At 38.5% G+C, this 119,131-nt stretch overlaps 2 protein-coding genes across 8 annotated transcripts; both read left to right on the forward strand.

The window, feature by feature from the left end:
• The first annotated feature begins 1,713 nt into the window (after window positions 1-1,713).
• Window positions 1,714-34,470, forward strand: SLC35G2 (solute carrier family 35 member G2). Of its 3 annotated transcripts, none has more exons than XM_046680311.1 (2): window positions 1,714-1,845; window positions 33,059-34,470. In XM_046680311.1, the coding sequence occupies exon 2, from the start codon at window positions 33,077-33,079 to the stop codon at window positions 34,313-34,315; it is 1,239 nt and encodes a 412-aa protein (XP_046536267.1). In that variant the 5' UTR covers window positions 1,714-1,845; window positions 33,059-33,076; the 3' UTR covers window positions 34,316-34,470. The 3 variants fall into 3 exon arrangements, with proteins under 3 accessions (XP_046536267.1, XP_046536273.1, XP_046536263.1); XM_046680317.1 differs by lacking the exon at window positions 1,714-1,845 and adding an exon at window positions 1,865-1,927; XM_046680307.1 differs by lacking the exon at window positions 1,714-1,845 and adding an exon at window positions 2,119-2,248.
• Window positions 34,471-39,493: 5,023 nt separating this feature from the next.
• NCK1 (NCK adaptor protein 1) lies at window positions 39,494-112,496 on the forward strand. 5 transcript variants are annotated; one of them, XM_046674440.1, is made up of 6 exons: window positions 39,504-39,630; window positions 46,739-46,883; window positions 50,879-50,940; window positions 86,068-86,311; window positions 109,032-109,744; window positions 111,814-112,496. In XM_046674440.1, the coding sequence occupies exons 4-6, from the start codon at window positions 86,086-86,088 to the stop codon at window positions 112,006-112,008; spliced, it is 1,134 nt and encodes a 377-aa protein (XP_046530396.1). In that variant the 5' UTR covers window positions 39,504-39,630; window positions 46,739-46,883; window positions 50,879-50,940; window positions 86,068-86,085; the 3' UTR covers window positions 112,009-112,496. The 5 variants fall into 5 exon arrangements, with proteins under 5 accessions (XP_046530412.1, XP_046530396.1, XP_046530404.1 ...); XM_046674448.1 differs by lacking the exon at window positions 50,879-50,940; XM_046674471.1 differs by lacking the exon at window positions 46,739-46,883 and having other exon boundaries at window positions 39,525-39,630.
• The last annotated feature ends 6,635 nt before the right edge of the window (window positions 112,497-119,131 follow it).

Consider the following 119,131-nt stretch of genomic DNA (forward strand, 5'->3'; position numbering starts at 1 on the left):
ACTAGTTAAACCAGTTTCATTGTTTTTACAAGCCAGAGAAATGTTCGGGTCCTGGATTCAGCCCAAACTGATATGGAGTGCTTGGGGCCATTTAATGGCCTTTACTCACTCTATTGCCTTTTATTTCCCCTCTTTTTGGGAAGGTTCTTTGCGTTTTCTACGGAACGGATTCTAACTGACAATTGCCTCACTCAGCAGCTCCTTTTTAAAGACATTTTCCAGACACTGTGCCCAGGACTCTTTCAAGTGACCTAAGAATACAGGCTCATTCAACAGCAGCCCAGCTGTGGTTGGCAGAGCACCAGCACCTGCTCCATAAAGATTTAGATTGTCTCTTTGTATCAAGAGGCATCCAAAAGTTCTATTATGCTGCACACTCAGATGATCCCTAGCTCCTTTGTGAACACACTGGTCAAGAGTGGTCTGAATCTCATTCTTGGGTCTACTCAAACTATCTTTGGCGCACTCAGGCTGGGGGATCCAGTGGGGACCCACATAGCATGATGGCTCCCTGGAGCCCAGAGAACTGTCAATATGACTCTGGGAGACATCTCACCTTTTAAAAGCCCCCTCTATCTATTACACATTTTTTTTTCTTTCCTCATGAATCCTCCCCAGTACAATCTAGTGTAGTGTCCTGGAATGGTAGGAAAATGATGGTACAGCACACCCAGGGGATAGTAGAGGAGAATTTAAGGAATGGACTGTTTAAAAAGATGTGGGCAGGGTTAAAGGAAACCCCTAGGAGCCATCACCAGCCCTAGTCCTGAAGGGGCAAAGGCAGCTGGTGGTAACCAGAATCAAGAGAGAACTGTAGGAGAGGGCCACGGGATTGGAGGAATCGCCTTCAGACAAAGAATATAGCCACGGCTAACAAAGTGGTCCTCTAGGAAGGTAGAGGGAGGTCCTGAAGAATATCCTGTCCTGTGATCTCCTGCAGGTGACATCCATTAGCCAAAACCAAGTAAAAGCCAGGGGACAGTCGATGTAGTCCATAAGGGTCAGTCCTGAGTCACAGAGCAGGGTGGAGAGTGGATCTGGAGGGACAGAGGAAAAGCAGCGTCACGTCCTCTCTTTCCCCACAGCTAGGGCCTTGCTCAGGTCTCACCCTTTCTTGCCTGGCCTAGGTAATGGCCTCTGTCCTCTTGACCCAACTAGTCCATTGCTTTGATGACCAGGTCTGTTTCCAAGAGACTACATTTATTCAGCGTGGGATTGGGGCACACTATAGACCTGAGTCCGGGAACCAGCTCTGCAGTGTCAAGACCCTTCTCTCGGAGACCTCATCGGTAAAATGCCAGGTGGCCTCCGGGAAGCCTGAAGACCTTTCCGGACCACGATTCACCGATGCTAGACATATCTTTAAATATCAGGGAATCGACTTGCGACTTTTAAACGCAAGCAGACGGGTGGGAATGGACTGAGGCTGCCTCGCTGCCCCCTTCTAGAAGACCACGTCACCCCGGCTCACAGGCGAGCTTCCAACCGGCTCTCTCTAAGGGCGCAGGCTACAGGCGCCCGGAGCGGGCGGGTTCCCGGCGCCTTAGACCCTCCCACCGCGCGGGGAGGAGAAGCGCCTCAATCCCGCCGCCAACCCTGGGCGCCCTCCGTGGTCTCCCGGGCGGGCCCCGGCCGGCGGGGGGAGGGGCAGCGGAGGGCGCAGGCGCAGTGTCCGTGCCCGCGGCGCCCCTCTCGCGCCCGGCCTGGCGGCCCCCGCTGCCGGCGCCGCGGTTTTCCAGGCGGAACGCGCGGCGGGCTCAGCGGGCTCGGAGGTTCGGCCGGGCTCGTGGCAGCGGGCAGCCCCGGCCCGAGCACCGGGCGCGCCTTCCTCGCCGCGACTCGCAGGTAACCGGGCCCCGGGAGCGGTCGGCAGCAGCGGACTCGAGCCTTGACCCTGCCTGCCGGGCCGCCCCTCCCGGAGGAGCGGGTGCGTACCCCGACCGCATACCCTCGCGTTCAGCGAGGCATCGAAGGGGCAGAGCCCCTCTTTCGGGGCTGCGCCGGTCCCAGGGCGGAGCGCCCCGCCCCCTTCTCAGACCTTCGCGGGCAACTCCGTTCGACGCCCGAAAGGCCGCGGGGCCTCCACTTCCCTGCACTGCTCTCCTGGAGGACCCGGACACCGGGTCGGTAGGGTCAGCATCTACGCCCCCATTTCCTGCCACTGTCGTACCTCGGGGCTCTTCCCCAGCCCCCATGATAAAGGCCAGGCTATTGCTTTCCTCTAGCCCACGAGCCCACCCAAACAAGGGTGAGTCCCTGTGGCGTCATGGGATCAATTTCAAATGCAAACTTTAAAAAATGCTGGATGGTTTTAGAAATATGGCCCAAAATTAGTATTTTCCTTTAATCTCTTGTCTCATGTCTATGCCTCTTGAACGCCAGTCTGTATGGGTTGAGATTTTCATGCAGAATAAATGGTTTGTAGAAATCTTTCCCCATTGAAAGGCGAAGGCAAGGAGTAGTGGAGGGAGGGCCAGGCTACGGCCGAGTGTGGCGGCTGGAGGCACAGGGCAAGTCCCCCAGCCTCCCCAGCCCCGGGCAGGAAAACACGAACTCTCCCAGACCGTCTCTGGGCGCTGTAGGATTACTGCGCCATGTGCGCTCGCTTGGCCTCTTTTGAGATGAGGAGAGGATGGAAGGGTCGCGCGGGCCATCAGGAAGGAGACGCGTACTGGGGCGAGTGTGGGCGCTGCGCGGACCTGCATCTCTGTCTAGGCTTTTCGGGGCTTGGCGAGGAGCAGGACGAAAGCCTGCGTCCGAGAGGCGATTAAGGGCCCCGAATGAGTGACACGCGGGGCGGAGAGGCCTGGGGGCGGCTGGGGAGGGGCAGTCTCCGCAGGCAGATCCGCCCGAAAGGACTTTGATTGGGGTTGCCCGTGTCCTTGGTGCTGAAGTGCCGCAAGCGCCTTGGTCGGCTTTCTTCCCGGGCCGCGGCCCGCCTTGCCCTTCTACTCTGCACATTTGCCAGAAATAGCCCATCTCCAAGGCAGGTGGCCAGAGTGGAGCCAGCCCGACACTGAAACCCTTTGCAGATGGGTTGATGCCAGTTTCTTGACGATATGAGGGCAATTGTGGCCCGCCGTGGGGTTGCAGATAAAGCATGTGCATAACAGGTTTGATTACCTATGCAAGCACACACGATGAGCACAATAAACAGGGACTCTCACACAGACATATGTAGGATACATGTATGTGTATATGCACACAAACGTAACGCACATGTAACTACACTCACCATTTCAACGCCATCAAACGCTACAAGTGACAGTTTTCTAGAGCTTATTTGTAATCCATCTTTATTTTTTGACACGTAGTGTTTCTGAATTCTGCGGAACCATTAATTTTCATAATCATCTGTTCCGAAATCACAGAGCCTGTGGATTAAAGTGTTTGGTATTTTGCTGAGCAATTAGCTATTTATACATATTTTAATTCCAGAAGAAAGGTAGTCTATAAAGATGTAAGATTGATATTGATACAAAAAATATGTTCCTAAAGGAAGTTTAAAGAAAAAGAATTGATGAAAAATTTAATACAGAACAATATCTGGATAATAGTCCCATGGAAAGTTATAATTTGAAGAAAATATGACTAAGATGCATCATAATGCTGAAATCATAATTTCAAATATACTGGTGGTATGTTTGAATCTCCTTAAAGATTACGTATGTGTTTTTTCAAAATGTTGGTATTTATGGTTTATCTCTCATAAAATGTATGTTCATTGTTAGAAATTTAGGTGATAGAGAAATGCATAAAACCAGAGAAAATCATTGTAAACAGATTTTCTTTTAGATGAACACACATGCATTTTAAATGGACCAAGCTTCTGTTGGTTGCATTTTCACTATATAATTTATCTTTAATGTCTTTCAAACCAATACATATAAAACTAAGTGATCATTATTAAGGGTTGCATAATATTGCACTTTGTAGGTAGAACATAATTTATTTAAACAATCTCATAATCATGAACATTTGTGTATTTCCAATTTTTTGCTGTCATAGACAATTCTGCAACTATCATCTTTGACGAAACTTTTGTGCACTTGTTTGATTATATTCTTAGAACAAATTCCTAGAAGTGAAATTGATGGTCCAATGGGTAGCTACATTTTATTTTTTGGTACATTGACTTGTTCCTTTATTTGTTGAATTATTTCCTATCTCCTCTCTTGTCTTGTTTTATTCTTTACTGTGTTCTCAACATCTGTAACAGTGCGATATATGGGTACTCAAGAATTATTTTTTGGAAGAACACTATTTCCAGATTGTGCTACAGAAAATGTGTACCAATGTATACCACTATAAACAGTGACTTCGAATGTCAGTATCCCAACACTATTACCAAAATTAGGTTTTTAGGTTTTCTCAGTCTTTTAAAAGTATTTTCCAATTGGATAGGCAAAAAAGAACATCTTTTCATATATTTACTGGTCAAATTTATTTCTTGTTTTGTGTGTTTCTCTCCTTATTTTTCTATTGGTATGCTTATAGTTTTTCTTATTTATAAGAGTTCTTTGCATAGAACTAAGGACTTTGTTAAATATGTTGCAATTTTTTCTTGATTTTTTTAATTTTTAAACTTTATGATCTTTTATGCTTTATAGAAAGTTTCAATTTTTATGTAGTCAAATATATCTTTTTTTCCTTTATAATTTCTGGCATTTGCATCAGTCTTTCCTTCCTCTATAATAAAAGATAATCTACCGTATTTATGGTTTTGTAAAAGAGATTACATTTTAAACTCTAGATTTATGCCCCCACTTTCCTTTTTAGTAAATTCATTTCATTGCCAGATGTGAAATTCTACTGAAGATTGATGTGTAAGAAGTAGTTATTTATTTTCAATCCGCATATCCATGGGCTTGTCCTTTATGAAGGGTAACATTTTACTGAGTTTGAACCTTTTAATGTGATGTATTTAATTTCTAAATACTTAATGAAAGTGTTTTCGCTTAAAATGCTATTTAGTCTGTGAAATTTTTTACCTGATAGTATGCAGTCTTTTTTAAAAGAAGCTATTCTTTAGTGTGTTTTTTTGTAGATGAAAGAAAATTTGACAAAGTCCACTTTTTAGCCAAATTAGGAATTCATGTCACTGAGGTTCATAAGAATGTACACACTTAAGGTTAGTCACATGCGTTTAAAAAACCCCCAAAACCCAAACACTGTTTTTTGGCATCCATTATGAATCACAATAACTTTTTCCAAATAACAAAAGAATGGTTATTGGGGCACTGATAAGTTTTTCCGTATTATTTTCTTCCTGTGCTAAATGGGAATAGTTTTATTGTGTTTTAGAGAATAAATTTTAAAATATAGCTGATTATAAAAATGGAAACAACACCAGAGTAGAAAATGAAAGCCTCTAGTAAGCCATTCTCCAAAGGTAACTTTGAATATTAGTTTGGAATAAATACTTCCAGATTATTAAATTCATAAATAAACATACATTTCATTGAATGTAAGATATTGTCAATTGTAAGATGATTTTAACTTTAGAAATGTGAAAAGTGAGCATTTTAAATTTCGTGTATCATAAATTGAATAATATTTTATCTATTTTTCTGGGTTTTTTTGCCTAAGATATGGATATCTTCCCATCTGATACATATAAGGATTGAATTAATCAGTATCCCATTTAAGTACATTTAGATTATTTACAACTTTTGGATAATAAAAACAATGCTGTATTGAACATTCTTTTAATATACCTCTGTGTTGTTTCCTTAGAATAAATTCCTAAATGAAATTGATGTGTTAGGGAGAATGCTCTTTGCATTTGGGTGCATATTGTCTGCCCTCCAAAATTCTTGTAGCAATTTGCTCTGCAACCAATAATACATGATGTTCTAGATTCTTCATTCACTTGTGCTAGAGGTAGTCAGCATTTTCCATTTTCCTCACCTATGAGGCAAGACAGATATCTCACTCTACTTTTAATTCTTGTTTCCATGTCTTTTACAGAAATTGTGAATCTCTCCATATGACGATTAGTCATTTGTATTTCTTCTTCTATGATTACCTTTTCATGGCTTTGCCCAATTTTCTTGAGTATTTAAGAGTCCATTTTGGATGAAAGATGTTGACCCTTTGTGGTTGTTTTTAGTTTGTCATGTACAATTTTTTTATAGTTCGTTTTTTTGTACAGATGATTTAAATTTTCCTGGAGTCAAATCTGTCAATCTTTCCTTTTGTGATGTCTGATCTTGGTGTTACACTTAGAACACCACCCCAATCCCCATCCCAAGATTATAAAAATATAATCTCTAAAATTCTAAAGATTCTAAAAATATCTCACTAGAGATATTGAGAGAAAGAGCACAATTAAATTTACTAAGGACTAGAACTTGGATTCATATTATATTTAGATAGTCACCAGTTCTGTTTCTAAACAAGATCTAATCGGCTTTGTCCCTTTGTGTTGGTAGACCTCTCAGGCAGCTCCGGTCGGGGTGGCCAGTTGCAAGCAGAGGGGCCCAAAATGAAGAGGGGAAATTATCACACTGGTTTCATTTAATTAACATGGCTGACACTTCTGTTTTAGCTATTAGAAATGGGGGTTAGTGAATTCAGTCACATTAGAAAATCATATTTGGGGAGATTGGCAGGAAGATTGACAGATTAATTAATTACACTTTAAAAAATACTTTTATATAATTTAGAATCTTTTCAAAGACACAGACTTAATGAGAATATGTATAGATGTAAATAATCCAGTAATCAAATATAAGCTTGATTAGAGCTTATAAAGTTAATTTTCACATTGTTTTAATTCAAATGGATAGTTGAACTCTCCAATACCTTTGAACTTGCATTGCTCTCCACAGTTCACATCTCCCAGCTGGCCTATCTGGCAATCTGATAGTTTATGGTTACCATAATGGGGATTAGACCCTCTCCAATTATTAGGTGCTTGAGGAGTCTTTGCCTCCTAGTGACCTGAGTAGGAATATAATTTTCCGTTGGGGATTGGAATTTGTTGGTAAGGAAAAAAATGATGACATTAATCATATTCTAACCAGGCCCTCTTTTTTTCTGAGCACTTTGAAACATTTCACTGTTGATGAGAATCTTCTTTCATTTGTCTTGCGGAGGCTGCCTTGCACCATGGGTGGCATTATTAAAAACTCTGATGAGTCACAGTTCCAGGATGTTATGGGCCACTGCTGTATCTTCCTTCTTATTTCATGTTTCTCCTACATTATTTTGATTATAAAATCAGGCACAGTACCCTTCTTATCACCACACATATTTTTTCTGCCCTTCTGCCCTTAGCAATAGATTCTCCAGGTGACCAAAGTGTTACGTCAACTGTCACTGTCTGCTGGCCACTGGTTTGGGTGTGGGAAGGAGAACAATAATCGCTCCAGGGCCTCTCCTTTCTCACTTTTCATCCGTCTGCCTGCTCGTCTGGACACAGGAAATACCTTTCTACGTGGTAGGGAAATGTCAGAGATGAGCTGAGATCACAGAGATTTTTTTTCTTCCTGTAGACCAAAATTTTATTTTGCCCTATAAATGTTAATATACATATATAATTAAAAGATTTTGGCTTATATAACATCACACTTAAATAACATTCTACACATTAAATTGTTTATTCACTCTAGTTTCTCTTATAGTCATTGCTGTAGTAGAATTGTATGTGTTCACTGGGCATGTGTAATACTTTCTGTGCACTTAACACTATTTCATAGTTATGATTATATATGAGTTCAGTCCGTATGCCTGTCATCTTTACTGCAGTTCGTTTAATCATTTCCTGACTGTATCAGAATTGCTTGCTTTGTATCCCTTTCCTTTTATTTAAGATCCCAGAGTATCAACAACATTCCTAAACTCTGACTTTAAAAACTTGATGAAGGAAAGTAGAAATATTAGGTGACCTAATTTCCCATCTATTTTGCCTCTGGTCTCTCTAACTTTGGCTGAGCCTCTGTTCTAAATGGGGGTGAGGATCCCAAAAGTGAGTAAGGCTGCTGAGGGTGGTGGTAGCCCAAAGTCAGAGACTCACATTACTTCTTGGATTCTGTTAATTTAGGAGGTAGGTAGGAGGGGGGAAGTAGTTAGGAGGTAGAAGATAGAGTGAGGTTGCAGAACTGTGGCAGCCAAAACTCTGCACTACAGCTGATTAGACCCAGGGTTAGAGATCTCCGGTTCAGAGGACGGCTTTCTCCAAAGCAGGCCGGCCGTGCCAGAGGACTCATGAATTCTCCCAGCGCTTGTTGAGTCTGGCATTTCCTGGGACCTTGGGATACCAAGAAGAAGATAAGGACATAATCTCTGTTCTTGGAGCAGTAACACTTTATCAGGGGCTAGTGTAACATACACAGCTCACAGTGATGCCATCTGTCAAGGACTGTGACAGAGCCCCGTAGAAAGTGTTCTTGAACCCAGAGGAGGAACAGATTGTTCAGTGAGAGGCTTCTCCAAGTAAGTCTCCAGGAAGGTCGTTGGGATGTGGGTGGGAGTTTGCCTGAGATTGCTTTGTTGGGTAGCAAGTAGTTGATGGCCTCAAATTGGGCTGGAAGGTAACAGCCTGGATTTGAACCCTGGCTGCCATAGTAAGCACCTTTGTAAGCTTGGGCAAATCACTGAACCTTGCTGAGCTTCACTTAACTTTTTTTTTGTAAAAAAAGGGACTCATATTAGTTCCTACCTTGTTTCGGTTGTGGGATTAAGTGAAATAATATGTGTAAAGCACTTGGTATAAACCTGGTGCCCAGTAGTCTAATCTATTTTTTCTAGCCTGTCTGTAAAGTTGCATGTAAATCACTCTGGACAAATGATTTTTGATCCTGTTGTCAGAGCTCTCAAGGGCAAGAAGATACAAACCCTTTGTGTCTTCTGATTCCATGTGATAATTCTAATCTGGAAGTTTCTCTTTTAATGTGGCTTGAATCTCAACCTGCTGCATTTTACCAATTTTCACACTATCCCAAAACAAAATAGATCTAGTCTGGAACTGTCATTACTTTTGCTTTGTTCTCTAATACTGTTGTGTTAGAGTAAATACCTATTTAATTGTATAATTTCCTTCCTTTAATGTGCATAGCATGTGTTGTGTGTTTTATGGCACTTGTTACCATATATCTTTTCTCCCAAATGAACATGTAAGTTATTTAAGAGAAAGCTTATGTCTTGGTCTTATCTCTAAATGTGTCTTAGCATAGGGCCTTCCACATCATAGACACTCAGTAAATATTGACTGAATAAAGGAATAAACATGAATGCATGAGGCTGCCAGAATAGCTGGTGCAGTCTCAGGCTGCCCACATAGAAACGGAATCTCCTGAATAGAAGAAGTTATAGAAACTGGTGTATGTTCAGGGGAGAGTGGTTAAGATGGTGAGAAGACTGAAATCCATGATTATACATGGAATAATTGAAGAAAGAGGAGGTTTTCGGAATGGAGAAGAGAAAACTCATGATGGGAGACCTGGGATGGGGGAGTAGAAACAGTACTTCCTGATATTGAAATGCCGTTGTGTGGAAGAGGGAATTATTTAGGGACCCCAGAAGAAATATATAGGAACAGCCTCTGGAAATTATATGGAGAAAGATTTTGACTCAATGTTAAAATGTAATTTTCTAACAATCAAAATGATTTCCAGCTGGCTGCTTTGAGTGAGTTTCCTGTCATCGTAGGTGTTCAAACAGAAACTGGACTGTTTTAGGGGATGGTATAGAAGATACAGTTACTTGCAAAGGAATTGAAGTAGATGACACCCAAAGTCTTTTTCAACGTCATTGTCTTTAATTCTATGTATATTATTATAGTATTGTATATGGGTATCCTATATTAAATATATATGCTAATATATATTGTATATGTATATATATATGTATGTATGATTTATATTTGCTCATTATCACCATTTTGCCTAAATTAATGAAGGGTGAAAATGACTTCAAAAACTTGATCTTGATTATTTAAAAAATATTACTAACACATTTTTTGCTTGAGGACACCAGTTTATAAAATATTATTCTATGTGAACACTATGTGCTTAAACTGCAACAAAGAAATTTAATAGTGTTGTTAGCGTCTCAAATGCAAATAAATATTATTTCAATTTCTAAATTGAATCTAAAAAGAGAAAACAAGTGTCTCAGAGTCACCTTGTCCTGATTGGGATGAGTTGTGGTTTACAGTTCAGGATTTTCATTACCACTACCACTGTCCTGATCACCACCACCATCATTGCTAATATTTATTTAGCATTTACTGTGTACTTTTTGCTCTGTTTTAAGCACCTCACATGTATTAACTCACGTACTTTTTCCAATAACTCTATGAGGTAGATACTGTTATCCCCAGCATATTTTTTTACATTTTATTGGAAATAATTTCAAACTTGCAGGAAAGTTGCACATATAGTCCAATGAACTCCTGGGTGAGGATAATTCCCATATATCCTTTACCCCAAGTTCTCAATTGTAACCATTTTACAGTGTTTGGTTTGTCATTCATTTGTATCCTTTCTGTTTTTTTCTGAACCAATTGAAAGTAAGTTACAGATGTGATGCCTAATTATCCCTAAAGAAAGTATTTTCCTTAAAGACGAGATACTCTCCTCCATAACCAACCACAATATTATCATCAAAATGAGGAACCTAACACATATAATTCTACCATTGAATCCACAGACCTCATTCAAAATTTGCCATTTTTCCCAATAATTTCCTCTTTGGAAAAATATTTTTACTCCTGGTCTAGAATCAAATCCAGGATTATGAATTGCACTTAGTTGTCATGTCTCTTTAATCTTTAATTTGTGATAATTCCTCATTCCTTCCTTGTCTTTAGTAACCTTGACATTTTTGAAAGTTCAGGTTCGTCTGATGTTTCTTCGTGATTAGACGCAAGTTATGAATGTTTAGTAGGAATATGACAGAAGCAAGATTGTGTTCTCAGTGTATCTTATTAAGAGACACAATATTGATTTGTCTTTTTGCTGGTAATGTTAACTTTGATGACTTTGTTAGATGATAACTTCTCCATTGTAAAGTTATTAGTTTTCCCTTTGTAATTAATAAGCATTTTGTGATGAGATGCTTTGAGACTATGTAAACGTCTTGTTCTGCAACAAATTTTCAGTCACTTATTTTATGATGATTCTTACTTGAATAAATTATTACTATGATGATTGCTAAATGGCAGTTTTTCCAGTTTCAACATTTATTTTACATTTACTAGTTGGTATTCTATTGTAAGAAAGAATTTTCTTTCTTTTTATTTATTTGTTTATTTGTTTATTTACATTAGTATGGAATTGTGGATTTCTGTTTTATTCAATGGATTATAACCCATTACTATCATTATTGATTTTGATGATGAAATTGTCACAGATTTGGCTATTGGAATCCTGTTCAAGCTTGTTCTTGTATTCTTTTGACATCTCTATATTATTCTTAAAGTACTTTCTGGTGTAGGATGTTTCAGGCTCATCTTGTACTTTTCCTGCCCCAACCATTTCAGTCATTTCAAAAGATATTTCTCCAAGGAGCCCTGGTTCCTTCTAGTAGAGAATGCAAGATCTGGGTGCTAGATGTGGTAATTGCTACTGGGGTGTTTTTGCTTTTAGGCCATCTTAGCAGACAGGGCCAGGAAATTGACAAACATATATACATATGTCTATATCTATTTCTATATCTATTCATCTATTTATATTAAAATCCATGAGTTAACTCTAATATCAATTCCACTCCAACACCACAGGGTTCATTCTATACTTTACCCTTTTCCTATTTGTAAATTCCTTCTCTGATGATGATAAATCTGACTCCCTTTATCCTCAATACATTTAACTGTTTGCTCATTCTCCTTTTATATAACCAATATCCTGACTTCATGGGCCACCTCCTTGTCCCCATCTCTTCAGATCCAGTCCTGCTGGGCCACTGGTCTCCTCACAGCCTTAAGTTATATAGCCAGAAAGTGGTGGAGCCGGAAAAAAAATGCAAAGCTGCCAATTGCTTGACAGAGAGCCCATACTGGGTCTTCAACCCAAGGGCATCTATTTGTGAAACTGCTCCTGTGAAGATGCTCAAGGAAAAGGGGTGCTTGGGTTAATGACATGAAGATTTAACCAGGCGGACTGGCAAGCCTCAGGGATGTGCCTTCCATGAGAAACTTGGAGAATGAAGGTTGGAAGCAGCCAAATGCTGCCACCTGCCAAGAACCACAGTGAGGGGTTTCTCCAAAACTAGTGCAGTTTGGGGATCAGTCAACCAGCACCTCCAGTGCCACAAATATCCCACTATTTTGTTACTATATCAAGAGCACATTCCATTAAGACAGGAATGTATCACTGTATTTCTAAAGAGGAAAATATTGCTTTTATTAACTTCTTAAATTGAAATTCTAGGAGATGGATGATAGTGTTTGTTGTTTTAGTGCTGACTTCATTTCCTGGTCCAGAAGATCACAAATCTGTTCATGTTTTAGAAAACAACATGAGGTCCATCTGTTCAGGTCAGATTTTTTCACATTAATACAAAGATTTATGGAGTGGTAACTTCTGTGAGAAAAACCAATAGTAATTTTATTCTTTGCTGCCATTTGGAATCCACATTATTTTGTTGTTGTTAGTCATGAAAATATAGTAATACACGCACACACAATGAATTAATTCCTTCAAACACTGTATGTGATAAAGACATCCTCCTTAGTTGATGTAGTATTTCACCTCTGTTTTGGTTTGGGTTCTAGACACCATCCATTCAAATTCTCTCTGTAACATGGTCTGTTTATCCACAGTTTTGCTTCCAACAGAAGGCGCAGAAATACAACAGCTACATTTGGCTTTCTGGATGACTATTCTGGTCTGGTTGAAATATAAAGTGACAATTTTTTTTTCCTCTGATGAAAACAGCTTGATTTCCCCCAACCCGATTTAAAGTAAATACATGCTTATGTAGAAAATTAAACAAAAATGTAAAAAGAAGAAAGTACTGAATAATTGAAATTCCACCATCCATAGTATAGATATAAATTGTTTTATATAAATAGAATCATACTATGAATACCTTTGTATACCTTTTTTTTACTTAGCAATGTGACATGAAGATGTTTTTTTGGTCAATATATACATGTAAATTATCTTTTGGATGACTGCATAATATGCATTGATGTTTTTATTTAAATCTCCCACATTAAAGGACATTAGATTATTTCCAATTTTTCATTGTGTAAAGAAAGCCAGGATGAATATCCTTGCATGCCATCTTTATGTAGTTTACTAGTGATCCCCTTAGAATAATTTCCTGGAAATGGAATTGTGTGGTCAAAGAGTTTACACATTTTAAATTTTGATACATGTTGCTGGTAAAATTAACTCTTAATGAGATGGATTATCCTATGCTTGTCCTTCTTATACAATGTCCCTGCCAATGACTAGACTTTATAAAGTCTCTTTTCAGCTTTACAGTAGCATTATATATATGTGAGCATTATATATATCTATAGCTGTTATACATTATATAACATTATATATATGTTCTCAGACAGACGTTAAAGGAGTAGAGTGATTTTAACAAATCTAGGTATGCCAGTTAACCAACCAGATGTTGTTAAGTTTTATTCAAAATTTGACTTTTGGTTTGGTCTGAAACAAGATGGCATCTGGTCACCGTTTTTTTAATTGCTTTATCTTATTTGAGTTTATTGAAATGTGATATATGGGGAGATGTGACTGAGTTGTAATTTCATTGAGTGATGTCTATAGTGTGAAGAATCACTTATGATGAAATGAAACCAAATTTGTAAAGTTTTGAACTAATTCATTTGGCATTTCCATAATTCTTGGCTCAAGAGGGATTTCAGGCTTGGCTTTCTCATGGATAAACAGTAGCAAGAACAGGGCAAATGTGAGCAGGTGGTATATGTAGTGTTTGAGGGATTTGAGAGAGACCGTTGATTCTGGGCATCCCTTTTTTGTTCAGGGACTGATGCAAGTCCTGGGAGGTTGGCAGGCTTCTTTGAACTCAGCTGGGCTGTTTGATCCTCTCTCATGAGGGTTAGGTAAATGATAAGCAACCAATAAATAAGTACAATTTTAACAAGCATATCAGAACAGCTCTGTAATCTGTTTTACATTTAATTAGCATCTCACCTAGTTGGTGGTTTAACCACTTAGATACATACAAAAAAGATCACGGATATTGAAAAGGATCGTTTTATTCCTGCTCCTCCCCCTTCTAGCGATGACTCCCTGCCACTCTTCACAGATTCACCCAGCACAGCTGAATTTAAAGGTGCTGATTCACTGCAAACTGATGCTGCCTTTTTTTTTTTTTAAGACAGTGGGAATGTAAGTGGTAGATGATAAATATATGTTCATTGAGAATGGCATATTTTATGCAAATTGGTAAATCCACTGCTTCAGACATTAGAAAGACTCTTTCCTGGAAGGGAAGTGTGGATTATAAATGGTGAAAGACTTGCATTCCAGCAAGTTCTTAGCTGCCAGCTGACACATTCATCACAGTGTGCCAGAATGGATTTTAAAACGGTACAACATAAATTGCTCAGCTCCAAATCAGGCATCACCGCCTTCACACAAGCCAAATCAAACTTCTTGTTTGAAAACTGCCACATAAGGCCTTTTTTTCCAAGCTCAGTTAACCTTTTCCTTTCCTGTTATACATGGCTCATTACAGTCTACTAACATTAACCACCATGGAGTATAGAGGAGCCAGGCTTCTCACTGCATTTTGCGTACATAGCAACTAACAATCCCAGTTGCTTCCAAGCTGATGGCAAGAGAGAATGTTAAACTCAGCTCTAACCAGACTGGAAACTCCCATCCCTACCTTCCCTTTTCCAGCCCTTTCCCCTTTCCACCTTCTGCTCTTATTTAGTTCTTTCCTTTTTCTGTCTTTGTCCCTCCCAGAGCCAACTGTTGACTCCTGGCGACTCCTACACAGCTGATAGCCCCTGGCTATCCCTTCCCTAGCTTTCTGCCTTGGAACTGTCAGCTGAATCTCCAGCTCAGACTTGGGCTAGGCTTCCTGTTTGGATCATCTCTCCCACTTGTCTTTCCCACCTCTTCCACCACCCCACACCCACCCTATCAGATTTTTCTTCTTACCTCACCTCATCTCCAAGTCCCTTAGCTATAATTTTCTCCTTTCCTATAACCCAGACTGATACAGCCCAGCAAAATCCCCAGGCCCCTCTCCCATTCTCCTATAGCCCAGCTTAGCCTAGCTCTTCTTAGCCCCCTCAGACCACATTCTACCTTGTTCCTCCCAGCCTGGCCCACTCTGGGATCCAGTATCCACTGCCTTTGCTAGTTCAACTAAGCAGCCTTCATCCCCAACTCAGTCAGCCATACCCCACCTTCAGCTAGGTCAGCCCCATCAAAGCAGCCTTGACCCATACCCTCTTGGGCAGCTTCTGCTTTTCAGCCCTGAATAAGGATTCTTTCTCACCTGAGTATCCTTCTTTTAAACTGATGTTACCTGACATGCCAAGGAGCTAATCATTCAGCCTGGTGTGCCCTGAATCTCTTCTAGCCTAGAATGAGTAAGCTGTCATCTGGTTCTCGTGCTGCAGTGCATCTGTTAGCACTGCAGGGAGTGATCCTTACAGAGGATGTCAGCACTGACCTGTTATCAGCAAGGTCCAGTGATGATGATGGATTTGGACTGATTCATCCACATTCCTACTCTGATCCTTCTAGCAAAAAGATGCATTTGCAAGATGGTTGGCAGGGTCAGGAGATGCAGTCAATGGCTTTGGAAACAAAAGTAGCTATTGCTACAGTAATATAGAACTGAGCCCTATCTAAGGGCTGGACTCTCAGGGTCAGAGCACCAAAACCAGATTCCAGAATGCAACACATTTGCCATCCCTCAGACTCAAATTATTTTTCTCAAGAACAAGAAGCTCTTGAATAGAGTGAAAGATTTAATATCCAACTGATTTTTGAGCCAAATATCAGTTTCTTACTGGTCAATTATGTAGATATAAAGATCAGAATTCATCCCTAACTACCCCCCTTTAAACTGGCTGTACCCTGGAGTTTTTCCCACATGATTTGCAGACATGACTGATGGTGGTAACTGTTAGGTATTTATCCTTATTTCTTCCTGCTAGGCGGTTCAGGATCCGTTTCAAATGACAAGGAGGTATCACCAACAAGGTTCCAAGGCTTTCCTATTTTTAGATGGAAAGTTCTTCAATGATATAGCTCAAATGAAAGTTCTCTCAATCCCAGAACTTTGCAGAGATGCTGACCCCTCTCCCGGGTGAATCCTGGATGGGTTGTTCTGACAATCCTGGTCCAGCCTGGGGCCAGCATAGGGTCCAGGGGCAGTCCAGACCAGGAGAGGGGTTCCTCAGGGATCTGGAACTAGTCTCCCCAGCACAGAGAGTCAGAACTGCTGCCAAGTGTGAGGACAAACTCAAAGGTGAAACCAGGACAGAAATAGGAGAATAAATAGCAGAGCCTGTGATAGCTGATAGCAGGATGAGACAAAGTTCAGAGAGCAGTTGTAGGATGCAGTTCAGGGCTGAGTCTTTATTTTTGTTCAGTCAACATTTATTATGTGCTCTGTGTGCAAGGAACACAAATATGAATGAAAACGCTCTTGCCTTCATGGAACTCACAGGCCACAAAAGAGATTGTGACTTGGCATGCTCCCTTTAGATGGTGCCAGGATCTGTTGAAGGAGTGGACATGGCAGATTAAAGGAGCCACCCTGGGTTGTTCACAACCCAGAAAACTTGAGACGTGCTGACAAGTCCTGCCTAGCATGGATGTGGAAGGAGATGGAGTCGTACTATGATGGCTCCCACTTCTCTGTGGTTGTGAGTCTTCTCAGAAAGAGCACTTTAAAAATCAGAAATCTGAAGGAATTTTAGTACTTGCCCTGTGGCCTGGAATTTGCTCACTGGGCCCAGATGCAGATTTGAGTAGAAGTGGTGGGAGAGTGGACAGAGTGTGCAAGGGAGTTATGAGAAAACAAATTTGCCTTGATAATTGCATTTCCAGAGAACTATCTAAGTAATCATATAAAATTTAAAAGGTTCCTAGTAGAAGATGGCTTGAAGTAATCACTCACATTCTGTCCTAGTTAGCAGTCCTAAATCCGTATTTACTACAACTGACATGCATTTCTTCAGTATGAGCTCAAAGTGCTTCTACTCATCCTTAAGGAATCTTATGTTATTATTACCCCAGACTACCAACCAATCCTGGTTGATTCTTTCAAAAATCTATTATAGCTTTGTTGAAAAATTGTAGGCTATTTTCCCAAAACAGTAACTACATGAGGAACAAAATGTAGGCAAATTGTCTACTATGAATTACTATTATACACCATCCCATCTCATCAAGAAAATTTAGTAGCAATTAAAGGCTATTAGAAGGGATCACCATCATTATCTTCAACCTTTGATTCATTAGACCAGCATTATGTGTGAATGAATACTCTTCCATAAATTTCAAAGTATTAATGCTTTATTGGCATCTGTGTTAAAATAATATTGATAAAAGCAGAGTAGACAGGAGAGGTTCCTTGATGGATGGGCTTTGTTCTTAAATTTTACTTGGTATGCCAGTGTATCTGTGTATCTGACAGGGTTTAATTGCAGATAACAAAAATCACTCTAGCTCTGTCAATCAGAGATATAATACAAGGAATCAGAAGTTTCTAAAATCATTGGAAGAGCTGGAGGAGCAGATTTCAAGCTGGGCCTAAGAATATTTCCTAGAATGCATGGTTTTATCCTTTAGAAAATTCCTAATCTAGCAATTCATAAACTGTATATAGGCCTTCTTGGTATAGAAACAGAGCAGAGAGGGAAAATAAACATTTCTTCTATGCTAATGACAAAATCTCCACAGTTTTTACTAACAGGAAGGAAGCAACCTAGTATTTATTGAATACCTGTTATATGCCTGCTGTTGTTCTAGACACTTTTGATCTATCTTTTCATTAAATCCTTATTAATAACTTTTTAAGTTGGTAATATCAGTCCATCTTACAGAAGAGGAAACTGAGGTTTAGGAAGGTTAAATGATGCATGCACAGGTAGTAAATGATAGAGGCAGAATTCAAATTCAGGTCTGCTGCCTCCAAATTGGTTAGACCTGTTGTCCAGCATTGGTTATTTATCCAAAGTCATATTTGATGGCATCCAACCAAAGTTCTGTTTCAATATTTAATAACTACATCCAGCAGGCCAGTTGAGCCAGCCATTGAGATGTTTTGTAATGCACTTTTTTCTAGATGATCACGAGGGTGTGGTTCTTAAATCAGACCTTTCAAACGGTATCCCAGGAGGCAAGCAAGCCAGCAAGCAGTTTCTATCTCAGGCTAAAATAATCTTGTCTGTGTCACGTGACCCAGAACTTTGCAGTCTTATCAGTACTTTTCTAGATCATAAGAAGATCAGAAATTCTTTACATGCAAGCAGTTCTTTTGTCCCACTTGTACTACGTGTGTGGGTTTTGTGTCTAAGAAAACAAATATGGTCTTTAGGTGTTCATAGGATGATGGTGTATGAGTTTTCTGTTTGCTGTTGTAACAAATTACCACAAACTTGGTGGCTCAAAACAACATAAATTTATTGTCTTGCAGTTCTGTAAGTCAGAGGTCCAGCACAGGTATCACTGGGCTCAAATCAGGGTGTTGGCAGGGGGTAGTCCTTTCTGGAGGCTCTAGGAAGGATCCATTTCCTTGCCTTTTCCAGCATCTAGAGGCTGCCCACATTCCTTGGCTCATGACTCCCTTCTATCTTCAGTGCCAGCAACCGCAGGCTGAGTCCTCACACTGCATCGCTCTGACTTTGCTTCTGTTGTTATATCTCCTCTGACTTTTCTGTCTCTGTCTTCCACTTTTAAGGACCCTTGTAATTATATTGGGTCCAACAACATAATCCAAAATAGTCTCCCTATTTTCAGGTCAGTTGATTAGCTGCCTTAGTTCCATCTGCAACCTTAATTCCCCTTTGTCGTATAAGGTAATGTATTCACAGGTTCTGAGAATTAGGATGTGGACATCGCAGTAGGGTGTGGGGGGCGTTCTTCTGCCTACTATGGGTGGTTACTTTGCAGTGTAGTACAGAAGAAAGGGCTTGGGAAGGCAGACCTGGATCTGAATCTTGTCTCTACCATTAACTAGTTATGTCACCCACTAACTGGCAAGTTACCCAACTTCCCAGAGCCTATTTCCTCACACATAAAATGGAGATTATAATACCTACTTCATAGAGTTGTTTTGAGCCTTACGTGAGAAAATAAAGTTCTTAGTATGTGCCTGGCACAGAGAAGGGGCTAAAAAAACATAGCTGTCGTTATAATTAGAGAATCTAGAGCCGTATTCAGGACCAAACAATCCAAAGGGCACATCCCAGGTGCTTGGAAGCATCTGTGCTTGCTATTTCCTGTGGTTTCATTTTTCCTTTAACTCTAATTGAATGGTTGCCTCAAATCCTTTCAAAGCCAGTGTATTGATCCTAAATAAACACACAAGTGAAGACACACTTTATTTCACTTTTAGTCTCAGCTAGTTTCTCTCCATAGATGACATCTGAATGGAGAACAAGAGGTAAACATGAATACTCTTAATTTATCTCCTTTTTGTTCTTTCACAACCTTCTCCTGGCCATCAAAAACCATTTCTTCATTTACATTCAGTGGGCAAACTTCAAAATTGTCATCTGTTCATTTTCACATATGTGGCTTTTCCTGCGATGGTTATGGATCTATTCCTGCATAAAGGATTGCTGACATTGGTCATCCAATTTGCCTTTCAGCTCTGAGAAAGCTGAAGTTAATGATTGACGTAGTGTGTTCAAAGCTTACTGTTGGAACCATATTAACTAGCCATTAAAAATGATGTTGGAGGATAATTAATGACATGGAAAAATGTTTACAATGTGTTGATAAGTAAAATGGGGAAGTTATAAAATAAGATAGAGTTCTTGATGTCATTTTTGGAAAAAAAAAAAAGTTCACAAATAGAAAAAGGCCTGGAAGGGTCAGTAGTTATCTCTGGGTGGTAGGATTATGAGTGGTTTTTATTTTCTTTGCTTTCTCACATATCTGAATTTTCTATAATAAACATATATTGCTTTTGTAATAGGAATAAACAAAAAGTTGTTTTGTATTTAGAAATCTGATGGTAGTGAGTAGCTCCGGAGTCAGGCGCTTGTCTTGAGCAAGCCTAAGGGAGCGGGTGAGGACCTCCTTGGACTTGGTGGTGGTGGGACTCATTTGACTGGGCCAAACTGTGAGGTGCACGCTGGGAGCAGGGAAATAGCAACTGAAGTTCAGCTGAGTGATGCTGAAAGATGTTTATCTCCAGCACTCTTCCTAATTGACTGAGAATGGTTTAATTAAGAAAAGCAGGGACCGGCTCCTGGCTTAGTGGTTAAGTTTGTGTGCTCTGCTGTGGCGGCCCAGGCTTTTGCCAGTTCGGATCCTGGGCGCAGACATGGCACCGCTCATCAGGCCATGCTGAGGCAGCGTCCCACATAGCACAAGCAGAGGCACTCACAACTAGAATATACAGCTATGTACTGGGGGACTTTGGGGAGAAGAAGAAGGGAAAAAAGAGAAGATTGGCAGCAGATGATAAGCTCAGGTGCCAATCTTTAGAAAAAAAAATAAAGAAAAGCAGATACACATTACTTAAGGAACAGCTCCAGTTACGACTAAGGAATTTAATGTTAGAGGAAACATGGGAGACCTAGCAGCAGAAATGGAGCCACAGGTAGAAAAGCTAAATACACAAATTCTCTTAATAGCCAGACTGCACACCCAAATGTTTTATTATTCTTGAAATATTATTAAAGACTTTAAAGTGTTTTAATGGATAAGGCTCCCTATTTGAGTTATTAGCCATTTAAATCCATTTATTTACATTACCTATATTTTGTTCTTAACAAAATTTGCTTCATTTAAAACAATAGTCCATTTATTCATTCAACAAACACTTATTAAATGCTCATCTCATGCCAAGTACTATGCTAGGTGCTGCAAATATAATAATTAGTAATACCTAATTTTAAAACCTGTGGGGTTAAAACCCTCACAGTTCTAGTGGAGGAGAAAGACAAAAGCACAGTTATAATTCAGTGCAATAAATTCTATGATTGATATTGTGTAATGAAAGCACTGAGTGGGAATCTGAGATTGGAGTGGGAGGTGGCCTGGGAAAGTTTTCCAGAGAAGGTGATATTTAATCTGGATATTTAATTGAAGAATGAGCAGGAATTTACCAGGTGAAAAGGCAGGAAAATACTATTCCATAAAGAAGAAATAGCATATGTAAAAACACAGAGACATGAAAGAGCGTGACATATTTAAAGAACTTCCTGTAGTTTAGAATAGCCAGAACTTTTGTCCATGTGAAGGACAAGCAGAAGATGAGGCTGTGATGGCTAATTTTATGTATCAACTTCGCTGGTCAAAGATTATTCTGGATGTTTCTGTGAGGGTGTTTTTGGATGAGATTTACATTTAAATCAGTGGATTTCAGTAAAGCAAATTGCCCTCCATAATGTGGGTGGGCCTCCTCCAATCAATTGAAGGCCTGAATAGAACAGAACACTGACGTCCCCTGAGCAAGAGGGAATTCTGCCGCAGACGGCCTTTGGACTTGAACTGAAACATTAGCTCTTCTCTGGGTATCCAGCCTACCACCCCGTCTGCAGATTTTGGACTTGCTAGCCTCCATAATCACATGAGCCAATTCCTTAAAATAAATCTCTTTCTATATATGTATATATACATCCTATTGATTCTTCTTCTCTGGATAACCTGGACTAATACAGAGGCTAAAGGCAGAGCATAGGGAGAATTCTTCTGAACATTTTTGTAGTTTGGATTATCAAGGGAAACTACAGGTTTTCAGTTACCTGAGATTACCATTGATTGAGCACTCATGCTAAGAGAGCAGACATGGATATCTGGGCCTCTAAGATCCTATAGAGATGTCAATAGTCTTAACATCATTCCCCATTCTTTTCCATGTCTCCTTCTTCTTGGTTTTCAAATCCATTCCATTCCATCCAACATTTATTGAGCGTCAGTATGTGCCAGGCACTGTGTTAGGGGCTGAAGATATAATGGTGAGAAAGTCTGCTATCGAGAAGTGTACAGTCTGGTGGGAAAGGAAGAATATAAACAAATGAATGCAGGGATGGTGGGGCACAGAGAAGAGGGAGGCCAGGGAAGATTTTGCAGAAGAAGTAACACTTGAGCAAACCACTGATGTGAGCTCAACAGGTAGACAAGGGCAGACAGGGGGAGGACCAGTCATTCCAGGCAGATAGAATATAGTCATGCATTACGTAACAACAGGGATACATTCTGAGAAGTGCATCGCTAGGTGATTTTGTAGTTGTGTGAACATGATAGAGCGTACTGAAAGGGAACAAAATTTGCCACCCCAAAATCTGTCTCTCTAACATGAGGATTATTTTAGGCTGATTATTTTTAAGACTCAGAAAGTTTTTCTTGTTACCTCCCCCTTAACAGCCTAAAAAAATTCAGATTTAAAAACCAGTATCAGGAAGTGAGTTATCACCTTAGCACCACATGAACTAGGTGGTGGACAGAGAGGAATCTAGAAAAGCCTGTTTGTTGGGCTCTGATCTGTGTTCTTCTGTTTCTGTGTGGCCAAACACTTGTTTTCCAAACGTTTGCTCCTTTTCACCTACCTGTGAATTACCTTCCTTCCCATTGGAGTCCCTGACTCTCCCCACCCCCAACATCTTCTTTTGACTTTAGCTGAGGATAGCATTTAAGGTGAAGTTTTCAGTCATTTTGGTTACTCAGTTTTCCTGGGTTTGTCCTATGTATGCATGTTATTAAACTTTTGTTCGTTTTTCTCCTGTTAACTTGTCTCCTGTCAATTTAGTTCTTAGACCAGCCAGAAGAACCTAGAACAGGAGACGATAATTGCTTCCTCGCTTAAGCACTTACACAAACCTAGATGGTCTAGCCTACTACATACCTAGGCTATATGGTACTAATCTTATGGGACCACCGTCATATATGCAGTCCATTGTTGACCAAAACATCATTATGTGGCACATGATTGTAATGTGAAAAAAGAACTAAAATTTATTGAGCACTTGCTAGGTGCCAGATACTAAGTGTTTTGTGTGTATTAACTGATTTAATATTCTTATTCTACCCTATGAGATAATATTATTATTATTGCAATTTTACAGAAGAGGAAATAGGCAAAGAGGTTAAGTAAGTTGCCCAAGGTCACATATTTAATAAGTTCTATAGCTAGGATTCAAATCCAGGGAGTCTGGCTTCAGTATCCACTTTTTTATTTTAAATTTCCAGCCCTGTGCACTCTGTCTTTCTTAGTTAGGTAGCAGCCCATAGATTTATTAAATCTTAAAGCCAGAAAGGCCCTTAGATCTGGTCAAGCGGTTCTCGCACAAGACAATCATACATTAGGATTACTGGGGAGGTTTTAAAAAATACCAATGCCTAGCATTGCTTCCTCCTCTCCCTCAAAACACACTAGAGGAACCACTACTCCTGCCCCCCACCCCCGTTTTCTTTGTATTTTCAAAAATTGTGGTAAAGTATACGTCAAACAAACTTACCATTGTAACCACTTTTTTTTTTTAAAGATTGGCACCTGAGCTAACAACTGTTGCCAATCTTTCTTTCTCTCTCTTTTTTTTTTCTGCTTTATCTCTCCAAACTCCCCCATACATAGTTGTATATCTTAGTTGTGGGTCCTTCTAGTTGTGGTATGTGGGACGCCGCCTCAATGTGACCTGACGAGCAGTGCCATGTCCGCGCCCAGGATCCGAGCCCTGGGCCGCTGCAGCGGAGTGTGCGAACTTAACCACTCGGCCACGGGGCTGGGCTCCCATTGTAACCATTTTTAAGTATACAATTTAATGGCATTAATTACGTTCACAATGTTATGCAACCATCACCACTATTTATTTCCAAAACCTTTTCATTACACAAAACAGAAACTGTGTAATCGTTAAACATAACTACCATTCCCCCTGGTAGAGGCCCTGGTACCCTCTAATCTATTTTCTGTTTTTCTGAATTTGCCTATTCTAAATACCTCAGATAAGTGGAATCATGCAATATTTGTTCTTTTGTAAGAACAAATTTGTAGCTTTGTTATTTCAGTTAGCAGAATATCTTCAAGGTTCGTCCATCTTGCAGTATGTATTGGAACTTTATTTCTTTTTATGACTGAATATTTGATTGCATGGATATACCACATTTTCTTTATCCGTTCATCTGTTTGGGCACTTAGGTTGTCCCCCTCCTCCACAAACACACAGTGGAGGAACCACTACTTTTTAAAACTTAACAGTATCGTATACAAAGAGAATAAAATGACAAAAGGAGGCAGAAGCTAAGTACCAAATGGCACAGGGAAAAGGCCCAGAGAAGTGAAAATGCGTACAGTTGAGTTTGGGTGGCAGGAGGCCAGGTTTTAGGGTGGGATTCTCAGTGGTAGGAATAGTCACACAACTGAGGCTTTTCTCCTACTTTCCACACACATATTTTGTCATCACCACTATTTTCTGTCAAAGAACTTACAATTTCAAGAAAATGAAAATAGTTTCTTCTATTTTGAAAGCAGAATGTGATTCTGACAGTGATAATGCTTCATCGTTTAAGGCAATGAAATTAATATTTTTCCTGAGATGATTTGCATGAGTAAGTGGTAACCACTTCTGGGCTAGAATGTCAGACAGGGCTGTGTCTGTGGGGGACAGGAGTAAAGTGGAGAAGGGAAGGTGGGGAAAGAAGGAGCAGATTGGGAAGAGGAAAGAGTGAGAGAAGAGTAGGGAGGAGAGACTAATTTTGGGTACTGTGTGACAAAGTTCTAGGCAAGACTGGAGTAAATTCTCTTCAACAAAAGAACCTACTGAGCTGCCCCACAGAGAGCGTGCTCTTCACATAGAGTGTGTTCAATAATATCTACTGAATTACTTTCCTAAAGTGAGTACCTTCCTTTACCTCCTTTAAATTCTTTCAGTTCAGAGTGAGGTAGGCCATTAGCTTTCTCCAAATTTTTAGTTTTCCACCCTTCCTCTCTGCTCCCCGACTCCAAAATCTCCTAAGTTTCACTTCCTCTCAAAGCTGAGTTAACCCATGTTTAGTGCTTAGCATATTGTAAAAATGTAAATATCAATACATCTGGCTATTGATGGTATTGTTATTATTGACTTCTTCCATCTTTCCTTCTGTTTTCACTGGATTTTAGAACCATTAATTTTGCCTTTCTTTATTCTACTTGTTTTCTCTTTCTTGCTTTTATCCTAATTCTTATTGTTTCCATTAGAGTGCTAAAAAAATGTTGCCATGACCTCTGGCTTAATCAAGGTCTTTGTCTTTTTAATCTCTTTCTGATAGCCCATTGCAAGGATGCTTTAATCTAAGTGTTACAAAAGGGAAAATGATTATGTGCCTTATTTTTTGTCTTCCTAAGAAAGATGTAGATGGACTGTTGTTTGTCAAGCAATAATCTGCCATATGAGTGATGTTTTTATTGCAAGTTCTGCTATTACGTGTGTATATCTGTCCTATGTAATACAGCTGACTTAGAATGATTCTGTCCAGATTGCTCTGAAATTTTTTATATTTTTATAGAGATAACATTCAGTTGGTTTACCATAGGAGACTAGTAGCCTATGTCTCCTCTTTTATTTTTTTTCTGCTGTTGAATTTGCCAATGGTGGGTTCTTATATAATCTGAGTATTTGACTGAAGTCTTGTACAATTAACTTCTGCAGCCTCTCTTTTACATCTTCATAAAACTCTTCAGTTTCATGATTTGATTATAAACTTGATTCATTTTGATCATTTGGCACTTACAAGCAACATGAATATTATCGCACCTTCTAAGAAGGGCAAACATTTAATCCCTCATGATAAATTCCTTGCTTCCTCAGTGTGCCCAATATAAGAAAGGGTGTGTCCTTTACCTTCTACTCTATTTCTCACTTATTATCATTATTCTTGTCTCTCAAACTCTACTTTATTAGTTTATTTAAGAACTAATTTTCTAGTTCTAGAGGTCGGAGCTTAGAAGCAGGTTCTTTTTCCTCTAAAGTAGTGGACCTTTACACAAAGATACAGACGAAAAATATTAATAAAGTACAAGCAAACTTAAATGCTGCCTCTAGCCCTCCTGATCCTCATGAGTTGCAGTGGGCAAGAGAGTGAAGAATCCCTATTCACACAGGGGTCTTAAGGGTTAGGCCATGGCTCAGCATGAGGATGGGTAGTAGCACTATGCAGACAGCCTTTGAGGCGTCAGAATATGGGCCCCTTTTCATCAGTTTGGAGGGAGGAATGGCTTCCCTCAGCAGGTCTCAGGAGTTATAGTTAACAGCAGAGATCCTATGCATGTCCTGATGTTTCACAATATCCTGGAAAGATGGTTTTTGGGTTCTCCCTTTCAGGTGGCCAGTTAGATATACTCTTTTCATTTTCATTCAGGGACAAGACTATCCAAGCACATTGGGGGTAATAAGGTACCTCAGGCTAGGCTGCTCAGATATAAGCTAGCAACCTATCAGTTCTTTGTAAATACTTATTTAAAAGCCAATCTCATTCACAAGTGTCAGATATCACATCTGTGCCTACATTTAAACCACTACACTAAATCAAGTTGCACTAGCCAGCTTTATATCTAAGACTTTTTACCATTTTAGGGATCAGTTTGGTAACTAAAGAAACTGTTATTACCAAGTGGCATTTCTTAGGTACCTTAAGGGGATTATCCTAAGGATTTCTACCAAGACAGTAGAGATGTCAGTATTAATTTTCTCAACCTTAGCAGAGAAGTGATCTTCGGCCTCGCGTTGTGGGTTGTAGCTTGGGAAACAGTGCCTCTTTTGGACGAAAATATTGGTTTCAGGCTTGCCACACTGAATTGTGCCCATTGTTCAAGCAGATATCAAACTATGCATCCTTTTAACCCATTTGTGTCCAGCATTTCAGGTTGATATACTGGTAGCCGGGCAGGCTGGTCTTCTGTCCTACTGTTTCATATTCCTCTACTCAGCCAAGTTGCTTCACACAGCTGAAATGGACAGGTAAATCCTGTCTGCCTCTGCCTCCATGTAAATCCTGTCAGAGGACCTGGAGCCACGAGATTAGTTCACGCCCCTTGTCTATGTGAGGAAGGAGAAGTCAAGTTCGCACCTTGGTCAGAACATTGAGCAGGTCGTAGAAAGTTGTGATCACTGAACTGCACAGTGATCTTGCATGGGAGAGAAATCAAAATACTAGAAGCATGAAGTCATTAAAGAGACAAACTGATTTTGAAGCAAGTTGAGTCAAAAGACCCCAACAATTATCATCTAAAACTCGTTCTCTTAAAATAGACATAATTATTACTCTAGTTGGTGGCAGAGCCAGAACTCAAAACCAACATTTTTGACTCTTAAATTTCTTATCTCTAGAAAAAAAATATTTTCCCCCTCTCCTCTTTACTTGACTAATTGCTACATATGCCTCAAGTCCCAATTCAGGCATCCTTTCCACCTGGAAACCTGCTAAGATTCCCTATATTTGGGCTAGATGCCTTTTATATGTCTCCAACAGTTCCCCATACTTCATGTGGTTGCCTGCATTATTAACTCAATAAAATATTAAAGTTGAACTCATTTGTTGTCTCTTCCACCTGTCTGTAAGCTCAGTGGTTTCAGGGACCATGCCTGTTTTATTTGTTGTCTTATTTATAGAGCCTAGCATGGTGCTGTGCATATGGTACCTCAATTAATATTTATTGAAATGCTCACATGTTAAAAGACTTCATGTGCAAAAATGTAAGAACTAGTCAGGATTCCAGGTTCCCTTCAAGAACTGCATTCATGAAGCCTGAAATTAAATGAAAACTAGAGAGACTGAGGAAGATTTTTATGTATCCGTTTAGTATAAGCTGGCTTTTGTATCAGCGGGTCATGATATTATATTAATGGTGTTGAGAAATACCTGGAATATATTTGTTATAGACTAAGCCATTGACAGAAATGAATAAAAATTGCGCAGTGCAAATAACACTTTAAAGTATGCCGTTGGACTAAGATTAAATACACTAATGTGTGCCTGACAGGATACTGAATAAAACTTTCCTCTTCCCTCAAAATTAGCATCCAGGATCCCACAGTGGAGGACAAAATATCCTACTTTCAAAGGCAATCAATTAGGGCCAGATATAAGTGGCCTTCTACTTTAACTCTCACCAAAACCATCCTTCTTTTCTACTCCTTAGAATACGAGGGAGGGCAGTGGGTGTTCCAGTTATCTATTGAAGATAAGAAATCACTCCAAACCTTAGTGGCTTAAAACAAAAACAATCATTTTATTATCTGTCCTGGTTTCTGTAGATCAGGAATTTGGAAAGGACTTGTTGGGGCTGACTCAGGGTCTCTTATATACTTGAAGTCGGATGGGTGGCTGGAGTTGGAACAGCAGGGGCTGGAGCAGTTAGGGGCTGCCCGGGTATCTTTCTCTCTTCGTGTAGTCTCAGGGCTCTCCGTTTGGTTTCTCTACCTGGGCTGATTTGAGCTTCCTCACAGCATGGCAGCCTCAGAGCAGTCAAACTGCTTACCTGGTGGCTCAGAGCTCCAAGCACAAGTGTGGCAGCTAGGAAGGCATAGCTGTATCACCTTTTATGACCTAGCATCAGAAGTCACAATATGTCACTTCTGCCATACTCTGTTGGCTGAAACAGCCACAAAAGCCTGCCTACTTTTAATAAGAGGAGAGATTCTATTAAATATTAGAGACCCTAACTCTCTATTTAATAATGTCAAACTCACATTAAAAAAACCAAATATGTAGTATGGGAGATACTAGATTAGTGGCTCTCTTTGGAAAATACAATTTGTCACCAGGTTCATATTATCTGTTATGGACCTTTGGTCTAAGCAGAATGTTGTGCTTTTTCCTAATGGGGGAGGAGAGGAGGAAGTTCTCCTTTAAAGCTGATTGAGGGTGAAGGTTACCAGATCATTAGTTGCAACAGGTGTGCCTTCTCATCCCCTTGTTGGAAATCAGGTTAGATAGTATATTTTAATTTGTCCTTTGCTTGTTTGAGCAAAGAGAAATAAAATTGGAGAGAATAAGGCCACAGTGAGTGGCCTGTACACTTGTTGGAGTGGTAAGGATATGTGAATTTCCTGGGGTGAAGTGAATACTATTGGTGCCTGCCCAAGACAGCTGCCCACCAGGCAAGAGGACCAAGTAGCAAAAATTTGTGAGCATAAACCCTAGGGCAGGAAGCTCTCCCATATCAGAGATTTGTGCCCTGGGGAGGCCCTACAGCATTTACCCAAGATAGCCTGCATTCGGATGCCTGCAGCCTAGACAGTGTCAATGGCCTATCAGAGTTAACAGAGAAACAAAGACAACAATCAAAGAGAGAATTCTAACATGTATTAGAGTCAGGGTTCAGCCTGAGACAAAGAATCAGTAGGATTTATTACAAGGAATTGGCTAATGCAATTATGGGGGCTGGATAAGCAAGTCTGAAGTCTGAAGGGCAGGCAATCAGGAAGAGATCAAGAGCATGCTGGAACCCCACGAGCAGCGGTTGAAGCTTGTTCACAGGCAGTAAGGAAAGGAAGATTAGGATGGAACTCCAAGTGCATGAACTATTTGGAATCTCTGAGCTCAAGGAAAGCCTAAGCCCTTTTTTTTTGAGGAAGATTAGCCCTGAGCTAACTATTGCCAATCCTCCTCTTTTTGCTGAGGAAGACTGGCCCTGAGCTAACATCAATGCCCATTTTCCTTTACTTTATACGTGGGATGCCTACCACAGCATGGCTTTTGCCAAGTGGTGCCATGTCCACACCTGGGATCCAAACCGGCAAACCCTGGGCTGCCAAGAAGCGGAACGTGCAAACTTAACCACTGCGCCACCTGGCCAGCCCCAGTGAGCCCTCTTTTAAAGGGCTCACCTGATTAGGTCAGGCCCATCCCAGATAGTTTTTCTTTTTATTAAAGTCAATTGATTAGGGACTTTGATCACATCTGCAAAGTACCTTCACAGCAGCACCTAAATTAGTGTTTGGTTAGATAACTGGGGAATGTAGTTCAGCCTAGCCAACTTTATACATCAAAAAGCCATCACATTACAGCAGCCAATATATGAAACATGTCCCTTTCCTTTCCCTTCCTCCCTGTGACAATAAGCCAGGGGAGCTAGAAGCTCGAAGAGGAGGATGGAGGAAGCATCCCAGAGGCAGACCATATCGCCCTTCTATGGACTCCAAAGGGAGGGAATGGGAGAAGTAGTAAAATAGCAGACCACATTGTGTCTCTATTCATGCCCCTTGAGCTACAAATATGGCCTGCAGTGGAGGAGGGGAAAGCTTTGAATAGATATGCAACGAAGTTTTAACAGTGAACAGCAAGTGGGAAGTTATGGGATCTAACTGCGATGTCATTAAGATACTTGCTGACTAGCAAGGAAAGGAGATTTAACATAGCAAATTTGGGTACAATGACTGGAGACAAGCTCCACTGAATTGAGACAACTGAATAAAAAAATTGTTGGATTACAAGTATTAGAAGAACTACTGCAGATGTTAAACGAGGAAGAAAAAAATAAGCTGCTAGAGTGGTCAGGGAAGCCTTGTTTCCGAAAGGCAGAATTTGGACTGGACCTTCTTAAAAGATAAGCAGTGTTTAGAAAGTTGGAGCAGAGGGGAAACTAATGAGAATAAAGGCTTAGAGAAGTGATTTGTACATGTGGGGAGTGAGGACAGGGAGGACACTGAACTGATCAGAGCAAAGTATGTGAATTAAGGAGCCAGGTGTTGATAGAGGCTGGACAAAGCAGTCTTGAGAGCCAGGCAGGGGAGTTGAGATTCACTGAGGTAGTCAGTAGGAAATCACTGTAGGTTCTTAAATGGGGAAAGCTTGAGGGAAATTTTTTGTTTTGAATCTTTAAAAGAAGATTAATATGACAGTGGTATAATATAGATGGGTTTTAGTGGAGAAGGACTGGGATTCAAGGGGGCTGGTTAGGATGCTGTTGCAATATTCTAGGTAGGAATTCATGATAACCTGATCCAGAATCACAAAGGTAAAATGGAATTGGAGGAGAAAGGAAAAGACAAAAACAATGAGATTGATGACCAAATGGAAGTGTGACAGCAGAAAGGATAATTCAGAGCATTCCTTGGTTTCTAACTTGGGGAACTGGAAAAATGGTGATATTGCAAACATAAATGAGGAAGTTAGGCAAGAAAAATCTATTTGGGAGACCAAAGTGATTAACTCAGTTTGGAATTATTGAACCTGAAGTCTTGAAGTGGAAATGTCCTGATAAAAATTGGAAAAAAAGAACATCCAACTAGCCTGATAGCAATATACAGGAAGGACTGCAAGTGGGAGGTCCAGGCTAAGAAACTAAAGGGCTTGGAGGCACAGGTGGTGTTTTTTCAAATGACTTCTTCCAACTGAAGGTGGTGTTTAGAAGAGAAAGGAGTAAATAGGAATGGAACAGTTGGCTACCCAGATGGTGTCAAAGAACAAAATAGGATTTGATTTCTGGACCATGGTTTAAGATCCTGGAACTGATGAGTTTTTGGCAAGGAACAGGGCGTATGTCATGAAGACAAAAAAAATCAAAAGGTTTCTTTTTTTTTTCTTAGGAGGAAGAAGAGGAATCATTAGGAAGGAAATAGGAAATTGTTCATTGAAAGAGAGAGAGAAAGAACAAAAGAGAACTGAGTGAATAAATACAGGTCTCAAAGAAAGAGTAACATTGTGGAAGATACTCAGTATTTCAAAAGAGTAAATTGTAGGTGAAAGGAAGCTGAATTTATTAACATTTCGTGAGGGTTTACTATATGCCAGCACTGTGGCAAATTCTTTATATGCATTATCTCATTTAATCCTTACAACAAGCTTAAGTTTTTTCCCACTCAACAATATGTCATGGACATTTTTCCATGTCAATAAAGTTCTGCATTGTTGTTTTTAATGGATGCATAGCATAATATTTCATTGTATGAAGGGTAATTGTAGTAAGCTACCATGAACTCTCCTATTCATACATTTTTTCCACACTTTTTTGTATGCTCTCTTAAATTAACAGATGAACATTTTGTTTTAGTTTATAATTTAATTTTTTGAACAATATCGTGATTCAAAAATAAAAATCTAAATAAGTATACAATAAAAAGGCTTTCTTCGATTCTTGTTCCCTGTCTCACCCCAACAATTATTAGTTTCCTTTGTATTTTTCCATAATTTCTTTATGTTATATAATCAAATATAAATACATATTCTTATTTTTTCCTTTTTTTTTTTTTACACATAAGGTAAAAAGCATCTTGTGATCATCTCTTTAGGGTAAAATCTTAGAAGTAGTATTGGTGAATTAGAGAGTAACTTCAGTTAAAATCTTAATACATATTGCCCAATTGCTCATCAGTAAGGTTGTACACACCAATGCATGAATGTCACTAAATCCATTTTATTTATTTTCTAATTTCAGTGTATCTATATATCTGAAAAACGTATGGGGATCCCAGAATAAATGTTTAAAAAATCACTATAATTTGTAATATAAGGCTAATTCTGGTATTATACAGAAGTGATTATGCAAAAGACTTTGGACTTATGCATTTATAATTTATAGTATAGACAAATGGACACAATGAGAAGGAAAGATTTGGTTTAAGCTGTTATTTATTTTTCTGTGTTTTTTTAATTGCATTGGCAGAGAGACAGGTAGGAATGAAGAGATGGAAAAATATCAGAAGGCTGTGATGTAAAGTTAGGAATTAGAGCTGAGTGAGACAAAGAATAAGTAGAGTGAGGAATAGGAGCAGACTTAAGATGAGAGTGAAAAAAGGGTAGACAATTTCATTGGACCTCATACACCAGATAAGGTGTATTGCCAGATCCTCTCTTCCTATTACTTTTTTTAAAACTTTTTTTTAAACTTTTTTGGTCCAATCTTACTTTATATTATTGAATTGGTGCATATAATAGAAATTAAAATTAAATTTCAACTGAATGAATATGTATGTTTGTCTTTTTTTCCTCTTCTTAAATAGAATTGATTATCTGAAGAAATGGATACTTCTCCCTCCAAAAAATATCCAGTGAAAAAACGGGTGAAAATACATCCCAAAACAGTGATGGTGAAATATACTTCTCATTACCCTCAGCCTGGGGATGATGGATATGAGGAAATCAATGAAGACTATGGAAATTTTATGGAAGAAAATCCAAAGAAAGGCCTGCTGAGTGAAATGAAAAGAAAAGGAAGAACTTTCTTTGGAACCATGGATACCCGACCTCCACCGACAGAAGATCCAATGAGCAGTGAGATTGGGCAATTCCAGAGTTTTGCAGAAAAAAATATTTTTCAATCCAGAAAAATGTGGATAGTGCTGTTTGGGTCTGCTTTGGCTCATGGATGTGTAGCTCTTATCACGAGGCTTGTTTCTGATCGTTCTAAAGTTCCATCTCTAGAACTGATTTTTATCCGCTCTGTCTTGCAGGTCTTATCTGTGTTAGTTGTGTGTTACTACCAGGAGGCCCCTTTTGGACCCAGTGGATACAGATTACGACTCTTCTTTTATGGTGTATGCAATGTCATCTCTATCACCTGTGCTTATACATCATTTTCAATAGTTCCTCCAAGCAATGGGACCACTATGTGGAGAGCCACAACCACAGTCTTTAGTGCCATTTTGGCTTTTTTACTTGTAGATGAGAAAATGGCTTATGTTGACATGGCTACAGTTGTTTGCAGCATCTTAGGTGTTTGTCTTGTCATGATCCCTAACATTGTTGATGAAGACAATTCTTTGTTAAATGCCTGGAAAGAAGCCTTTGGGTACACTATGACCGTGATGGCTGGACTGACCACTGCTCTTTCCATGATAGTATACAGATCCATTAAGGAGAAGATCAGCATGTGGACTGCACTGTTTACCTTTGGTTGGACTGGGACAGTCTGGGGAGTATCTACTATGTTCATTCTTCAGGAACCCATCATCCCATTAGATGGAGAAACCTGGAGTTATCTCATTGCTATATGTGTCTGTTCTACTGCAGCATTCCTAGGAGTTTATTATGCTTTGGACAAATTCCATCCAGCTTTGGTTAGCACAGTACAACATCTGGAGATTGTGGTAGCTATGGTCTTGCAGCTTCTAGTGTTACACATATTTCCTAGTGTCTATGATGTCTTTGGAGGGGTAATCATTATGATTAGTGTTTTTGTCCTTGCTGGCTATAAACTTTACTGGAGGAATTTAAGGAGGCAGGATTATCAGGAAATACTAGACTCTCCCATTAAATGAATACCTGATTATTATCTTGTTAACGTTATTAATAGGTACACTGCCATTTTAATGTTTACCTATAAATGTCTTTTGTGTTGTATAATTGACAGAGTGCTACATAATATATAATTAATATATGCAGATGTAGAAAAATTTATTCTAGTCTAATATATTCAAAGACAAATATTAAATATGTGAAATATTATGAACCTGGTGTCTTTACTGTTATTAACAAAAAGTAATTATGGTAGAAGGAGAATGTTAACTTTCATCACTAAAGAACATAAGACTTGTTCATGACCAATGTTCTACAAATGTTCAACAAAAACCCTTCAATATTAAAAAATCTTCATTTGTGAAAAGTTCACTGTAAGTTTATAGGCTAAATACCAACCCCTGTTTTGTCGTCTACTTGTGTTAGAAAACTAGACATGATTGGGTTGGATAAGGGAGCTTAAGTTGAGGCAAGAAAAAGGGAACAAAGGAACGGAGATGGTTTTTCAGTGACAATGGTGGTGGTTCTACCTTAGAATAGGAAATTGGTCTTCTCCTTTCTATGGCCACGTTAGACAATGCATAGGAATAGGAAAACCGGATTCTTGCCAGCTGTACTTAGTCTATGCCATTTTGTGTCTGACAGTGGGAGACCTAATGTTGGGGCAGGGTCTACTTATCCTCATTGATACAGATCTCTTCCAAACTGCCCTTGTTTATGATTTTGTAGCAAGTACAAATGTGAACTGCAGTAAGGTACTCCCTACCCCTGAAAAAGAGACCAGCAGTAATCATAGTATAGCAGAAAACTGATAACAACTTGGTGTCCTGAGATTCTTTACAAAAGGGCCTAAAAATCTGTAAAAGCATATAAGGTGGCATTCATTTGGGCAATTTTTACTAATTTAGCATAAACAAATGTTGATATGGTATTGGTTATTAAACAATTGTTATTGTTATTGAGCTATCTTAGCTCCAGATTCACCCTTTACTTTCCTCTGTGATGCTATGGCTCAGACCCTGCAAACTACATTTTTCCTATGCCAGCTGGTGTCTCACTAGGTTCCACCAATAAAGGGTGTTAGAGGGAGATGAAGACAGGAGAAGGGGAGAAAGGACGTTCTCCCTTCTGTTTGCTCGCAGTCTCTGTCATTGTTACCCCAACAATACGCAACAGCCCTTTGCTCCAGCAGCAGCAATCAATCTCAGCCTTGAGCTTCTTTTGGCACTCCTCCACCTCCCAAACCAGCCTCATCATATCCCTCCCAGTAGTAGTAGGACCAGTTGGACAGCAGCCTCTTAGGCATCTGAGCTGCAGCTCAGCTGGGTCATTCTGCTGAGCTTCTGAGACCTGATAATCCAGCTTCGATTCTTCTTTTTCACTAGCCCTAGGGGCGGCAGCTGCTCTCTACAGTTATCACCTCTGGGCTACTTCACTGTTCCCTTTTTGCTTTTTTAGTCCATCAATACCCAATACAAAATGCTCCCTGTTGTAATATCTTGTGATTTCTGTTTTCTTGACTATTATGTCTCCAAACCTTCCCCAAAGAAACCCCCAGTCATTAGTAGGGTGTCTGTGCTTTTGTGAAAATATTAACCTTCAGATTTCCCAGGAATTACTAGACACTGGCTCTTGATAGAAATTATCCAGATTGAAGCACAGAAAGAAAAAGGTTTGAAAAAAATGAACACACCATGGAATGACCTGTACTAAGGCCTAAGAAGTGTAGCTGAAGTGTAAGTGTCATTTCAAAAGAAGAGAGAGAGAATGGGGCAGAAAAGAGTATTTGAAGAAATATCTGCTAAAAGTTTTCCAAATTTGATAAGAGGAAACAATAGCAATCCAAAAATCTAGGGAAATAAGTGAACCCAAGCAGGATAAATGCACAGAAAACTACACCTAGAAACAGTGTAACTGCTGATGAAGACAAAGAAACAAAATCTTAAAAGCAGCCAGAGAAAAATATATATGACATACAGGAAAACAGTGATAAGAATTACAGCTGGCTTGTCATCAGAAACAACGGAGGCCAGAAAACAACAGAATGACATTTTAAAGTGCTGCAAGAAAACCCTTTGATGGTTTCTCATTGCCTGTAGGATAAAGTATAAGGTCCTTAACTTCCACAACCCACTATTGCTCACATTTCTAATCATCTGTGCCGGCAATGCTCCACCGTTGCTTAATACCTTTTTTACGCAGGCCTCTCTATGTGGAAAGCCCTTCTCTTCTTTGCCTATTCAATTCTCTGACTAGCCTGACCACACAACTCCCCTCCCACTGTGGCTTAACTTCCCCTGTGTGTATCTATTGCTGTATTTACTACATTAATAATAAGTGTCTGTTTAAATCTCATTCTCTGACACTAGATTGAGCTCCTTTAAGATGGATCTTTAGATCTGTAGTACCTATTGTAGCGCTTATTACAAAGTAGACTCTTAATAAATTTTTGTTGAATTAATTCCCAGAAAAGTATAACAATACTCAATCCAGAAATTAAATTTAGTTACCAGGGTCCACTAATTTCTAGACATCATAGTCAAGCCTGTGATTAGTTACTTCTTGCTGTTTAGTAGGTAGGGCTTTTTATTTGTCCTAAACAGTCCTGTCTGACAGTGATGCTAAACCAGATCATTCTCTCTAATCATTTCTAACTAACATAAGTTTCTAACTAACATAAGTTAGAAATGATACCATAAGCTATCAGTAGTTTCCTGGGAAAGGCCTTTAGACATGGAGGCTCATTTTTCCCTTCCTTGTCTTCCTAAATCTTTTCCTTTGGGATTAATGAAGTGAGCCACCTGCATGTTTTCATCCTAGACAGATTAGCTACCCATATCTGAAGCCCCATTTCCAGTCCATAGGTCATAAGTTTTGACCTAAATTTTGTTGTTGCCTGATTCTGGCTAGTCCCTGGTCCACTCAGCACTAATTAGGAGCGGTGATTCCCGTTTTTGGTTTGGGTTCTGCAAAAAAGAGAGGAAGAAGCAGCCTCGTGGATGTTTGTGTTCGAAAGTTGGGGAGACAGAGCGTATGAAAGGAAGTGTCTGGGAAAACTCCCACCTCATAAGGACATGGTCTCCATTCCTTTTAAGTACACTATACTGCAATTTCATACATGACCTTCTGCCTGTCTATCCTTCCACCCAATGCTTCCTCTTTCATTGCTGTTTCCTTACTTTTCTTCTTCAACTCCTTCTCTTTTTCATATATTGAATTTTTCTTTTTTTAAAGAGTTCCTGCTAAGAATGGGTGATGAGGCAACTTAAAGAAGGAAAACTAAAAGGAAGTTACATGTTTACAGACAACTGAAACCCTTTTATGAAAAAGCTCTCTCCCTTACTTCTATTGCTTAAATAGGTGGTACACAGTAGTCAAAAGATCTGGATTAAAATCTTGTGAAGAGTCTGTTTAGATCATTGACCCATTCAAATACATATTCCCTTGCAAAATAAAATCTAAACTTATGACTTCAGCATATTTTTTTCTGGGTTTATTTTCCCCACTGAAGATGGTGGTATAAGCTACTTGATGGCAAGGACTACTTTACCTGTTGTATTCATATTCAGACCCCCGTCCCTATCACATGTTAAATATGTAACTAGAATTGAGCCAGGTTTTGCTAACAGTTTGCTGTGTGATTTTTGGAGAAATACTTTTAACCTCTGTACAACGGTTTCTCCAGCTTCAAAAATGAATATAATAATATCTCAATCCATAAACTTTATAAGATCTGTCAACAAATAAAACTATTGTATTAGTCAGCTCGGGCTGCCATAACAAAATTCCACCGGCTTAAACAGCAGGAATTTAATTTCTCACAGTTCTGGAGGCTGGAAGTCCCACATCAGGGTGCCAGCACGGTCAGTTTCTGGTGAGAGCTCTCTTCCTAGCTTGCACCTGCTGGCCTGCTCACTGTGTGTCCTCTCATGGGAGACATCTCCAAATACAGTCACACTGGGCTTTAGGGCTTTAACATGAATTTTGGGAGGGGTCACCATTCAGTCCATAGCAACCATGATAAAATATGCAAAGGTATTTAGACCCTTAGAATAAATTCAAAACTCATTATTCACTTTGGATGCTAATGATGGAATGTAGCCATGCTGTGGCTCAGTTTCACGGTCTACCTGCCCCAGCCAGCTTGAGGCCAGAAAGGGGCCAGAGGTGATTTGTGCTTGACCTTATGATCCTGTATGTGGCAAGCAAACCACATAATCTATCAGCCCTCAAATGAATAACTGAAGTTAAATGCAGAAAAGCGTGAACTCCTGGAACTTACAGTCAGGGCCAGGATTAAAGGAGGGAAAGGAAAATGTATGAACGCCTGAGACAATGCTTACTGACCATCTGTCCTGTGCGAGGCACTGGGGAAAGGTCGAATGACATGGCTCCTGACTTAGTGGAGTTCACGGTCCAGGCAGGGATACGGACCAACTATTTCAACAGCCTGGATGGGGAAAATACCTGTGTTCCCTGAGAGGCTCCCTAAGGAGGCCACGCCTCGGCTGAGCCACGGAGGGATGAGGCAGGCGCGGGGCCGCGGCACTGGCGTGGGACCACCGACTTCCGCAGCCCCGCAGGGGGCTGGGGCTGGGCCACCAAGAGCGGCAGACCTGCTGGCACCGACGGTCAGTGTCCTCCTCACAGCAGGACCACCGCAGACCAGACTGGAAACTCCCTACGCAGCAGGCCACTTCGAAGGCTCTCAGGCTGTTTATTTCGGTTTGTGGCTCAAATGAGGCACACGTCTTACATTTTTCTCTCAGGTCCCCATTTCCAGGCCTTTTGCTTTTTCACTCTCTGCCCCTGACAACCTTCATCTGACAAGACCCTCTTCAGGTGCAGAAACCAGGAGGAAGACCCCAGAGCGGCTGGGGCTGAACCAGGGGAGCAGTAATTTGGGCCGCGGAGCCTGTCCCGCGGCGCCCAGCGGGAAGGCCCAAAGCACTCAGCCGGGAGGTAAAACGAAGAGAGTCACTACTGCCGGACGTTCCTCAGCCTCTTACTCGCTCTCCGCCGCGCAGCCTCAGCTCGCTCCAGGCCCAGCCCAGCGCTTGATTGACAAGCCGGCCCGCCCAACCCCGGCGCGACGCAGACAGCTCTCGCGTCAGGGGTAGGCGGGAGGGGGGCGGTAGAGCCTATCAGATTGGGCCAGAAGGGGGTTTCCTGCCCGCGAGGACCCGCCCGCCGCCTGGCGGCCAGTCGGCGCTGCAGCCCCGCCCGCTCGCCGCGGGCACCCCGCCCCTCTCCCGAGAGCTACGCGGCGGCTGAGCGGAGGCCTCGTGCCGTAACGGCCATCGCGGCGACCGCGGCGTCGTCCCGGTGCCCTCCTCAGGTGAGCTGGCGCCGCCCGGGCCCGGCAGCGTGAAGGCAAGCAGGCCCTGCTGGCCGGCAGACGCGCAGACAGCCTCTCCTTCCTCCGTGCGTCCACACAGCTTGTTCGCTTGCTGCGTCGCTTCCTCTTCCCCGGCGAAGTTAGCCCTGGGGGCGCCGTCTGCCGGCCCGGAGCTGAGCCGGAGGGGGCGGGGAGGCCGCTCGGCCGGGCCTGGGCGTTTGTCCCGCGGCTTTGTGGGACCTCCGGCTACTGCCCCGGGCGGCGCGGCCCCGCGGCTTCCCTGGCCGTCCCCGCAGCGCCGGGTCGGGGTGAGCGCCCCGGCGGCCGCCCCTGCGAGGCTGGGAGGTCGAGTGTGCGGCGCGCGCGTTCCCTGTGTCTTTTCCTCCCGAAGAAGTCCTGTTGCCTGTCGTGGCGTAATCCGAGGTGGGGAAGGTAGGGACTTGGGAGAGGAGGAAAGGGGCGCGCTCAGCTCCATCGGGGAGCAGGGGAGGGAGCCGTGCCCGGCGCCGAGGGTGGACAGCCTGGGATGCGCCTCTGCCCCTCCCCCATCCCCACCCCCCTCCCCCTGCCGGTCCCCGGTTCTCGGGAAATCTGGGTTATTTGAATCGTCTGGACTTACTGTAGATTTGTACGCAAGTTGCTTGGGCTGTGAGCTTTTGGCTTGAATTGTTGTATATCCGGGAAAAAAAAATTGTCTCGGTAGGCTGGTTTTGTAACCTTACGTGTTTCCCTAAAAGTTAAATTTGCCGTTAGAAGCTCGGGAAGCTGTTCAGGGCTGAGAACCGTAACATTAAAGGTGCTCAAATCGTGTTGAACTGATGAACTGGTCACCTAAAAATAATTTTATCCGTTAGATTTGATAAGAAACCATTGGAGTTAGGCAAGAAGGACGTTAAGGAAGATTTTCTAACCACTTCTTGGGTGGTGAGCAAAGAAACTCAATATCCGGTCAAAAGGGGTAAGTGTTGCAAGAAGTATTCATTTTTGAAAATCTTTCTTTGGTAGATTTATGAAAAAGCAGCCCTAGAATTTATTAAGCACCTGGAAACCACTGTGCCTCAAGTTTCCGTCTGCAGTGAGGTCACAAAGTAAATGGGAAAAAAGTCCAAGAAGGAGGTTTTGTTTGTTTGGGAATTGTCAATAATGTTCAGTTCTTAAATAGGCATCCCGTTTACAGTTTGATAGTAACTCCAGAAATATTTATTGGTTGATTAATGGTGGTTTCATTCCATCTTGATCACAACCTCTGGGATCTTCTTTGGGAAAATTGTGATCCGTAGGAATTAGCTATAATATTTGTAAACACTACTTGCAGTGTTCAAGACTCCAGCTGTGCTTGTTCACGTATTAAATTTTGAATTGTTTGCTTTATTTTTCTAAGCATTATCTTTTAGTCCAGATTTTACCAGTGCTTTCAGGCCAGTGTAAATAGAACTTGAAGTGTACATAGAATGTTTTGTTAGATATTGAGTGATACTTTATGCTGCTGGATTTATTTTTCTTTTGGACCTTTGAGAACTTTCCTGCCAAAGCTCAAGTTAGATTTGATGTGATTATTGTTATAAAGCACTTGTCAGAAAGACTTGACTTAAATAGAGACGCAGTCTCTTTTTTGGTCATAATTTATTAATAACTTTTACAGTTTGTTCACCTTTATCATATGGCAAAATACCGAATATTCTCTACCTGCACCAGAAGACTAAATGATTATTTGTATAGTTAGTAAGTAAAATTGGAGGAAACTCTCGAAATCACTAAGCAAGTCGGCAAGTTCTTCATAAATACTTTGCTGTTTTCGGAAGACAACTGACAGGGCCAAAAATGACATTTAAAGATTATTTAATTAAGGCAACAATTTTATCTGGATGATCTTTACCTTAAATTACTTCAGAGGTAGAATTTTTAGTCTTCCCTTCAAAAACTGTTGCCATGTGCTGATTTTTAAAATTTAAATTTTTTTTGCTGAGGAAAATTCGCCCTGAACTAACATCTGTGCCAACCTTCCTCTATTTTTATTGTGTGGGCTGGCAGCACAGTATGGCAGCTAACAGAGCGGTGTAGGTCCATGCCTGGGCACTGAACCCAGGCTGCTGAAGCAGACCTCACAGAGCTTAACCACTAGGCCACCAGGGCTGGCCCTCCATATGCTGATTTTGTTTTGGTGATATTATCATGCTTTCAATTACCCAGACACAAACCTTGGTTTTATCTTTTACTTCCTCTAGCCACATAACTTAACATCGGTCAATTTTTGTCAGCCATTTTTTGAAATTTCTTTCGGGTATTTGTTCTTTTCAGTAGCTTTTAGTTGAATTTTCTGCCTGACTTTTCTCCCTGCTCGGTGTGTCCTGCCTTCTGCCTTAATCTTAAAATAATGCTTCGAACATGTCCCTCACTGTTAAACCAAGGACTGCTCCCTGTTGTCTACAGAGTATATAGTTCAGAATTCCTAGCCTTTTGACAATCTGTTGAAAATCTGTTTTTTCTAATGACAGCATTATCTCTCTGTGGGAGCTGTCCACTTTAACCAAACTAGTCTCTTTTAGTTAGATTTTGTATTTTTCTGCCCTCATATCTGTTGAGACTTTGAATGCCTATGCATAGCCTGTCTATTCTTTAAAAGAAATTTTCCCTCCTCAATTATTTACGTGGCAAATGAAGTCAAGTTTTGTTGAAGTTTCATTTTTGGTCCTTCAGTGCAGTCTTCCAGATCTTTCTGTTCCTTGTGCAGTTGCTTTCCTTTGAACCCGTAACCCTATTGTTTTATCATTCCTTGGTTTTTCATCTTATGTGGGCTTGTATCATAATATCATGGAACAATATTGTGAGAACCTCAAAATCAACCTTCTGTTTTATAGATAAGGAAAATGAAATCCATACAGAGTAACTGCACTAAAATTCACATATCTAGTGATACTGACAGACCTAACATTCAGGCCTTGATTTTCTACTTGATTTCCTAACTCAAGTTCTGTGTATTCTTTTAATGTTTCCTGTGTATTCTTTATGAAGCTGTACTACTACTTATCTCTTGTAATGTCCTTTTGAATCGTTTGCTTCACATTACTTTGCATTTTGTATATTTATGCATTCTCATATAGATTCAAAAATTCTGTATGAGGGCAGGGAAACCTTCATGACTTGCATTGTTTAAATCATTGAAACAATGATTTGAAGTCTACCTACAGTTTGTTTGTTTTTTTTTTTGAGGAAGATTAGCCCTGAGCTAACTACTGCCTTTCCTCTTCTTTTTGCTGAGGAAGCTGGGCCCTGAGCTAACATCCATGCCCATCTTCCTCTACTTTATATGTGGGACGCCTACCACAGCATGGCTTTTGCCAAGAGATGCCATGTCCACACCTGGGATCTGAACTGGCGAACCCGGGCCGCCCAAGGGGAACGTGAGAACTTAACCGCTCGCCACCGGGCCGGCCTCTACATACAGTTTTTTTTTATGCTTGTTAGAAGTACTAACGGCATTAACAAAAATAAGACTGTCATCTCTACCGTTGAGTCCTATGACCCATTAAAAAGTGAATGAATCTTTTACAAGTTTTACTGCTGGAGTTCAGTTGTCTGAATCTCTTGATAGACTGAATCTTTGGGGGCCTTGAAAGTAAGTGCAAACAATGTAATGGTTTGGAGGAAACCCCTGAGGGCTTATCACATACTAAATTTAATGACCTAGCTAAATGTTCTCTTTCTCTTTTTGATTGTTAGAACAGTAACAATTTTACATTTTGCTACTTTGTCATCTTGTTCATTTGTCAGGAACCAGATTATTGAGCAATCTACTTATTGAGCAAAACATTCTGAAAATCCTATGTTCCATTTGAGGAGTTAGAGAGCTTTTATATATTTGTTCTTCACATATTTTCCCTCTTAACTATAAAGGTTCTGTTAATAGCAGTGGCATAGGGTTGCCCTGGTACTTTTCTTACATTTGGGTCTCAAGAGTTGACTGGTGTAAGAAAGGTAGCAGGAAACTGTCAGGGGAAGCATCCCTGGAGGGAATGCTTTACTCTTTTGGTCTGAAACAGGTTAGAAGCTCTTTTTCTTTTATTTTTTGTTGTTATGATAGCTTGTTTTTATTTGTTTAAGTTATCTGCTAAGATAACCTGTTGAAACACTGATTCTCTTGTTCTTTATTCCTGAAATTGTACTTAAGTATTGCTGAATTGGACAAAAGTATGGTATGAATAATTTCCACTTTGGTTCAAACAGACCAGTTGAATAAAGCAGTGAGAATATGGCTTGGGGGAAAAAATGGATGCATCTAAAAAGGTTTTTTTTTAAGAATCAGCCTTCCAAAAATTTCAGCACGTACTTCCAAATCACGTGGCATTTAGATCAACTCAAGTAGATATAACAAAGAATTTCATATGTCTTGTACTTTTTAAGTATTCCACCTATGTTACAAAAATGTTTTATTAATTAATCAAGGCATTGGAACATTTTCCTTGGAAATGCTTGATCACTCTAGGTCCGTGTTCTTGAATGATGCCTTTTTTACTTTTGGAAACATTTAGAATACTTCATTTACAACCCCTGCCCCCAGAATTCTCCTGCCCGAGGAAGTCAGTTGCTTCAATTTTTCTGTCCCCCTCGCCAGGTTCCCCCCTTACAGGCCTCCTGTGATTTGGCTTTTGCCTCCTTCTAGCTGTGTCTGTTGCTGTTTTCCCTTTGCCTTAGGCTGCTTCTTGGGCCTTGAATAGCCCAGCTCCTTCTTGCCTTGCAGCCTTTGAACATGCCCTTCCTCTGGGCAGGTGGCTCCTTTAGGTTAGTTAGTATTAAGTTTGGTTGCTAGTAACAGTAAGACACCAAATAATAACTTCTCTCTCACACCAGAGAAATCCCGGGTATATGCATGACACTCATTTATTAAGTGTTATTTCCAGGTTTGTTTTTTTTTTCCTGTTATAAGTAACTCCAAAATAAAGATCCTTATGTATAAGGCCTTAATTTTTTTCCTTTTGATTAATTCCTGTTGTGGGATTCAACTGAAAGTCTCATTAATTTCTTTAAAAACTTTAGAGAAGTATTGTTAAACTTTTTTAAATTGCGAAGTACACAAATTTCAGTGTATAGCTTAATGAATTTTTACATTTGTAGACATCATGTACCCATCACCCAAGATCGAGGTATAGAATATTTCCAGTGCTCCAGAAGGCTCTTTTATGCCTCCTCCCAGTCAGTATCTCTTACCTCCAAAAGTAATCACTATTCTGTCCTTCATACCATAGGCTATTTTTGCCTGTTCTTGAACTTAATATAAATGGAACCAAACAGTATATACCCCTTTGTGGATGGCTACTTTTGCTTAGCATTTTGTTTGTGAGATTCACCCATGATGTTGGGTACAGCAGTAGTTGGTCTTTTTTCACTGATGGTAGTATTCTGTTGGATGGATATACAGTTTTTTAAAAATTCACCATTAATGGATATTTGATTAGTTCCCAGTTTTTTAGCTACTGTGAATACAGCTGCTGTAAACATTTACTTACAAGTCTTTTAGTGGACATACACAGTTATTTCTTTTGGGTACATTATCTGGGAGTAGAATTGCTCTGTCTTTGTCTATCAGTTTTTGATCCTGCTTGAACTAGCTCTCTGGCTGATCCATAGTAGTTTTCTGGGATTTCTCCCTTTACCATAAAACTAGCGACTCCCTTTGTCTTTCTTCTGTGTTAAATCTGTTTTCTGTGTATTATGTGGTTCTTTTTTTGGTTTGACTCTCTCCTTTTGATTCAGTATATCCCACAGTAGATTCTTGTGAACGGTTGAGATCTTGCATTAATGAAAACCTTTTTTTTGTCTTCCCACTTGATTTGGTTGGTAACGAATTCTAGGTTGGAAATAGTTTCCTTCAGAATTCTGAAGGTGTCTCACCATTGTTTTCTAGCTTGTGATTCTTCAAAATTCTGATTCCTGGGGCAGGCCCGGTGGTGCAGTGGTTAACTTCACACGTTCTGCTTTGGTGGCCTGGGGTTGGCCGGTTTGGATCCCGCGTGTGGACCTACGCACCACTTGTCAGGCCATGCTGTGGGAGGTGTTCCACATATAGAGTAGAGGAAGATGGGCACAGATGTTAGCTCAGGGCTGGTCTTCCTCAGCAAAAAAGAGGAGGATTAGCAGCAGATGTTAGCTCAGGGCTGATCTCCTCCCCTCAACCCCCCAAAAAAAGAAAAATTCTGATTCCTGATCCTAATTTTTTACCTTTCTGGGATTTTGTATCTCTTGTATTCCAAAATTTCTTGAGGGTGTGATTTGGCATACATCTATTTTCGTGTGTTTTCTTGGATATTCACTGTGATTGTGTCCTCCAAATCTGCAAAATTATGTTCATCAGTTCTGGGAAATTTTCTTGAATTATTTCATTGATGGTTGTTAGTCTTCTAGGGCTGTCATAACAAAATACCACAGACTGGGTGGTTTAAACAACAGGGATTTATTTTCTCATAGTTCTGGAGGCCAGAAGTTCAAGATTAAGGTGCCCTCAGAGTTGGTTTCTGATGAGATTTCTTCTAGGCTTGTAGACAGCTTCCTTTCACTGTGTCCGTACAAGGCCTTTTTGTGGAAGGAGCCATTATCCTTCTCTCTCCACTGAGAACTGAGGGCACCATTTCTGTTGGATTAGGGCCCAACATTTAGACACTTGTAACTTCATTTAACCTTAATTACCCCCTAAAGGCCTTATTTCCAGATACAGTCACATTGGGGGTTAAGGCTTCCTCATGAATGTTGCGGGGAGTGGGGGATGCAACACAATTCAGTCCGTAACAAAGGTTTCCTCTCCTCCCTTTTGTTTCTCTCTGAAACTTCTGTTATTTGTTTGAATCTCTTAGACTCGTTCTCTAGTAGTATTTTTCCTCCTGTTTTTCATCTCCTGGGCTTTTTGCTCTGTTTTTTATGGGAGGTTTCCTTAACTTTATTTCCTAGCTTTCTGTTAAATTTTTCATTTTTCCTGTCAAGATTTTGATTTCCCAAGATTTCTTCTTTGTTCTCTTAAAAATGGTGTCTTACAGAGAGTGTCCTGTGCTTTCGTGGATGCACTGTCATCTCTGAGGCTATAAATGACTTTTTGTTAAAACCCTTTTTCTTTTTGCAGACTCTTCTAAATTTTTTCCTGGTCCCTAATTTGTATGTTGGAGGCTTACTTCTGGTGTCAGTAATCTTTGGATGTTATCTTGTGATCAAACGCCTGGATTGATGGAGACTTAAAAGCCTTTGAACTTTACTGCGTGGTGGTCCAGGTGAGCGGTTTCTGAGAAAACCCTGACGTCTGGGAGGTGTTTCCTCTTGGGTCACGTTCATGAGGGAAAACTCAATCTGCTTGAGGGCTGAAGGTTTGGCCACCAGTTTTTTTGGCGTCAGGGACTAGCTTTCTCATTCCTCGCCTTTTGGTAGGTACATAGACCTTTTAATTATATCTGGTGACCCCTACTTCAGGGTGGGGTAGCCTACCATCAGGTAGATTTGGGGAGGAAACTTCTAAGGATTTAACTGCCTCTCAGACAGCTTTCACCCAGTCTTCCTTATTTGACTCCCTCTTTTCTCAGTTTAAGCAGTACCAGGTGCTGTCAGTTCCTCCCTCTTTTTGAGGATTCTGAGTATAAATTGGGCTTCTCAACTCCTGGCTTCACCTTTCTGCAGTTCATTTGGGTTAGTTACCAGTTATCCCTCTGTCTGTTTGCTTCTGAAATTTTGTTGCTATTGTTCATGTTTCTGTGTTTTGCACATTATGTTAATTTCTTTTTTAAAAAAACCTTTATGTATTAAATCCACTATTTTAATTGGAACCCCTGAAAAACCCTGTTTGTACTGCCCTCAGCTAAGAATGGTTTTACATTTTTAAAGGATTGTGAAAAAGGAGATGATGATGACTCTGGACAGAGACTATGTGTGGCCTAAAACATTTACTATCTGATTCTTTACAGAAAAAGTTTACCTATCTTGTCCTTCTCATAAAGTTTCTGATTACTTTCTTTTTTTTGAGAAAGATTAGCCCTGAGCTAACTACTGCCAATTCTCCTCTTTTTGCTGAGGAAGACTGGCCCTGAGCTAACATCTATGCCCATCTTCCTCTACTTTCTATGTGGGACGCCTACCACAGCATGGCTTTGGCCAAGAGATGCCATGTCCATACCTGGAATCCAAACCAGCGAACCCTGGGCTGCCGAGAAGTGGAACGTGCGCACTTAACCACTGGGCCGGCCCCTCTGATTACCTTTAATAAAACTGTTTCTAGACTACCGCTTTTCTCCCACTCAAGCTTCAGTTTACAATCTTGGAACTTCCTGAAGTTATTTGTTTCAATTTAGTCTAGTGCATATTATGTAAATTATGACTAAGAATTGGTAGGATATACTCATATAGATATGAGGTATTTTTAATGTAAAATCCCAAAGAGTAGGAAAAGCAAAATGTTGAAGAAATAATCACAGAACACATAGTATGTGTATGTATGCATTGTTCTTTGTCTTGTCATCTAAGTATAGAACATAGACACATAAACTTTGAAGAATGAGGCATGGGGCAGTTGTCATAATGAGAACAGGCCAAGTCATATTTTAAATGAGCCGTTTTCATTGGCCCTCTCTGTACTTGGTAAATTGTAACTGGCAGAATGAATTGGCTCTAGGCAAGAAGCTGTTAAATACATAATATATATATATTTATACATACACTCCAGGCAGTAATATATATACATATGTGTAAGTGTGTGTATATATACATATACATATATATGTAGTTGTATTTTTCCACCTGATACCAGTCAGAAATGAGAGGGAGAATTAATGTGAGCCACATATCAGTGTGGGAGAAACGAGAATTACATTGTTATAGGAAATAAAATAAAATGTCTTTTCCTTTAAGTCCTGGTTGCCAGAGAACTCAGTAATGTTTAGTCTTAATTGTGTGAGCAGTCTCATTACAGGTTTTTTGTATAAATCTTTCTTTCTTCTAAATGGTATCTTGTCTTTAGTATTTGTCACCATTATTATTATTTTTTTTTTTGAGGAAGATTAGTGCTGAGCTAACATCTGCTGCCAGTCCTCCTCTTTTTGTTGAGGAAGACTGGCTCTGAGCTAACATCTGTGCCCATCTTCCTCTACTTTTTATATATGGGACGCATGCCACAGCATGGCTTGCTGAGCTGTGCCATATCCACACCTGAGATCTGAACTGGTGAACCCCTGGGCCGCTGAAACGGAACGTGTGAAGTTAACCACTGTGCCACTGGGCCAGCCCCCATTATTTTTTAATATGTATACTCTAAACTCGTTTCTATGAATATACAAACTTATGCTCACTCTTTTAAAAAAATAGAATCATATATTACATCTTGTTTTCTAACTTGGCTTTTATAAACATCCTTCCATTTCAGTATATATGTATTTAAAGATTCTGAAGTCATACAGCTTAAATCCCAGTATGGTCTTCATCAGTATTTGTTTGGGCTTAGGCCTCTATAAGCCTCATTTTTCTCATCTGTAATATGGGGATGATACTGAATCAAAGGATTATTATAAGGTTTAAATGAGAATTCATAAATCCATTTAATGATAAGCAGTGTTTGGTGCACATTAAGAGCTTTAGAATTGATTTTTAGATGTGAAACGACTGAGTTCTAAGATATAGATGTTTAAAATGTTGCTAACTGTTGCCAAACTGCTATTCAGAAAAAAAATACCAATTTACATCTTTACCAAACAGTGTTCCCTAACTCTGCATTATCATTCTAATTTTGCCAATTTGGTCGGCAAAAAACTGACAAAACTAAAAGAAGAATTAGACAAATTTATAAGCATAATATGGGATGTTTTAGCATACCTCTGAGTAATTATTACAACAATAAGACAAGTCAAAAGAAAAGATTTGAACAATGTAATTAACAATGAGTCTAATTGACATGCACAGAACATTTCACCCAGCACCTGTAGAATACAAATTTTTTTCAAGTGCCTGTGGAAATTTCCCCCAAATTGACATATGCTGGACCATAAAAAATATGGAAATAATCGATTCTAGAGTGTGTGCTCTGACATGTTGGAGTTAAGCCAGGAATCAATTATAAAAAATAACTAGAAAATTGTCAGCTCTATGGAAACTAAACAGTATACGCCTAAGTAACCCAGGGATTAAAGAAGAAATACCATTAAACTATTTTGAACTGAATGATGAAAATAATGACATAACTCAAGCGATACAGGTAAGCCGTGCTTAAATGAAAGTTTATAAACTTAAAATAGATATGTTAGAAAGAATGAAGCCTAAAAATGGTTGAAAGGACTTCCGGGTAAAGATGGGTGAGTGAAGGATGTGTTTACATTTACTTCCCTCCAAAGCCCACCAAGGTGATAGTAAAGGATATTTTTTAAAAGATCTGAACTATGCAGGTAAGGAGAATGAAAGAAGCAATAAAATTGGAAGCTGCAAAGCAAACAGACTGATGGAAACTTCTTAGTAGACTTAAAAATGTTCAGTTCTAAACTGGCAGTAGAAAAAATGGAAGAGTCTTCAGGCTTAGGAATTGGCAGCATCAGGTATTTTTGTCAAAGGGGGGTGAGAGTGGTGCTAAAAGCAGGATTGCTTGAAAGTCTGTTTAAAAAGCAGCTCAATCAATCATAATAGGGAAAAAGTAGAAACAACCCAAATGTTCTTGAGCTGGGTAAATAAAATGCATATCCACACAGTGGAACATTATTTGGCAATAAAAAGTTATGAAGTAATGATACATGTTACAACATGAATAAACCTTGAGAACATGCTAAGTGAAAGAACTAGTCACAAAAGACCACGTGTAATGAATCTGTTTGTATGCTGTGTCCAGAAAATGCAAATCTGTAGACAGTAAATTAATGGTTGCCTAGGGCTGGGAATAGGGGAGATTAGAGGGAAATAACTACTCAAGGGTATGGGATTTCTTTTTGGTGTGATGAAAATGTTCTAAAATTAATTGTGGTAATGGTGCACAACTCCGAATATACTAAAAGCCATTGAATTGTATGCTTTAAGTGGGTCTGTTGTGTAGTATGTGAGTTATATATCTCAGTAAGCTATTACCAAAAAAAAAAAAAAAGCTTCAACCTAGATCGCTTTGTCAATTTGTATAGCTAAGTGACTGCCCTCTTTGGTCGCTAGACATAATTGAAGGCCAGGTGTCCTACAGAAAACACCTAGATTTAAGTGAATGTGCTCAATGTTGGGACCCTTATTGAGGCCTCTTCTCCTGTTTGGCTCCCAGAATTCTGGCAATCAAGTAAGAACTTAGAGGATGCTTCTCTTAACCAGCCCAAGAAGAAAACTGTAAGTTATTCACAATCAGCTTTTAGGGCCCTACTTTTAAATATGAGTGGAAAAGCAAGGATCACCAGGTGCAGGAGGAAAGCTTTTAGTACGAGACCAAAACAAATATAAAAAAAGAATTTGGGACAATTAGAACAAAAAAAGAGCTCTTGAAAATTACAGCATAATAGCAAGAAGAAAACACTCTATCTTCATTAGAAGAATGGAAGTTAAAGTAGAGAAGACCTTTCATAAAGTACAGGGAAAGTTGGAAAATAGATGAAAAAGGATAAAAGCTTTGTTCAGGAGATCACCTTCCAAATAACAGAAGTGCTGTTGAGAGAGAACAGAGAAAAGAGCAGGGAAGAAATATGTATCTGAAATATTCAAGAAAAATCCTCACAGTTGAGGAACGTCAGTTTGTAGATTGAGGCCCTTTGGGTTCTCAGGAAAATGGATGAAAATAGACATATACTTGCAATCAGAGTCTAGTCAGGAAAATGATGACCACACCTCTTATTGTAACAGAATTTAAAGAATTGTTTAGCCAACTGTTATGGGTTGAATTGTGTCCCCTAAAAAGATTTGTTGAAGTCTTACCCCTTGTACCTCATAAGGCAACCTTATTTGGAGAGAGTCTTTACAGAGGTCATCAAGTTAAAGTGAGATCATTAGAGTGTACCCTAATCCAATATGACTGGTATTCTTTAAAGACGGTGGGGATATTCAGACACACATTTGGACACAGCATGCCCAGAGGGAAGATGGCCATCTACAAGCCGAGGAATGCCTGAGGTTACCAGAAACTAGGAGAGAGGCTTGGAATTGGTCTTCCCTGGTGCCTTCAGAGAGAGCATGGCCAATACCTTGATTTCAGACTTCCAGTCTCCAGAGCTGTGAGTTGGATTTCTGTTCTTTGTTGTTACTTTGTTACAGCAGCCCTCAGAAAGTAATACGCTAAATAATTGGAGAATTGAAAAGGCAATAAGAGATTGCTGAGATGTCACAGAGATTGTAACTGTACAAAGTAATTACTAGCCCCTCAGGCTGAGAGAACAAAGAGAAGAGGTTGGGAATTTTAGGCTTACTAGGAGTTTGAAGAGTGGCCCCGAGGTGCTGAAACTCAAACTTCTGAGGAGTTTACTTCCTGCTCAGGAAGTGGAGATATTTTAAGAGACTTGATGAGGCTGGTCTGGGAATGGCAGGAAAGACGCAAAAGCAAAAAATTGCTAACTGGAACCAACTGCTGCTACTGGAACCATTGCTATTGCTAGAGTGAAGGTTGTTGGTTGATGGTTGTTGGTTCATGCTGACTTGAAGTTTTCTCCCTATTCTCTCCTTCAGTCCTCAGTGTCTTTTCTAGTGCCCCTTAATAGGCAGAGTCTATCCAGGAGCCAGCTAGCAAAGGAGAAGTGTGATTTGCAGGGTTCCAGCCCCTCAGCTTTACAAAGCAGAGAAGAAGAGAGTAGGTTTGAAGCCAAGGACAATAACTTAATAACTAGTACTCTGAGACACTGACGTGTGTCATTGTGAAATTGTGGAATACATGGGACAAAAAGATCCTGTAAACTTCCAGAGGGGAGGAAATGGGTCATATTACAGAGGTTCAGCACTCTCAACTGCAACCTCACAAGAAGGAAGGCAGTGAGCAGTGTCCTCAAAATCTGATTGGAAAGTGATTTCCAAGCTAGAACTCTTTACCTCGTCAAATTACTAAGCGTAAGTAGAGTGTAAGACGTTTAAATTATGCAAGGTCTCCAAAAATTTCACTTCCTCACTTCCTTTGTCAGAAAGTTGTGGTGTGATTTGCTCCTCCTACCAAAAGGGAGGAGTACACCTCAGTGAAAGAGGAAGGTGAGAGAGAGAGGAAATGGTAAATCAAATTCTACAGAGACAAAGGGGATCCTGAAGTGATAGTGAGGAGGATCCCCTGATGGGTAACTGATTATCAGATGAAAGAGCAGTAAGCCCAGATTTGGGCAGGTGAGAAGGCGCTGGTAGTTTTATGACAGTGAAATTAATTGAATATCCAATGTCCTATATCTCAGTTTGGGCAGTAGGCAGAGTTTGGAGTTGAATTAGTGATATCTTTTGTTTGCCTGGGTTTTTATATTGGAGTTTCAGAGCTTCATTCTGGAATTATTTCTCTCTTGTACTCTCCCTTAGATGATCTCATTCAATCGTCTGATTTTAAATAGTATTGATATGTGACTGATTCACAAATTTATGTCTCTAGGCAAAACCTCTGCTCTGAGCTCCAGAGTCATATATTATATCCTTTATCTATTGCTGTGTAAAAAACACTCCAAAACTGAGTGGTTTAAAATGATTATCATTTCTTTTTGCTCATGAATCTGCATTTGGGCAGGACTTGGGTGGAGATGGCTTGTCTCTGTTTCATGTGGTATGATCTAGGGTGGCTGGTGGAGGTATTCATTTTTAAGATGGTTTACTCATATTGTTGACAAGTTGGTATTAACAGTTGGCTAGGACCTCTTTGACTGGCTGTGGATTAGGGACCTGTGGATCTCTACATAGGCTGCTTGGGCTTCATCATAGCTCCAAGATCAAGCATCTCTAAGGTGTCTGGCAAAAGCTGAAACACCTTTTATGTCAGCCTTGGAAGTTGCATGGCTTCACTTCTGCATTGTAATAAGTCTACCTGGATTCAAGAGAAGGGACGTTAACTGTCCCCTCCTTAAGAGGTCGGGTCTAAATCACATGTAAGAAAAGCATGTAGGATGGGAGATACTGTTTTCAGCCATCTTTGGGAAATACAGTATGCCACATGTATCAAGCTATTTCCTTGATATTGCCACTTCGATATCTCGTGGATATTTTGAACTTGGGACAATCAAAACAAATTCTTGATTCCTTTACTTTTAAACTGCCCCCCCCATCTGTCCATTCTTCAAGCTTTTCCCATTTCATTTAATGGTGTTACCATCCACCCAGTAGCTAAAAGCCAGAAGTCATACCTGATTCCTTACTTCAGCCCCCAAACACTTCCAATCCATCAGTAAGTCCTGACTCTTCTTCCTCCAAATACATCTTGAATTCTTCTGTTCTCTATCTACATGGTCACCAAACCACTCAAGTCCAGACTACCATCATCTCTTCACTTGGACTCTTGGCCTTTTAACTGGTCTCTTTTTTTGGACTGCTGAATTATAGTTTCTTGTCATTTGTTTTTATTTTATCAACATATAGTTGACACATTATATTTAGTTTCAGGGGTACGACATAATGATTCACTGTTTGTATTAACTGATCTTTTTTGGGGGGGGGGGGTGTTAAATACACATCAAATTTACCGTCCTAACTGCTTTTTTTCTTTTAAAGATTGGCACCTGAGCTAACATCTGTGGCCAATCTTTTTTTCTTTTCTTTTCTTCTTCTTCTCCCCAAAGCCCACCAGTACATAATTGTATATTCTAGTTATAGGTCTTTCTGATTGTGCTATGTGGGACACGGCCTCAGTATGGCCCAATGAGCAGTGCCATGTCCACGCCCAGGATCCTAACCCTGGGTCACTGCAGCGGAGTGCATGTACTTAACCACTCAGCCACAGGGCCGGCCCCCATCCTAACCATTTTTAAGTCTACAGTTCAGTATTGTTAAATATATTCACATTGTTGTGTAACCAGTCTCTGAAATTTTTTCATCTTGCAAAACTGAAACTTTGTACCCATTAAACAAGTCTTCATTTTCCCTGGCAACCACCATTCTTCTTTCTGTTTCTATGAATTTGATTGCTCTAGGTAACTCTTGTAAGTGGAATCATATGGTGTTTGTCTTTTGTGATGCTTTATTTCACTTAGCATAATGTCCTGAGGGTTCGTCTATGTTGTCACGTGTCAGAATTTCCTTTCTTGGGGGGCTGCCCCGTGGCCGAGTGGTTGAGTTTGCACGCTCCTCTTCGGCCGCCTGAGGTTTCGCTGGTTCGGATGCTGAACATGGACATGGCACTGCTCATTGAGCCATGCTGGAGCAGCGTCCCACATAGCACAACCAGAAGGACCTGCAACTAGAACATACAACTGTGTACTGGGGGGCTCTGGGGAGAAGGAGGAGAAAATAAAATTGTCAACATATGTTAGCTCAGGTGCCAATCTTAAAAAAACAGTTTTTTCCTTTCTTTTTAAGGCTGGTAATATTCCATTGAATATATATACTACATTTTGTTTATCCATTCATCTGTTGATGGACACTTGGGTTGCTTCCACTTTTTAACTATTATGAATGATACTGCTATGAACAGGCATGTACAAATATCTGTTCAAGTCTCTGCTTTCAGGAATTGCTGGGTCATATAGTAATTCTCTGTTTAATTTTTTAAGGAACTGCCATATTGTTTTCCATAGTGGCTGTACCATTTTACATTCCCACCAGTAGTGCACAGAGGTTCCAATTTCTCCACATCCTCACCAACTCTTGTTATTTCCTTCCTTCCTTCCTTCCCCCCTCCCTCCCCCTGCCCCTTCCCCTTCCTTCCTCCCCCTACTTCTTAGTGGATATGACATGATATATCTCTGTGGTTTTAATTTGCTTTTTCCTAATGATTAATGATGTTGATCATCCTTTCATATGCTTGTTGTCCATTTGTGTATCTTTGGAGAAAAGTCTAAGTCCTTTGTTTTTTAACTGAGTTTTATTATTGTTGTTGAGTCCTATTGGTCTTTTTATTGCTACTGTTTTCTTTCCTTTTAACTCATTCTTTCTTTTATTTGACCTTAAAAATTTTTTTATTTTATTTTAATTTTCTCTCCCCAAAGCCCCAGTACATAGTTGTATGTCCTAGTTGTAAGTCTAAAAGTTTTTATTATTATTTATTTATTTTTTATTTTATCGAGGGCATATTGGCTTTTAACTGTGTCAGTTTCAGGTGTACATTATTATATTTCAGTTTCCTTTTAACTCATTCTTCACACAGCAGTCAGAGAAATGTTTTTAAGATTTCTGTATTAGTCATGGTATAGTAACAGCTCTAATAAGCAACAAATCTCAGTGGCTTAACACAATGGAGGTTTATATTACTTTCTCACATCACAGTCCAGTGTATATGTGTGATGGAGTAGGAGTGGAGACGTAGGAATGGAGACACCTCTGCTCCATGCAGTCACACAGGGACACATGCTCCTCTGTCTTTTTCAGTCATCACTATCATCAGCATGTAACTTCTGAGGTTGTCTTGAAAAGGGAAGAGAGTATGGAGGAAGATTTTAGGGCCCAGGCTGGAAGTGGCACATATCACTTTCACCCACATTCCATTGGTCAGAACTGAGTCACATGATCACACCTAACTACAGGGGTGGCTGGGAAATGTAGTGTATCAATGTTCTAATGGAGGAGATGACACAGATCTTAATGAGCACTAGTAGTCTCTGTCACAGTGTGTATTGGATTAAAACTCCCCTGCTTACCACTTTCCCCCTTATTGTTCTCAGGCCACATTAGACTAGGTTGTTTGCCATAACATGCCAAGTTTTTTCCCTCCTAGAACATTTGTGTTTTGCAGTTTCCTTTGCTTAGAGCACTCTACTTTAAATATTTACATGACTGCCTCTTTTTCATTTTAAAGTGTCAGCTTAAAATCCATCTCTAAAATCCCTAACTAAAGTAGCCCTCCTATTCTCTGACTTCTGTGATAACACTGTGTTTATATCTGTCACAGCATTTATCACCATCTATAATTATTTTTTTGAAAAATTTTGTTTGCTTTACCTATGTGCTCTGCTAGAAAGAGATGTCTGTCTTTCTCACTGTTATATCTCTGCTTAGCACACACTAGTCATTCAATAAATGTCTTGTTTGAGTGAATGACTATTAAACAGAACAGACTAAAGTGGAGAGACTGGAGTGAGTTATAACCAAGATCTCTTAGGGTAATTTAGATGAATTGCTGAGGGCTTGGGTTTTAGTAATGGCAGTGTCAATTGAAAAGAAAAGAATGAATGAAAGATATTTCAAGGGAGAAACCAACACAAATTGCTGTGTGACTTAACTGGGGAGTCTGGGTGAATGGGATGATAGTGTGTTATAATTAACAGAGATTAGTAAAGAGGATAGAAGAGTTGGCTTTTTGGAGATGATGAGTTGGCATTGGTGCTTGCAGAGTTTGAGCTGATAGCAAGACATTCAAATAGAAATGTTTGGGAATGGTAGCTTGAATTAGAGAACACAATTGGAATTACAGATTTGGGAGTCAACTGGCCAAAGGTGATAAGATGAAGCCATAAAGATGGATGATCTATTGAGAAGAGCAAATGGCTCAAGGGCAGAAAAAAGCAGAGCCAGAAATGGGAACCAGGAGTAAGTGGAGAGAGAGAAGGAGAACCAATTTAATAAAACGTTAAGGAAACCAGCAAAGAGTTTCGGGAAAGAGGGATGGTTAGCTTGGCTGCCTCTAATGTGGCTAGTCTTTGTGATATGCATTTGAAATGTTGCCTTCCATGAAGCCTATAAAATGGTGACAATAATATCTGGTTCATAAGGTTGCTGTGGGGATTATTAACATATTGTATTAAAAACACTTAGTATACTTTCTCTGTCTACTAAGTGTCCAGTAAACATTTCTGAAGTGAAATACAGTGAGACAATACAGTTAGGCATCAAGGAGGCATTAAGTTCAGCATTAAAAAGTTTTTGTAGAGGGAGAAAAGACTTTGGGGCTTGTAGCAACTGTAGGGGAGGAAGACATTTGCTCTGCCTGCTGTGGGTTCTTCTGGTCGGAGAACAAATTAAATTCACATTTAATAATAACAGGATAACAGAATAACAGGAGAAAATTAAACAAAGCTTTATAACATGTATACATGGGAGAGGCTCAGGCAACCTGAGCAACTCGCCAAAATGGCTGAAGTCACCACCTTAAATATCCTCCTCAGCTAAAGACAAAGGAGGATGTTGGTGGTGGGGGAGTCAGTTACAGGAGGTTACAAGACAAGTGTAGTAAACAAGATGCAGATTTAAGTCCTTGCCTTCTGCACTGATAAGAGTTTCTAGAGATAAGGTCATCCCCCCTTCTTCCTGGTACAGAGAGGGAGACACCTTTACAGATGGAGATTTGCCTTACAATGTAAATGTCTCTTAACAAAGGGTAAGTAAATTCTGCTTTTCAGAGTTGCTTTCCCGTCTGCAGTTTTTAAAAGTAACCAGCCCAAAATAATCCTCATGCCGAAGAGACATATCTTAGGGTGGCCAATTCCAGTCCCCCACACAAATTTTCTTTAGAGATAGATTCTAAATGTTAGAGTAAGTTAGAATTATACTAAAAGGCTACATAGAGGTGACATTTATAAATTTATTTTGAAATGTTTTCAGTAGGAATTTTCTGGTGTGAAAGTATACAAAATCATAGCAGTACAATGGCAGTTCATCTGTTTATGCTTCTTAACCACATCCTTTTACTGAATCTTGTTCCGGAAGCATTTATAATGCAGGTGCCCCTTTGAAAGGCGTTGTTCTTTAAAGTAGTTTGGGATTAAATTCTTATTTAACGTCGAAATGAAATGAGAGTAGGTTTAAAATGGAAGCATAATATTATTATGTCAAATTGTGCTAACACCATCTTCTTAGAGCATCTGACTTTTTTTGGTAGTGGAACTTGCTAATGGATAGTATGGAGAGATTCCAGTTCCTTTCTATAGATGCCACAGGATTCTGTTTCCAGATAAAATAAGAGCCATGAACACAAGGGAAAGTAGGAGCTTTCTTGCATTCCTTTTCATTCTCATCTTTTAAAGTTTGTTCATCTTTCTGTTTAGGGGACTTTGGTGGGTTAGCTGGGCACAGTTTGGTATTGTCTCATAGCTTGCATGATCAATCATTTTTTTTCTCTCAACATGTATTAGAATGGAAAAAAGTAAATTATTGATGCCTGTCTTATGTTTAGTAGTAGTATAAGTAATAGTAGTTTGGAATAAAGGATAAGGTAAAAAGGCCAGGTAGGTAAGGAAAGAAGTGTTTAAAAATGGAGGAGGGTAGGAGAAAAAGAAATTGAGAGATAAATAATTGGTGGAAAGAACTATCTAAAGTTTATCTTTCCCTTAGCCTCACATTTCAACTTGCAGTGAATTAGCCGTTGAAAATTGCTTTGCCAGTAGCATATAATTGGTGACTTTTAGGTTATTTGCTATCTGGAAAAAACATAACTTCCTTATAAAATTCAGATAAAACTGTGATTGAATTTATATCTCCATACAATTGGTGTTGGAGTTTTTTAGCATTAGGTAGGAGGATAGGGCAGGGAAGGAAAACTATGTTGCAGGCACTGTACTAAGTGTTTTACATATTACTTTGTTTACTCTTCATGACAACCCTGTAGGTAGGTGTTACCAAAGCGCAGAGAGGTTATCTAGCTAGTGTCACACACATAATAAATGGCAGAGCAAGAATTCAAACTGTGGTGTTTCTATTCTCTTGTAATTACTTTTTATTTATTCCCTTGCTTTGTTTTACAATTCCATTCAGTCACTGAATCTTGTTGGCTTTAAAAGAAAAAGCTTTATTGAGATATAATTCACATACCAAACAATTTACCCATTTAAAGTATGCAGTTCAATGGCTTTTTAGTATTTTCTCAGTGTTTTGCAGTCGTCACCACAATTTAGAACATTTGCAACACCTCAAAAAGAAACCCCACTCCTGTTAGTCGTCACCTTCTGATCTCCCCTACCCCTAGGCAACCATTAGTTTACTTTCTGTCTCTAAAGATTTGCTCATTCTGAGCATTTCATGTAAATGCAGTCATATGTGGTCGTTTGTGACAGACTTTTTTCACTTAGCATAATGTTTTTAAGGTTCGTCTGTATTATAGCATGTATCAGTACTTCATTCTTTTTTATTGCTAAGAAATATTCCATTGTATGGATATACCGCATTTTATCCATTCATCAGTTGATGGACATTTGGATTGTTTCTACTTTTGACTATTATGAATAATACTGCTATGAACATTCATGTACAAATTTCTTTTATTGTGGTAAAATATACGTTACATAAAATTTACCGTTTTAACCGTTTTTAAGTGTATAGTTCTGTGGCTTTAAGTACATTCACATTGTTGTGCAGCCGTCACCACCATCTATTTCCGGAACTTTTTTATCTCTCTCGGCTGAAACTTGGTATTCATTGATCACCGCTGTCCCATTCTCCCATCCCCCCATGCCCCCAGCCCCTGGCCATCACAATTCTACTTTCAGCCTCTACATATTTGACGACTATAGAAACCTTATGTAAGTGGAATCATACAATATTTGTCCTTTTATGATTGACTTATTTCAGTTAGCATAATGTCTTCACAGTTTATCCATGTCGTAACACGTGTCAAAATTTACTTCCTTTTTAAGGCTGATAAGGGTTATGTGGTAACTATGTTTGGCCTTTTGAGGAACTGCCAAACTCTTTTTCCAAGTGACTGTACCATTTTATGTTCCCACAAGCAGTGTATAAGGGTTCCAGCTTCTTCATGGCTTTCCGAATTCAAGCTACATTACCTTCTAACTGGCTTATTTCAGCAGTTTCCTTGGCTGGCCTCCTTGGTGATAATGTCACAACTGTGCCTCTCTGCTGTCCCCTTTCACCAATCCATAATGTTGTTCATTGTGTCATAAAAGTTTAGAACTGAAAGGAGCTGTAGAGAATCAGGAAAGTCACACCATTCTTTTTTTTTTTTTTAGGAAGATTAACCCTGAGCTAGCATCTGCTGCCAATCCTCCTCATTTTGCTGAAGAAGACTGGCCCTGAGCTAACATCTGTGCCCATCTTCCTCTACTTTATATGTGGGATGCCAGTTTGGGTAGGGAAGGCAATCCTGTTTCTGGTATAAGTGTAAATTCTGCTCCCTCCCAGAATGCAAGAATCCCAACCCCATCTTGCCACCTGTTCAGCTCTGGGTCTGATAAGTTGCTATTTGTATTCTGCAGGGATCCTGACTTGCTAGGATTTTGTCTCTTTTAGTAAGAAAGCTTTTTTATTATGATATTTTTCAAAAGTAAATTGATTGGGGCTAGTCCCGTGGCTGAGTGGTTAAGTTTGCGTGCACCGCTGCGGTGGCCCAGGGTTTTGCTGTTTGGATCTTGGGCGCAGACATGGCACTGCTCATCAAGCCATGCTGAGGCGGCATCCCACATGCCACAACTAGAAGGACCCACAACTAAAAATGCACACCTATGTACCAGGGATGCTTTGGGGAGAAAAAGGAAAAATAAAATCTTAAAAAAAAAGTAAGTTGATGATGTTTTTGATAATAGAGGATCTTATGAACAGAAGTTTTAAATTTCAACATAGTCAACTTTGTGATTCCATTTATAAGGAATTCAAGATACGGCACTGTAGTGATAGAAAGCCAGTAGTTGCCAGGGGGGAGAGGATTGACTGTAAGGGGCACAAGGGAACTTTTTGGAGCGATGAAAATGTTTTACATCTAGATTGTGGTGCAGGTTATGCAATTTTATATGTTTGTCAAGACTTGTTAAATTCTACGCTTAAAATCCATGAATTTTATATCTCAACTGATTTTAAAGAGAATTTAATGTATTCATTTGTCAGTCTTTTCCATGTTTATTTATTTTTTCCTTTATTGTTTATGCTTTTTGAGTCTTGAGTTTGAGAAACTCTTCCCTTCTCTGGGATTTTTTTCCCGATTTTTCATTTTATTAATTTCTGCCCTTGATTTCCCTTATTGTCTTGAAATGTACCCAGAATTTGTTTTAATCAGGTAGAATAAGACACATAAAGGAGAAAATGACTGTCGTGAAGGAAGAAGGTTTTACTCACAGTTCCCTAGAAACAGGAGGCACAGCATGCCATGCCATGCAGGGCCACATGGGGAAAGCACCAAGGTTGGTCAGGAGGCAGGAGTAGGGGGAAAGCCTGGGCCAGAGCCTTTATTGTGGTTTCTATGGGAAGGAATGGATGTGGCAGGGTAGGCAAGCTTGAGCAAGTTTAGGATTGGATCGTTTGAATAATTTATAGCTCTGGGTGATAGGGATGGTCTCCAGTTGTGTAGTACCTGGCCCTGGGATGATTTTGGGCAGGGGAATATCTACTTGGTGTGAGAGTTTTTTAAAGGAGATGTTTGGGGTTATGGGCTACGGATTGGTTGGTTGTATATCAAAGATGTGCTCTCAGGCAAGTTGTTGCTATCTCTAGGAATTAGGGAACCCTGGAAGAGACAGTCCTTCCCTGGGTCAGAAGGGCCCTGCCATGTCAGAGCATCATAAAATATAGAAAATAAAAAAATGTGATTAATATGCTCATGCTTTCTTTAGGTTTACTCTGTTGTCTTTTTCTAGTTTCTTGATTGAAAATGTATTAGTTAAGCATATTCAGTCTTACTGTTTTATTACAAATCCATTAAGGCTGTAATTTGAGCTGAGCTCCACATTTTGATAATGTAGTACTTTTATTGTCGCTTAGTTCTTACTTTGAAATTTCTATTGTGATTTTCTTTTTAATTTTTTGTTTAGTAGTCCATTTTTAAGTGTCCAAACATTTAAAGAATATTTTATTGGTGATTTCAACATTATACTGTGGCGAGAGAATGTGATCTTAGATATAAGTTCTTTGAAGTTTTTTTGTTTTCCTTTGTGACTCTTAATACATGATCACTTTTTTGAAAATGTTCCATTTGTACTTGAAAATAATTATATCCTTATTGTTTTGTTTGGTGGAGGGTTCTCTAAATAACTATTAGACTAAACATTAGTTTTGTGGATCAAGTATTATGTATCCTTATGTTTTGACCTCTGATCTGTCAGTTTCTAATATAAGTAAATTAGAACGTCATGCAGTGGTTGAATATTGATTCATTTCTTTCTTGTAATTCTATTACTTTTTGCCTTATTTATTCTTAGTGAGATATAAACAATTAAACAATTGTGTTTTATCACAATTTTTCTTTACTTCTCCTTTTACTGTCTTTTGATGAATTGCTAATTGAATACTGCACACAATTCAGTCTGTAACAGTGGGAATGTAGAATCTTACCTATTGACCTCATTGCCGCAGGTATCGTATCCTTATGTGGCATCAGCCTCAGTTCCCAGATCCTCTCATAAGCTAGGAATGGGTAATACAGTGATAAACAAGAGCAACAACATCCTTGATCAAAGATTTTGTAATTTTATTTCTTCTGGTATATTGTTTCTATCTTAGCAGTGATGGTGTTCCTGAAAATACTTGTAGGTAGAATTGAAAGTTTTTTGCCCTTCAAAAGTACTAAAAAAAAAAATACATGTAATAAAGAAATAGTTGATGGCAAATATTATTTTCAGAAGAAAGCACATATGTTTCTTTATAGTAGCAAAATAGTCTGTTTGCCAAAAGGTACATATATCCTATACAACCTTATGCCTTTGTCACACAAACATTTCTTCACAATATCTACAGGGACCCATATAGTTTTAATAATAATTGGTTGAACCAACAATTTTTTTTTTTTTTGAGCAAGATTAGTCCTAACATCCACTGCCAACCCTCTGGTTTTTGCTAAGGAAGACTGGCCCTGAGCCAACATCTGTGCCCATCTTCCTCTACTTTATATGTGTGATGCCTGCCACAGCATGGCTTGATATGCTGTGCATAGGTCCATGCCTGGGATCTGAACCAGTGAACCCTGGGCCGCAAAAGCAGAGTCTGTGAACTTTGACCACTGTGCCACCGGAGTGGCTCCCAAATATTTTTAAAATTAATTTTTAAAAATATTAGAATGGGTAATACTTGCCTGCTCTAAACACAAATTGATGATAAACTAGAAAGAATTTTAAAAGATAAAGCCTTGCTAAAAAACGAGATAAACTTATCCATAGAAGTAGTGGACTAGAAGTACAGCTTGTAAAATGGGGGTGCCAATATTTGGATATGGGAATAGTCGAGGTAGTCCTGAACTCATGTCCTGTAAGGTCATAGGGGCTGAAAGAGTCGCATGTGATACTGGAGACCAGAGCAGGGACACCATGCAAAACCTGAGACAAGGGTGCGTTGCCCCTCTTGTTAAAGGAGGCAAGCTGCAACTGCTACTTGAGAGTAAGGCTTATATGGTCACATCTAACTCCAAAGGAGGCTGCAAATGTAGTTTATTATTGTGGTTACCTTAATGTGCTGAGCTCAAAATTGGATAGTTCTGTTACTTAGGAAGAAGAGAACAAATAAAGAGGTAGACAACTAATGGTTTCTGCCATATGATGGTATAGAAATTCTAAGAAAGTACAAGAGAATTTCAGATTCAGTGGGATAAGTTTGGTTAGAGAGGGGCAAAAGTTAGGTAGATGCATTGAGAAAGGATTGACAGCTGCTCAGAAATGTCTGGGAAAATGATGCAAAGAAAACAAATGTGAATTAGGTCATAATGGCCTTTCAGGATTTTGCTGAAGGAGGAGAGGCATGCTGTATTGAGGACTGAAGCACCATGCAAAGGGAGCAGGAAGTTATGATGTTGGTTCTGTAAATGTTAACTATCACATGCATAATATTCTGTTGAGGTGCCAAGGATACAAAATGAAATGAGACTTTTTGTCTTTTTCCTCTAAGAACTTGTTGTTTTTAAATAGGGAGACATTATTTAAGCAGCCTATTTCAGTGGCAGGATGCCAAGTGCCTTAATAAAATAGATAGAAGGTGTTGAAAGAGCATAGTGGAGAGGCATCTAATTCAGTCTTATCTGATGAGGTTTCCTAGAGAAATGGACCTTGAATTTAGGTTCCAAAGAAGGAGGAATATAGAGATAAACATCCTTAAAGAATGCCAAATTTAGGGAACCAGAACATAGATCTTTATGTCTGAGGAGAGCTTAGATGGAGAGTACTGAAGTGACTATGTGAAGGAGTTTTTATCCTGAGGGCTAGGGGGAACCACTGTAAGATTTTGAGTAGAGGCGTTTCAAGTTCAAATCACTCTGATTGTATGTGGAGACTCAGTAGTTAAGAATTTAATAGTTAAACAGAAAACATGGTATTATTCAGGAAAGACTTTTTTTTTAAGGAAAAACTCGTAAGACACTTTATTAAAATCTTTTTTTTACTACTGTGGGAAAAGAATAGACCGTGATATTGTTTTCTTTACCTCATCATGTTTCCTTATGCATTATTTACATCAGTTGATTTATTTTAAAAATTATATAATTCATACACTGACCATTGTTTTATTGCTTATGTAAATTTATCTAAACAGGGTTTTGACACTTGAAGCAGATTTAAGTATAAAGGACTAAAGTATCAAAAATGAAACACAAACATTAAACCTGGGAAGTTTAAATGTATGTAACTTTTTCCAATTTGTTTAATTGTGATAAAATACATGTAACATAAAATATACCATCTTAACCTTTTTTGTGTGTGTGAGGAAGATTGGTCCTAAGCTAACATCCCATTGCCAGTGTTCCTTTTTGCTTGAGGAGGATTATCCCTTATCTAACATCTGTGCCAGTCTTCCTCTATTTTATATGTGGGACACCGCCACAGCATAGTTTGATGAACAGTGTGTAGTTCTGCACCCAGGACCCAAACTCGTGAACCCCGGGCTGCTGAAGTGAAGCACGTGAACTTAGCCACTATGCTACCATGCTGGCCCCCCATCTTAACCATTTTAAAATGTACAGTTCAGTGGTATTAAATCCATTCATATTGAGGAGCAACCGTCACTATCATCTATTTCCAGACTCTTTGCATCTTGCAAAACAGAAACTCTATACCCATTAAACAATGACTCCTCATTTCTCCCTCTTCCCAACCTTTGGCAAAACCATTCTACTTTCTGTTTCTATGAATTTGACTACTCTAAGTACTTTATATAAGTGGAATCATAGAGTAACTGTCTTTTTGTGACTAGCTTATTTCACTTAGCATAATGTCCTTGTGGTTCATTCATGTAGCATGGGTCAGAATTTCCTTCATTCTAAAGGCTGAATAATCTGCTATCGTATGTATATACCACAGTTTTTATCCACATTGTTTGTCCCTTCATCCATCAGCGGACACTTTGGTTGCTTCCATGGTTTAGCTATTGTGAATAATGCTGCAATGAACGTGTGTGTACAAATATCTCTTTGCCATCTTGTTTCAATTTTGGGGGGTATATACCCAGAAGTGGAATTGCTGCTTCAAACACAGTAACTCTATTTTTAGTTTTTTTAGGAACTGCCAAACTGTTTTACATTCTTACCAATGGTGCCTAGTCCTTCATATCCTCACCAACGCTCACTATTTTCTGGTCTTTTTGATAGTAGCTATTCTAATGGGTGTGAAGTGATACTTCATTGTGGTTTTGATTTGCATTTCCATAATGGCTAGTGATATTGAGCATGTTTTCATGTGCTTGTTGGCCATTTGTATGTCTTCTTTGGAGAAATGTCTATTTAGGTTCTTTACCCATTTTTTAATCAGGTTGTTTGTTTTTGAGTTTTAGGAATTCTCTATATATTCGGGATGTTAACCATTTATTAGATATGTAATTTACAAATATTTTCCCCTCTTCTGTAGATTGCCTTTTTCTTCTGTTGTTATTGTCTTTTGATATACAAAAGTTTTAGATCTTCATGAAGTCTACTTTGTCTATTTTTTTTTTATCACCTGTGCCTTTGGTGTCATATCCAAGAAATCATTGCCAAATCCAGTGTCATGAAGCCTTTGCCCTATGTTTTCTTCTGAGAATTTAATAGTTTTAGCTGTTACGTTTAGGTTTTTGATCTACTTTGAGTTACTTTTTGTATATGGTGTTAAGTAAGGATTCAACTTCATTCTTTTGCATGTGGGTAGTCAGTTTTCCCAGCGCCATTTGTTGAAAAGGCTGTCCTTTTCCTGTTGCATGGTCTTGGCCCCTTGAAAAAATCATTTTACCATATATGTGAGGGTTTATCCTGGGCTCTCTATTCTGTTCCATTGATCTGTATGTTTGTCTTTATGCCACTACCACACTGTTTTGATTACTGTAGCTTTGTAGTAAGTTTTGAAGTCAGGAAGTGTGAATCCTTCAACTTTGTTCTTCTATTTCAAGATAGTTTTGGCTATTTGGGTCCCTTGATTGATATTCCATATGAATTTTATGATGGGCTTTTCTATTTTTGCAAAAAACATTGTTGAGATTTTGATAGGGATTGCATTGAATCTGTAGATTGCTTTGAGTAATACTGACATCTTAACATCTAAATAATATTGTCTTCTGGTTGATGAGATGACTTTCCATTTACTTGTGTCTTCTTTTTTTAAAAAATTTTTATTAAGACATTTTTTAGAGCAGTTTTAGGTTCACAGCAAGATTGAGTGGAAGGTACAGAGATTTCCCATATACTCCGTACCCCACACACGCATAGCCTCTCCCATTATCAGCATCCCCCACCAGAGTGATACATTTGTTACAATTGATGAACCTACATTGACACATCATAATGCCAAAGACCATAGTTTACATTAGGGGTCACTCTTGGTGTTGTATACTTGGGTCTTTAATTTCTTTCAGCAGTGTTTTGTAGTTTTTATTGTACAAGTCTTTTGCATCCTTGGTTAAGTTATTCTTAAGTATTGTATTCTTTTTGATGCTATTGTAAATGGAATAGTTTTCTTAATATCCTTTTCAGATTGTTCATTGTTAGTGTTAGAAATGCAACTGATTTTTATGTATTGATTTGATATCTTGCTACTTTTGCTGAGTTTATGCCAGCTTAACTTTGATAACAGAAAAACTCTGCTCCTGTATAGCTTCCTTTCCACTGCCTTTCAGTTATTGATGTCACAAAAATACATCTTAAAAGGTGTGTCCAAAAACATAGACTAATAATTGTTTTCTTTAATACATTAATCTCTTAAATTCTGTGGAAAACAAAATGTGGAGTTAGAAACCAAAGTTACAGTAATACTAACTTTTAGACTAATTTTTTTCAGATTGTTTATTAGTCTCTTAAATCATATAGAAAGCAAAAAGTGGAGTTACAAACTGAAGTGTCAATAGTAGTATCTTTTATAATTGCCCATGTGTTTACCTTTATTGAGATCTGCATTTCTTCATACGGTTTTCTAGTATTCTTTTCATTTCAACCTGTAAAGTACTTCTACATTTCTTGTAGGGGAGGACTGGTGGTAATGAACTTCTTCAGCTTTTGTTTATCTGGGAATGTCTTAATTTCTCTCTCACTTTTAGAGGACATTTTTACTGAATGCTGGATTTTAGTTGACAGTTATTTTTTTCGGTATTTTGAATATATCAACCTACCGTCTTCTAACCTCCAAAGTTTCTGATGTGAAATCTGCTGATAATCTTATTGAGGATCCCTTGCATATGATGATTCACTTCTCTTTTGCTGCTTTCAAGATTCTCTCTTTGTCTTTAAATATTTTCATTATCATGTATCTCAGTATGAATCTCTTTGAGTTCATCCTACTTAGAGTTCTTTGACCTTCTTGGATGTTTATATTCATGTCCTTCGTCAAATTTGAGACATTTTCAGCCATTATTTCTTCAAATAATTTCTTTGCCTGTTTAGTCTCCTTCTGGCATTCCCCAAATGCATATGTTGGTTTTTTTGGTGGTGTCCCGTAGGTCCCTTTTTCTCTGTTTACTTTTCCTGTTTTTTTCTTTGTGGCCCTCAGTCTTTATAATTTCAGTTGCCCTATCTTCATGCTCACTAACTTATTCTTCTGCTTGCTCATATCTGCCTTTGAATCCCTGTGGTGAATTTTTCATTTTTGTTACTGTATTTTTCAGCTCCACAGTTTTTTTAGGTTTTATATTTCTATAGGTATCCCCATTTTGTTCAAACATTGTTTTCTTTACTTTTTCCATATCTTTCTTTAATTATTTGAGCATCTTCAAGATGTTTATTTAGTCTTTGTTTAGTGGGTTTGTCCTCTGGTCTTTCTCCAGGATGGTTACTCTTGGTTTATTTTTTTCCTTTGAATTGGCCATACTTTCCTATTTCTTTGTATCCCTTTTAATTTTTGTTGTTGAGTATCGGATGCTTGAATCTAATAATGTGGTAAATCTGAAAATCAGCTTCTCTGTCTTCCTCAGGGTTTGCTGTAGGTGTTTTGTTTTGTTTTGTGCTTTGGTTGTGGGCTGTCTCTGTGCTAAGAATCACCCTGAAGTATAAACTTAAGCTCCTCTCAGGTCCTTTCTGAGCTTGCGCCCTTTCCTGAATATATGTGGTGGCTTTCTAAATTCCCCTGTTCCTGGTTATTTAATGTCTGGCTCCCAAAAAGGGAAAAAGAGAAAAATAAAGGGAGAGAATAAAAAGGCACTAGCCCTTTAGATCCCCTTCAGCGTGAGGGAGAGGGAATTACTCATTGAGGGTGGGGGTGGGGTGCAGCAGTTGGCTGCCTGCCTCTGTGTCAGCACCTCGGTGATCAGAATCAGCAGTCAGCTGTCAGACACAGATCCTTGATATTTGGATGACAGGATCCTTATACCACCTTGGCTCCTGCAGGCTGTTGCTCAAACTAATGCACAGCTCCCTGGCATAGGGCTGAGGGATGGAGGAGGGTAGAATTTTTTTGAACTAAGAGCTAAAATTGACTGAAATTAACCAAAATTTACAGTACAAGCCTTCCACTGGAAGTTTCAAGCCTTGAAATTCTCCAGAGTTCTAAAATAGTTATATCAGACAGATTCTGCTAGTACATTTCTTGTCTAGGTAGAGAGACGGATTCTTGGTGCATCTTACGTAGCCTCCATCTTCCCAGAATCTTTTCTTTTTTCTTTTTAAAGATTGGCACCTGAGCTAACATCTGTTGCTGATCTTTTTTTTCTTCTTCTTCCCAAACCGCCCCCCCCCGCCCCCGGTACATAGCTGTGTATTCTAGTTGTGAATACCTCTGGTTGTGCTATGTGGGATGCCGCCTCAGCATGGCCTGATGAGTGGTGCCATGTCCGTGCTGAGGATCCGAACTGGTGAAACCCTGGGCTGCCGAAGTGGAGCGTGCGAACTTGACCACTTGGCCATGGGGCCGGCTCCCAGAATCTTCTCATAACTTTACAAAAAGAGTTTCATTATAGTTTAGAAGAGTTGTTATCTTTCTCTCCTTGATTTTCAGGAACTACAGAACAATAAGTTCATCATAACTCAAATACCTTTGAGGCCTTTTATTTAGCTTTCAATTCTAGATTGCAAGCACTTAAAGGAGGAACTCTTGTTTCTGATACTTTTTTTTTTCCTCCTAAGAAGAAAACTAAATGCTTCCAACTGGAAGAGGGTGAAGTGGAAAGAGAGAGACCACTTAAGGAGGCGTATGCCTTCATTACTACTAAGGTATTGGTAGTGAGAATGCAGATACATGGATTCATTTGAGTCTGTGAAGGAGGTAAAAAGGAGATGTCTTGAGATGTGGGGGTTGACAGAATAGGGTTCACTAAAGGTAACTGGATTGATGTTGGTATATTTACTGAATTATAGAACACAGAAGCAAAAACTTTGTAGGGAAAGTTAATTAAGTGTGAGATGCCTGTGGAGTAGACAAACACAATAATTTAGAATTTACAAACCATTTTCATACCTAGGATTTTTTTTTTTTTAGAGGAAGATTAACCCTGAGCTAACATCTGCTGCCAATCCTCCTCTTTTTGCTAAAGAAGACTGGCCCTGAGCTAATATCCGTGCCCATCTTCCTCTACTTTCTATGTGGGATGCCTACCACAGCATGGCTTGCCAAGTGGTGCCATGTCTGCACCCGGGATCTGAACTGGCGAACCCCGGGCTGCCGAAGCAGAATGTGTGCACTTAACTGCTGTGCCACCGGCATTTTAAGTAATAGTGTACTGGTTCCCTGTTAACTCCAGTAGGTCCTATGGCATGCATAGGCCAAAAGGATAATGGGAGGCACAATAAACTTTAATAGATCTAGGTGATAAAGTGCTGGAACGGTTTTTGAATAAAAATTACATAAGCACATGGAGGGCATGAGGGGGAATTAGAATTAAGTGCAGCACTGTGAAAAATACTCAAATGTTATGATTAGTTGTGTGTTAAATACGTCTGGGATTCGGGTGACCACAGTTTGGTCTGTGTCAGGAGAATATGTCTGCTAAAAGTGGTGACAGAATCTAAACCTTATTTATACTGTACAGCATGGGGAAATGATAGTTTCACTGTCCCCTGTGCTGTGTGTATTCTTTTGGAAATATGTACAACTCAGAGTGACACTTTTAAGAGAGACAGTGGCTCTGCGGTGCAATGAATAGTGCATTGGACTTCTAAGAGAGACAATAATTAGAGTATGTTAAAGAGTAACGATTGGAATAGTGAGGGGTTAATATGAAAAAATTAGAAAACACAATACAAATCTGTTTTGTTTAGTCCAGAAAATTTAAGGGGAAACTTAGATCATAGTTTTGGTGCTTAAAAGAGACTTTTTGTTATTATCTGATTCAGTTCCCTTATTTTGCAGATAAGAATATGGAGTTTCAGGGAGGCTGATATGACATTCCCTGAGTCATAGCTCATGGCAGACCAGTGTCTAGAACTCAAGTATGTGGTTAGGAAATTGAATGTATCATAAGCATATTTTATTTATAGAAGCAGGGCTGGGACTAGACTAGGATGAGGCAAGCAAGTTGCCTAGGGTACAAAATTGAAGGAGGCACACACTCTCAGGTGCAGACTCTGCACTTCCAAGATCCATATTTATCAAAGTAATATGTAAACGTGGTTTAAAGTGTCATATAGTGCCTTTACTTCAGATTATCCTGTAATCTTGTATTTTTCTCATTATGGGATTCTTACCCATCTTGTTTCATTAGTAAGAGTGTTTAACAATTAAAATTACTTGACAGGATAGTAGGGTTTAAAACACTGAATGGAATAAGATCATCTTATAAATTGCCTTGTCTTTTTGCGTTACTTATAGCATATTGAAGTACTTATTTGGGGATTTTTTTCCCCCTTCATTGTTTACTGAGAGAGCTGTAGCCCAACCAAACTTCCGGAGTTAGTCACTTGGGTATTGTCACTCTGCTGATTTTTATCAGAAACAGGAAATTGTCAAGTTATGTGTTAAACTACAGCAGATTCTAAAATTGCATTTGTATTAACATGAGAGATTTCCCTTTAGAATTTCTTTCTATCACTAACTGGTTCCTTACTTTATCCTCAGAATATGACAATGGCTTGCCCAAAATGGTCATGTTTATCATGACCTATATACATAGCAAACAGTGCCCTTCCTCAAGTTTACGTATCATACACAATGTGGTTGACAAAAGGATTTGATAAACTTAGTGGCATTAATATATAGATACACCTAATGAATTTGTGAAAATAGATTGGGGAAGAACATGTTTTTAGGTGTTTGGCCTGATGTTATTCTATATTTACATTAGCAATTCTCTAAAGGTTTCTTAAGTGGACCTTTTAGGGAATCTTCAAGGCCAAAATGGTTTTCATTCTACTGGGATGTAAATTTCCATTTTCACTCTGGAGCTTCCAGAGGCTGCATGAAATGCAATGATACTTTATAATAAGATGTCAGCATTTGCAAAATATGTAAAACTCAGTGAATTTCTATTGCGTGATGATACACAATCATACGTGAGTGAAAATAGGTCCATTTAAAGTATAAAACCAATGAATGTTTTCTGCTGTCTATTTATTTTAGTTTACATACAGTAAGGTTCACACTTTTTGGAGTGTGAGATTTGGCACAGTTATATAATAACTATTACAATCTAAATACAGAACAGTTGCTTCACCCCCTCTCAAGAAAAAAAGATTCCCTCATGCTTTGTAATCAAACTCTCCCCCTGCCGGTAACTTGTGAAAACCACTGATCTGTTCTCTCTCCCTATAGTTTTGCCTTTTCCAGAATGTCATTTAAAGCCTTTTGAATCTGCTCAGTAGATTTCTGGGTCATATGATAAGTGTATGTTTAACTTTATAAGAAGCTGCCAAACTGTTACCTATAGTGGCTGTAATTTGCATTCCCACAAGCAAAGTATGAGTTGCAGTTGCTCTGCATCTTTGGCACCTGGTACTGTCAGTTTGTGTGTTTCCTTCTTTGTCTCTCTCTCTCTCTCTCTCTCTCTTTTTCTCCCTCCCTGTCTCCTCCTACCCCTTTCTTCTCCATCTTCAATAGCTGTGTAGTGATATTATTTTGAGGTTTTAATTTGCATTTCTGTAATGATTAATGATGTTGAGGATCTTTTCTTGTGTTTATATGCCATCCATATAGCTTCTTTGGTGAAATATCTGTACAAATATTCTGTCCATTTAAAATATTAAATATTTAAATATTAAATGTTAAATATTTAAATATTTTTGTCCCATGACTTTGTTGGGTGCAGCCTGAGATGGCTCTCCCTGGACTGAAATCACATGCCAGTGGCCCCACTGGCTTTGGACTGGAAGTCATCTGGCATTTGAAATCCAGGTGATGTTTTTCTCTTTTGAAACGGAGGAGGCAGCCTTAATGATCTCTGAATTGCCTTTGGGGTCCTTCCTCCCTTGTCTTGAAGAATATGTCAAGTTCACAACTGAATAGTTCTATGGTCCCAACCTGTAAAATCTAAGAAGGCTGACAATCTTCCTTCATTACTTCCTGTCTCCTTCTGCTTAAAACTATTTCCTGCTGGGGTGACTTATTAAGTCTGATGTTCAAAGCCGTACTAATCTGTTTCTCAAAGAGTTCCTTGGCCGTACCCTTAGTTTTCTGTTCTGAACATGCTTTCTCTTTTGCAAAATGTATAGGCTGAGAATTTTCCCAACTTTTAAATTTAAATTAAGTTTCTGCTTCCCTTTTGATTAACAGTTCTATCTTTAAGTTGTTTCTCTTCTTATATTTTACTGTAAGCATTCAAAAACAGCTAAACCACACATTTAATACTTTGCTTAGAAATAGCTTCAGCCAGATATCCAGTTTCATCTTCACAAATTCTACCTTGAACAAAACACTAGGACACGAACACAATTCTGCCAAATTCTTTGCCATTTTATAGCAAGGAAAACCTTTCCTCCAGTTTCCAATAACATGTTCCTCATTTCTGTCTGAGACTTCGTCAGCATGGCTTTTACCATCCGTATTTCAACCAACATTCTGTTCATGACGACTTAGGTATTCTCTATCAAGATTGAAGCTTTCTCTACAGCTCTCCTCTTCTCCTTCTGAGCCCTCAGGAGAAATTGCCCTAAATAGTCCCTTCACGGCAGTGTAGACTTTTTCTAGCATGCACCTCCAGACTTCCAGCCTCTGCTCATTCTCCAGTTCAAAAGCTGCTTCTAAAATTTTTAGGTATTTGTTACAATGTCATCTCTACTTTTTTGTGTGTGTGTGTGAGGAAAATTAACCCTGAGCTAACATCTGCCGCCAGTCCTCCTCTTTTTGCTGAGGAAGACTGGCCCTGAGCTAACATCTGTGCCCATCTTCCTCTACTTTGTATGTGGGATGCCTATCACAGCATGGCTGGCCAAGCAGTGCCATGTCTGCACCTGGGATCCGAACCGGCGAACCCCGGGCCACCGAAGCACAACATGTGCACTTAACTGCTGTGCCCCCAGGCCTGCCCCCAGTCACCCCTAATTCTTGATACCAATTTTCTGTCTTGGTATATGTTTGAGCTGCTATAACAAAATTTCACAGACTGAGTGGCTTATAAATAGCAGGAATTTATTGCTTCCAGTTCTGGAAGCTGGAAGTCTGAGATTAGGGTGCCAGCGTGGTTGGGTGAAGTCCCTCCTCTGTGTTGCAGGCTTCTTGTATCCTCATGTAGTGGAAAGGGCTAGAGAGTTCTGTGGGATCTCTTTTATAAGAGCACTAATCCCATTCATGAGAGCTTCAACCTTATGACCTAATCACCTCCCAAAGGCCATGTACCTCCTAATATTATCACCTTAGCATGATGGGGGGCAGAGAGACAATGACACAAACATTCAGACTATTGCAATAGTATTCTCTTATTATATTTTTAATGTCTTTGGGTCTATCATGATCTCTTCTCTTTCATTTCAGACATTGGTAATTTGTTTTGGTCATTTTTGCTAGAGAACTATAAATTTTCTTGATCTTTTCAAGGAACATCTTTTGGTTTTAATGGTTATTTTCTTATGTTCTATTTCGATCTTACTGATTTCTGGTCTTTTCTTTATTATGGCCTTGTATTGGGTTTAATGCACTCTTTGTCTAGTTTCTTAAGGTGGAAGCTTTCATTATTGATTTGACACCTTTCTTCTTTTCTAACATTTTATTAATAGCATTTTAATGCTACGGATGTCCATCTAAGCACTGCTTTAGTCGCATCCAACAAATTTTTTTGTTGTTGTTTTTTGTTTTTTTTGAGGCAGATTAGCCCTGAGCTAACGTCTGCTGCCAATCCTCCTCTTTTTGCTAAGGAAGACTGGCCCTGAGCTACCATCCATGCCCATCTTCTTCTACTTTCTGTGTGGGACACGTGCCAGAGCATGGCTTGTCAAGCAGTGCCATGTCCACACCCGGGATCTGAACCGGCGAACCCCAGGCCGCTGAAGCGGAAAGTGCACGCTTAACCACTGTACCACCGGGCCAGCCCCCCAACAAATTTTTATTTATTGTGTTTTCATTTTCATTTAGTTCAAAATATTTTCTAATTTCCCTTGAGAAGACTCTTGAACACATGAATTGTTTAGAAGTATGTTGTTTAATTTTCAAATACTTAGAGATTTTCCAGTTGTATTTCTGTTACTGACTTCTAGTTTAATTTCATCATGGGAAGATCAAATCACTGGGGGTCAAAATAGGCAGTTCAGATGCTATAAAGGAAATCCAACACTTGATGTAAGGCAGGAATTGGACACTGGTTGGAAAGACTCCTGGGGGTTCAGGTGTGCCAGGTACAAGGACACAGAGAAAAAAGGACAGGAAGCTAGTTCCTGAAAGCAAAAGTAGGGGCCAAGAGCATCCGAGTGCAGATGTTGTGAGTGTAGTTGGAAACATAGAGCTGAAGCCTTTGTTGGAGAATATAGAATATTGACAGTCTTTACAACCAGACCTCTGGGCTGGATCAAAGTACAGTGGAGTCACTTCATATTTAATTCATGTAGTTTGAACTAGCCTTGGCTAAAGGAGAGCAAGAGAGAAATGGCTGTTAAAATAGTGCAGATGTTTTACCCATCATTCTAATCTGACCATCTGCTCTAGAGTAAGCATGAGATGGGAAGCATTGCTTGTTTTCTCACTTAGCCTCAATTGCTGTCACTCTTGTAATATAAGCATGCCATTTCACTGTGTTTCTTGTGTTTGAAGATACATAGTTTTCCTTACTATCTGGACCCTAAATGCAAGTTAGCTCTTTCATCTGGTACTTAATTGAAGAAATGGTCATCAAAGGAAAGTTAAATTATAAATGTTTTTTGTTTTTATGTTCTAATTGTTTATATTCTAATTGTGATCCTACTATAAAGCAGATTTAGTTTTTACCTGCTTACTTCTCTCATATTTCTTTTTCTCTCATACCTTCCCTGTGTTTCCTCATCCTTACTTTGTATTCTGGATGCCACTTCCTGTAGCTAGCTTTCAGTTGTTTTTCTCTCTTTTTATAGTACATTAAAAAAAAGTTAAGTAATACACACCTATTGTAAAGTATTCACACTACATATATCTATGGAGTAGGGAGTTGAAAGTCTTATCAGTTTTATCACTTACTGAAGCTACCACTGTTTACGGTTTGATGTATATTCTCCCAGAACTTTTTAGTGTGTATACAAATGTATGTAATAGGAACTTTTTCCAAAATAGAATCATAATAAACATATTGTTTTGGGATTTGCATTTTTTCTTAATAATTCTTGGACATTTTACCATGACAATACTCATAATTTAGACACTCTTGGTATACATTTCATTCCTAATTTTTCATAATTATTAGCAGTGCTGTAGGAAACATTTTTATACACATGACTTTGGGTAGTTGCATCATTTTTTCCTGTAGTATGTAGATTGCTTGTTAAAAGAAATGTGCATTTAAAATTTTGACAGTTATTGCCAATTATTCTTCCAAAATTTTATACCCAAAATATACGATAACCAAGTTAAAAAGACAAATGACAAAATGGAAAAATTTGCAATTTATATCAAAGACAAAGGACAAACATTCCTACTGTGTGAAGAGCTTCTAGAAATTGAAAAAGGAAAGCCACACCTTAGGAAAATGGGCAAAAGATACAAACAAGTAGTCCACACAGAAAAACAAATGCAAAAGTCCCTTAAATTTGGGAAAAGGTACTCAATCTCACTGAATAGAGAAATAAAATACAAACTGCTCTGAAATCCATTTCTTATTGAACTGGCAGAAATCCAAAAGATTGACAACATAGTTTATTGGCAAGGCTGTGAGGAAATAATCACTCTCTTATATTGTTGAGAATACAAAAGGATAAAAAGCCTTTAGATAGGAAATTTAGCAGTATCTTCCAAAATTCTCTAAACCTTAAGCTTCAACTCAGCATTCTTACTTCTGTGACTCTAAGCCAAAGGTAGACTAACAGAGAAACAAAGGGACGTATCTCCGAGACTCTTCACTGAAGCTGTGTTTCATAGCAGAAGACTGGAAACAAAGGGATGTATCTCCGAGACTCTTCACTGAAGCTGTTTCATAGCAGAAGACTGGAAACAAAGGGACGTATCTCTGAGACTCTTCACTGAAGCTCTGTTTCATAGCAGAAGACTGGAAACAGTTCGTTGTCCATCAGTAAGAACTCGTCGAGGAAACTGTGATACTTCGATAACGATGAAATCCTGTGCAGTAGTTAGAACTAGCAGTTATATTAGAAAAGAACTCTCAAATACTGCTGTGGAATGATCTTCAGGATATGTTGTTATACTAAAAAAGGAAGGTTCAGACAGTATGCGTAGTGTACCCCCCCCCCGGGTGTGTATATGTGTTTTGTTGTGAGGGGACATGAAAATTAGCCTTTTCAATTTACATATGCCTTATATATTCAAAAAGAAATAAAAAGCTAAACTAAAACAAATAAAAAATGGTTATCCTATGGAGAGGGAGAGAAAAGAGAGAGAAGGTGAATATGGAAGCAGGCATCTTTGAATGTGCCTTGTTTGATAGTTTCACTTTCAGAACTGTCTAAATGTTTCATGTAATTATGAAATAAAATTAAATTTAAAAAGGGAAAAATAGAGTAATCTCCAAAAAATGGAGACAAATGAATTTAGCTGTATAGCTAGTTGCTGTCATAACCACACAGAAGCATATATTCTGCCTTTCTTGTAGGGCTTGTATATTAGGAGAATTAAATACTAGTTAATGAAACAGTGTTCTTCTTTCTAGAACAATCACATTTTCTCCTACGCCTCCACAGTTCTGCTGAAACTTTGATTTTAGCCTTTAAGACGTATTTCACACTTCTTACCTCCAGAACTGTATGATAATAAATGTGTGTTGTTTTAAGTCACTAAGTTTGTGGTAATTTGTTAAAGCAGTATTAGGTACTGATGTCATTTGCTGTACAGAAGTTTAAACTTTTCATTTTATAGTTTCTAACACTGGGATTGTGGTAATAAAAGACTGCCTTGCATCAAGAATAGGAAAATATTGGGCCAGCCCCATGGCTGAGGGTTAAGTTTGAGCACTCCACTTCAGCGGCCCAAGGTTTCACCAGTTTGGATCCCGGGCATGGACCTAGCACCACTCCTCAGGCCGTGCTGAGGCGTGTCCCGCATAGCACAACCAAAAGGACCTACACGTAGAATATACAACTGTTTACTAGGGGGCTTCGGGGAGAAGAAGGGGAAAAAAAAAAGATTGGCAACAGATGTTAGCTCAGGTGCCAATCTTTAAAAAAAAAGAATAGGAAAATATTATTTATATTTTATTTTTTGTTTTGCTTTTTTCTCTTTAGTCTATTTTATTTTAATTAAACTTTTAGTTTTGAGATAATTGTAGATCCACATGCAGTTATAAGAAATCTTACAGCTTACTGAGAGATCCAGTGTGTCTTTTACTTTTTCCCTCAGAGGTAACATCTGGCAAAAGTGTAGTATAACAACCAGGATATTAATGTTGATACAGTTCAGATACAGAGCATTTCCATTACCATAAGAATCCCTCATGTTACCCTTTTATAACCACACCCACTTCCCTCCCACTCTCACCCCCTCTTTAACCCCAGGCAACTATGAATCTGTTTACCACTTCTGTAATTTTATCATTTCAAGAATGTCATATAAATGGAATTATGCCTCTGGGATTGGCTTTTTTTTTTCCACTCTGCGTAATTCCCTGGAGATATATCCAGGTTATTGCATGTATCAATCATTTTTTACCTTTTTATTACTGAATAGGAGTCTATGGTATGGATGTACCAGTTTGTTTAACCATTCGGCTGTTGAAGGACATTGGGTGGTTTACAGTTTTTGACTATTACAAATAAACTTGCTGTAAACATTCATGTAAAATTTCTTGTGTGAACATAAGTCTTCATTTCTCTGGGATAAATGCCCAGGAGTACAACTGCTGGGTTGTATGGGTGTCACATGTTTAGTTTTACGAGAAACTGCTAAACTATTTTCCAGAGTATTTGCGCCATTTTACATTCTTGTCAGCGACGTTGTGAGTGATCCAGTTTCAACATATCCTTATCAGTTTTTGATATTGTTACTGTTTAGCCATTCTGATGGGTGTGTAGTGATATCTCAATGTGGTTTTAATTTGCATTTTCTTAATAGCTACTGATGTTGAACCTCTTTTAATTCGCTTGTTTGCCAACTGTGTGTGTTTTTTTTAGTGAATGTCTCTTCATGTCTTTTACTCGTTTTCTAATTGGTTTTGTTTTTGTACTGTTGAGTTTTTCCTTTTATGGATCTTGGTTTTGGCATCAAGTCTAAGAACTGCCTAGCTCTGCATCCTGAAGATTTTCTCCTATGTATTTTTCTAAAAGTTTCATAATTTTACATTTAAGGTTCTCATCCATTTTGAGTTAGTGTCTGTATAAGGTGTGAGATTAGGTCATTGTGCATTTGCCGATACCATATAATGTTGACTAATGTAGCTGCATAATGTTTTCCCTCACTTTATTCTAACTTTTAAAAATTGTTTTAGCTATTCTGGTTATCTTACCTTTCCATATACATTATGGAATAATGTCTATATATAGACAAAAAAATTTTGCTGGGATTTTGATAGGAATTATGTAAAGCTGATAATCTATTTGGGAAAAATTTATATCTTTACTATTTTGTCTTTGATTCCATAAACACTTTTATTTAGATCTTCTTTGATTTCTTTCATCTGCATTTTGTAATTTTCAACGTATAGTCCTCTTCACATTTGGTTAGATTTACCCCTTTTTTATCCTTTTTTATTTGAGTGATTATAAATGGCATTGTATTTTTAATTTTGGCGTCCATGTGTTCATTGCTAATATGTAAAAATACAGTTGATTTTTGCAGGTTGCTTGTGTCTTGCAGCCTTGCTGAATTCACTTACTAGTACTAGGCGGGTTTTTTTGTAGCTTCGTTGGAATCTTCTATGTAGTCAGTCATGTCATCTGCAAATAAGGAGAGTTTTATTCCTTTCTGATCTATATGCTGTTTATATCTTTCTTTTGCCTTACTGAACTGACTAAAACTTGTAACATTGTGTTGAATAAGAGTGGTGAGAGTGGATATCTTTGCCTTGTCCTTGATCTTGGAATGCATCTGTCTCTTACCGTTAAAATATGATGTTACCTGTAGGTATTTTTTTAGATGTTATTTATCAAGTTGAGAAAGTTCCCCTGTCTATTCCTGTTTTTCTGAGAGAGTTTATCATGGGTGTTGAATTTTGTCAAATGCTTTTTCTGCATCAAGTAATATGTTCATACAATTTTTCTTAGCTTGTTAATGTGGTGGATTATACTGATTAATTTTTGAATATTGAACCAGCTTTGCATCCCTGGGAAAAAACCCCACTTGGTCATGGAGTATTAATTCTTTTTACATATTGCTGAATTCTATTTGCTGATATTTTGTTAAGCATTTTTGCATCTATATTCATGAGGGATATTGGTTAGTAATTTTCTCTTTTTGTACTGTCTTTGTTTAGTTTTGACATCAGGATAATACTAACTTCAAAGATAAATTGGGAAGTATTTCCCCCTCTGCTATTTTCTTGAAGAGATTATGTAGAATTGGTGTTAATTCTTTAAATAATTGGTGGAATTCTTCAGCAAAGCTCTCTGGACCTGGAGATTTCTTTTTTGGGGTGGAGTTTTTAAATTACAAATATAACTTCCTGAATGTTATAGGGCTATTCAAATGATCTATTTCATGTTGAGTGTGTTGTGGTAATTTGTGTTTTTTGAAGAATTGATCTGTTTCCTCCAAGTTGCAGAATTTGTGTGTGTAGAGTTGTTAGTAGCATTCTCTTATTATCCTTTTGATGTCTGCAGGGACTGTAGCATATCTTCTGTTTCATTTTTAATATTGTTTATTTGTGTGTTTTCTCTTTTTTTCTTGCTAGAGGTTTGTCAATTTTATTGATCTGTTCAGAGAACCAGCTGTTTTTTTCATGATTTTTCTCTGTTTTCAGTTTCATTGATTTCTGCTTTTATCTTTATCATTTCTTTCCTTTTGCTGTAGGGTTATGTTGCTTTTTTTCCCCTCTAGGTTCTTGAGTTAGGATCTTAGATTACTGGTTTAAGACTTCTAATTAAATGCCTTTAGTGCTGTAACTCTCTCTCAGTGCTGCTTAGCTGTGTCCCACAAATTTTGATAGGTTATATTTTCATTTTCATTTTGGTGTAATATTTGATTTTCCTTGAGACTTCCTCTTTGACCCATGGATTAGAAGTATGTTCCAAATATTTGGAGATTTTCCTGTTATCTTTCTATTATTGACTTCTAGTTTGATTCTTTTGTATTCAGAGAACGTATTGTATGACTTCAGTTCTTTTAAATTTGTTGAGGTTTGTTTTATGGCCCAGGATATGGTCTATCTTGGTATTTGTTCCATGGACACTTGAACAGCATGTGTATTTTGCTGTTGTTTGAGTGGATTGTTCAGTAAATGTTGGTTAGATCCTCTTGGTTGAATGTGTTGCTGATTTCTTTTATCTCCTTGCTGATTTTCTGTTTGGCTGATGGGTAGAAGTCCCAGATCCTTAATTGGCCCTTACTTATACCACCAGGTAGAGATGTTGAGGTGCCTTATTATAGCCTCTTGAGAGTAGGAAGTATAGCTTTCCTACTTGGTCTTTGCAGGAATGGATGGGGTCATTTTTTTCTGTAGTGTTTGACTGGAGTAGAGTGTTTAGTGTCTAAAAGTTTCCTGTCTTGCTAGGCTGTGCCTTTTTTGATCCATTGTCTGAAGAGCACTGGGTTTTGTTTGTTTTGTTTTGTTTTGTCTGTGCCTATTGGTATGTCTAGGTTGCCGATCTTCAGCTCAAAGTCTAGAATATATCAGACAAAAATAAGACTTCAGGATATGTCAGGCAAAAATAAAACTTAGGGGGTTCACCAGTATGTCATTCCTTGGGTCCCGAGGTCCTAGCTTATTTGCTGCCTTCTCTTTACCTTTCAAAGTTTTCTAATGTTTGTTTTATATATAACGTCCAGGTTTTTAGTAGTACTTACTTGGATGAATAGGGAAAAGTACAACTACTCCCTCTTCCTGGAAGTAAAAGTCCTCTAATTTACTTTTGTATGTAGTGTGAGGTAGGACTGACTATGTTTTTCCCAAATAGACAGCTTTAGGCCTAGTGTCAGTTATTGAATAAGTCATTCTTCTCCAGTGATTTGAAATATCACCCCTGCTATAGATGGAATTCTCATATATTTGCATGTTTATACACACAGAGTAGAAGTTAACTGACTTGTCTGAGTAACTAAATGCCTCCATTTCTGTTATCAAACAGTACAACCTGATGATACCCTTGACATTTGAGTTGAATCTGCTTACCAAGAGTTAGACGTACTGTTTCTTTCAGTTGTGCTTCATACTATAATTTGATATATTATATAAAACAAACAAAAATAGTGCTAAACAAGTTGTTTTGTGAAAACTAAGTTGATTGTTTTGGAAAGACTTATCAAAGGAGGTCACTTTAAAAAATTACTTGCTTTTGAAGTAGGTCTGGGTGAGACCACTGTAAATGTTTGAGGGGGAAGATACACGAAAATCCATTTTTTATTAAGTGCTTTGAATCCATCTACTTTAAAAAGCCAAAACTAGAACTCCCAGCTGGTACATTAGAGAAGAGGTTTCTAAAGCCCCCTGTATGTGGGTGTATCTATTTTTAGACCTCAATCTATATTCTACTAGTCTCTTTCACTCTGCACCAATATCATATTACTTTAAATTGCCTTAATGTTGCATTTTGGTACTGATAGGGTACTTTTGCCTCTACAGTCTTGTGCCACATAATGACGTTTTGGTCAGTGACGGACAGCATCATTCTCCAGCTGGTGACAAGAGGCTGCAGTGGTTCTCTAGGCCTCACATCTGTCCATGACAAAATATAGAGACAGTCTTTTACTGTGTTTCTCAAGAGCCAGTCAGCTTTTCCCTGAAGTTTCTAGCGTAGTTTTCCTTGCATCCTATTGGCCTTTAGTGGGTTGATGTGGACAAACCTAGCAAGGGAGAGGTTGTCATGATTGGCTTAGATAAGTGTTCTCAATCCTAGCTGTACAATAGCTTTTAAAAACACTGATGCCTGCGTGACGCTCGAGACTGATTAGAGTCTCTGAAATAGGGGCCCAAGCTCCTGTATTTTTTTTAAAGTTCCATAGTGATTCTCATATGCATAAAGGCCTTTTTGATTAACCCAAATTCACCTTTGAAGCTAGAGTCAATCTCCCAAGTTGCATGGCTGAAAGAATAGCGAAGTGGTAACTAGAAGGATAATTGGGATCTTATTAGGAACAGAAAATGAATGCTGGGTGTACAACCTACAGTGTCATTATACCAACTCTTATTTTTTCCAAAATATTATTTGCCGGTTTTATATGTTTACTTTTCTAGATAAATTTTAAAATCATTTTGTCAAGTTTCAAGATAGATTTCATTGAGATCTAGGATTAAATTTCATTAAATTTGTAGATTAATTATGGGGAAGTTCCCACAGGGAAGGAATCAGAGTCAGTGCCCAAGTATCCCTGGAAAAATCTCTTTGCTTTCCAGCGTCTCAGAAATCTGTCACTTGTAATCTTTTACATCATGTGCTGTTAATTATTTAGACTTAGTTATAAGTTTTTATTTGGAAATAATTTCAAACAAAGATAAGTTACAAGAATACAAGTTAATTTTCTGGTTTCTCTCTGTTCATTATTGTTTGTTGAATACGACATCATCCTTTTTTTTAGCTTATTAGTTATTTTGCTGCTGTACATACTTGAGTCTATTTCAGAAGAATGTGTGGTAGGTTTTGAGGCCTTGCAGTGCCCCCCAAAAAGTATCTATCTTGTAGCTACAAAAGTGTCTACACTTGATTGCTAGTTGATGTTGAATTCTCTTCCCTGAGAACATTGAAGAACTCCTTCATTGTTGAGAAAAGAGAATGCTATTCATTATCCAAAATCAAAAGCTGAATATATTGGTTTGCTAAGCCTGGGGAAGCTGTTTATGTAAAATAATCTCTCTGAAGAAAGCAGAGAGCTGACCTCAGTTCAGGAATGAGTTAGGTTTGTAATTTTCCTTTCTTTGTTCTGAAAGTTTGTATAAATTGGAATGTTTGTTCCTTTAATTTTAATAGGACTTACCTGTAAAACCATCTGGCCCTGGTGTTTTTGTTATGGGAAGATATCTTAATGACTGATTCGATTTTATTACTTGTGTTATTTTTATTTTTCTAGAAATTTGTACATTTTACTTGTTTTCAGAGTTATTGATAAAATTGTTTATAATATTGCCATGTCTTTTGAATGCTTGCAACATCTAGAATTATTGCTCCCTTTTCATTTTTTTTTTAATATATCCTTTTTTTCCCCTTCTTTTTTTGGTGAGGAAGATTGGCCCTGAGCTAACATCTGTTGCCAATCTTCCTCTTTTTTCTCCTGAAAGCCCCTGTACATAGTTGTATATCCTGGTTGTAGGTCATTCTGGTTCTGCTATGTGTGGTACCACCACAGCATGGCCTGGTGAGCAGTATGTAGGTCCGTGTCCAGGATCTGAGCTGGTGAACCCTGGGCTGCCAGAGCGGAGTGTGTGCATTTAACCTCTTGGCCATGGGGCCAACCGTTCCTTTTCATTTCTGATATTTGGGTGTGCTTTTTCCTTTTTTCATTATCAGTCTTGCCAGAACTGTGTCCATTTTGTTAGTCATAACAGAACTAACTTTTTGTTTTGTTGAGCCTTTATATCTGTTTTCTGTTTCATTAAATTCTACTTTTATTTGTATTGTTTCCTTTTTCTACTTTTCTTATATTCATCTATCTACTTTTCTCATTGCTTAAGACGGATGCTGAGTTCATCAATTTATTGTTAGCTTTTCTTATTTTTCTGAAGAACTATTTACAACTAAGAATCTCCCTCTATATACTCCTTTTACTGCATCCCACAAGGTTGGCTGTATAGTCTTTTTATTATTTTACTTCTGAGTATTTTCAAAATTGTTATGACTTCTTCTTTGTCTCATGAGTTTTTAGAAGTTTCCAAACATGACGTTTTTAAAAAGTTATCTTTTTGTTGTGGTTGTCAGAGAATATGGTTGTAGGATACTAAGTACATGAAAGTTGTTGAGACTTTCTTTATGCTGTAGCATTTGATCAATTTTTGTATATATTCTGTTTGTATTCTTCTGTTTGGAAGTAATATTTGGATATGTTTGTTAGATCAAACTTAATGGTCGTGATGTCAGTTCTTCTCTTACCTTACTAAATTTTTTGTCTCCGTGATTTATTATTGAGATAAATATGTCAAAAATTGTCCTCTGTGACGATGGATTTGTCAGTTTTTCCTTGTGGTTCCATCAGTCCATTTTGGAGCTATGTTAATGGATACATAGAAATTTAGCTGTTATGTATATTAAATAAAATTTTTTATCATTGTATGGCCAACTTTATAACTACTATTGATTTTGCCTTAACGTCCTTTTGTGTGTTATTCATATAATTATACCAGTTTTGTTTTGATTAGAATTTACCTGGTGTATTTTTTTTCATATTTTTACTTTCAACCCTTCAGTGCTCTTAGATTTTTAGGTGTGTCTCTTTTGAAAAGTAGACTACTACTACTTAAACCTTATAAAAAATATTTTCTATGTGGTTACAGTGCTGAAGCTGCTGAAAGATGGCAGAAGAAGTGGTGCTAGTAGCCAAATTCGATTATGTGGCCCAACAAGAACAAGAGCTGAACATTAAGAAGAATGAGAAATTGTGGCTTCTGGATGATTCTAAGTCCTGGTGGCGAGTTCGAAATTCCATGAATAAAATGGGTTTTGTGCCTTCTAACTATGTGGAAAGGAAAAACAGCGCTCGGAAAGCATCTATTGTAAAAAACCTAAAGGATACCTTAGGTAAGTTATTTTTGTATTAACACAACAACAGTGATACTTTTTTTTAAATGGATGTCAGAGCTTGGTTCTTTGTACAGAATTTTGGTGGCAGGCAGCGGAATTGACTAGAAAAGGCCAAGAGTGGAATTTCAGCTAGGCAAGGTAAGTTTGGCTCATAGCAGGTGTTCAAGTTAGGAGACAAGTGAAGGTCAAAAGTGTTAGTGGGCAGTTTCTGTAAATCTACCTGGTGGATCTGGCCAGAGTTCAAGGGTCAAGCTACAGTGGTGCTAACAAGCAGAACTGACCTGATCTTTCAGCAGGGGCTCCGTGAACCACGGGTGCCTGTTGGAGTTTAGGCAAATTCTGCATCTAACTGAGACAGAGATAAATGAGTGAGATGCAGAATTGCCTCCTTGGCGTTAAGACAACGTATTTTGTATGGCACATTGCCGTATTTTAACATCTAATGGCTCATATTTTGAACTTCACTTTTAAAAACAAACCATCATTTTATTCTTACATTTGAAACATGAGTTTTAAATTGTGGATCTTCAAGGTAGATTAGCATCTACAAAGCTGTTCTATTTTGTTTCTCTTTTTTCCCTTTCTTTCTTCTTCTAAACTGTAAAGTTTGTTTGTTTTTACTGGTCCTCTGTTAGGGCCAGAGATAGTAGAATCTGCCTCGGATGGGGCTTGGCTGAGCTGAGAGGAAGGAAGTATGTACAGATGAGGACTGGCCTCTCTTTTTCCCCTTTTAATTAAACTCTCCTTGGCTGACAGGAAGGAATTGGGTGGGACAGAATTTCAATTTTGGCATTCAGGCAAGCGTGCTGTTACTTAATAGTTCTTTTTATATATGTAGAAGAGAAAGTAAGATTTCTCTTTGCACAGGTAGTTTGGGAATAATGTGGCGTGATTGACAAATAATGAAATATTATTGACAAACTGCTTTATATTAGTTTTTGTTTCCTATTCAACATTATTGTTATTCTAGACTGGAATGTTCTTTCAATTATCAGCAATAGAAGACAAATCTTTTATGTTGTTAACCATTTGTAAGACAGCAAAAACTAAAATACAGTACAATTTAAAGTAAGATATAAAATATTGGAATATCAGTTTCTGAGCTAAAAACATTTCCAGTATTCTAAAGGTAATTTAATGAATGGAGTTATTAGTCAGAATTTTCACCATGACATTTAACTGCTGTATCTGAGGTTACCTTTTTATGAAATTTTAAGGTTTTGCAAATAGGATCATTATTATTAGTTTTTAATATTAGTGTTTAAATGGAAGACAAATCAGGATGAGATTTTCCTTGAATAGCTGAAGAGACCAGAGGTAGATCCAGGAATACTTCTGATTTTGTACATACTGGACATTTATTTAAAGCATGTTGATTAGAGGTATTGGGGAAAATTAAGGTAATTTCTCTAAAGAAAGTATGCCTCATAGTGATGAAGGCACAGAAAAGACTAGGGCCACATCTAGAGAGAATTTTTTGTTCTTTTTTAAAAGGATGTTGGTATCCTCAGACTAGAGCAAATGTGACAGTAATTAACAAAAGATAGTGAAAAAAACTATTACAGAGCAAAGAGGAAAAATATCCCAGTTCCAGATATTATTGCATATAAAAAGCCAAAGTTAGATGCAATTATTATTATTTTTTTCGTACTCCTGGAACCCTTCCATACTATTTTCTGATACTATTGAGACAATTTTAGCAAGATTTTGTATCTATTTAAGTCCTAGGATATCTCTGTTAACTTTATTACTATATTACAATTACTGCTACCTGTATTCCAGGGTACTTGGAAACATTCTGTTTTAAGTTAGCCTATATAATGATAGAAATCCAGCTTTTGCGTTAGATAGCCTCCCCTCCTTTCTCAGAATTTCTGAACCCCTTTTTAGTAACTTAAATGTCCCATGTAATTAATTAATCTGTTTTACAGTGATTGTGCTGGTGGAGACATTGTTTGAAAGTTAAGAAAGAAAAGGAGAAAACAAAGGAAAGCATGAAGACATGAATATATTTTCAACAATATTCAGTAGTTGAATATTGTTGGAAATATATATGTACCTTGAAGTTTCTTCCAAAATAGGTCTGAATAATTGGTCACATTTGTAGCCATCGTGATATACTTGTTTTATAGGTTCTTTTATAGTTCAGGGGGAGAAAGTTTTGGAAAGAGAGAGCCCTCAAAAACTTTCTCTTGCCTGGGTGTTGGCCAAGTCACGTGGGCTGAGTGTGGGGAGTTTGTGTGTTGCCGATCAGGCCAGGAGCTCACTGAGAATTGAGCTGTGTTAACAAACTGACAAAGGAGAACACAGGACTTTTATTCAAAGTGGATTGGTTAAACGTCTTTAAAGACTTTTTCAGTACGTTAATCTGTTTGTTAAATCCATAGTTTAGTTTAGTTTTTTAATTAGATTTTTCACTTTTGTGAATTTAAGGGCAAACTGTATGGAGAGAGCCTGGTGGGTTTATATAAGCTGATGCTTTATGTTGTTTATGAAACATAAGCTAAATGATTGGCAGTACATCAAATAATATTAGATTTGACTTGATAAGTAAAATAATTTTAAATTTTTTAGTATAAATGTTTAAATAAATAGGAAAGAGATGTAAATGATTTGAGTTTGGTGCAGTTAGTTCTAATTCAGTAACTTTGAATTTAGCATAGACACTTGAAGTGAATTAAATAAATTGTAAACATATTAAAAATAAGAGGAAAAAAAGGATTAGGTGAGCAAGTTCCTTCAGCCTCAACATTTGAATTAACATTGTTTTAGTACTTTTTACTTAGATTTTAGAGGAACTGTGCAGAAGATAACATTCAATAAAAGCACCAGTAAAGAGTATGTTTTGATTTAATCAGTGTAGGATGGCTAGAAGTTGCTGTTGTGGTAAATGTGAGATTTGATGTTTTGAAATGAGTTCTGAGAGCAGCTGTGTACAAAGAAAGTGATGAAAACATTGAAAGAAAATAGTGAATTCTTGGGATTGTTTTTGAGTTCAGGTCATAAAGTAATACTAATACTAACTTACAAGAGCCTAATTTATGTATCTGGTGATGGCCTTTTTATGATCTTATGATAGTGAACTTGATTTCATTTTTGATATTTGCTTGGTGTTTCTGGAAAAATGAACAGGGGAATTGTTAAAGAAGTCTCTTATGCATAAGGAGTCTAATGGGAAAAAAATGTAATCATGATATTAAGACTCCTTTGTGTCTTTAGTTAACTTTGGTAGCCAAGTGAATCCTTCTGGAAAATATCTCTTTTGTTTACTTTTGGGGGAGTTATTAAATTTTTGGATCTATTTTTTGGGTTAGTTTTCCTTTTAAAAAGCCTGTTAATTTATTTATTCATTTATTTGTTTATCAGCATATTTTTATTGAGAGCCTACTGCAAGCCAGGCAAAAATCATAAAATGAAAAACAAATACTAACTCTCATGGAACTTAGATTCTGGTGGAGAGGTAGATGGTGGTTGTTATTTATTATTAATAACACAGTGGGGCCAGCCCTGTGGCCCAGTGATTAAGTTCCCGTGCTCTGCTTCGGCGGTCCAGGGTTTCGCTGGTTCGGATTCTGGGCAAGGACATGGCACCGGTCATCAGGCCATGTTGAGGTTGGCGACCCACATGCCACAATTAGAAGGACCCACAGCTAAAGTATACAACTATGGGGCCGGCCTGGTGGCGCAGCGGTTAAGTTCACACCTTCCGCTTCTCGATGGCCCGGGGTTTGCCAGTTTGGATCCCAGGTGTGGACATGGCACCGCTTGGCAAAAGCCATGCTGTGGTAGGTGTCTCACACATAAAGTAGAGGAAGATGGGCACAGATGTTAGCTCAGGGCCAGTCTTCCTCAGCAAAAAAGAGGAGGATTGGTAGTAGTTAGCTCAGGGCTAATCTTCCCCCCCCCCAAAAAAAATATATATATACAACTATGTACTGGGGAGATTTGGGGAGAAAAAGCAAAATAATAATAATAGTAATAATACAGTGGATTTCATATCTAAGTTTGGTCAAAAGTGATATTGACCATAAATCAACCAGAAATGATATAAAAAGAATATATTGTATCATTGATACAGTGATTCAATAAATACCATTAATACAATATAAAACTATCATTTTCTCTGTTGAGTCTTAGAAAGTTGATAAGCTTAAATACATTTCTAGACTGAGGGTCAGGATTTGAGATTTGTAACCAAAATATTCCTTTCCTCGCTATCTGCAGCAAGCCAAAATTTATGTTCATTTTGCTTTGTGGCTTGTCAGAGTAGAGACAGTCTATTCACCCATCTGTTCCCTGAATGGACTTAAAAAGTAGAAGCAGCAATATATGTACTCCTTGTGTGGTAGCCGGAATACCCTTGAAAACAAAAAGGGCACAATGTTTTAGATGAAATAGAATCATCAAAAACAATAGTTTATGTTATTTCATGTAGATGAAATAAACAGATAAAAATACAAAAATTTGAATAAAAACCTGTCATGGAAAGACGCCATATATTTGTATTTAGAATTCATTAGTTCTGCTCCCAAATATGCCACTTATTAGCCGTGCAGCCAAGGGTACATAACTAAACTTTCCTGATTTCCCTTTCCTTATTTGCAAAGGAGGGAGTTGGGCAAGACTAGATGATCCTGGAAAGTCCCTTCTAATTCTAATTATAGTCCTGGTAAACAACTGATCAGTCTTACATGTATCATAGGGAATCATGGGAAAATCCATGATGGGGAGAAACTGGTTTTGAAGAAATAGGAACTTAAGAACAGAATTATAGTTCCCTAAAGAATTAGAAGAATCAGCAGTACTTTCTTTGGCCTCATTTTCTTCAATGTTTATTTATCCAGTGTTTTAGATGGAGGGAAAATGACATGCTTAATGTAAAGAAGACCTAATCCTGGAAGAATAACTCGTACATTGAGTTCAGAAATATGTTTGAAAGCTAAAAGCTGAGATAGAAATGAACAAGAGGAATAGGGACAGACGTTAATGTAAAATTCTACATTAAGTCTTTTAAAGAAATTGAAGACTGCTGAGAATCTGGCCTGGCAGCAGTTTACATGAGTAAAAGGCTTAGTAAGAGCTGCTGTGGTAATGTAGGTGATAAAAGAACTCAATACAGTTCATGATGGTGTTGATTCATATCCATGAGGTGCTCAGAGGAAGGGATGCAATAGCTTCCTTATGTGTGAGATGGCCAAGTAAAACATAGTTTGTGCACTTTGGATAGATGTACTTTAACGGTGGTACTGAGAAACTCACATGCTTCCAAATACTAGCATCCAGTAGATGAAGGATGGTTGCATAAGGAATAGATTTGCCTTAGGAGGGGACAGATATCATGTGAAGATAGAATATTCACAGTGCTTAACCAGATGCTAAAAAAACTTTTGAGGAGTTAATACATTGTTTTGCTCAAGAAACAGTGCTGTAGGAAGAGAGAAGACAGTGGATAGGAGTGAGGGGAAGACTGGAAGCTATACAAACACTTTCAGTTTTTTTAAACAAAGCTAACAATAAAAATGACTGCTTCAGAATTGTATACATCCTCAGTGCTCAGAACTTTCCCTCCCAGCCCTGGCCAGGTCCAGCTGTATAATGCTATAATAAAAGTTGAAGTATTTTTGAAAAAGTAAATAGTAGAAGCACTAGGAGGAAGGAAAGTAATAGCTACCGTTGAGCAAGTGCCTGCTCTGTGCTATGCACTGTGCTGAGTGCTATGCATCTAAACTTTTAAAAATTCTTTATAAAAATTTTATGAGGTAGGTACTTATTACACACCACCATTTCACAAACAAACAAACTGGAGTTTAAAGATTAAATAATTCCACCAAGACCACATTAACCAGTAAGTAGCAGGACTAAAATTTAGCCTTGGAGTCTCTTTTGTTAGACTTTTCCTAGTGCACTATGACTAAAGAGTAAGGAAAGAATGAGAGTCAGATACACTATGGATTAGAAAGATTTGATGCAAAAGGGACTAATTGAGATTAGGAGGCTTGTGGTGAACCAACTGTGAAGTTGGGAAGGATTTAGAAAAGATGGTACATTGATCTGAGGGAGCCTGCTTGTTGTGGAATGATGTAATTGTTGCTGTTATACATTCATAATACATAATTGAGAAATTGAGAGATACTAATACTTTACATTTGTATAATTTTGTAAAGTACTTTTGCATGTTCTCTCTCATCGATAACGAGATTGGAAGGACCATTTTTTAGCAATAGAAACAAAGAACAATAAACAAGCCCTACCCAAAGAACTGTAAGCAAGGAAAAAAACAAGCTATTGATTATGCCTGCATTTGTCAGTCATTCACATGAGAAAGAGTAACAGGACACTTAATATGGGCCAGGCACCTGGGAATAGATAGAAAGGTGATTAAAAACATTGTTTCATCTCAAGGAAGCAAATATTGGTTTAGAGAGTGTTGAGTGTTTACAGTAAAAATATTTACAAAGAAAGGTAGTGGCACAAAGGAGGACTATCTCCACTCTGTTTTAGGGAGAGAGAGGGACGTCTTCAGTGAGAAGATAGCTTGACTGAGTCTTGAAGAATGAGGATGGCAAGTGTTTTAGGCAGAAAAACATCATGTGCAATGGCTTAGAGCCTTGAAAGAGCGTGGTTTTTTTGGTAACTGAGAAGTTTCTGTGGCTGTTGTATTAGTTGAACAGGTACGAGGTTGAAGACATGCTCACAAGAGAGGTCATGGAGGGCTTTGTGTTGCATAGAAAACAAACATTCTAAGCTTATGTTCTTTCCCTGAAATATTTGTGGCCTCTAAGGTTAAAATAGGTTGTTTTTGGTGTTTTCCCACTGGGGACTTTAATTGTTGGGTCTGCCCAAAAATTCTTCATTCTTTTTTTGACAATGTGTAATTAGTCTTAGATGTTATCGTTTTCGGAACTTAAATCATTTTGGAACTAGCTTTTGTTTTCAGGTTTAAAACTTTGTATTTGCTTATATCAGTATTCAGTTTTAATCAACTTAAAAAACATTTATTGAGCATCTGCTATGTACACAGTTCTAAATAGTATAGAAAAGCAGAAGATCAGTGAGACCGAATGCTCCTCTCCGGAAGCTTATGCTCTAGTAGATGAGCTTAAAAGACAAACACAGGAAACGCTATCATACAAGCACCTCAGACGTACAAAGTGCTATGGTGCTTAAACAAGGAGAGCTTACATATCATTGGGGGTGAGGGTAGGAAGTGAAGGATGTTGAGAAACACAGACTGGGAAGATGAGTAAAATAATAAAGTTGTTGTTTGAAATGGTGCTTCTTGAATGGGTAGATTTTTGAGAGGCAGAAGTTTTAATAAAGTTTTGGGAAGAAACTAGCAAACAGGGTAAATTAAGTCATGAAGGTGGGAACATTTTCTGTTAAGGGGGTTTAAGTAGCCCATTTTTATTAGGATTTGGAGTAGTTTTAGTGCAGGGCATTATAGAAAGATGCTTTTATTTAACATTTACTATATATGTACAGTGCTATTATTTTATTTTATTCAGTTCTCATACTGCTCTCATAGTAAGTTGTGTTTTCTCCGTTTCTAAGCTCAGAAAAGTGAAATAGCTTGCTCAAGATTCCAGAGTGGTGTAGCTGGGATTTGAACCCAAAGGCTGATTCAGGGTCTATGGTATTTTCGATAGTCTATACCATAAGACTGAAAAGGAAGGCTAAGGACATTCTGGATAGGGCTGTAGATTGTAGGCAGAGTATTTCTCTTTTGAGTATTTCTCATTGATAGGCAATGAAGAGCCACTGTTGTCTTTTGAGCAATATTGTCATGTGATTGCAGCTGTATTCATAAGAAGGTTAGACTGGATGATATGTGTGACAGGTCGAAGTGGGACAGATTGGATTAGCGAGGAAACTAGTTTAGAGAGTAGTGGAGGCTCAAGTACAATTAAGAGGCCCGAACTAGCTTGTGAATTGTGGGAATAGAAAGCATTTGCAGAAAGGACATATGATGACTCTAAGGATTTGACTCTAAGGATATTTTTTTTTTAAGTTTTTTTATGAGGTAAAATTCATATAAAATTAACCATTTTAAAGTGTACAATTCAGTGATATTTAGTTCATTAACAATGTTGTGCAACCATCACATCTAATTCCAAACCATTTTTATCACTCCAAAAGGAAACCCTGTTCCCATCAATCAGTCACTCCCCTTTCCTCCCTCCCTTCAGCCCCTGGCAACCATTGATCTGCTTTCTGTGTGGTTTTACATATTCTGGCTGTTTCATATAAATGGAATCATACAACATGTGACCTTTTGTGTCTGGTTTTTTTCACTTAGCATACTGTTTTTGAGGTTCATCCATGTTGTAGCGTGTATCACTACTTCATCCCTTTTATGGCTGCGTAATATTGCATTATATGGGTATACTACGTTTTGTTTATCCCTTCATCTGTATTGTGAACAGTGAAGCTATGAACATTTGTGTACAAGTATTTGTTTGAATACCTGTTTTCAGTTCTTTGGGGTGTATACCTAGGAGTGGAATTATTGGATCATATGGTAGTTCTGTTTAAAATTTTGAGGAACCGTCAAACTGTTTTCCACAGCAGTTGCTCCATTTTAAATTTTGACCAGCACTGTAAGAGGGGTACCAGTTTCTCCCTCACCAGCACGTGTTATTTTCCTTTTTCGGTTTGGTTTTATTGCAGCCATCCTAGTAGGTGTGAAGTGGTGTTTCATTATGGTTTTGATTCGCATTTCCCTAATGACTAGTGATATTGAGCATCTTTTGATGTGTTTTTTTGGTATTTGTATATCTTCATTGGATAAGTGTTTATTCAAATCCTTTGCCCATTTTTGTTTTTCTTTTTGTTGTTGGGTTCTGAGTTCTTTATATGTTATGGATATAGACCCTTATCAGAATTATTTGCAAGTATTCTTTCCTAGTTCTGTAGGTTGTCTTTTCACTTTCTTGGTAGTATCCTTTGCACAAATGTTTTTTATTTTAATCAAGTGCAATTTATCTTTTTTTTTTTTTTTTTTTGGTTTCATGTGTTTTTGGTGTTAAATCTAACAATCCATTCCTAAATCCAAGGTCATGAAGACTTTCCTCTATGTTTTCTTCTGAGAGTTTTAAAGTTTTAACTATTATAGTTGGGTCATTGATCCACTTTGAGTTAATTTTTGTATATGGTGTTAAGTAGAAGTCCAACTTCCTTCTTTTGCATGTGGATCTCTAGTTGTCTCAGCATCATTTGTTGAAGAGACTATTCTTTCTTTCAGTAGATGGTCTTGGCACCCTTGTTGAAAATCAATTGACTACAGTTGTGTGGGTTAATTTCAGGACTCTCAGTTCTGTTCTATTGATAGGTCTATATGTCTGTCCTTTTATGTGAGTACCACACTGTTTTGATTACTCTGGTTTTGTAGTAAGTTTTGAAATTAGGAAGTGTGTCTTCCAACTTTGTTTTCCTTTTTCAAAATTGTTTTGTCTGTTTGGGGTCCCTTGCAATTCCATATAAATTTTAGGATCAGCTTTTTCATTTCTTCCCAAAAAAGGGTATTAGAACTTTGATAAGGATTACATTGAATTTGTGAATCACTTCGGATAGTGTTGCCATCTAAAAATAAGTCTTCAAATCCATAAACATAGACTGTCTTTCCATTTATTTAGATCTTTACTTTCTTTCAGCAATATTTTGTTAGTATACAAGTCTTGTACCTCCTTGATTAAATTTATTCATATTTTATTCTTAATGCTATTTATAAATGGAATTGTTTTCTTAATTTCCTCTTCAGATTGTTCATTGCTAGCATATAGAAATACAACTGATTTTTGTGTGTTGGTTTTATATCTTGCAACTTTGCTAAATTCATTTATTAGTTCTAACTTTTTTTTTTTGGATTCTTTAGTGTTTTCTGTATATAAGATCATGTCATCTGTGAATAAGGATTATTTTGCTTCTTCCTTTCCAGTTTGGATATCTTTTATTTTTTTTTCTTTCCTAATTGCTCTGGCTATCACTTCCAGTATAGTGTTGAATAGAAGTGGTGAAAGAGGGCATCCATGTCTTGTTCCTGACCTTAGGGGAAAGCTTTTTCACTCTTTCACCATTGAGTATGATAGTTAAGTGTGGGTTTTTCATAAGTGCCCTTTATTATGTTGAGGAAATTCTCTTCCTAGTTTGCTGACTGTTTTTATTATGAAAAGGTGTTAGATTTTGTCCATTGCTTTTTCTACATCAATTGAAATAATCATGTGGGTTTTTTCCCCTTCATTCTATTAATGTGGTGTATAATGTTGATTTTCACACGTTAAACCACCCTTACATTCCGGGGACAAGTCCTACTTGGTCATGATATGCAGTCCTCTTAATATATTCAGTTTGCTAGTATAGATGATTCTTACTTTTTACAGATTTCACATTTGTGAATTTCCTTACTTGCTAAAATTTGTTTGTAAGCCCCAAATTGATACTCACAGTGCTTTTGCACACATGTGCAGAATGCAAAAAATTTGAATTGCTTGATGCACATGTTGCTGGTTGAGGTCAAACAAGGTGATGCTCTGCCTTTTTTGTTTCAGCTCTCATACTGTAAATAAGTGTCCTTGTAAATAAGTGTCCTTGTCACCTTTTAGTGCCACTTTTTTGCACTTTTGTGCTTTTTTTTTTCTTTTTGGTAATTTTGCTGTTTAAAATGGCCCCCAAGCATAGTGCTGAAGTGTTGTCTAGTGTTCCTAAGCTCAGGAAAGGTGTGATTTGTCTTATGGAAAAAATATATGTGTTAGATATAAGCTTCATTCAGGCATGAATTATAGTGTTGATGTCCGTGAGTTCAATGTTAATGAATCAATTTATATTAAATAAAGCGTCTTTAAAGAGAAACACACATAAACAAGGTTATGTATTGATTGGTTGACAAAACTGTTGTGAACAAAGACTTTGGGAATTTGTGTGTTTTAGCAGTTTGTCCTTTTCGTCTAGGTTATCTAATTTATTGACATAGTTGTTCGTAGTGTTTTCTTACTCTTTTATTTCTGTAAGGTCTCTAGTAATGTATGTGGTCTCCATTAGTAATGTCTCCACTTCATTTCTGATTTTTGTAATTTGAGTCTTTTCTCTCTTTTCTTGGTCAGTCTAGCTAAAGATTTGTCAATTTTGCTGATAATTTTCAAAAACCAACTTTTGGTTTCATTGATTCTTTGTTGTTTTACTATTTTCTTTGTGTTTATCTCTGCTCTAATCTTTATTGTTTCTTTCTTTCTGCTGGGTTTGGGTTTATCTTGATCTTTTTCTAGTTCCTTAAGGAGTAAATTAGATTATTGATTTGAGATTGATATATATAATATGTTTTTTTGCTGAGGAAGATTTGCCCTGAGCTAACATTTGTGACAGTCTTCCTCTGTTTTGTATGTGTGTCACTGCCACATTTATCCAGGCCAGGGATCTGAATCTGCAAATGTGGGCCACTGAAGTGGAGCACACTGAACTTAACCACTACATCACGGGGCCAGCCTCTGATTTCCTTTTTTAGTGTAAGCTTTTAGAGCTCTCCTCCTTTTTTTTCTCCTCCCCAAAGCCCCAGTACATAGTTGTATTTATTACCTAGTTGTAAGTCACTCTAGTTCTTCTATGTGGGATGCCGCCACAGCATGGCTCAATGAGCAGTGTGTAGGTCCACGCCCAGCATCTGAACTTGCAAACCCTGGGCCACCAAAGCGGAGCGTGTGAACTTAAGCACTCGGCCCCAGGGCTGTCACTGCTTTTAGAGCTTTAAATTTCCCTCTGAGCATTGTTTTTGCTGCAGTCTGTGGGTTTTGGTATGTTGTGTTTTCATTTTCATTTGTCTCAAAGTATTTTCTAATCTCACCTATAATTTCTTCTTTGACCCACCAGTTGTTTGTGTGTTGATTAATTTCCATATATTTGTGAATTTTCTAGTTTTCCTTTCTGTTATTTCTGGTTTTATTCCATTGTGTTAAAAAAAAGATATTTAAATGATTTCAGTCTCTTTCTATTTATTGAGCTTGCTTTGTGGCCTAACATAACACTCTCTTGGAGAGTGTTCCATGTGCACTGGAGAAGAATGTGTCTTCTGCTGTTGTTTTGTAGTGTTCAGTATGTGTCTGTAGGTCTAACTGGTTTATAGTGTTTTTCAAGTCCTCTATTTCCTTAATGATCTTTTGTCTAGTTCTCTCCGTTATTGAAAGTGAGGTATTGAAGTCACCAACTATATTGTAGAACTGTCAATTTCTCCTTTAATTCTGTCAGTTTTTGCTTTATATGTCTTGGGGCTTTGTTCTTAGGTGTGTATATATTTATAATTGTTGTATTGTCTTGATGAATTGACTGTTATCAGTATATAATGTCCTTCTTTGTCTCTTGTTAACAACTTTTGTCTTGAAGTCTATGTTGTCTGATACTCATATAGCCACCCCAGCTCTCTTTTGGTTACCATTTTCACCGAATGTGTTTTACTAGCTTTTCACTTTCAAACCTATTTGCATCTTTGGATCTAAACTTAGTATCTTGTAGATAGCATGAATTTGGATCATGTTTTTAAATCCTTTCTGCCAGTCTCTGCCTTTTAATCTAATATTTTAATCCATTTACATTTCAAGTAATTACTGGTAAGGAAGGCATTCTGCTATTTTATTTGTTTTTTATATGTCTTATACCTTTTGTCCCCTTAGTTCCTCTAATAGTACCTTCTTTTGTAATTGATTTTTTTCCTGATATACCATTTTATTTCCCTTCATTTCTTTTTTGTAAATTGTTTAGTATTTCCTTAGTGATTACTCTGGAAGTTACAATTAACATAACTTTAAAAAAAATTTTTTTTTTATTAAGGTTATGAAAGTTAACATCCTTGTGAAATTACAGTTGTACATCATTATTAGTCATGTTGTAGGTACACCACTTCACCCCTAGTGCCCTCCCCCCACCCCCCTTTTCCCTGGCAACCACCGTTCAGTTCTCTTTGTCCATGTGTTAACTACCACCTATGAGTGGAGTCATAGAGAGTTCGTCTTTCTCTCTCTGGCTTATTTCACTCAACATAATACTCTCAAGGTCTGTCCATGTTGTTGTGAATGGGATGACTTTGTCCTTTTTTATGGCTGAGTAGTATTCCATCGTATATATATACCACATCTTCTTTATCCAGTCATCAGTTGCTGGACACTTAGGTTGGTTCCATGACTTGGCTATTGTGAATAATGCTGCGATGAACATAGGGGTGCATGGAACTTTTGGAATTGCTGATTTCAGGTTCTTAGGATAGATACCCAGTAGTGGGATGGCTGGGTCATAGGTATTTCTATTCTTAACTTTTTGAGGAATCTCCATACTGTTTTCCATAGTGGCTGCACCAGTTTGCATTCCCAGCAACAGTGTATGAGGGTTCCCTTTTCTCCACAGCCTCTCCAACCTTTGTCACTCTTGGTTTTAGATGTTTTTGCCATTCTAACAGGTGTAAGGTGATATCTTAGTGTAGTTTTGATTTGCTTTTCCCTGTGTAGTTTTGATTTGCATTTCCCTGATGATTAGTGATGATGAGCATCTTTTCATGTGTCTATTGGCCATCCATATATCTTCTTTGGAGAAATGTCTGTTCATGTCCCCTGCCCATTTTGTAATTGGGTTGTTTGATTTCTTGGTGTTGAATTATGTGAGTTCTTTGTATATTATAGAGATTAACCCTTTGTCAGATAAATAACTTGTGAATATTTTTTCCCAATTAGTGGGCTTTTTGTTTCAATCCTGTTTTCCCTTGCCTTGAAGAAGCTCTTTAGTCTGATGAAGATCCATTTGTTTATTCTTTCTATTGTCTCCCTCATGTGAGGGGTTATGGTGTCCAAAAAGATTCTTTTGAAGCTGATGTCAAAGAGTGTACTGCCGATACTCTCTTCTAGAAGACTTATTGTTTCCGGCCTAATCTTTAGGTCTTTGATCCATTTTGAGTTTGTTTTAGTAAATGGTGAAAAAGAATGGTTGATTTTCATTCTTTTACATGTGGCTGTCCACTTTTCCCAGCACCATTTGTTGAAGAGACTTTCTTTTCTCCATTGTAGGCCCTCAGCTCCTTTGTCAAAGATTAGCTGTCCATAGATGTGTGGTTTTATTTCTGGGCTTTCAATTCTGTTCCATTGATCTGTGCATCTGTTTTTGTACCAGTATCATGCTGTTTTGATTACTGTAGCTTTGTAGTATGTTTTGAAGTCAGGGATTGTGATGCCTCCAGCCGTGTTCTTCTTTCTCAGGATTGCTTTAGCAATTCTGGGTCTTTTGTTGCCCCATATGAATTTTAGGATTCTTTGTTCAATTTCTGTAAAGAATGACATTGGAATTCTGATTGGGATAGTGTTGAATCTGTAGATTGCTTTAGGTAGTATGGACGTTTTAACTATGTTTATTCTTCCAATCCATGTGCATGGAATGTCTTTCCATCTCTTTATGTCGTCGTCGATTTCTTTCAAGAAGGTCTTGTGGTTTTTGTTGTATAGATCTTTCACTTGCTTGGTTAAATTTATCCCAAGGTATTTTATTCATTTTGTTGCAATTGTGAATGGGATTGAGTTCTTGAGATCTTTTTCTGTTAGTTCATTGTTAGCATATAGAAATGCTACTGATTTATGTATGTTGATTATATACCCTGCAACTTTGCTGTAGTTGTTGATTGTTTCTAATAGTTTTTTTATGGATTCTTTGGGGTTTTCTATATATAAGATCATGTCGTCTGCAAACAGCGAGAGTTTTACTTCTTCGTTGCCTGTTTGGATTCCTTTTATTTCTTTTTCCTGCCGAATAGCTCTGGCCAAAACCTCCAGTACTATGTTGAATAAGAGTGGTGAAAGTGGGCACCCTTGTCTTGTTCCTGTTCTGAGAGGGATGGGTTTCAGTTTTTGTCTGTTGAGTATGATGTTGGCTGTGGGTTTGTCATATATGGCCTTTATTATGTTGAGGTACTTCCCTTCTATATCTATTTTATTGAGGGTTTTTATCATAAATGGATGTTGGATCTTGTCGAATGCTTTCTCTGCATCTATTGAGATGATCATCTGGTTTTTGTTTCTCGTTTTGTTAATGTAGTGAATCACGTTGATTGACTTGCGGATGTTGAACCATCCCTGTGTCCCTGGTATAAATCCCACTTGATCATGGTGTATAATCTTTTTGATGTATTGCTGTATTCGGTTTGCCAAAATTTTGTTGAGGATCAGTGATATTGGCCTGTAGTTTTCCTTCTTTGTGTTGTCCTTGTCAGGTTTGGGGATCAGAGTGATGTTGGCTTCATAGAATGTATTAGGGAGTGCTCCATCTTCCTCTATTTTCTGGAATAGTTTGAGAAGGATAGTTATTAAATCTTCTTTGAATGTTTGGTAGAATTCTCCAGAGAAGCCGTCTGGTCCTGGACACTTATTTTTGGGGAGGTTTTTGATTACTGTATCTATTTCTTTACTTGTGATTGGTCTATTCAGATTCTCTATTTCTTCCTGATTCAGTTTGGGTAGGTTGTATGAGTCTAGAAATTTATCCATTTCTTCTAGGTTGTTCAATTTGTTGGCATATAGTTTTTCATAGTATTCTCTTATGATCCTTTGTATTTCTTCGGTATCTGTTGTGATTTCTCCTTTCTCGTTTCTAATTTTATTTATTTGAGACTTGTCTCTTTTTTTTTTTTTTAGTGAGTCTGGCTAAGGGTTTGTCGATTTTGTTAATTTTTTCGAAGAACCAACTCTTTGTTTCATTGATCCTTTCTACTGTCTTTTTTGTTTCACTATCATTTATTTCCGCTCAATTTTTATTATTTCCCTCCTTTTACTGACTTTGGGCTTTGTTTGTTCTTCTTTTTCTAATTCCGTTAGGTGTTGTTTGAGGTTGTTTATGTAAGATTTTTCTTGCTTATTGAGGTGAGCCTGTATTGCAATGAATTTCCCTCTTAGGACTGCCTTTGCTGTGTCCCAAATAATTTGGTACGGTGTGTTTTCATTTTCATTTGTCTCCAGATAATATTTGATTTCTTCTTTAATTTCTTCAACAATCCATTGTTTGTTCAGTAGCATGTTGTTTAGTCTCCACATTTTTGGCCCTTTCCCAGCTTTATTCTTGTAGTTGATTTCTAGTTTCATAGCATTGTGATCAGAAAAGATGCTTGATATTATTTCAACCCTCTTGAACTTACTGATGCTTGTTTTGTTTCCCAAGATATGGTCTATCCTTGAGAATGTTCCGTGCGCGCTTGAGAAGAATGTGTAACCTGCTGTTTTTGGATGAAGTGTCCTATATATACCTATTAGGTCCATCTGATCTAATTTTTCACTTAATTCTATAATTTCCTTGTTGATTTTCTGTCTGGACAATCTGTCCATTGGTGTTAATGGGGTGTTGAGGTCCCCTACTATTATTGTATTGCTGTTTATGTCTCCTTTTAGTTTTGTTAATAGTTTCTTTACGACTTTTGGTGCTCCTGTGTTGGGTGTGTATATATTTATAAGTGTTATGTCATCTTGGTGGAGCGTCCCTTTTATCATTATATACTGCCCCTCTTTGTCTTTCTTTATCTGTTTTGCTTTGAAGTCTACTTTGTCTGATATAAGCGTGGCAACACCTGCTTTCTTTTGTTCATTATTAGCTTGGAGTATTGTCTTCCATCCCTTCACTTTGAGTCTGTGTTTGTCTTTGGGGCTGAGGCGTGTTTCCTGGAGGCAGCATATTGTTGGATCTTGTTCTTTGATCCATCCTGCCACTCTGTGCCTTTTGATTGGAGAGTTCAATCCATTCACGTTTAGAGTGATTATTGAAACGTGGGGGCCTACTGTTGCCATTTTATCACTTGTTTTCCAGTTCTTTTACATTTTGTCCTGATGGAGAGCTGTTGCTTTGTGTTATTGTCCTTCTGCTTATCTCCTTTGTTCTGGATTTTGTAACCCCTTTCCTTTTTTTGATTTTTCAGGAATGAGGTTCTTCCTGAGCATTTCTTGAAGAGGAGGTTTTGTGGCAATGAACTCCCTTAACTTTTGTTTATCTGGGAAAGTTTTTATTTCTCCATCCTATTTGAAGGATATTTTCACTGGGTAGAGTATTCTTGGCTGCAGGTTTTTGTCCTTCAGAGTTTTGAATATTTCATTCCAATCTCTTCTAGCCTGTAAGGTCTCTCCTGAGAAATCAGCTGATAGCCTTATGGGGTTTCCTTTGTAAGTTATTTTCTTCTGCCTGGCTGCCCTTAGGATTTTCTTTGTCATTGACCTTTGCTAGTTTCACTACTATATGCCTTGGGGTTGGTCTTCTTGCGTTAATAAAGTTTGGAGGTCTGTTGGCTTCTGTCACATGAAGTTCCATCTCTCTTCCCAAGTTTGGAAAGTTCTCAGCTATTATTTCTTTGAACAGGCCTTCCGCCCCCTTCTCCTTCTCTTATCCCTCTGGTATACCTATAATTCTTATGTTGCATCTCCTAATTGAGTCGGATAATTCTCGGAGAGTTTATGCCTTTCTTTTTAGTCTTAGTTCTCTCTCCTCCTCTGTCTGCAGCATTTCTATATTCCTATCCTCCAAATTGCTAATTCTGTCCATCATATTATCGACCCTACTGTTCAGAGAGTCCAGATTTTTCTTAATCTCCTCCATTGTGTTCTTCATCTCCAGTATTTCTAATTGGTTCTTCTTTATAGTGTCAAGCTCTTTTGTGACATAGCTCCTGAACTCATTGAGTTGTCTATCTGAATTCTCTTTTAAGTCGTTGAGTTTTTTAATAATGGCAGTTTTGAAATCATCGTCATTTAGGTTATAGATTTCGTTGTCTTTGGGATTGTTTTCTGGGTGCTTATCATTTTCCTTCTGTTCTGGAGATTTAATATATTTTTTCATACTGCTTGATGGCATGGATTTGTGCCTCCGCATAGAGATAGAGTTTAGTCGCTGCTTCCACTTGTTGCGACTGGTGTGTCGGGGGGGCGGGGGGGCACCTGTTTAGACTGCACCAACCAGGAACCCTGTCAGCTGTTACTGACTGGACCTGGACCCCTCCTCGTAGTCACAGTGGTCCTGTGGGGTCCCTCATCGGTTGTGGGGGCAATCGCAAGGGGGCCTCAGGCTGCTGGTGCCTACTGCTGCAGCCCACTTAGACGCGCTCCCTCCTTGTGGTCTGCAGCAGTGTTGTGGGCTTTCCCAGCAGCCAGGAGCAAGATCACCTGTAATCGCTGCTTTGTCCCTAACAGAGCCCACAAGATCACACTTGTCCACTATAGGTCCCAGCAGAGCTATGGGTATCTTCTGCAGTCTGTCGTTAGCTCACCTAGCTGTGCTGCTTTTGTCCCAGGGCCTTCCCGCCTTGCGATTGCCAGTTGGGACCTCTCCACTAGTGCTGTGCAGAGGCTGTTGCTGAGGCTGCTGTAGAAACCTGGAGTTCCCCCCTGGGCTACGTAGCCATTTCACCAGACCTCCACTCTGCCCCACTCCACTCTCACGGGATCTCTGGGAGACCCTTGCCTCGTCTGGGACACAGCCAGAGTCCGTGGGCTTGGCAGTGGCTTGTAAGCTGCTGCCTTGTGGGGAATTCTGCTCTAGGGAGCTTCCTGGTGTTCCGAATGCTGGGCAGGGCCTCCCTGCCAATGGCGAGCAGAGGCCCTCCCTGCTGGGGGGGGTGCGGGACCCTGGAGCATCCCCCCGGGCCGCAGAGCCGGGTGTTGGAGCTCCACCCAGTCCCCAAGCTCGTCCATGGGAAGTCCGGGCACCCCCTGCACTGACCCCTGCGCCGGAGACTGTGAGCCCAGCAGCAGCTTGTGGTCTGGTGCCGTGCCGGGGAATCCACCCACTGGGAGCTTCCCTTTGTCCTGGATTCTGAGCGTGGCCTCCCTGCTAATGGTGAGCAGAAGCTTTCCCTGCCGGGGAGGTGCGGGACCCCGGATCCCTCCCTCGTGCCACAGAGCCAGGCGCTGGAGCTCCAACCGTGTCCCCAAGCATGTCTACAGGAAGTCCGGGTGCCCCCTGCACCGACCCGTGCGCTGGAAATTGTGAGAGATTAACAGAACTTTTTTTCTTTAATTTTTTTTAAAGATTTTATTTTTCCTTTTTCTCCCCAAAGCCCTCTGGTACACAGTTGTATGCTTTTAGTTGTGGGTCCTTCTGCTTGTGGCATGTGGGATGCCACCTCAGCATGGCCTGACAAGTGGTGCCATGTCTGTGCCCAGGATCCAAACTGGCAAAACCCTGGGCCACCGAAGCGGAGTGCACGAACTTAACCACTCGGCTGTGGGGCTGGCCCCTAATATAACTTTTTAGCAATCAAGTTTTAATTAATACAAACTTAGTTTCAATAGTATACAAAATTCTATTCCTTTACAGTTTCATCTTTATACATTGTGTGCCCATTAACCTAGATTTGAAATTGTTGTTTTATACACTTGTATCTTCAATCATACAGGGAAAAAAGAGGACTTATAAGTGAAAAATGTAACACTACTGGTTTTCTATTTACAAATGTAGCTACCTTTACCACTGTTGTTTATTTCCTCTTGGGACTTCCAGTTACTGTTTAGTAACCTTTCCTTTCAGCCTGGAGGACTCCCTGGAGCACTTGTTGTAGCATGGGTCTAGTGTGACACACTCCTTCAGTTTTTGTTTGTTTGGGAGTGTCTTAATTTCTCCTTCAGTTTGAGGGACAGTTTTGCTATTACAGAATTCTCGATTGACAGTTTTTCTTTCAGCATCAGATTCTACCCCTCCATAGGGTTCGTTGTTGCTTCTTATTGTGGGTGATGGTTGTTTGCTTGTTTAGTGACCTTTCTAAAATATCTTTGTAAAGTCTATATTCTTTGTCACGTGTGGCCACTGAAGTCGGTGTTCTGTTTGCTTAGCTGTCAGCTGGTGTTTTGACAGAGTTTCCTTAAATAACTGGAAGCAGAGGAAAAAGAAAAAAATACTTTTTCAACACTTAGCCAGGCCATTTACAACTATGCCTTAGCCTTCACTTACTGCTTCTTCAGAGCCTGAAAGTCAGCCAGAAGCAAAAGCATAGGGTCTTCTAAGACCTTTCCTGAGCATGTGTCCAGCCCTGGCTATGGGTGTGGCCTTCTTGATTCTCTGTTATACACAGGTGCTTTTAAAAGCCCTTATTTCCCCATTTATATCCTTTCCCCAATTTTTTCTTCCCAGAGTTTTTAATCTGTCTGTTCCTCATCCCAATTATTGTCCTTTGCCCCAGGCTTCTGCATCAGTCAAATACTTTTAGCAAGAGACACCCTAGCCCTGAGAATGCTCCAAGTTGGTTGAGACCAAGGCAAGCCATTGTGCTGGTCCTTCAGGTAGCTGCCAGACAGCTTTAAACTCACAATCACAGTTCTTTAAGAATAAGATCTGTATTGCTTCCTCTGGGGTTAGGAGTGCATGTTGCTGTCCTCACAGCCACCACTGATTTGGGTGTAAGAGATGGTAGGCAGGCAACTTAAAATGTTCTCTTACTACAAAGTAGCAGCTTCTTTCTTCACTAAGCCTTGCTCTAGTTTTTGTAAATTTTTTACTAGATTCCAGAGTTCTGCAAAAGTTGATTCTGACAGTATTCTCCAGTTTATTAATTACTTTTTTTGGAGGGATAAAACCCTAGAGTTCCCTACTCTGCCAGAAATCCTGGTGTCGGGATTTTTCAGGATGATGATACCATTAACCAGAAGTAAGGAAATTGGGAGGGAAGGAGTTGATTTACGGATATGGGAGAGGTTATTTTTATTTAGACATGGGTATTGTATTTGAGGTGCTGATAGTACAGTCTGTAGATGTCTGGTGACAATTGGAATTGTAGTGCTTGAATCCCAGAAAGAGCTTAGAGCTGTGAAGAGACCTTGCAACTGTCTTGTCTACACAGAAGATATGGAAAATAAAAACCTATGGTTTCCTTGAAGTAGAGGGGAAGTCCAAGCATGGCATCTTGGGAAACACTTTCAACTAAGGAATCATTCACTTATCCGTTCAGGAAACATTCCTTTGTTCCCACTACTAGTGTGGATACTTGCTAAGTGCTGGAGATACAAGGCAGTAAGATCCAGTTTTCTGCCCTCAGGAAGCTCACTCTTTCATTAAGGATGATGGAGAAGTGAACAAATATAGTGCAATTTTATAACAAGGTTTAGAGGAGCCCAGGCAGAAGCACACAAGAATATTTAAACAGGTCAGTAGGGAAAACAGGAGACTCTTAGGGACGTTAAAGAAGGAGAAAATGATGGAGCCAGTAATCTATGATCTTGGTTGGTGCAGAGAGAGTTTGAAAAGACTAAGGGCTCCAAAAGGTACCGATTTGGCAGTAAAGAGATGACACAGTTTTCACAAGTTTTGCTTGAGTACTTTTGGTAGAATGGTGGAGAGACAGGACCACCTTATAAGGAGTTAGAAGTGAGTGGTGAAAAAGTTGAAGGAAAAAAAAGAAGACCACTTTTTAAAGAATAGTGTAGTTTAAAAGAGGTAGCAGAATCAAGTAATTTTATTTTGGAATAGAAGCGATCTGAGTGTGTTTTTAGACAATAGGTAGGAGGAAAACAAGGATGGCCAAGAGTCCCAAAAGAGGCAGAAAAATAGTGTTAAGAAAACAGGAGGATCAAAGGTTGGAAAACTGGGTGAAGAAAAAGAATGAGGGTAATGAGAAAGAGTTTTGAGGTAGAAGGTATTTGAGAAATGTTACCTAGGAATACCTCAGTTTTCTTGGTACAAATAGAGCAAAAAATCATGTGCTAAGAAATAAGAAGCAGTGAAAATGCCTGATTGCAGTTGATGTAGCATACATGTATAATAATATTGCCATTTAGTCATTTTCTCATTTCTTTCAACAAATATATTTTAGGCATCTAGTATGTACTGAGTACCATATGAGAGCCTTGGGCTTATATCCATGAACAGAGGAAATAAGAATCCCTGCCCTTGTGGACCTGACATGTGAATGGGGTGAGGGGAGACAAGTAGATAATATATTGTTTTAAAATAAACATGAGGTAAATAGAGCAACCTGTGTCTGGGAACTAAGGAAGCAAATGGGAGGATTACCCAGACCTAACTACAGTTTTATCTTGCATCTCAAGTTGTAATTTAAGTGTTTGTTTTATACAGCTAATTGTAGACTCTAGGTTAATAAAGTAAGACAAGAATATGGGTGTGGTGGAGCCTTTATGTACTTTTCTTGTAGATATGAGAGAAATAATCTATATTTACATTTAAGAGAAAATTCATTAATTTAGGACAACCTTTGAATTATGTTATACAGTTATTTCAGGGCCTTAGAAAAGATGAGAAGGTAAACTTTTATATAATAACTGCAGTTAAGTGTTTAGTTATGAAAAGAGATTTTGTGAAGGGGGTCAAAAGTACAGACTTCTAGTTATAAAGTAATAGGTCATGGGGATATAAAAAGAAAAATTTATCTAAGTTTGAAGGCTTAAAAGAACTACAGAGTTGAAGATCCTTTTTTTTTTTTAAAGATTTTTTTTTTCCTTTTTCTCCCCAAAGCCCCCGGTACATAGTTGTATATTCTTTGTTGTGGGTCCTTCTAGTTGTGGCATGTGGGACGCTGCCTCAGTGTGGTCTGATGAGCAGTGCCATGTCCGCGCCCAGGATTCGAACCAACGAAACACTGGGCGGCCTGCAGCGGAGCGCGCGAACTTAACCACTCGGCCACGGGGCCAGCCGCTGAAGATCCTTTTTTAGTAATGAAGAAATTGGTTTTTTTGGTTATCATTGGACTATATGCTCTTTTCATTACCCCTTTTTATTTAAACAGGCATTGGAAAAGTGAAAAGAAAGCCTAGTGTGCCAGATTCTGCATCTCCTGCTGATGATAGCTTTGTTGACCCAGGGGAACGTCTCTATGACCTCAACATGCCTGCTTATGTGAAATTTAACTATATGGCAGAGCGAGAGGATGAATTGTCGTTGATAAAAGGAACGAAGGTGATCGTCATGGAGAAATGCAGTGATGGGTGGTGGCGGGGTAGCTACAATGGACAAGTTGGATGGTTCCCTTCAAACTACGTAACTGAGGAAGGTGACAGCCCTTTGGGTGACCATGTAGGTTCTCTGTCAGAGAAATTAGCAGCAGTCGTCAGTAACCTAAACACTGGGCAAGTGTTGCATGTGGTACAGGCTCTTTACCCATTCAGCTCATCCAATGATGAAGAACTTAATTTTGAGAAAGGAGATGTAATGGATGTTATTGAAAAACCTGAAAATGACCCTGAGTGGTGGAAATGCAGGAAGATCAATGGAACGGTTGGTCTGGTGCCTAAAAACTACGTTACCATTATGCAGAATAATCCATTAACCTCAGGTTTGGAACCATCACCTCCGCAGTGTGATTACATTAGGCCTTCACTCACTGGAAAGTTTGCTGGCAATCCATGGTATTATGGGAAAGTCACCAGGCATCAAGCAGAAATGGCATTAAACGAAAGAGGGCATGAAGGTGATTTCCTCATTCGTGATAGTGAATCTTCGGTAAGTTGATTTTCAAAGGTAAATGGAAGTAGAGCTCTCTGGTTATTAAAAACAGTAAATAGAAGATTGGAGAGGTTAAGTGTCTTCCCTAAAATTAACCAGGTGGTAAACTGGGACATGGGTATAAATGTTCTGAAGCTAAAGTCGATGTTCTTTCCAACTATATTTATTTTCACTAAAATATAGCCCTAGCAGTGATACTACACTGGATTATTTGGCCTTGTCTGGTTTGGTTGGTTTTGCCTTCCTGAAATAATTTTCTGTTGCATTAAACTGAAAAATTGTGAAAATTGAGCACGGGCTTCTTCATTGAGAGTAGAGCAATGCAGTAGCCTAAACTGGGAAAACATTTCTTACGTTGCATATTGGATGCACCATCATCCTTATAATAAAGGAAATCCCAAATTTAAAAAATTGATATTTAAGTTACTTCATAAATTAGTTGTTTGGAAGTTGGAAATATACTTTCATTATGTACCTCAAAAATCTATTTTAACACTCACTATATTTGAAATGCATTTGCAAGAAAAGATAAATTCTATTCTAATACTAGTAAAACAATAAAACTATAAAATCATAAAAATTGAATAAGAAAATTATGTGAGCACTTTTGGAGTACCATCTAGGATATTAGAATTTGATGATACTCCTTTCTCTTAAAAATGGCCTTTATTTTTCCTTGATAAAGGATACCACTACTTTTCAAATCTTGGTTAGTGATTGGCTTTGTGTGTATGTAGTTGTACAAAAATGAACGTGTGATTGTACAAAAGGTTGAAAAGGAAGAACACCTGTCAGTGTGAGTGGTATGTGTGTATATATAAGAGAGGGAGAGAGGAAAGAAGAGGAGAGACTAAGACTAATTGGACTGCCCAATGTGAAGTTCAGGAAATGGGGCCTGTACAAAACCCCTCAGGAAGAGCAGGTGGTTGATGATAGTGAAGAGTGATGGGAGTTGTTTTCTGTTAGATGCTGACCTGGCCCTGCTTTCCAGGACAAGCAGTGGGCAGTGGGTTTGGAAGGGAGTGACCTTGGAGTGGGTGGTAAAGTAACCATAAGTATGGGATGTTCCCAAGAAGCCTGCTGTTTGAAATTTTGGCAGTAACTGTATAAAAAGAGGCTTCTGGGGTTGATATAGACAATTCAAAAGAGAGTTTAAGTTAAAAAAAAAAAATGCTAGGAAAGTAACTTGATTGCAGAATACTGTGTATTTTCTTATGTGTAATTGAGCATAGACATTAGCCAAAATATATCATCATTTTTAGCAGTAGAATTTTTAAAGTAGAGATCTCAAACAGGCATATTTTGTTTGACCTGCACGTTTTTTAAACATTTGAATTCATGTCAGTATTTAAATATTGGGAGATTTATTATAAGAATTCAGATGTCAGGATTCCTTTTTAAAATTGGAAGGCCTGTCAACATTGAGCTCATATTCCCACAAGGCAACAGTCACAACTAAGTGGCCACTTCCTTTAGACTGGCCATGCACTGTTGTTTCCTCTATCTGTCCACCCTGTCACTTGTTTACTTTTTTTTTTTTTTTGGCCTCTTGTAGGCATTTGAGTTTACGACCCTTCATTAGTGCTTACATTAATTCTCATTTTTGTGTCCTTCATCTTTGAGGATTCAGAGTATTATCTCAGCTCCTCTATAAGTACTGTTAGCTGCTAAATGAAAAGAGGTGGATGTCTTGGGTTTTCTCATGAGTCTCTCCAGTAGTCGGACTGCAGAGACGGTAGCTCTTCTGCTTCCGATGTTAAACCAGAGAATTTGCCGTGGGTGTTAGGGAGAGCATATTAGTCAAGAGACTTTGGGGTCTGGCTGCTTTGGTTTGGATCCTGGCTCTGTTGTTAGCTAGATGGAATGATCCTCAGTACCTTAGCTTCTCTCAGCCTTGATTTTATCATAAAATGGGTTTATTTTGAGGCATAAAGGAGATAATCTCTATAAATAATTTAGCACAGTGCCTACTACTAAGTGCTCAAATTTTAGCTGTTAGTGTTTAATATAAAAATGCTAATAGATGTCTTTCAAAATGTTAACCTTACATGTTTTTTCTCTTTTAGCCAGATGATTTCTCAGTATCGCTAAAAGCACAAGGGAAGAACAAGCATTTTAAAGTCCAACTAAAAGAGACTGTCTACTGCATTGGGCAGCGTAAATTCAGCACCATGGAAGAACTTGTAGAACATTACAAAAAGGCACCAATTTTTACAAGTGAACAAGGGGAAAAATTATATCTTATCAAGCATTTATCATGATACTGCTGACCAGAAGTGACTGCTACACAGCTGTGATTCGTCATGTAGTTGAAGACTGACAAAATGCCAGTCCAGTCATACTTGATTGGAAATTCCTGTTTCTAACTCTATGTGAGGATTGACTATAATACATAAGTATTTTTATTATAACTCAGCCCATACATATATACTACATATGCAAAGCATCCGCATAGAGCAATTCCTTATCCTTGGTGTTCAGTTTTATTGTTTTCTTTGCTGTTTTTCTGTTTGCTTCTAATGTTATGGTTTTATATTTTGAAAAAATGATGCAGATCAAAAGTCTTTATATGGAAAAATTTCTTTATTGCCTTTATTTTCTTGTAAGGGCACCATGTTAGTCACTTTTGCAATGGTTTCTCTTCATATAAAATTATATCAATATATGACATATGCTAAAATAAATTTCTTGGAGAGTGTTAATCTTTTCTGTGACTAAATAGCAATAATAAATGGAAAATTGGAAATTATTTTCAGGTATTGTATTTGTCACAAGCCATTGTAAATATCGAGTATGTTGTGTCTGCCATTATTTAAAAAATGCATTCATTGTCTTCGATGTAAAGCAAAACAAATGGGAATAGGTTAGAAAACATATCTTGTACAATTTTAATTTACAACTGTTGGAAACAAAAATCTCTAAATTTCTAAGAATTTCTTTTGGTGCTTCTCTCACCTAGTTATTCAAGAGAACAGAGCAGTCTCTGAGATATGTAGCTTTTCAAACTAAATGGATGCTCTAGTGTTATTTTTTTCCGTAGTGTTATTTTACCAAAGCATCTTGTATTAGGATACGTTACACCTGTGCCAATGTGAAAAAGGCTATGGCCAAGTTTTGGGGAAAGAGGAGGCAATGAGATACTTGGTTTCTCGCTATCCCAAAATGTGAATAATTATCGGGCATAGTATTTCTATGATTTTCATTTCCCCCTTTCAGCTTTGAGTTTTGTTGACTGGGACACTAAAATTCATGTATACCTGAGGAAAAGATGGGATGTACTCATGGTTAGAGACAATCGTTTTTAAAATCTTATTTTTGCAGGTGCTTCTATTATGTTTTTGTTTACCAAACAGAAGTTTGGTTGTATGGATGAGAGACTACTATAGGTCACAGAAGAAAAACAAGTGTGTTTTATAGTCACAGCTTTCCCCTCCATTATTAATTCTGGAGGTTTAAATTTAAGCAAAGTAACCTTCAATATTTTAATTGAAAATACTAATTAAAACCATGTAACTTAGTAAATGGTAGAAAGTCATATGATATTTTCAAAAATTTCTCCAATGCTGCTTGAGCAAATGAATGTTCCCCTTCCTTAGTATGTTATAAACAGACATTTAGTATGCCAGAATTACTGATGTTATAATTGAAGTCATCTAATTCATGAGGTTTTTGTGTTTTTACAATTTGTTTTATTATAAATTTTTTTTATTCTTTAAATCTTAAAATCATTTAAAGACTTATGTTGCCACTGGGTGGCAGCCCTGGCTTCTTCCACTGAGCAACAGAAGTCAGCAAATAGGATTAAGATATTGATGCACAGTTTTTTCATCTTCATTACACCTGCTTTTAAAGCCGTTTAGGTCATATTCATTATCTTTCTCAGTCCCCCTTTGTTTATTAAGATGATTATTAATAGGTAAGTTTAATGGAAAGAAAAGTCATGTATGCTTACCTTTTTTGCTGTAAAATCACTTGAATATAAATTGAAGAAAATAGTTTTAAAGTGGTTGTAAAATGACTAGGTAGTAAACATCTTTGCATTTGATTTTAAACAAACATTTGATGATACTTTCTCTTTGTTCTTCATCTCGTGTTTTTTCCCCAGTATTCCTTATTTTTAAAAAATGGATGTTTGTTTTAAAAAAAGGAGCAATTAATGCCTTGTATCTCAGACATGAGCTAACCCCACTGAGCAGCAATGTTAAGGATTTTGAGAAAGTAGCTAGGAATGGAGTAGCACTGGAAGCAGAAGGCATATTTCTCTGCCGTAATTAGATTTATAATAACTAGAGAGTCCCCAGATAGCCCATGTGTGCCAATTATATCTGTTGTGTACTCTTCTTACTAGGGAATGAAAACCTCACTGGGAACTACTTAAGTTTGTACTTCAACACTTTATCAGCTTTTTAAAAGTCTTAAACCAATCCTTAGACCAATGGCTATTTTTATAAGCATGAATTTTACTTGAAGCAATTTTCTTAAGAACTAGAACAACCTTACAAAACATCTACATAGCTATATAGTAGCAGGATTTGTATGAGAAACCAGGTTTCCTTATTTATTTCCAGCCTGGTGTACTTTGTATCATGACACGTTGCCCTCTGTGTGCTTGTTTTTAGACTAGGAGGAGAGTCCTGGAAAGAGCAGTATTATAGAAATTTTCTTCCTCATGTGAGGAGATGCTTAGCTGTCAATTTAAATACACGTAACACATATAACGCTGCCCAATCCACTGCTACAAAGATTCTCCAAAACCTTGGAAGAGAGTTTTTCAGAACTTTATATAAGCTCAGCAATGAAAGCTATTGCTGGTCTGTTACTTGGTCATAAATCCTTAGTGTTCAATTGAACATATATTCACACATATATATTACACATCTTTCACTGTACACAGTAACACAGACACCTGGCCCTGTTAAAGACAGTGTGTCACGATACATCACTAAACAAAATAGGAAGGATAAGTGCAATCCATTGCCATTGCTGGAAGAGTAAAAAGGCCTAGTGGGTGAACATCTTGGGTTGTTAAAATAAGGTCATCCTCAGAGATACATGGCACATGAATTATCTCCAGCTTTAATGTTCTAATTCTATCATCTAGTCCAGAGATTGCAAAGAAGCAGGGCCATTACTGTGTAAGTAACTGTCAGAATTAGGAAAAGGCACCTCTTCCCCCCAGGAAGCCCAGCCCCTTTTGTTGAGAAGTCCGAATGTCACCACCACCACTCCCCCAACCCCCTGTCTTGGCCAGGTGCCCTTTTCAGGATACCACCAAATAGGAATACAGTTCAACTCATACAGTGCTTAAAAAAGTAATGTTAACATTTAGAAATTGGAGGATTTCACATAAAATTCAGAGTTCTAGTTTCCCCTCAAAAATGAGAAGTGGACAATACTCGAGTTGAATTCCTGCAAGGCAACCATCACATTATTTTTGTCCCCTTACTTTTACCAATGCACATGGTAAAAAAAAAAATTTCAATGTAAAAAAGTCTCCTTCACAGCTCTTATCTCCCTAGTTCACATCTCCAAATGCAGTTACTGTTACTCCCTGTTTTTCCTGTAACATGGAGAGTTGTCGATACAGAATCTGAAAACTTTCGTTTTTCAGAAACACTTCAGATGCAATGTCCAAATCAATAAATTAGGAATGTAGCATTACAGCATACAAATTAACTTCTCTACTTTAATATTTTCCTAGAAGATAAGGGGGTCCTTCGTAGTCTTATATTTATATGGATCTTTTAACTATTTCCAAATGGCTTCACAGCTGTAGTCACTTCTTCCTTTAAAGGACATTTGATACAGGATAGATGACACCCTCTTTTTATATTCTGAATAGCATCCAGTGGACTTTTTAAAAAAATGGCACATTACTGCTTCTGGGGAAAACTATTTGATTCTGTTGCAAGGCAAAGTAGGAGGCTCTTCTGATAAGCTGGTTCTATTGGTTTAGCAAGTTTATATGACTCAACTCACATCTTCTAAACACTGATCAGCATGCTATGCGTACTCCACTTCCACACCCTGATTTCTTGCTGTTAGGTGACTTAAATAAAGTGACCAGGAGCTGAAATACATCTTTCTAGTTTACTAACTGGGTGTTCGTTTCATCTGAAAGAAACAGTTTGCTGAGACTTGTTTGTTTAATGAGTAGAACCTAAATTGAGCATGGTGATGTTTTGAAGGGCAGGAAAATTATTATTGAAGAGCAGTTATTATCGGCCATGTTCACAGAGGTAAATGTTTTAAACCAAAGTGTCTTTTTGAGACTATGTTTGCAGGCCAGAACATGTTCATTATCTCAAATATTTCAGAATTGACCTGATGCCTACAATGGCTTAGCACAAACTTTACCTACTGGACTGACTAATTTTTAAATATTTCCACTCAAATTACTTTTTAAACTGTTTTTAAAGCTCACAGGAAAGCTGGTGTCAGCCTTTTGGAATAATGTTGCAAATTTTATTTGTAGTTACAGCTACAGAACACAAAGAAAAAGAGTACTCAGTTTCCTATTTACATGTTTTTTTGTACCTCATGGAATGATAATGACTTTCAAACAGGAAAACATTATAAATAGACAATTAAAAATAGACATCTAAAATAGTTAAGATACTTGCTTTAAATAAATCTCTGGGCTCAGATAATTTATATCTTAGACTATGTAGAAAATTTGCAGATAGCCTTTGGGAAATTATGGAAACGGGACCCAGAATGTGACAAGTCTTGTCTATTTTAGGCCACGCACAGGAGTGGTTATTAACTTGGTATTTTTTGCACCCTTGGGGAAGAAATTAGTAATCCCTGAATAAGCATGTCTTTTCCAGGAACAAGTAATGACAAACTTTTAGTTGTTTTGATATGTTTTCTAGACTATAGATAAAGGAGATGTTATAGAAAACAAATACTGACTTCATCAGGACATATGCTAATCACTTGCTGTCAAGATGAAAAAAAAAATTTTCGAACTGTTATCTATATGCTGATGGTAGTGTCTGTGTTTAAATAGCTTTTAGAGATATTTATCCATCATCCAACCATCCAACCAACTCACCTCAGATATTTGATTGCTCAGGTGCCAAGCTATTCTAACCCAGCTATATGATAGTGAAGAAAATGGGCAAAGTTGTCCAAAAGCTGTCATCAAACTTACATTTCTAGTGATGTAATGCTTAATGAAGAAGTGCTCCAAACAGAAAATAGAGCAGGTTGAGGCGATTGAAGAGTGCGAGTAGGGGTATTACTTTATGTAGAAGGATCAAAAGAGGCCTCTGATAAGCTTGACCTTGGAGCATATTGTGTGCTCCACTTAACAGAATCACTGATGATTAGGATTAAACTAGTGGTTGAAAATACAGTAACCAAAATCATTTGAAAATTATGTTAAGGTCTTCACTATTACAGAGCATTGTTTCTGGTTTTCAAATTTTAAAAATGAATAATATGGTATTTGTTTTACTTAAATGTGTAACTTTTAACTACAAAGGGCTATTCTGCATGAAGCTGGGTTCTCCATATTAAGAGGAGTTGTTGGGGAAGGTCACATAGAAAAAAATCAGTTTATAACTACAGAAAGGACTGTTTGACAGCCTTAAGGGTTTTAATGATCACACTCTAAGGAAAGAATTGAGTTTAAGGGAGGATAAATTCCTGATGCTCTGCACTGGTGGCCAGACAATTAACTAGGGAGAAAATTGAAGAACTACAGTATGTTCAGAGGAGGTGAAAAAGGGCTGCAAGAACCCTGGAATCTAGAGCTTGAAAGTGTGTGGGAATTACGTTTGGAGCAGACTCAGTGGAAGCAGGAGTTAGAAAAATCTGAGACAATAGGAATTCCACTGTTTAAATACCCTATATTACTTCAAAAAAAAAAAAAAGTTAAAACTAAGTGTCAGATGTACTAAAACACAGGACGTAGATATTTAGGAATCTTGGTAGAGGGAAGGGAACTATTCTGTGCTAAGGTAGGGCAAGGAAGGGGTATTGGAATGTAGTAATTTGACCATGTAGTCGGTTCCAGGGCACCAGAACCTATCCTTTACTTGCACAACCTAAGAGGACATGCCTCCCTTGCTTCATTCTGGTCCCGGCCCTACAGGGCTCAGAGAGCTTGGGAATCTCTTCCTTAGCCATCAACCTCCTTATCCTTCTGCACTGCCTCTATTTTTCCATAAAAACTGTGTCTTCTTGCTTTTCTTTCCATAATTATCAAATATTTAAGTGGCAAATAGTGTAATGGGAACAAATTCCTATTTCTTGATTATGATAGGAAATAGGTCTGTCTTCCAGCAGTTCATCTTCAGACATAGATGATCCTTCAACTTGGGAAGGCAGTGGAAATTAACCTGAGAAGTACAGGCACCAGGTTAGAGGATAGTTTGGTTTTGGCATGTTGCATAGACAAAAAGTCACAGCCAGCTGATGAGAAGTTATAGGAAGAGAAGTACTTCGAAGCCCAAAGAGAAAGGCAAGATCAGAGTTGGGGATGTCCAGGCAAGGGTAAGAGCTAGCAGGTGAAGCACAGCCCTCCAGAAGTCTTCACCCGATGGCATGGGCCCTGCAGAGGTGGATGGTCTGAGTTCCTGTTGAGTCATGAGCCAGTCCTGAAAGGGACTGTCATTCAAAAGCTGTGATAGGCAGGTAGCATTATCCCTCAGGGCCCTTGAGGTGTGCTGAGCCCAGGACAGAGACTCTCCTTGTAGTGGCTTGTGAAGATTGGCAGGCAGTACTGCCTTGTCAGCATGGCAGTGCCAGGCAGGGGCATCTTCACAAGGATCCATGCCCAGATAGAACTAACCATCCTAAGCCCTCAGGGTTTGGTGAACAACTCTCCTTCCCAACAGCATAGCTAAATGAGTCTTGTTCTTTCTGTCTCTCATTTTCTGGTTACTTACCTTTTCTTCTTCATACTTAGTCTGTATTCCTCTCAACCTGTCTATCCTTGGGCCTTGCTCATGCCATTCTCCCAGTTGGGATGCTCAACTGTGAATGCCTCTCTCCTACCCAAATCTAAATGGGTACGTCCTTGGCACTCCATATTGGGGTCTGTCTGTTCTCTAAAGCTTTTGCTAATCTCCTGGATCACTCTTTATGCCTCTCAGACACACTGTGAGCCCTCCTTTGGTGTTAATTGGGAGGCAATAAGATGAGTGAAAAGAACTTGAAGTTAGGCAGACCTCAATTGGAATTTCTGTCTCCATCGCTGACTAGCTCTGTAATCTATAGTAAATTTCTCTGAGCCTTGTGTCTTCATCTGAAAAGTTGGGCATCAAATCTTACCTTGCAAGTCTGTTGTATAATATGTGGAAATGTATATAATAATGGAAAGCCTTTAGGACAAGTCCTGGCACATAGTAGATACCCAGTACACATTGGCTTTTA

This window comes from Equus quagga, chromosome 1, assembly GCF_021613505.1.
Source record: "Equus quagga isolate Etosha38 chromosome 1, UCLA_HA_Equagga_1.0, whole genome shotgun sequence".
NCBI classification, from domain to species: domain Eukaryota; kingdom Metazoa; phylum Chordata; class Mammalia; order Perissodactyla; family Equidae; genus Equus; species Equus quagga.

Coding starts and splice junctions, on each gene's coding strand:
- NCK1 (XM_046674456.1), top strand. CDS start 86,086: ATGGCAGAAGAAGTGGTGCTAGTAGCCAAATTCGATTATGTGGCCCAA. Junction 86,312..109,031: donor AAACCTAAAGGATACCTTAG/GTAAGTTATTTT, acceptor TTATTTAAACAG/GCATTGGAAAAGTGAAAAGA. Junction 109,745..111,813: donor TTCGTGATAGTGAATCTTCG/GTAAGTTGATTT, acceptor TTTCTCTTTTAG/CCAGATGATTTCTCAGTATC.
- SLC35G2 (XM_046680311.1), top strand. CDS start 33,077: ATGGATACTTCTCCCTCCAAAAAATATCCAGTGAAAAAACGGGTGAAA.